The sequence below is a fragment of the Polypterus senegalus genome, chromosome 12, assembly GCF_016835505.1.
Source record: "Polypterus senegalus isolate Bchr_013 chromosome 12, ASM1683550v1, whole genome shotgun sequence".
In the NCBI taxonomy this organism is placed as follows: domain Eukaryota; kingdom Metazoa; phylum Chordata; class Cladistia; order Polypteriformes; family Polypteridae; genus Polypterus; species Polypterus senegalus.
This window is the reverse complement of record NC_053165.1, coordinates 52217176-52339071: the sequence shown is the minus strand read 5'-3', so window position 1 is coordinate 52339071 and position 121896 is coordinate 52217176. Positions and strand designations below refer to the sequence as shown.

The following is a 121896-nucleotide window of genomic DNA, read 5'->3' as shown; positions in this document are numbered from 1 at the left end:
TCGACACTACTGGTAGAATGAGGTGGAACCTGTAGCAGATTCAGGTTGTGCAGGTAGTTCTGCTCCTCCAGGATTGCACATTCATACGTGTCATCACAAGAAGGTTTGCTGTGTCTACCAGCACAGTCTCAGGAGCATGGAGGAGATACCAAGATATGGGCTGTTACGCAAGGACAGGGCAGTAGAAGGGAATGAGCCCACCAGCAGTACCGGTATCTGCTAATTCGTGTGAGGAAGAACAGGAGCAGCACTGCCAGAGCCCTACAAAATGAACTCCAGCTGGCCACTAGTGTGCATGTTTGTGACCATACTGTCAGAAACAGACTCCATGAGGGTGGCATGAGGGCCTGACGTTGTCTAGTGGGACCTGTGCTCACAACGCATCACTGTGCAGCAGCTTGATAGGCATGCATCAGATAATACCACAGTTGGCAGCTTCACCATTGGCACCCCATTCTCTTCACAGACGACAGCAGTTCACACTGAGCACGTGACAGACGTGAAAAAGTCTGGAGACCCCGTGGTGAGTGTTACGCAGTCTGCACTATCATCCAGCATGACCGGTTTGGTGGTGGGTCAGCGATGGTCTAGGGGGGGCATACTCTATCCTTGGAGGTCTAGAGTGTGTAAGTAATTCCTGGATGATGATTGGGTGGCATACACACTACGGAGTCACATTAGAAGTTACTGTGATGAAATTCACAAAGGTTGGATCAGCCTGTGATTTCACAGACTTTGATTTTCGGTGTGATGTTCCATAAGCCCTTTGTGGGTTCCTGATTTTGGTTTCCATTGACTGTTGTTACATCCTTTTGTTCTCAACAAATCACACAGTATTACTCAGTAAAGATGTTCCACCTGAATATTTCATTTATCGAGATCCGATGTGTGATTCAAGTGTTCCCTTAATTTTTTTGACCAGTGAGTATGCTGCATATACCTGTAAATATATCTAGAATTTCAGCACAAGACTTTTCTTACATAAGCTCGTAGAAAATCCCATTTCACCTAAATTGGAAGTGTGATACAAAATATCAAGTGTGGTTTACAGAGTACCTCAATACGCCTCATTAATTTATCCTGCGCCATCTTCCTATCATTTTATGCTTATAACCAACTGATGTATTTGTAATATTTTTGCACATTTTTGGTTAAGTAATTTTTGTCAAAATCACTTGCTGCATTCTGCTTAACAACTTCTTCTCTGAAGCAATTATTATTAGGAGTTATTAACTGTACTATGTATATATCGGTTGCTTGTTCATACACACAAATGTATCTATAAAGTGGTGTACCTTATTGAACAGATGGCCCCCAAAATGGTTTCAAATATTTAGAAATTTTAAGTATTATAAATTTGATAATGTACTGATAGGTGTGAGAATATTCGATCTCCTTGCCCCTTCTTCTTAGACTCATTCTACTTCATTGGAAAGGGGGGTCCGCAACAACTAATTTGTTGACCAGTACCATCTCTGGACTGGTTTAGCCACCATAACCCTGCAGTACCAGAAGACAGTCTGCCAGTGACCCATCCATCAATCCCACTATATATCCTAACTACAGGGTCACGGGGGTCTGCTGGAGCCAATCCCAGCCAACACAGGGTGCAAAGCAGGAAACAAACCCCAGGCAGGGCGCCAGCCCACCACAGGGCACACACACACACACTTGTAACAATTTAGAATCGGCAATGGACTGTGGGAGGAAACCTACGCAGGGAGGACCCGGGAAGCGAATCCGGGTCTCCTAACTGCAAGGCAGCAGTGCTACCCACTGCGTCACCGTGCCGCCCTCTGCCAGTGACCATGATGAGCAAATGGTTTATGGCGACTTTTCGGACATTGCAAGGAAGAGCAGTTTGTTTCAACGACTTATTTTCACCACATGACTGTCAGACAAATCGTTAACGATAATCACGACTAACTGGTATCTTGAGACTGGGGTTACCTGTAACGGGGCAATGAGGAGGAGTAGGATTGTCAGCAGGAGTATGAAGGGGGCACCAAACACAAACATCGCTGAAACTTGGCAGGTTGGTGTCCCTTTTATTGCCTCTGTCAATGTCTGATGATCCCTTCACATCATCCTCACTGTTACTCAGTTCAACCAAATAGTTCACTTTCACTAAAACTGCTTTTTGATTGCCTATTGGTTTAAGGTCTGCCCCCACTCATGAATATTAACGAGTTATGATAAAATAACAGAACACATAGAATAATTCATGATTTTTTGCAGCATGTTATTTCATCCCCTAGATGCAGCAGAATATTGCAAGTCACCCAGAGTCTGACTTGGGCTTAACAGTACTGACATCGAATTCTGAGCCCAAGTCACACTCAAGGGTTAGTGCCAAGGGGCTCAAGTTATATTCAAGCTGCATATTCTTCTCAGAGTCCACAAAACAATTTCCCAACAGCAATGTGGAGTGTCAAGAAGGTCAGGGATAGACTGTTAGGCGATTCCATGGCAAAACCCACTCATAAGTTATTGAGTTTATTTGAAACAAACTAGTTGAACTCCTGCATCTCGTTACTGAATGAATACTTCACAAAAACGTAATCATTTTTTTTATTAGCAACAAACACTAATTACAGAATTCATTATTAATGACATTTTCTTTTCCATTCACATGTACATTATATATATGTCTATCAATCTTGCTCTCTAAAACAATTTTAATGCCAGATTTCACCTGCATGTTTCAGTGGCTTATAAAATCTCATAAACACTCCCCACTTTAGGAGGCGTGTAGAAATTGTAAACCCTGGGGCACCAATTTGTCTCCCCATATATATATAATATATAAAAAATGCAAAACAAAAAAAGGAGAAAAAAACAAACAAAAACAAAACAGCATTGTACAAAATATACTTAGAAAAATACAAAAGGCGACATTTATCCTCATTCAAGTTTGTATTTTTATCTCTTATTTTCTTTAAAACCATGATTAGCGTTCATCTCTTTAATAAATTAGAAAGTAAAACACTGTTGGTTTTAGCAGTATTTTTGTACAGTTATTACATTTTGTAACTGTTAATTTATTTTATTAAATAAAAACTAAAACCCGCCCGACTGCCATTTGACAGTCCAGTGGACGTCTGTCAGCAGGACCACTGTCAGCTCTCACCCCACTCAGTCCTGGTGCAGAGGGAAGTCACCCTAAAGTACATCGGCTCTCTTGTCTCGAACTTTGCTTCGGAGTTTTGTTCTGGCTTTGAAGGCGGCAGAGTTGTAGAGATGCTGAAACAAATGCAATTGGAGGCACATTTGAACTCCTCACATTCATGGTGATGCTCACTTACCTTTACACTGCTGCTCTTCATTCACTCACCTTCTCAAACCGGGAGATTTTGTTGGCCTTAATTGAGACAGCATCATGCACTAGAGGTGGTCCTAGCTCGAAGATCTCTCTCAGCAGGTGATTGAGCTACAACAAAGTAACAAGTGGCAGTTAGAAGTGGCCAGACCAGCAGCAAGACCTACTGAGGCTTAAAAAAAACAAAAAAAACACCTCTCGCTCATATATATATATATATATATATATATATATATATATATATATATATATATATATATATATATATATATATAAAAGAGGATAGATTCATAAAAAGGAAACAACAGGAAAAGGATGTAGGTTAAAAATAAATTAAAAGAAGAAGACTAAATGGTCAGAGGATGGGGAAATCAGCCCAAAAAAAGAGTGTAAGTAGTGACAGAATAAAAACGACAATTGCTAAGACTGGCTTCTCCTGACTGGTTCCAATTGTTGAATTTTTTATATAACATTGCTCACATCGTGACGGGGGAGGGGAGTCTGAACACACGCTAAGGAGATGCCGTTGGATCATCTGCTGTCTTGTTGCAGCTGGCACACTGCACGTCGATAGTTTAAAAGCCCGTACAGTAGCTGTCCTTTTGCCACTTTGCATTTCTGCCGCTCACGTTGTGTAGTGGGGTTAGGGGCTTAATGCACACTAAGGAGCGGTGTGTTCTCCTTGTCGTTGTTTTAAGAGCTGGGAGCACATGAAGTGTGTCTGCCAAAAGCATTCCCACAACTGCTAGGTTACATGTCCATGAACTTGTTTTAAATGTTGTCTCGTGGGACGTCAAATTGTCTCCCAAGAAGATCACATCTCGTCTCCCTCCGAAGATTTTTTTTTTTTTTAATAATAGAGAGAAAAGAATCTGATTGCTGGTTGTGAACACATTTTTTCTGTGTGCCATGTTATCTGTTAGAAAATAAACCCATGTGGGCCTGGGGTGGTATAATTCAGTTCACTGAACGATTACTGAAACACATTTAGACGGTTACAGTATGTGCAAGGCTTACCTTATACACTCGCGTTTAAGCTCTTCCGTGGATATGTAGAGGTTTGATTTTACCGCATAATTTCCGGTGTTTTATAATGTCAGTCATATAAGTCAAATGCAGAAAACTCAAGCTATTGGTGAGAGATTATGATATGCTAGTGCCCACCTGAGACAGTAACCACAGAGTAAACTGCTTTTTTTTTTCTCTCTATGTATTGTGCCTACATGACCACAAAGTAACACCCAAACTATTCTGAAGCGACACTTGCACTTTTTTCTGCTTTTTGTATCTCACACCCTCATACACCTTTACCCTAAGAGCAACCCTTATCTATGATGGAACGTTCGATCAGAAGAAAATATGAAAAAGGTTTTAAATTAAAAGTGGTTGAAGTGGCGAAAGAAATGGGTAACTGCACTGCTGCAGCAAGATTAGATGCTTCTGAGAAACTGATGGCGAGATTGGAGGAGGCAAAAAGAATGGGCATATAAGTCAGGGTCTGATTTTATGATCAATTTTTCAGGTTTCTAGACCCAACTCATAAGCGAGTTTATACGGTATTTTTAGAAAATGTGCTGCAAGTTGCTAGGGATACATTTTTTGTTTACTACAATAATATTTGCTTAATATGGTTCTTTTTAAAATTCTGCCTGTATGAAGTGTGTGCATCAGCAAATGAAATCACTACTAGCACTGGATTCAGGAAACTATCCCTAACTGAAGGAATTGAGAAGGTTTGTCTGTTTTGTGCAGCATTGGGCAGGAAGCAGTTTCAAAAGTGCACACACACATTGCAAGACACTGCGGTAGGAAATTAATTTACATCAATACAGTTTACATGTCTGTAAAATTACGTAGCCTTAAAGGGGAAATTTGCAAACACATTAGAATTAATTTCTTCCACACAGTAACAGAATACAGCCTTCCCCTCCATGAAAAGTGAAATCCACGAATATCACTGGACCTCACTCCCTAACACCAACCACCCCACCACACATCCATGCGCGCACACACACAGCTCTGTAAGATCAGGCCAACACACATCAGTGTTTAGATCTCCAGCCGGCTCAGTATGTGGGGTCTGTACATTGTAGGTCTTACGTGTATTTTAATCATGTGTTCAGATCTATTCACAGCTTTTGATTTCTTATCATTTCTTTCTAATGGACTCCACCATACCATTAGCATGTGATGTTGTGTCCTCCTTATTTCATACTAGCAAAATACCCTCACTTCGCAGCGGCGAAGTACTGCCTTAAATTTTTTATTAAGAAGAAAATTAAACCTTTTTAAACTGAGGGAAAATATAAAAATAATGATTTGTTAAGGGTCTCTTTGTATACCACATTGTGAGTTCGGCCCTCCGGTTGTAATATGACCAAGCTGTGCGCTGAGCTTACTCTTGAGCATGCAACGTACAGTTGGCCATGTGAACAGTAATCTTGTCTCAAATCTCACAGCTTGGATTGCTGCTGTCATAATCGGTTTGAGTTTAATGGTTTGTTCCAATTACAACAGTATTTGCAGGACTTGTGTTGAAGTGACATTCGGCATCTGTCAAGCGTTGTAAGCATACAACCGGTTTCATTGATAACTTCACATCCAGGTTTTGAGAGTTTAAATATTTATAAACATCAAAGTGTCCACTACTGAAATCGTCACCTGTCAATCTAAGATGTTTAAGAGGCATTGGTGGTTGTCGAAAGGTGTAAAATATTTAGCCATTTCGGTACACTTGAAAGCGACAACCGAACATTTCAGCGGCAGTCATCAACTCACATGCAGAACCATAGGTGAAGGGCTTAAGCATTTCACTCTTCTAGTGCTCCTGTGTAGTATAATTATCTCCAGTACCGTCATCAGTCCACACCTTGAACCTGTCCCAGTCATTCAATACATAAGACACAATGGATATCAAGAGTGAGCCTGATATGGCCGTGCAATGTTTAACAAAGAGAATAGAAAAGACAGGTGCCATCTCCGGGCATGGAAACCACTCGGTGACAGTTCTTTGATCGATGGTGATCACCTCGATAGACATGTTAATGGGGGTACGTTGGAACGATAAAGGAAATGGGTACCTGAACAATGTAAAGTAAGTCTAAAATACCTACACAATAACTATAATCGTAATAAATGTACAATAGAACAGCGGAGAAGCCGTGGATTAAATAAAAAAGCTGTAGTTATCAGCAGGAAGACATGTATCCCGTGGTGAAGCAAGGAAGGGAATGTAGAGACCGGAGCGACAGACAGCCTTATACAGGTAGGCAGCCAACAACATGGGAGGCGTTGAGATGGGGGACCCAACGCCGCCTCACACGGTGACCGAGCTGCAGGCTATGGACGATATATATGCGTAAGTAGGATTCAGTTAGCGTTGGGAACCCGCGTACCAAATTTCTTGAAGATGGGCCCATAAGTAACAAAGACCGTTGGAAAGTTCAATATGGTGGTTGACAGTGGCGTCATACCGCCACAATAAGTACGTACATCAGTTTCAGTTAGTGCAGGGAAGCCGCCTACCAAATTTCGTGAAGATGGGGCCATAAATAAGAAAGTTCAACATGGCGGACGTTGTCGACCGTTACTTGTAGAATTTCAAAATGAAACCTGCTTAGCTTTTGTAAGTAAGCTGTAAGGAATAAGCCTGCCAAATTTCAGCCTTCTACCTACACGGGAAGTTGGAGAATTAGTGATAAGTGAGTGAGTCAGTCAGTCAGTGAGGGCTTTGCCTTTTATTAGTATAGATACACAGATGACACTCTCCCTTTTTATATTCACCATAAACCTTTGGATATATTTAAAGAAGTAGCAGTGAGGACATTGCTCAAGTTCCTTTAGCGGCAGAAGCAAAGATCTGGAGGTGTTATAATTTCTTCCTCACTCTAAATTTATACAATCGACTTGCGATCGGTATGTTATACAGCAGTTCGCTGATTGCATGTTTTAAGCAAAAAATGCTCCGTTCCTGATCTGTTGCTGATAAATGGGTGCATCATTAATAAAAATGGCATTGACATATCTGATAAAGAGTCAATAAAATGCAAAATTTCATGCAGTGTAAGAGAAAATGGAGTGTCTTGAAAACCTGCAGGTGATGTCTGACACCAGAGCCCAACACTTCTTTAAATGCATCATAAATCCGCCGTCGGACCCAGCAGTCAATGTAGACAGCCTCCATTCCAAACTGGATCTTCTCCTCGGTGAAATCTTCACTCTGGAAAAGAACAAACAAGTGTTCTTTTAAAGGTAGGCTGTGTTTAGTAAGTTCACACCCTGAGAAAGAAGGGTCAAAATATTTACAGTTTACATTGGCTAAACACTGGGAACAGCAAGAAGGAGGACATCCCAACATGTTTTTTGAAGAAACCCAAGGTGCACAGGCCACCTTCATCTGGTAGTCCTTCCTTACCTCAATGTAGTGCAGCACCTCTCTGAAGATTGAGCGCTGTTTTCGCCGATCTGTCTTGGCACGGTACTTGTTACTGTCTGTTGCCAGATCTTTCAGATGATCACAGAGATTGTCCACATCCTCGTAAACAAAATCCTATCTCAACAAACGTAGATGAACAAAATATGAGAATAATAATTTGACAACTGCTCTCTTAAACTTCAATTAAGACTATTATTCCAAGTTTATTTGCATAATTTTTTAAAAGCACCTCTGTTCAATGCCCTTGCTACATTTCTCCATTAAATCTCATACTCCTAATGCTACTTAACCTTCCCAGATAGCCCAAGCTACCTTATCGAAGTCCCTAAACCAACATGCTAGAGTTACCAAAACCCTCACAATCACAATGAAGCTCACTTACCTGTATATAATCCACAACCCTTCCTGACCACCCCAAGAGCCCTTTGCACACATTTAAATGTTAACTATGTTGAATAGCAGTTCCAAGTAATAATTTTGGTGCACTCTGTACATATGACAAAAATGACCCCCATAAAACTATTCCCTTCAAACATCACGAAAGATTAAAGAAAGATTATGTACCTGGTCGATCTCCCTGGCCAACTCAAAAAGAAGCGCAATGGTCCCTCCAACAGCAATTCTGAAGTGGACATCACTGCTGGACAGACAGGCCTGTAGCTTTGGCAGATGCCTTAAAAAGGAAGTAAAAAAAAAAAAGGAGGGGGAAAATAACTTAAGTACATGCAGACCAATGCAGGTCACATTATGACACCAGGGTGGCCAGACACATGCAGGTTCTACTGAATGCTCAATGTGTTTACTTCAGACACCATCTAATTTTTTAGACCACATACTGCAGGTTTCATACTAGACATACTAGAATGATAGACTTACTCTTCAAGGAGGGTGTTAATGTAGGATGCTGAACACAATGTGATGAGCAGAGCCCAAGATTGAAGGGCCGTACAGTGCAACACCTGGTCACTAGCCTTTAGTGTGGGAAGGGAGCCATCTCTGCAGGGATACGAGTTAGAAAAGACACCCTCTAGATGAGAGAGACACTTGCTGAGGTCCTGAAAGAGAAAAGCAAACCCTTAAACTCTCATCTCATAATTTAAGGAGAAAAAAAAAAAAGGGCTGGGGTTAGCATTATGTAAAAAAAAAAGACACACCTCCATGTCACCAGTCGCAGCCACATAGCAGCACATGGCTAGAGCAAGGGCACACTGGAAAAGAGACAAGAGCAAAGTGAGCAAAAGAAAACAGGAGGCCACTGCACAACTACAGTGTGCCACTACCAGCCACGTCTCACACACATGTGCTCCTTAACCCACCTGCCAGCTAGCAATCCGTCTCCTGCCACTTTCCATCTTCTCAAAAGAAGGTGGAAATGTTTCTATTTATTTATTTTACAACACCAAGTCTAATCAAAGGAACAAAAACTACATTGTAAATTATATTTTTGGTGGTTGTTAAGATTTTACACCAAAGATATTAGAGATCAAAGGAAATGCTAAATTAAAATACCAGTGGCTTTCTTTGAAAAAAACAAATTCCCATTTCTTTTCTATCAGACCATGATCACTTGTTTTCTAGGCAAACTCTGTTTCTTTATGTTTCATCAAATAATTTCATGCTGCATTCAGACAGATGGTAAATGAGTTTCTGAATTTTTGTTCAAATCAATGTATAAAGATATATTATCTTCTTAAGAAACCTTAATTTCTTCTTTTCATACTTAAATCAAAAATTAATGAAATTTACTTAAAAAAAATCTATCCAACTATCCATGTGCCAAGTCTGCTTAATCCAATTTGGGATTGTGGGCAAAAGGCAGGAAGCAACCCTGAAAACACAAATAGTACAAAAAACCTCCACTTTCACACACACCTGATCAAATCTGACACGCTAGTGAAGAGGACTGGAATTCCGAGGAAAAGAACGACAATCCAAATACAAGGGAATGGGCAAACCGGCCAGAAAGAGCTAAATACTATGCCAATCCATGACACTAATACCCCTAAATGGGAAATAATTAGCAGTTTTATTGGTCTTGGTGTGCAATAAAATATATCTTTAGTTCTTGGGGGTAGAACAGACCGCAATTCCCTTGTTTTAATAGTTTATTTAACTGTTCTGCACCATTCTCTAGAACAGGTTACATTTGTTATTATAGCCCGGATATATCTGAAGTGCTAGAAAATTGGATTTAACAAAACCAGTGACACAAAAGACTCACACTTTGGCGAGCAGTTGGGCTGGCACTGGTGTCAATGAGGATACTGAACATAAAGGGCTGCAGAGCTTTCAATACATCCTCGGCTTCGGCTCCACTTCCAAGCTGGATGCACAGCAGTGTGGCAACCTGCGCCGTCAAGGCCTGCTCTTCTCCACTTCCTGTAACAGAAAGACAGAACAGATTAATTATGTGAAAAATTAAAACATCATTTAAGTAGTCAAGATGTATTGGGGTTTAGAATAATGCTTTTAGATTTGTTTAGAAACAGACTCTTAATATTTAATTTGTGCGATGTGTTAATATAGGAATAGGATTAAATAGCTAAAATGCAGCTTTTAAGTGAATAGAATAGAGTAGAAATGTGAATCTTACAAGTAGCTAAAAAAATTCAACATGGCTTGGACGAGTAAGGTCGTGGTGAAAAAGGAGCTGAGCCGTAAGGCAAAGCTCTCCATTTAGCAGTCAATCTACGTTCCTGCCCTCACCTATGGTCATGAGCTATGGGTAGTGACCGAAAGAACGAGATTGCGAATACAAGCGGCTGAAATGAGTTTCCTCCACAGGGTGTCTGGGCTTTCCCTTAAGGACAGGGTGAGAAGCTCAGTCATCCGGGAGGGGCAGAGTAGAGCCGCTGCTCCTATGCATCGAGAGGAGTCAGATGAGGTGGCTTGGGCATCTGATCAGAATGCCTCCTGGACGCCTCCCAGGGGAAGACACATGACAAGCTGGAGGCCCCGGTGAAAACACATGGCAAGCTGAAGGGACTATGTCTCCCGGCTGGCCTGGGAACGCCTTGGGATTCTCCCGGAAGAGCGAAAAGAAGTGGCCGGGGAGAGGGAAGCATGGGCCTCTCTGCTCAAGCTGCTGCCCCCGCGACCAGACCTCGGATAAGCAGAAGAAGATGGATGGATGGATTGGATGAGTAAGGGTTTTCCAGGGCAAAAGCAGGTTGAAAGTTAATGGGCTCTATGCAAACAGGCTGATGGATAGTAAAAACTACAGCATACAAATCTCAAAAAGCATTGTCAAGAACCCACATATACAGTGTTAATAGCTTATTCGAACATTCAGCTTAGGACAAAATGGTGTGTATAAAGTATGCTCGTAGAAGATACAAGATAAGGAATTAAGATCTTTTCAGCTAGTATATCATTATCTATGTAGTAATGTTTGATGAATAATATGACCATTGATAAGCTATGATGTAACTATTGCCGTTTCTGTAAAATCTTATACAACCAGCCACCAAAACACTGTATAAAACATAAAAGTGTGAAACCATTCGCTTCCTGTGCGATTCTCCTGAAGATTGTTCAGGCTCTCTCCCCTTCTGAAAGTTGCCACCTGCAGTGGTCCATCTACTCTTCAGGCTCTTGCCACCTGTAACACGCACTGAACTCTGCAACTGGTCAAGGCATACTACCTGCTATGAAGCTTTCTGTGCGACATTGATTTAAACCATTTATTTTTTGTATATTTTAAATACTACTGTTTGACATGCCAGGATTAACCTCAAATAAGCTTTAACAGGTTTGAATGGAATAAAGTTTGTAATTATCTCACTGGAAAAAGAACTTAAGAGATGTTCTTGTTAATTATTCTTAGTGGTGGAAAACTCGTTGGAAGCAGACTATTAGCTGTAGTCCAAGAAGCACGCATCATAGAATTACTGAGGTTCCATGTGGTGAGCTTTGAGATCAGTGTACAAAGCTAAGGTACAGTTTAGGAGCGTTTCTTGTTTTTTATGAATAAAAAAAAAAATTTAAATTAACAAAATAAATAAATAAAAGGCAGCACCTAGGAGTCTAACATTTTTCACAGTAACACTTGAGACTGCACTAGTTTTTATGTTGTCACATTCTGCTCTTTATCCATAAGCTCATACTGAAAAGGAGATCAATTTCTCACCATGCATGTGCCAAGTGTTCTGCCCCCTCCTGTCAAGGCCCTCATTCAACCCTTCAACACATACCTTTACGTAGGCACCTCTCCAGACAGACAGTTAGGGTAAGCCTCCGCTCAAGAAGGAAATCACACAGCATCTTGGAAGAGAATGCTAATTTCAGGCTCTCAAGAGCAGCCAGACGAGTCTTCAAGCTTAAGGGGGAAATTAAGGAGCATTTCATGAACAAGACGACATTCCGACTTTAATTAAATGCATTCATGTACTGATTTTTCCCCAAGACCTGTTCACTGGACAGCTGCCCACATAAACTTACCTTTTATCCATCAGATTGTCAATACACTGCTTCAGCTTGTCTTCTGTCTCCTCAGCGGCCGTCTGCTCATCGACAGGCTCACTGCCTGCAACACAGAAAAGAGAATGGGCACCCTGCTAGGGAACGGTCACAATGCTACAAGAATCCAAAATGAATACGATTCCTTAATTTTTATTTTGGATGGCTCAGACAGGCCAGAGAATAATACAGAGAGAGTTAGCAAGACATACAATGGACAGTGCCTATAAAAAGAATTTGTATTTTATTTTTTATACAACATTAAATCACAATGGATTCATTTGTCTTGTGTGACACTGATGAACAGAAAATGACTCTTTAATGTCAAAGGAAAACCAATTCTCTGCTAAGGGAACTAAGTTAATTAGAAATAAAACATAAAATAATTGACTGCACAAGTGTTACAAACCCTTTAAGTAAGCATTTAGTGGATGCAACTTTGGCAGTCGTGACAGGCCCAAGTCTGTGTGCTCAAGTCTCTATAAGCATTGCTCATTTGAACACTGCCATTTTAGCCATTCTTCTTCGCTAGACTGCTCCAACTCTGTCAGGCTGCATGGGGATTGTGAGTGAACCACCCTTTCCAAGTCTGGCCACAAATTCTGACGTGGACTGAAATCTGGACTCTGACTTGGCCACTCCAGGACATTAATATTGTTGTATTTAAGCAATTACTATGTAGCTTTGGGATGTTGTTTTGAGGGAAAATAATCTCCCAAGGCGCGGGTTTTTTGCAGACTGCTTTAAGTTTCATCCAAGATTTGCCTGTATTTTGCTGCATTCATTCCCCCTCTATTCTTGAAAGCCTTCTAGGACCAAGTGTAGAGAACCATTCACACAACACGATGCTTCCACCAACAATGCTTCATGGTGTATGGGTTAAGTGTGATTGGCCCAATTTTGGTCTCATCAGACCATAGAACCTTCTTCCAGCTTACTTCAGAGTCTCCAATGTGCCTTCTGGCAAACTAGAGCAGAGATGAATGTGCATCTCTTTGCCATTTTTCCATATTTTTTTGTGTTGATCAATGTAAAACGAGTCAAATTAAATATATTATTATATACCAACATAATGTGACAATATTCAAGAGGTGAATAGTTAGTCACTGTATGTAGTAGTGCAGTGTTTGATTGATTTAAGGAAGGTGGCACTTTTTACAGAATTCCTAAAAGACGTAATTACTTAATACTATATAAAGGCAAGTTGTTTATCTTCACAATTTTGCTCATAAGAAGAGATGTCCGCTGCTTACATTTGGGACAGGCACAGACCAAAATGTTACCAGTACCTTCAGATTTCTGTTTAAAATGAATGGGACTCACCTGTTCCTTCATCCTGCACAGAGGCAGTCTCACTGGCACTGCTGTAGTGACTCAGCACCTCACTGGCAGCATCATCATCGCTGGGCACAGGTTCACCCTTTGGCCCATTGCGACTTCCTGCAAGAGGAGAGAGAGTATAAGCCATCTGGAGCTAGTTGCTGACTGATAGAAGTGTGAGATGCATGACAGGTGTCAACATGAAAGCTCTTGGAATGGATTTAACACAAATGGCCACATGCCAGCTGTTAGCAACCTCAAATGAACCCTAAATTACTCTGTGTTAAGGTCGGCGACATGACTGACAGGTGTTGTCTTGGGGTAAGTAGAAGTGACTAACAACAAAACTGACTCCTCGGTCATTGCAAGGCTCACTATACAACAGTGACCACCTGCCACTTACAAATGCAGCCTTTTGGGGTGCCCAAGCAACCATCTGTAACCCTACAAAGAGTCTGGATGAGCACCATCTATCAAATTGAATTTAAACTATTTATAGGTTTAGAGAGGGAAGCAAGAGGGTGACGAGTGCCCAAACGTTGTATTTTACCATACAGAGCAGAATGAAAGGGAAATTGAGTTGGGGTGTGACAGATCCATTTCAGCACGCTTTCAGTTTAATCACTCTTAAGGGAAAGGTCTCTGATGAAAAGCCAGATGAATGATCAGTTGGTTAACAAGCACATAAGCAGAACTAGTTAAGCCACGGTTAAGGCAAAGGCCGTCACAGGTTGGAGATGGGGGGAGAGAGAGTGAACGTGGGTGAAGCGAAAACAAATAATATAAACCCTAGGGGGAGATGGATATCACTCCTACCTTTACAGGAATGTGAGGGGACCCTGGCAGACAGGTGGAGCTGTAACAGTTCCTGTCTCAGAGATCCTGCTGCAACAGAAGAGCAGGAAGAAAAGAAAATCAGACGCTCTACATGCCGTGCAGATCGCAGGTGTCTCCTCAGTTTTACAGGAAGAGAAGTAGAAGCACATTCACATGGGAACACCACACAGAGATATGCTGGTACAAATAAGCAGGACAGCTTACAAAACAAACAAAGAGTGATAGAAAGGCAGCATAAGACACACACTTAAATAAGGCACACATTTGTCAAATGCAACAGGAGTAAAAAAAACATAAAAAAGAGAAGGTACTAGTATTCTCACTCACTACAGTAGATAAGCAAGAGAAAAGGCCTGGGGTCACCCGAACCCCTCGAACGTCCACCAGTGAGGTACAGGTAAAGACAGACTTTGGAAATAAAAATAAAGGGATAAGAAAGGAGTTGTGCAGGCAAAAGTGCTGGATGGTTGGGGCTGGAGTAAAACAAGGAGAGGTTTCATACATTATGTGTTAAGAATAGAACTTGACAGCAATAAGGTGGAATGAGTAAATGCATTAAAAAAAAAAAAAAACCAAAAACAAACAAACAAAAAACTGTAAACTTGTAGGATGTTCACACTTGCCATCAACTACTAATTCTTAAACAATGAAAACTTGCTTTCTTTATCCCGTTTCTTCGTCTCAATGTGTGGGCTCCTTGGGTTAATGCAAGAACATGAAAGTGCAGCCACTATGCATATAATATCAGCGGGCAGCTGACAGCTCATTTAGTCTCCCCAGACACCTCATCTCAGATATCGCGAGATTTTTTAAATTCACAAACCTCATTCTAGTCATCGTGGGATCTTCAGGTATTAATTCAAGTGCACAGCACCAATAAGTGACTTGCTTGTAAATTATCACGTGGGGTAGTGATGAAGAAAGGTGCAGGGCTACACAGCTGATGCCTATGATTTGACATTACAGAGTCATTGTCCATTACAGAGACAAACACTACAGTTCAAAAGGTTTAGAGTACCTCAGTTTTTCTTCAAATTTAATCAGTTGAAATACAATGAATGACCTAAAATCATGAGAAGGTAAGCAGCATACTGCAACAGGTTTAAATTTAGGTTAGCAAAAACTGAAAAAAGGACACTTCAGAATATTACAAATGGGCCTTCCACGGGGAACAACTGTTAGAACCTACAGATGTTCTGCAGCACTTAAAGTAAATTAAGCCTTGGGAGTTGAAGCAAACAATTTGCACAGGTGTCACAACTTCTGTTTATTACTTAAAAATCCTCTGTCTTAAAGCAAAGTTGGAACAGACTGTGTTACTACTTTGCTAACATTGCACCGCAGAAAGCTGTAAATTGCAGTGATAATGGCAAGAAAACGGCAATTAACAAATGAAATGAGACAGAGTATTATTACCCTTAGAAGTGTAGGCCTTTCATTTAGAGAAATTGCAAAAAAAATCAAAGTGTCGGCGAGTACGGTGTCCTACACAATCCAAAGGCATTTGGAAACTGGAAGAAATTCTGATAGGAAGAGATCTGGCAGACCCAAAGCCACAACCCACTCAGAAGACAAGTATCTGAGGGTCACCAGCTTGCGTGATAGATGCCTCACAGCAAAACAACTTCAAGCGCAGCTTAACAGTGGTCGACAAAAGCAAGTCTCAGTTACTACTGTGAAGAGGAGACTTTGTGCTGCAGGTTTGACAGGACAAGTGGCAATAAGAAAGCCATTCCTTAAAGGTCAGAATAAGAAAGTCCAAAACATACCTCCACGCTATGCCAGAACTACATTAAAAGGAAAGAACAAGAAGGTACATTTCAAAACACGGAATGCCCGGCACAGTCTTCAGACTTAAACCCCATTGAGTGAATTTGGGATGAACTGGACAGGAAGGTGAAAGAAAAGAAACCTGCAAGTGCTTCTGCAACAGTGTTGGGAAGATCTTTCTGACCAATATTTGATTTCCCTTACAAAAAGAATGCCACATGTGTTTAGCTGTTACACCAGCAAAAGGTAGCTACTTTGATGAATCGAACATTTGAATAAAATTTTGTACACCTAAAGATTCCTCAACTTTTTTTTTTTCTGCCATTGTTAATTTGTTCTTTGCCTTGATTTCATGAAACATTAAAGCATTAAACTGTGTGCATTTCCAGAACAACTGAAAAAAATTAGGTGTTTTAAAACTTTTGACCAGTAGTGTGGCTGCACTCATAAACATAACAGCAAGAAGACTCAACAGCCATTTTAACTGTTTCACACAATGCAATCATTAGCAAACATTAGGTCCTGTTCTGCAAACACTGAAGTGGATCCATATAGCTGGGTGTGGTTGGCAAGTGTGAATGAAATGCTGAGCAGTTGTATCTAGTTAAAGCTGTGTTTAAATCACCAAGATTGTTAGTTACTTACATGATTTTAAAACTTATCACATACATCCTTGTTTACCAATCAGTGCCAGAGAATGAGCATTTTCTGATTCAATCACCTTATTTAGTACTGCAGTTTATTTTATTTGTACATATGACATTTTGTTGTTGTAAATCAACAGTAGTGAGTGTCATGACAGAAAACTGGGATAGTAAACAGAACTGCCATTTCCTCTCTTCATTTATTTGTGCATATTTATTATTATTATTATTTATTATGAAAACAGCCACTAAAGCAACCTTTACAGGGTGTTCATCCTTTAAAGGGGATTGGATTTCTAACAGAACACAGGGAAATATCTGTTCGTAAAGAGCAAAGGTTAAAAACTGAGAACCAAAGATATTACATTTTACAAAACCTTTTCCTCTTGCATAATTGGTAGATTTAGACATATGCCAGTAAGCATGCACTGACGTGGCTTGTTTGGACACAGAGTTGGTTATGTGGTTTGGAAACAAGAATGCAGCAGATGAACTTGTTTGACTTGCTCCATAAAAAACCACAAATCACTGTGATGACAAGTCCCGAGTCCCTGCTGTCGGGCTTTCAATAACCTGTGGGGATAATTATTTCTATCCAAAACACAATTGTTGAAGGGATTTACATTTTACTTATATGATATCCAAACAAAAACCTTTGCTTTATCACACTGAAGCAGGTTTCTGCTTTATAGGGTAAGTACTGTAATGGTTCGGAAAAAGTATGAAGATGTTACAAACCTTTTTAACTGAGGCCAAATTCGAGGCTGCACAACATTTATGCCTAGATGACATTTTTAATGCATTGAACTCGAATAACCAGTTAATGTAAAGAGGGATGCAAACCTTTTTCAAATAAAGCAGATATTTATCTTTATTCACATTCTTCTTCTGTGAACATGAACAAGTGATGAAAGGAAATTTCACAATGTTTTAAAATGTTTCTGACTAAAGGCACTTTCACAAATAGACTCTAAACTCAGGTATAAGAATTGGTTGTCCATGGACCCTTAACTGGATAAGAAAAATGCAAGGACAGAAAAGGGCTGAACAGGTATGGAGATACACACAGCATGCCCATATGGTTAGGTGAACTGCACCTTGTGTTGCTGCTCATCTTTTTCTAAACTGGGATGTAATTCTGGTGTTGGCCTGAATCTGAATTAAGGGAGCTTTTTCCCCCTGTAATATCTCTCTCTCAGTTTCCCTTACGTGGTATTATTTATTCCTCAAATATCCTTTTGTAACTGAATATAAAAAATAAACACCCAGAAGAAAAAAAACACTCATCACCCTATTTTGTTTTAGCTAAAAGCTTTCAATGACCTTTTGTGCACCTTTTAAGACCTCTACCCCTTATCCAGAACTGCTATTAACTTGGGAACTGTGTGAATGTGATAATCCAAATAATTTCATGGGATATATAATAAGTGGATTTCCCAGGTCCCGTTTTTGAAATGACTTGCTGAAAAGCAGTGCTGGAATGTGCAGAAAGTAGTCATGTGATACATTGAGGCACAATGTTCAACTTCTGTATAAAAACAGCAATTACTGTAGGCATTGAAAGCAAAACCTTTTTTGAAACTGCATTGACGAGTATAGAGTAGGTAATTGTTAATTGTATATTCCAATAAACTATATTTTGTTAAAATAAACACATTTTGAAGCCTAGCTACAGGTTAGGCACTAGAAAAAAAATGGAAGGGGATAAAGTTATATGCAGATGTTACTGTAATACTGGCATCATGGTAGAAGGAATTATTTACAAAGCATGTTAAGAGGTATAGGATGGAAATGAATACAAGGAAGACTATAACAATCATAGGCAAGAAAGGAATATAACAGATTAATTTGAAAGTGGAAGGTCAATATTTATTGTAGTTGAAGGTATATAAACCTCTGGAAACTGAATTACAGAGCAAGGGGAATGCTTGGACACAAAAAAAAAAAAAGCTAAAGCAAAGGAGAGGGATTCCAAGAAGGAATCTGAACATTGAACTTGAAAAGAAATTACTGAGAACATGCATCTTCCCAATGTTAGGTTATACTAGCGATATATGGACATATGAGAAAGCAACTAATAAGTGACTGAAAAGTGTTGAGATGTGGTGTTTACACAAGGATAATGTAAATTAAGATGAACAAAGGTGGTGACAACTGAAGGAAGTGATCAAAAGAGTAGAAATAAACAGTACGGTGGAGGAGATGATGAAAAGGAAAATGAGATATGTGGGACAAAAGTTAACAGAGTCAAGTGGGAAAATAATGCAACTGTTGAAAGAAGGCAAAACAGAACAAAGAAAAAAGTAGGATGATGATATAAAACAACTGTCAACATCAAAAGAATGTGGGTTAGTTAAAAAAAGGTAGAAGATAAGGGCTAATGGAGCACTATGGTTGCCAGTTTCAGAGCCAAGATAATATAAGAAAAGAAACCAAGTCAGCCCGCCTTTATAAAACAACATAATAAAGTGAAACAAGATGAGTTAGTAACATGAAACAGAGAAATGCATGCAGGCTTGTTTAATCTGAAATGCCCATTTCAGAAAATGTCAATGGACTGGAACATCTCATCTGTAAACCTTTGTTTGAACATTACAGTTCACGACCAAAGCAAACCCATTCACCTCTCCAGCTGAACCTTTTGCAAAAAAAAAAAAAATTCAGAAGAGCTTTTTAACCCATCTCCTCTCAGTTTTGGGAGTCAGTACTATACAAATATCTTAAACTTTACAGTCACAGGCTGATGTCAACTAACTTGGTATCATTACGGACCATGCCCTTGTCCGTAGTCTGGGTTTTTTTCTCTCTCTCACACACACACACAGAGCTACACTGACTTGCAGTGGGCCATATTCAACTAACCATTTAAACTAAAACTTGTTTTTGTAATGCAGAGGGAAAACAAGCACATCCAGAGAAAAATTGCACTCTTTAACATGGATTATACACAAACTCCACACAGACAGTAAACAGTCCAGTATTTAAACCAGGCTTCGTATGAGGCAGTTTCCATAGCCAATTACTGTGCAACCTTTTTTTCCCAATGAAAGTAAAAATCAAAATAAAAGTTAAAATGTTTTAGTGACAAAAATGAAACTGTTAAATTAAAATTGTTTAGTTTCAATCGGGGAATGTTATGATGAGACTCTCATTCCGTGCAGTTCTGACTGACAAGCTATAAAGAAAATACAACAGTTGCACAGGATGTGCTGAGAAGAAGAGCCATGTAACAATATTCTATTTTGAGAGGACCACAGAATTAAATCGGTTTCGTTTTGAACAGAGCAGGGTGCATAGGGACCAAATCCAGGTGCTCAAAATTCGAAAAAGGCATCAACACCCAAAAAAATAAAAGGAAGAACATTTTCACAAAAAAGTTGGGGAAATCTGAAACAAACTACTTTGTGGTGTAGCTAAGCTGTAAACCTTGACAACTTTCTGATATGTGGATGAAATAGCAGAGCCTAGCTATTAGCTAACCAAACACACATGATGGACTCAGTGGCTTCCTTTTCACTTGTCAGACTCCTTGTGTTCTTACAGTACATGTTATATAGCGCATGGTGGAGCGGAATGACAGTGCTGACTGGGGTTATAAATGGGTTGTGAACACCTGGCCAGTCTGTAAATAACAGAGTTACGGTGTCAACTCATAACAATATAACACTAACAGGGTTTTGGAACTTGTCATCAGTGCATTTGTAGAAATATAGACTGTATGTAATATGTGGTTTATACATGGCCTTGGGAAAAAGGCCAGGTAAATAAATGTGCTTGTGTAATGTGTCTGCAGGGACAAAACTGAGGACATAAACAGTAGTTAATTAGATGACCCTATCCTCATGGATAGAATATCAACAGTTTTCTCTTATTCTGCTGTGTTCTAGAAGTTGTTGGCATTAAGTAATGATCCTTCATCCTGAAAGCTAGAAGTACTTTAATCAACCTTGATGGAGAAAAATATTATCACAAATTCACACTAGCATTCCTGAAAATAAATGCACATATTTCTGTGACTGGACAGCCATCAAAGGTCCTGCAGTCCTTTAGAAACACAAAGAGTAGTGACAGCTCTTCCAAAATGGAATCCACCAAATTGGGTACCTACAAAATAAATGCTGCACATTAATGGTGATTGAAATGGCTCCCCACTTACTGTGTAAAGCACTTTGAGTTGTGAGAAAAGCGCTATATAAATTTACAGAGTTACTATTATTATTATTATAAATGATCTAGCTGAGCTAGACTGTATGTGTACAGTTCTAGTTGTGATGAGAAGGATCCATATAGGATATTTTTGTCCAAAGGTTCTCTGAAGTTCCACAACACATCAGCCCCCAGTGCATGTGCCTGTCAGTTAAACACAAAGTTTTGTCATAAAAGTTGTAGACAGTACTCCATGTATGTGGCACACCTTTACATATAGTATGTGTAAGCAAAACAATTTATAATTTACAAATGGTAGAAGGCACACAAGGAATACTTTAGCATCCTTTCACTTCTTAAAAAGTTTTTTTTTTTTTTAAATAGTGTTAGTGATATTTACTTTGGAATATATCTAAAGTTTATTACTAGTGAAAATCTCTACCATGACTAGTTTTAAGACACAAATCTGCAAACTGTATGTACACTGAAATGCAACTATGGCCTTACAATCCAGTTTTGTATACTCACTTGCTTATACACCCCAATGAACTACGCTATGCTGTAAAGCCTTGCTACTGTCCAGATTAAGCTTTTGCAACCCAAACCTTCTAGATAAAATTGTATGCAATTAAAGGAACGTTTCAAGTAAATCACTTTCAGAAAATGAACAGTGTAATAAATGCATTACTCACATGTAATGTCCCAGGATAAGCAAATACTTAAACGCATTACATGTAAGAAAAGCACAACCTTCTAAAAACCACACACAAGTCCTAACAAATATTTAAACAGGAAAACAATCCACAATTGAAAACTATGGCATGTGAAGTTTAAATCATAGGTTTCTGGATGACAAACTCTAGGTTTCCAAGAGATGGGAGGTCCACAGTTACTGGCTCTGTTGTCAAACAAACACAGAGAGTTGTGTAGTCAGTTTACACCCTCCTTAACTGTTTTTAATGTAAAGATAAATCAGTCTTTAGTAAATTAGTTTTAAATTAAATTTGAGTTGGGTGAAGGGGGCACTCTCCTTTACCAACAACCATGCCAGGGTGCAGCTTAATCACAGAGCATAAAGCACATGTGCTGACTACACATTACACGTGTACATTAAAAAAGAAATCACACAGCGTGGGATCAGGTTTCTCACTCTCACTAGCAGCTCTGGCTGCTCGCTCTCAGCTGTAGCCCAGTTTATCCCTTCCTGTCAGCAGTCCTAAAAAATCTCAAATGCCAGAAGCCACAAAAGGACAACCCTGACCCAGCAACATAAAACTGACAGCTAAGCCCCTTCGCTGCAACAGCATGACCAGGCCTTTCTTTGACTTAATACATGATCGGAGACTATACTACTTCATAAGTTAAAACACTTGGCACTGCAAATATGTTTTGCTTTTTGACTCCACTGTTGCAAATAAGTTGGGTTCAAGTTCAAAACTGTAACAAATTAAAACTGTTAAAACCCACGAACAGATAATGCCCATATAAGCAAAACATCCAACTGCTAATAAAGACAATATAATCAGTTTGAGAAGTTTCAATGATTGTTGTTTTCTATATTAAACTTGTTTTCCCTTTAACACATACCATTCATTCTATTCATAACACTATGGTTATGAGGAAATGTTTGAATAAAATAACCTTAACTATCCAAACTGTCTTCCCTCTTGTTTGTACAGCTTTGTTTTGATGTGAATATTGCCAGTTTTTAAATCAGCTGAGCATAATCCATCATCCCTGCATTTACTACATACATACAGCATACACTCATCCACAGTGTGGTTTATTGCCCAAGAAGGCTGAAGTAGAAATTCCTAGGCAAGAGGTTAATTCCCACTATTGAAGAGCTCTATTAACTTAAGTCATGCAACAAGTATGCACTTTGACTATATAACTACAACCTAATGAAAGAGCAAGAGTTTGCTAGTCTAGGACATGGTTACATCAACTTTTAGGTTTGTCAGAATTGCTCCTTCCTTTGTAAAATATAAATCAAGCTTAAATAAAAAAAAAAACACGACGTTTCTAAGTCTAATTGATTAACCCATTTATAATATTTCACTTATTCGATGTAATGCAATCTTTAAAATAATTAAACATGCTGTATGTGTAAACAGACTTGTTGCCATGCCCTTTTTAAACTCCTCCCAAGGTCTGCATTCTTGTTCTAAGGTGTACTACTGTGTTTGAACTCATGACCTTTTTTAATTTGACACTAGATTGGTACCTTTAAGATCGCAATCGAGTACTGGGGCCTGCCTTACATTCTATCCAGTCTGAATGGGTTATCCCTTTGTAAGACCCTAGAATTGAATTCAACAGGGTTAGAATTCCCGCTATAAATCAGGATGGCACTCCAAATGCCATCTGAAATATACAGAATTCACATCGCTCTCTCAGGGAGGTCTAGACAGGCCTTTATAGAAGTATACATCTGTACATAAACAACAGAAATAAACACATTCGCATGCATTCTTTTCTGCTACCCGATTTTTTGTTGAATAGTCCATCTGGCGTACGAGTCTCGCTACAAACCCGTCGTGAACAGTTTGTATTTATTTTGGAATCTATTCAGCTGATCGCCGCATACTTCTCCTAGACATACACCATGTTACTTACCTACATGTGGTACAGTTTGCACGGGTACGTATAAGCGCCAGAAGCGCGTACGTAGTCGACCGAGAAATACCTGCTGCACGTGGCGCGCGCTCTTCTATAAACCCACGGGCTCCTTCAGTGCCGCGTCATCTTTCATTCTCAAAGGCTCATGGACTGTCCCTAACTCCGCAAACTCTACGACAGAAAAAGCTCACCTCGATTACTCCCAGCACGTTTGCCCTTCTTGGATCGGGGCATGTTGCCACCCGGAATGGAACTTGATAGTAGGCACTCTCGAGGCTTTGGGACTTTCTCAAAGGAATTAATAAATAAATAAATAAGACAGAATGGTATATAAACGAATAAATATTAAAAAAAAAAATCCGTGAGGAAACGGCAGTGGCTTCTCGCTACAAGTAGGAAGGCTGCCCTTTCGTCTGAGAAGGATTTGGATTATCTGTGATGGTCACCGGGTAATCGATACCGAATTCCTGGCGGCGAAGTTAGCGCAGTTTCAACAATTCGAAGGCTAAGAGAGCTGCACGTTGCGCCAGCCGATTCCACCATCTTCTCCTCGGTTTACACTGAACCCCGGCGCCTGTCTCAGGCAGTATGGCTATAAGCGAAATAGGTAATTGCTGGGAATTGTAGTTCTTTTTCTACAGCTGAACTGTATACGCGATTGGAAAATGTATTCGACAAACTACAAGTCACATCATTCAAACGTAGATTGCGCGCGCATACCCTCCTTGAGTTGTCTTTTTCCTGCCGGTTCCGAACCTAATGGTCGGTGCTGCTTCCTTAAAAGAAGTATGTAATTTGTTTTTAGAAATTATTTTAATAACATTACATCGAAACATTTTAAATTATTATCGTATAGTTAGTCAGTCAGCGGAGGTTTTCCATATTAATGCATACTTGGAGGCAGGCATTGTTGTCTATTGGCGTAAGGGTGCGCGTCGGTGATATAAATACTAATGGGCGATACATTTGTGTTCTGCAACCGGAACAATTTCCCGATACGTTTACGTTTTAAAATTTAGAGTTTTATGGAAAGTACTATGAAAGTAAACGTCATGTATTTTCTCCGTAGGTTGAGTCGAAAAATTAACCACAAACGTTCCAGTATACAGTATTAACTAAAGGATGAATTAAGGGGAAGAAATTTTATGCTTCCGAATTGCCCGATATCACAAGTCATATCAACTCAATAGAATATTTTGGCAATGAAGAATTCCCACCTAGTATGAAACAATTTATAATTACACTCATACCAAAACCTCATTAAGAGGATCAATTGGTTGATAATTGGCGCCCCATTACCTTACTTAATGATTATAAAATGATTACCTCAGTTTTACTTAGACGTCTTAAATCGGCCCTAGATGACATTATTAGTGAATCTCAATGTGGCTTCATGAAAGGACATCCCCTTTCAAATATTATTCGTCTGGTATTGGACCTTATTGATTGTCATGAATGGTTAGAGGGTGATCCATTAATTTTATATCTCTATTTTCACAAATCATTTGATACTATTACCCATACCTTAAATTTTAATACTTCCCATTATTTTTTAAATGGGACATTATTTTCTTAAGACCATTAAGACTCTATGTAAAGGTTTTAATAGCTCAGTTAAACTCACCCATGGAATGTCACATAGCTTTAATGTTTTATTTCATTAATTTAAAACAGTCACACTATGGTAAACACTTTTCATTAGATGGATTTTCATTATCTTTAAATGGAGTTAACATATTGGACAAGGGTTGTAATAATAATTTTATAAGGCACTAATTAGTTCATAAAACCAAACCTCCAGTAATTTATCAACGGTCAGCTAAACAAAGAAAAAAATAGTCACTCTATATTGACTTTTTGTTTTTTATAAATAATAAAATTATAGAATTATTTCAAATATTGCATAGATATTCCCATGGTAATAAAACACTCTGTAAGTTCCTTGATGTAAGTGATGCTTGTAAGGGTCTACTGAACATTTATTTTTTCATTGTGTATTTATTAGTTCCTTTTGGAAAGACCTCTTTCTATACCTGAAAAAAAAAGAATTGGTAGAGAAGTACCCCTTGACACAATACACGATAGGCTATCCTGCTGCTTTTCTACTTGGCACTATTCTAATACACTAAATGATTACTTTATTGAGTATGTGCCAAATCAGAGTTAGGTAGTATATTCTGTTGTGTCAATTGATTGTGAGATGGGCAAAACTTCAAAGATTTAGGTTACTGTGAATGGGGCCTGAAGAAAAGAAATTGGAGGGTAACAGCTCAGCCCAGAGTGGCATAATGGAACACACAATTTGGCATACCTTGTAATGGTTGGGGTAGGCCAGCTGACAACTCATTTCTTGTTACAATAGTGAAAAACAGTAAGACTCACTTGAAGTAGATTGAGGCACAAAGGTCTGGAAAGTAAAGTGACATAGTCACACAATAGCAGGATTTGAACTCACAGTTTTAGAGTTTGAAGTCAAAAGCATTAACCACTATGCCCCACTGCCCACCTGTGTTGACCAAAGCATAATGAATACCCTATAAATCCCAGGATTCATCTTGCCGAGTCTTAACAATTCATCCTTGTGGTGGTGCTAGAGTAGAGTGGAGTGTTTTATGGTAGAGTAATAGTTTGACATTTGAATGCCACAGGATTTCATAGCATTATTCACAAATGGCAGCAGTGAGAAACTTGTGAGCTAGTGGCCTTTTTCCGAAGGAGAATGCTGCAGGTCACAGGGCTAAGAAATTTTCAGAATGCAGAAAGCATGACAATAGATTACAGTCCCCACATCTTATTCAAGTTAAACATCAATCGGACTAGATGGAACAATCTCTTTAGAGTAGAAGCAGAAAAACTAGATAATCTGTAAAATCTATGGGACACTTTGGGTTAGATGACCCAGAATCCCTATGTTACACTATAGCACCTTTAATTTATGTCCTGGCATGTTAAAGCTATTCTGAAGATAATTAGAGATCAAATCAGTTTTTTTTAGTAAGTACACATCTTCTGAATTAACTGTATGAGCAGCAAGTAACACATAATGTTTTTATTTACTTAAGATTCATACACAGTATATTAAAAGCAAAGACAAGATGTCAGTTTTATTTTTATTAGGTATTCTTTATTGTTATTGCTTTTACTGACATTTTAGGAGAAGATGACTATAAAGAATACAAATTAATAATCATTTGTTAATGCAAAAAAAATATATATATATAACAGTGTTATTAGCAGGGATCAAATCAACTTCCTCTCCAGCCACATGGCTCCTTTTACCCCAAGAGTGCCAGGGCAGAGTTTTTGTACTTGAACAAGTTCACCTTATATTCTATTCTATTATATTATATTTTACTCAGCAGGAGTGAGCACGTGTTCAACAGCTGTCACAGAGGTTGGGGGCTCAAACAGCATATGATGAAGTTGCAGTAACTCCAGTATATTACAGCAAAGAAACATTGACAAAAGGTAAATCACCTTAGCAGTTTGGGTTTTGGATAACTGTACAAGATACCATCTGTGAAATTCTGATGTGCATCTCACACACACCACACTTGAGCTCGGCAAATGCTTCAAATTAAAAAAAATCCCCAACACACAAATTTCAGTTTTACTGACTTCTGTCTAGGCATGGGCCTCATTATTCTATGAATTAACTGATTCTTTATTTTATTTCTATTACCAATATCATTGGGGAAACAAGGCTGGTCATTCTTGCCGTCAGCATCTGTGTTGCATGAGTGGTAGCACAGATGTCTATTTTCCAGTATAATAGCGTGTAGGGACAAAAGGCATTTTGCTGACCACTGCATCTACCACCTTCTTCCTAACTTCAACCTTGACTGGGGTCCCGACTTTGCTAAACTCAGTCTCCACATAACCCATGGCTACATTCTGCTTGAGGCAGGGTGATGGGCAGCCACTGGTCACCTCACCTGGATTTAGAGAAAGAAGAAGAGGAGAACTAGTTAGAGTGACATATTCTTTCCTCTCCCCTAGTTGTTATGTTGCAGAGCAGTGGTGTCAAAGTCAGATCCTAGAGGACCGCAGTGACTGCAGGTTTTCATTCCACCCACTTTCTTCATTATGTACTCAATTAGTAAAGCTGCTAATGAAACATATTTCTTTTGCCTTAATTTGAATTACCAAGCTTTTTAAGACTCCTTGTTCCTTTTTTCCTTAATTAGATAGATAGATACTTTATTAATCCCAAAGGGAAATTCACTAATTAGTAGTAAAAGAAAAATGAGATGCAAAGGGAACCAACCCATGACATGCTAACCTGCTTTGATCTGCACCTATGTGTTTTTTTTACATCATCCGCTTAAATAAAATATTTGAAAAGAAAGAGATGTAAAGTCTCAGAAATATGATCTGCTCTGGTCCACAGAAAATTTAGAAAGCTATTAGGCCATGGGATTAAATAACAGGTTTCAATAATGAAAAGAATATGATTCTAATAAAATAACTGGTTGAAGTTTGAGGCATTTCATTTTTGTATGAAGCAAAAAAAAAAACAAAAAACATGTGTTTCTTAAAAGGGAAATCTATTTAAATCAAGGCAAAAGATGACTTTTAAATTATCAGATGAAATTGGTCACTAATTAAGAAAGTGGCTGTAATGAAAAACTGCAGTCACTGCAACTCTCCATGATTTGAGTTTGACACCTATGCTAGTTAGGGGAAGCAGTGAGTTGAGGGAACATAATAGGCTCCAGGGTATATGCTCAGCATTGAGGCAGTGAGCTGAACACATATTGTAGACAAAAATACTCACCGATTACCCTTCCTTCATGGGACAGTATAGGGGTGTGCTGCCGAACAGGGGGACCTTCAGACAGCAAGCCAACCCTCTTTCGTGTAGTCTTTCCTTTGATCTGTGGAACCACCACAGAGGCACCAGGGAAATCTAAAGTGGTGCGTCGACGCTTCCCTGTCAGTGAAACATAATTGTCAAGCACAGGCCCACTAGTGCAAAACAGCCTACATAGTACACTTCAACAGCATTACCAATTGTCCAGACAAGGCTAGCCTCCACTGGAGTGGTGTTCTCATCTATATCATTGCCATAGAGACAGAGTCCAGCTTCTAGCCGTAGACTGTCTCTGGCACCCAGGCCAGCCATTTTGACAGCATTGTCTTTCAAAAGTGACTCAGCCAACTGGACAGCATGCTTAGCAGGTACAGATATCTAAGAAAAAGGAACAAAATTGATAAAGCAAGTATGGAGGTACCACATGGGCAGATACTTTGGGAGGGAGGTTGCAGGTAGACACTGAACAGCTATATAGGTGGATAATGAAATGTCAAATATTTCTGAATAAACATGGAAATACAACCTAAAGTCGGTCACTAGTAGCCATTTTCATAAATATTTCCAGAAATGCTACATGAAAGACTACTGATGCAATAAATATTCCTATGGATTCTATGCACTCACTTGTCATTTCTGCTATAAGGATAATTGCGAGGCCCACCTCCACTCCGTCTTCACCAGTGTAGCCGCAGCGCGTCACCCTGCACTCAGGTATCCCAAACACTTTGCTTATTCTGCTTGTCATGAAGGTCAGTTTTGTCAGGTCATCAGACATGCCAGCCTGAAGGACACGGGCAGAGGCAGGACCTGGTATTTAAAAAAAATTAAAAAAATAAAATAAGTGTTCCTCTTCAAGATTATGATGGCAACGTTAGCATGTCCAATGTATATATGTGGTTACCTTGCAAAGCGATCAAGGCATAGTCCAGAAATTCCAGATCAGCATCGTGGCCGGAAGCTTTAAATTCACTCATCTTGGCCTGTAATGTCACAAATACCATTCTGTTCAATTTGATGTAGAGTGAGATGCAAAAATACAGACCCAACTGACCTAAAGTTTTATCCCCCCCTCCATTTATCTCTCCTATGCGCCACAAGTCTTTCTATGGAGAAATGCCAAGGTGGAAGGCTTCAGGAAATTTGATCAATAAATTAAATTGTCTTTCCGCTGCTCTTACCTGCATGTGAGCCGAGTCCTTGTCTGCACAGCCAGCGTTGGACACAACATACAAGTAACCAAGATCAGTTTTGGTAACAATCAGGTCATCAATAATCCCCCCCTTCTCATTGGTGAATAGAGACAGAGTTCCCTGGAAGGAGAAGTATTCTTATTAGAATGAAGATTTCCTATTAAGGTGAGCACGGGCATAAGTGTCTGCAGTTCTGTTTGAGGCTCCTAGGTGCTTCCTACAGTGGTCTAATTCTAAGAACTTATTTTTAAAATCAAAGTAATTTTGTAAAATGTATATTCTAAAAATAAAAATAAGAAAAACACTTAAAAGTGGTAAAAGTTTTCCCAAATAAGACATTTTTGCCTCTCATTTGAACCTAATTGAAGAATCTATTTCTATCAGTGCTTAACTAGAGTAAATGTCGCATTAGAAGGATATAAAAAAAAATCATCTGTGTAAAGGTCATTAGCCGGGCTCTATATCCACAGTGAAAATGAAGACTAACGACAGACGTAAGAGACAAAGTTATCCAAATGCATAAATCAAGAAAAAGGGTACAAAAAATATTAAAATATTTGGATGTCCAGTAAGCACTGCTGGATCCATCAATAGAAAACAGAAGGTATAGCACACCACCCTGTAGTTGTATAAAGAAGCTGTCCATCAAAACGTTTTGCCCAGGCAAGACATACTATATACTGGTAAGGGAAGCAACAAACAAGCAAGCTATCACTTTGATGGAACTACAGAAGAAAGTTGTTGAAATGGGGGTACATATAGTCCACATTGTTGAAACGGGGGTACATATAGTCCACATTATCAACAGCTCTCCATAGCAGTGGCCTATTTGAGAGGATGACAATGAAAAAGACATTATTCAGGACAATGCCAAACTGCATGAGGGGGACCCAGCCAGAACACAGGAAAAGACTTTGTGATCAGATAAAACCAAGATAGATCTGTTTTGGCCAAAATTCAAAGTGATATGTTTATGCAGACCCAAAAAGGTCCATGCCTGAAAAAAACACCATCTTTATGGTGAAGTATGGCAGTGGCAGCATAATGCTGTGTGGATGCTTTTCAGGGACTGAGAATAGGACTAATGGAAGAATGGATGGAACTAAATACAGGGAAATACTGGAAGAGATATTAAGGCTTGGGGGAATGTTAACAAGACAACAGTCTTAACACAGGGTCAAGGCAACAATTGAATGGCTCAAAAACAAAATATATATCTTACAATGGTCTACATAAAGTCCTGATCCAAACCTCACCCACAATCTGAGACACTCTTAGAAACAACCAAACTGAATGATCTGCAGAAAATCTGCCAAGAAGAATGGTATAGAACCATTCCTCAACAGTGTGCAAACCTGGTGCAGGCTTACCTCAAAAGACTTAAGACTGTTACTATGGTAAGAAGGGGGCGTGCTAAATAATGACATATGGGGGTTGAATGCTTTTGCAAGCTTCAGTTTTTTATTTTTTAGATATACAGTACACTTTTGAAAAATTAACTTTGGCTTTAATAAATAAAGTGTAAGGTTGTCAATAGAAATACTTACTGGAGGAATATGTGTGTGTATCTTTTGAAATCCAGACAATGGTGATAACTTTCAAGGTGACTATATATAATTGCAAAGCACTATACATCTGCATGACGTTTGAATGGCTATACAAACCGACTATAGGCGTGAGGTGATAGCAAATTGAGTTAAGGTTATTAGATGTTAAGAGCGTTGATCACATTTCAGCTGATTACAGACATGACATGGCTAAATCCAGATTTCACCTGACGAGAGTTATGAACTGCTGGTACCCTAAGCAGGATGATAAAGCACTCTAAGATTTGGGAAACAGGTCCACATATCACAGTAAGCAGGGGCCTTTGAATAGAATTTAGAGGATAATGCTAACTGAGACCCTGCAGAAAATACCTACCTGGTTATCCTTGAGTTCTGCAATGTCTGCAACCACCATGCTCTCCATAAACTTGACACCATCCTTTCCATGCACTTTGGTCTGAAAGTAAACAGTTTGCCTTTATTAGAAAGATAAGATAATCAGTAGCTAGATACTGAAACACAAATCATAACACTTGGAATGGGCAAAGTGCAATTTTCATACACATTAGATCACACTCCAATTATATGCTCCCTGAATGTGCAAGCCTGGCAATGTTACGGTATGGCCTAGGATGCTGCCTTCACAGTTCCAATCTGTAAATAGACAGTGGCCAGGTAGCAACCATAAATATCATGTAGGGTTGTAGGCAAGGACTACAAAAAGAGGTGTGACTTCTAGAAAAGCCCACCCAGAGATTTCCTTCTGATTATCATACGGGAGCAGGCCTTAGTCTCATCACCAACAAGTAAGGATATCCCCATGGTAACATATGGATAGGCCACCATGGGGACTAGCCTAGGCTCTACCCTCCCAACTTACCTGCAACATGTGTGAAACATCAAAGATAGAGCAGTGCTGCCGGGTGTGCAGGTGGGAGGAGATGTGGCTGTCCTTGTATTGCACTGGCATTGACCACCCTGCAAACTCGACCATCTTTCCACCCTGATCCCGGTGGAATTCATATAATGGAGTCCTCTTCAGGACGCCCTAAAATGTAAGGAAAAAAGCAAAGAATGTCTTAAATGGGGTGTTTGAGAAAAGGCCTTTATTATTAAAACAACTATATGAAATCCTTTGTGGGAAACTGTAGAGATGTCTTGCAGTTTTTATATTCTCCCGATTTACCAGGCTTACATTTGTTGTTTGCAGTTCTTGCCCTGTCACTTTATGGTAAACCCTGTTTTTTCAAAGATGTCCTACACAATTTGATGGTAGAACTTAAACACAGTCAGTGGGAAAGGAGGCCATTCAGCAGTTAGGATTTATTTCTATGGTGTAAGTTAATTAAGGAAAACGCTACATCAGTTATTTTACGTGACCTGGGTTGCTGATGTCTGGTGGTGTCATACATTGTCTATCCAGCTATCCATTTTATAAAATTCACTTATCCAGAACAAGGTTAACAGAAAAGCTCAAGTCTATTCCAGCAAGTACTGGGTGCAAGGGGAAGCAATTCCTGGAAAGGGTGCCAGCCCAACGCAGGGTGAAAACATACACACATTATCATGGGCAAATTTGCATTGCTAATCCAACTAACCACATTTAATCCTATTTTTTTTTTTTATTCCTTCGTTGTTTTATACCGTATCTGGAGTATTCCACAGTCCTAGTGAAATCCCACCCACAGAACGGTTTGGTCTACAAAATCGTTAACCTAATTTCTGAAAACTAACCACATGTTTTGCTTGCTAAACGGGTCAATGGACGTGGGCTCTCACCAATAGAACTTTAACATAAAACTTAAAAGAACGTGCCCGGACATTTTTAACAGCCTTGTTTGCATATCAATTATCTAGCCAACCAATCAGAGCGCAGCAAACTCGTCGCGGATTATAGTATGGTGCAGCGATGCGTTTGGTTTCTTGCAGACCAGACCACATGCTACTTTTACTGTTGTTAAAGTTAAGTTCTTCTGAATTCCACTTGTTTTAAAACCATCGTGCACGAATTATTCGCCTTTTTTCAATTATATTTATCGTTGGCTGCCAAAGTGCAAACTCCGGAAATCCATGCAATAGGCGCGCGTTAAATTAAGGGAGGGACCTAAATCTTATACCCTGTCCGGGGTAAATAACTTCTTTAATAAAAAGTCGATTGTTTACTCGGTTCAGTTCCAGGCTTAGTTTTGAGAAACTGTCAACCCACCGTCGAAATAAAGAAAATCCCCACTGGCGTTGACCAGCTGTGACTGCAAATGCAATACTGTAATTATTCACGCACGAGTTCTGAGAGATCCCGAGTCACTTAGCCTAAACAAATGTTACGAGGCCTTAAAATAAGGTTCGATGTTTGTTGTTTAAAAAGCGAATATATCCACCCAACCGCTGTCACCCTTGTCTGCACCTCGCACCCCAATCGATTAGCAGAAACTTCCCTCCTAACCTCGGATGTTGAAGCTAGTCGACATCCTACATCGAAGGCACCCCGAAGGAACCCCCATCGATTCGCTGTGATTCGCAGTAAAATCATGTCTTCAGACTCTGTAGTAGTGCAATCTTAGCAGGTTTCCTCAAAACACCTTCTGATCTCACAGACTTCTTTCTCACGAAGTGATTTGCTCCACAGTATTTCACAACAAGCAAAAAAAAAAAAAGGCAAGGGGGCGGGCCGGGTGTGTGTGTGTGCGAGCGAGAGATGTGGTGCAAACTGGGATATGTAGTCTAACTATCCTCATTTCATTGACTAATGTAACATTACGGACTACATTCACCAGTATGCACTACATTAAATTATAGTGGCAAAGGTTGAAAAAGTTGTGAGATACTGTACTTGCTTTCCCTTCTTATGGTGCACACTGCACAGACAAGGAAATGTGTCGAAACATCAAAATGACACTCCACACTGAGTCATCTCGAAAGTGGTTAGGATAGAAAAAGTAGAAGTAGAGGCCTCGTTTCCAACGTATTTTTTCGCTTACGTTTATGATTTTTAAGAACTCGCATAACCCATGTCAGACTCGTGAACTTACCAAGGCGGTTTTCGGAGTAAAGAAAGAAATACAATTGGACGGAACGAGTTAGCAAGACACGCGCATGGTCCCATAGGTAAGCACTGTGTCACCATGTCAGTATTCAGACCCCGTCACTTGGTTGTGTTATTGATTTAATTTTAAATGTATTTGTCATTTTTGCTTATCAATCTACATTCACACACTAGGGACAATTTAGGATCGCCAGTGCACCTAATCGTTAGGATATAGTGGGTTGGATAATGACTGACTGACTGACTGAATCTACATTCAGTAATGACAGACTGAAAACATGTTTTCAGAAAGGTTTCTAAATTTATTAAAAATCAAAAACTCAAATCTATTCAAATAATCATTCAAACCCTTTTCTGTGGTACTCCTCCTGATGGTGGCCATGTGCATCCTGTTTGTTTTTATTACCTTTCAGATGTGTTTAGAACTTGATTGGAGTCCATCTGTGGTAAACTGAACAGAGTGCATAAAGAAAGTTAAGAAAGGCAAACACTTCTGTATATAAAGTATCACAATTCACACAACATGTCAGGACAAAATCCAAGCCATGAAGTCCAAGGAACCCTCTGTAAGCCTCCATAATAATAGGTACTAATATTAATAAGTTTATGGAGTCCAGCCGCCAAAACAGGCATCAAAGAACGTGTGCAAGCCCATTGCAATATTGCAGAAACTATGTGTTACTTACATACAGTATGTAATGACATGTTTGTGTATACAGTATATACTACACAGCTATACTTTTATAATAGTATTTTAAAAAGGTAACACATTTATTTTGATACTGTACATCCTAATTACTATGCTGGTCAGGTGATCTGCAGTATTTCTACAAAGCAATAATATCAAGTCCAGAATTTTGTAGAAATCACTGTGGCACCTGACAAAAGTATAAAAAAATTCAATTGATATTGTGTATGTATGTTTTAAAAACCTGTAAGAGATATTAATTCATACTATTTTGAAATAATACTTTCCATTTAAACAGCAAAGTGTTTGAACAATACCATTCTCGAGACCTCTTCATTCAAATTGAGATTGTGTTAGCCAGGACTTATTTTTAACAGCACTGACTCTAAAGCAGGAAACTGTCTTTGATAGGATGCCAGCTCATTCATACCCATACCGATGCAGGGTCATTTTACAATAGCCAGTCAAGCTGGCACGGCACTCGGAGAAAACCCCTGACAAACAGAATACAAAATCTGGGTGCAGGATTCCACCACAGAATTCCGAATATTATTGCTTATTACTTGGCCAACACCTTTAGTCAAAGCAACTCACAACACGCAAGATACAATTGCTTAAATTTCTTTTACTTTTCCAGTTGGAACAGAGGCAGGTGAAGTAATGGCCACCCATTGTCAGTAGCTGGGTTTGAATTCATAACCTCAAGGTTTTTTTAATTAATATACATAGGAAGTAGTGAATTAATACACTGCCAACACTGTTCAAGACAGAAGCCAACCATGCCCAGGATATAAAATTGTGGGACAATAATACATTCACGTCGTGACCAACTTTAGTTCTTGACCGCTGCCTGCATATCCCAGTCTCGGCATTGTCAATTTGCAGATTTCATGTTTGGCCTGCATCTGCCTGTCCCCATCACCTCACCCCATGTCACCAAACCTCACTCAATGCCAAGACATCCTGCCTGCAGCCGTTGCTGAAAACAGATGGGTGAATTAAAAACGAATTTGTAAAATCGACTGATGTTTGAATAATCCCTAATACTTGAAAAATATTTCTACTTGAAGGAAAGGGAAAAATGTAGCAAAGTTTAAAAAATGTATTTATAACAAGCAAAGATAGAATGATTGACAAAAATAACCAAAAGCGCATTGGTAGGTAAGAATGACTGGCGGTTGACATATGGCCAATTCAATCTCCTTCTCCGCCTGTTACTGTAACAGCCTGCTCTTAACGCATCAACGACTTCACGCCCTTTTCGACTCTTGAGGCAGACGTACGAAATAAAAAAATAATAATATATATTATATTATTCCAGTTGTATATATTCCAGTTGTCCGTGGTGTTTATTTTGGAGCAGTTTTCTGAGGTTTTGCAATTTTCTCAATGCAAAACCAAAGAAAAGTTTTCTGAATGCTTCTTGAGCAGCCTCGCCCTTTCGGAATTGGTCTGTTTTGACTGATTAGCATAGCGCCACGCCCCTTTAAAGAAACACTTGCGACGGGACAGCTCCCTCCGTCGAATTCTAAAATTAAAGTCGAAAACGGCTCAGCCTGAAATTACCGATCTTGCCAATTTTCCATCTCTTAAAGAGCAGTACTTAAACAAATCTGTTAACTCTCTTCTTATTGGTAAACAATCCTTGTAGATTTCTTGTGGCTCACATCAGACCGTACCAATTCTTGAGGCGGAGGGTGTTTATGAGTGAAGGCAGGTTCAATTATTCCAAAGACTATTATCTGTCTCAACAGTTGTTATTGCGCAATCTGTATACTTATTGTAGAGTTTCCTTTAATAAAGTCGTGTCTTTGTTTTTCAATAGAGGAAAATTTGTTAAAAAAATGTTTCGCGTCGTACCCCTGTTTATGTAGAGCCCCGTCGTAAACGCCTCTTGTAACTTTTCTTCTTAGTGATACCATGGCAGCTGCGGTAATGTTGATAAAAAGATATATTCATTTTTTGTTCAACATATTGTCTCATATTATAGTGTATTGAAGGATGAAGAAAGACTGGAATATATTAACGTGAAACACGTGTCATCGGGTTGGAGCTACGGTTTGGTTTTAGTTTTGCTCGAGCTTAACGTGAATCGAGTTGCAAGGCGGATGGAAAATACTGGAGCTGGGTTGGCACGATTGAAAAAGAAAAAGCAGTAACATCAACATCACACAGATGCAAAATAAAAAACTGTTATCTTTACAATGCTAAACGCGTTTAACTTAAAAATCAATTCGTGTATAGTTTAAGCTTTATTATTTCCTTTAGCTGACTTATCCGTGAAGTTTTTGTGATGTAATATTTTCACATACTTCGTTGACTGCTAATCGTTATCATCGGTTCCCAAAGGTTTTTGAAATAAAATTTTTTAAAAATACAGGATTTTCTCAGGTAATGCTCGTATAAATAGAATGTTTCCAGATATATTTTTGAATTGCGTATTTTGTAACTCGCAACCAGAAGAAAACCAACACCTTTTTTCAATGTCCTATCTCCAGAAGGAAATGTCTGCTTGGATTGTTTAGAAATTGGTTTATTTATTTATTTTTTATTAAAAGATATAACTTTATGTCACGAGGACACTTCTGTTAATTATGCTACTTTATTACTGATCAATTGCAATACCTTTTGTGAAATATTTTATACATTTAAATGAATGAGGATTAGCCTCTTATCCTTTTCTTTTCCGACTCTTTAGTATGTGTAATCGTTTGAGTTCATTAAAAGCTGCAAAGCTCTTAAAACAGGTACTTCCAGTCTATTAATTACTAAAGCCTTTATGAAAATGTTGTTGATGTCTTTTTTTGTTTTCTTTATTCTGCTTCACTATTTTCTTTCTATCTATTTTGAATATAAATAATATTGCAATATTAGTTATGTTACACTGCGTATATTTTAAACATGCATGTATAACTTTATTGTTGAAATTAAAATATATAAAACAGCTTTGTTGACAGACTGCAGAATAATCATCATAAATATTACATGTATATTATTGATCAATAATATATGTAAGCATTCATTTTTAAAATTGCAGTAAGGGAATATGGTGGCGTTGTTTAGCACTGCAGTGTTCCACTGCTGCTCCAGTGGTTATCCGTGTGAAGTTTCCATATGCTCTCAGTGTTTTTGAGGGTATTCTAGTTTGCTTTAAAATTATAAAACAACATCTTGTACTGAAAAATGGCAGGTTCAGCAAACAATTGGTTTGATTTATGAACAAATGTACAAAAACTGTAGAAGTCCTGGATTTAGTGTTCTTATACAAGAAAAGGACATTTTTCTGAGAACATCAAGTGGCATATTTGGACAGCATTGCAATTTAAACTGTTGTTCCTATTTAAACAATCTGTGAGACTGGATATCAGAAATCATGCGTTACATACAGTATATACAGTATGTGTGCGATTTAATATTTGACCGCAACCTTTTTTTTAAGCTTAAATTCAACCTCCCAAAATAGCAAAATGAGGCAGTTTTTATAGTTTTTCTCCCATGTAAGTTAAAGTCAGTCGTTAGGCTGTAGAGTCCCATTTACAGTTACTGAAAAGTTGTCTGGAATGCTTAGGCATAGAGTATTTTTTATAAAGTCTTTTCAGGGGTGCATGTTTTTGCGCATTTTCTTGCACTGACTTGCTGTTCTTTCACTCTTTATTTTATCCCCAGGTCACTACAGACCCCAAGACCATTTCTGCAATCTACAGGCAGCACTGTAGTTTCCCGTCCCCCACCCAGGCTTTTGTAGGCCCTGAGGTACCCTGTGAGCAGGGAGGGCACTACATTAACATCTGTACAGGTATCTTACTTCAGTAAAATGTAATAAAACATCGTTTGCTTGATTCCCTTTTTCTGCTGTGGTTTATGTTTAACTTCCTGCACTTCAATTTTTTTTCCCAAATGCCCCCTTATAACAATGTCTGCAGAGCACTGACTGGAGTACTTGGGCTTTGAAGATGCGGCCTGTCAGTTCCTGGTCTGTAGGGGTGCATGAGATGATAAACTTAATACTGATTTTGCGTTTGATACTATAATTGCAATTATAAATTTCAGTTAACAGTTCAATGAAGTGTGCTTGTTGTCTTGCCAAAGGCACATGTTTACACACTTTACAGTACAAGTATAACCTCCATTTCTCTGATATCCACTTAAAAATTGTTAATATGAAATTGTTAATTGTTTTTATTATTTGCAATAAAGATACAGCACATTTGTGTCACTGTTCTTTAATACAGTAAATATCGTAAATTACCAATTTTAAATATTTTATTAAATCACATTTAAGTATAACACAAATATTCCCCCATTTTTTTTTAATTGTCACTTCTGAAAAACTAGCCATTACCACCACTCCCTATTAAAAAATGTAAAATGTGGAAAATGTTCAGATTGGGTTTGTGCCGTATTAAGAAAACAAATGTGTATGCAAAATCAAAGCAAATAATAAAATCTTAAATGGCAGTAATGTAAGGTTAAGAAGTTATTGTAATTAATTGTGATAGTTTGGTTGTACAGGTATATAACACATTAAATGTAACAATGTTAATATATAGCAAACTCAAGAAGTATTGAGATCATAACACATTGTGTTATGCTGCTGCCAGACTCCGTCCTTGTGCAGTGGTGACCCCATTCTTGAGGAAAGTATCGTAATGAAAGTCGCAGTCATTTAAAGAAACAGCTTTGCAAACACCTGCCTTTTAGCATGTACAGTGGGATGCAAAAGTTTGGGCAACCTTGTTAATAGTCATTATTTTCCTGTATAAATCGTTGGTTGTTACGATAAAAAATGTCAGTTAAATATATCATATAGGAGACACACACAATGATATTTGAGAAGTGAAATGAAGTTTATTGGATTTACAGAAAGTGTGCAATAATTGTTCAAACAAAATCAGGCATGTGCATAAATTTGGGCACCACAAAAAAGAAATGAAATCAATATTTAGTAGATCCGCCTTTTGCAGAAATTACAGCCTCTAAACGCTTCCTGTAGGTTCCAATGAGAGTCTGGATTGTGGTTGAAGGTATTTCAACCTTTTTTGAGGGGACTGGGCGTGCCCAGAGGGGACTAGGCGGTCTCATGGTCTGGAATCCCTACAGATTTTATTTTTTCTCCAGCCATCTGGAGTTTTTTTGTTTTTCTGTCCCCCCTGGCCATTGAACCTTACTCTTATTCGATGTTAATTAATGTTGATTTATTTTGTTTTATAATTGTGTCTTTCATTTTTCTATTCTTTAATATGTAAAGCACTTTGAGCTACTGTTTTTATGAAAATGTGCTATATAAATAAATGTTGTTGTTGTATTTTGGACCATTCCTCTTTACAAAACATCTCTAGTTCATTCAGGTTTGATGGCTTCCAAGCATGGACAGCTCTCTTTAACTCACACCACAGATTTTCAATTATATTCAGGTCTGGGGACTGAGATGGCCATTCCAGAACGTTGTACTTGTTCCTCTGCATGAATGCCTTAGTGGATTTTGAGCAGTGTTTCGGAATCTGCTGATACTGAGTGGAATCCATGCGTCCCTCAACTTTGACAAGATTCCCAGTCCCTGCACTGGCCACATAGCCCCACAGCATGATGGAACCACCACCATATTTTACTGTAGGTAGCAGGTGTTTTTCTTGGAATGCTGTGTTCTTTTTCCTCCATGCATAACGCCCCTTGTTATGCCCAAATAACTCCATTTTAGTTTCGTCAGTCCACAGCACCTTTATTCCAAAATGAAGCTGGCTTGTCCAAATGTGCTTGAGCAGACCTCAAGCGGCTCTGTTTGTGCTGTGGGCGGAGAAAAGGCTTCCTCTGCATCACTCTCGCATACAGCATCTCCTTGTGTAAAGTGCGCGAATGGTTGAACGATGCACAGTGACTCCATCTGCTGCAAGATGATGTTGTAGGTCTTTGGTGCTGGTCTGTGGGTTGACTCTGACTGTTCTCACCATTCGTCGCTTCTGTCTATCCGAAATCTTTCTTGGTCTGCCACTTCGAGCCTTAACTTGAACTGAGCCTGTGGTCTTCCATTTCCTCAATATGTTTCTAACTGTGGAAACAGACAGCTTAAATCTCTGGGACAGCTTTCTGTATCCTTCTCCTAAACCATGATGGTGAACAATCTTTGTCTTCAGGTCATTTGAGAGGTGTTTTGTGACCCCCATGTTGCTACTCTTCACAGAAAATTAAAGGAGGAGGGAAACTTACAATTGACCCCCTTAAATACTCTTTCTCATTATAGGATTCACCTGTGTATGTAGGTCAGGGGTCACTGAGCGTGCCAAGCCAATTTGAGTTCTAATAATTAGTTCTAAAAGTTTTAGAATCAATAAAATGACAACAGTGCCCAAATTTATGCACCTGCCTAATTTTGTTTGAACAATTATTGCACACTTTCTGTAAATCCAATAAACCTCATTTCACTTCTCTAATACCACTGTGTGTGTCTCCTATATGATATATTTAACTGACATTTTTTATCGTAACAACCAACGATTTATACAGGAAAATAATGACTATTAACAAGGTTGCCCAAACTTTTGCATCCCACTGTATTCCTCATTAATACTGTGAGCTGTTATTTTCAGGCATGCTTCGAGAGTTCTAATCAGCCACCAGACAGTCATGGTTGCATACAGTGCCACTTATTTTAGATCCATATAAATTTTTGTCTGACATTAGGAATAAAGTAAAGAGAATATCATTTTATAAGAATAAATGCAGAAGTGGATGACTTCTGTTAGCCTGAGTGTTGATAATTTTTTTAAGACCTTAACTGCACACAGTTTTATTTTACTACTATCATCTGATTTTGCTTTCAATAGCCTGCTGAATACGGATATGTTTCAGCGTAAACAGGTAATGATTATCTGTGTCGTGGAACTAACCTTAGAGGGACTTGGTGTGACTTGCCTAAGGTTTCCTGTACTTCCGATCTAAGAGTGAATGGGCACACTAAATGGAATGCAATAATCATCATTTTCCACGATTAGTGTATTGAGGCAGTTATGACTGTAATCACAATTAGTATACAATTAACTGTATAGCCCTGCTGTTCTGCGTCACTCTTTTTTGTTTGTCCTCCTTTAGTTAAAATCCTTGTCTCTGCTCAGTACTGAAATATCTCAAACTTATACTCTCACATGTTGACAAAATGGGCACTGGCAGGAGCTTATTTTGGTTTTGAGACATTCCCCTACCACGTTAGTCTAATTCCTCATAAATAAATGCATTTCTGACATATATATATTTTTAATGTTGAAAGAATGGACCCAGAGTGAGTTGGAGAGAGGTCAGTCAATCACTTTCACCCGTCAGCACACTGTTCTGCATGATGGAGTTTCTCTGCGCCTGATTGGCCCGTCTTCACCCTGCACTGACATTCAGAACCAGTAAGTACTGCTACTTTTTTTTTTTTTTTAGATGAGGTTCAGCCAAGCCAACTAAATGTTCTAAATGCATATGGTCATGGATGTCTCTGTTTCATGTCACAGGTTGCTCAGTAGCTACTCTCCATCGGGGAAGCTGAAGGCTGTTATTCGTGAAAAGCAGGAGAAACAGTTTTTGGAGGTACATATCTGATTAAATGTTTGTAAATGTTTCAGGTCTTTGAGAATCATTTGATATGTCATTTTGAGATGATGGGTGGTAACACTAACCTTTACATTTGGTCTATTACTCTTGGTAGATGTACCTGCAGGATCACTCTTATTTAGCTATTGAACGTGGACAGCACCCGTTTAATGACTGTGAACCTTATTTACCAATCTTCACAGTCCACCTCATTTTCTGAGGTACCCACTGGTTGGCTCTTCATGCTTAAATCATTATTTAAGTCATGCTACGTATATTCTTTGTGCAAATAAGGACATTTTTGTGAGACACCTATGCGACAAATGTTCAGCTCTGCCCTGCTCTGCAGATTGTGGCCAGGTGTACCTGAATGAACTTTTTAGATGGTCGAGTGTTAGCACCAGTGGGTTCCATTTGAAAATTATCCATCCCAGATTCTACATATAAGCAAATTTTCTTTAAGTGGGGAAGACACTATTTTTGATATTTGAGAGTGCAGATGTCATAATACCAGACTTTTTGTATTCAATATGAATACGAGTGATATTTTGATACTCTATACCACAGCTTAAACAGAAATCCATTCAATGGCTTTTTGTTAAAGTGCTTCCATTGTTGAAGTGAGAACAATTGTGCCTTTTTCTGTAATACAATATAAAATACATAAATACCATCAGTAACAGCAGCTTTAAAATACTGGCATATCCATCAAGTACTTAGCCAAATATAATTTAAGTATACAAATGTTGGCATTCATCAATATCAAAATATAATACTAGGCTTGAATTTTAATGTGTATCAGAATTGGGGAATTCCATCATTGTAGCAACAAATAGGAAGGTTATAGTTGTATGGGGATTTCAGCATTGGGTTTATAAGGAACTAGTTGTGTAAGCCCCGTGCTGTAAAAAGCCCGGGGTCCTAGAAATGATTGAAATTGTCAGAAAAAGAATTGAAATGTAGAGATGTCATGTAATTGAAAGGAACTACTCTGAACATCTCTCTCCATGAGGTTTCGTTTTGCCGACATACTTGCATCACTTGTGCATTAGCGGCTAAGCAACTTTGTCTTTCTTCGAAGGTTTTGTTTTGCCAATGTGCTCGCCTCACTTGTGTAATGGCGGTGGGAGGAAAAGTAAATTGGATACCATTTTGCCAATGTACTCACTTTGCTTCTGTGTTAGTGGCTAAGCGAGTGAATCTTTCTTTGGAGGTTTAATTTTCCAACGCGCTGGCCTCGCTTGTGTATCCTCGGAGGTGGATCCCTTAGCCCGACTCCACCTCTCACTTCAGGGCCAGACAGACACACACACACACACTTCCATGCTTAGACATTTATATATTAGATGATATTATGAGCTGCCAGATTTATGTTAGCATGTGCACATTCTGAATTTTATTCTCTTGAAATTTTCTGTCTAGTAACTGAAAAATACTAAATATAAAAATTCACACATTGTTACATTTTATTATATTTCCATTTAAACAAAATATTTGAGGTGTTTTTTTTAACAACATGCTTTTAAAGTCTGGTTGGTCAGAAAATGAGTCTGTTAAGTTTGTAACATTTCCTATTGTAAGACTTTATATTTGTTTCATTAGCTGGTTAAAAATACTAAGAGTAATATTTAATAGATGAGTCAAATAAATTAAAATTTCAAATATCAGAATCTGATAATGCTTTAATTTTCAAAAACTATCCCTCTCTTTTTTTTTTTTTTAAAACGCTCATCCCAACTTTAAAGCTTCCTGTATGAAATCCTCAATTTCAGCACTAATGTTAAAAAGCCTTTGTTTTGCTGTTTTCAAGAGTTAAGTTAGTGGTCACACTTTGTTATTGCTTATGCTTGTGAGTAAATGTAGAATTTGAAAATTACTTTGGCAGTTGATACCCGTACGCCTATTTATAAATGTGAGACTGCATTACATTATTCAGTGTACAATTCAAACACATGATATGTGTGATTTTGCTTATGGGTTATGTTGATTATCATTAGTTTGCCTTCAAAAAGTAAATGAATAACACAACTTTAGTGTCTGCAGATTCATATTTAGCAATGAAGTACAGTACACTGTTTTTCTTCGATAGAGTTCTTTATTGTCATTATGCATACACATAATGCCATTTTTGTTGGTAGGATTCGACTTCAAGGCATCTATTCATTATCCACCCCACTATATCCTAACTACAGGGTCACGGGGGTCTGCTGGAGCCAATCCTAGCCAACACAGGACACAAGGCAGGAAAGAAACCCCGGGCAGGGCGCCACCCCACCGCAGGGCCTCAAGGCAGAATACTTAAATACACAATACACTATAAATAATAAAATAAATATAAAAGACATCAGCAATAAAACATCATCAAGTCCACACTTTTCCTGAGGTAGTACGTCTGCAGAGACCAGTGATCTATGTGCGTGGGTCTGCAAGAGAGAAATACAACTGTGTACGTTTGATTACAAGGAAAAGAGCGTGTGCATGTGGGGGGGAGGTTAGGGGTAGATGTACGTGTGTGTGTGTATGTGTGTGTGTGTATTAGCAGGGGCAGATGGACTTCACAGCTCTGGGGAAAAAACTGTCTTTCAGTCTTCCGATACGTGTTTTTTTTGGTTTCTGTACCACTTTCCCGAAGGAAGTTGTACAAACATTCTATTTCCCGGGTGGGTGAGATCTGCAGCTATACATCTGGCCCTCTTCTGCACCCTTCCAGCATATACAGAGTCCAGGTCTAATAAAGGACTTTCCACGATCCCCTGTGCTGTCCTCACCACCTGTGCCAAGTCCTTCCTGTCCTGTGCAGCTGCTGTTATCACACTGTCATAATGTGACAGAGGTTGCTTTCTATAGCGGATCTGTAGAAGTTTGTAAGCAGCCAAGAGGAGAATCCTGCACGTCTCATCTTCCTGAGGAAGAAGAGTCTTTGTTGGGCCTTCTTTACCAGGTGAGATGTGTTCAAAGACCAGGTCAGATCCTATGTAATGTGGATACCCAAGAACTTGATATTGTTCACACACATTACAGCCTCCTCATGTATGAATATAGGAGCATGTTCTGCTCTTCTGGACTTCCTATGGTCCTCAATGACCTCTTTGGTCTTGCTGGCATTCAAGATAAGGTTGTTGGCTGAGCACCATAGTTTTAGGTGTTGTATCTCCTCTCTGTAGTGAGTCTCATTATTGTCTTATATGAAACCCACCACGGTCGTATCATCCGCAAACTTCACAACCATATTTGTGGCATGGATGGCAAAGCAATCGTGCATAAATAACGTGAAGATTGCTGGACTGAGCACACAACCCTGTGGTGTGCCTGTGTTCAGAACCAGTGTGGCTGATGTACGATCTCCAATTCTAACCACGGGAGGTCTGTTGGTGAGAAAGTCCCTGATCCAGAGACACAACGATGTGGATAGACCCAGATTATAAAGCTTTTGTACCAGCTCGTCTGTATGCTGGGATTTAACGCTGAACTAAAATCAATGAATAGCATCCTAATATAAGTGTTAGGGCACTGCAGATGAGTCAGGGCTGTGTGAAGTGCTATTGAGACGGTATCCTCTGTAGATCTGTTCCTCCTGTGGCCGAACTGATGGTTGTCAAATCCAGCAGGGATGGCATCTTTGATGTACTTTAGGAGGATTCTCTTAAAACACTTCATTATTACTGGGGTCAGAGCCACAGGGCGGTAATCGTTAAGGCAGGTGACTGCTAATTTTTTAGGCACTGGCACAATAGTGGAGGATTTGAGGCAGACAGGGACCATTGCAAGTTGTAGAGAAAGGTTGAAAATGTTCAGAAAGAATCCTGCCGATTGATCAGCACAAAGTTTCAGTGTCTTACCCAACAACTTATCTGGTCCTGCAGCTCTGTTGGTGTTGATCTATGAAACTGTAAAACAACTGGTACTGTTTTATTTTTGGAAATTTGATACCAAAATATTTCTTCTGAAATCCTTATTTGACTTCGCATTACACCAATCCACAAAATGTTTTACTTTTATTTTCTGGTTAAATTTTGCATAAATATATGTCTATATAGACAGCAGGGGTTTCTGCAAATTGATAGAACTGGGGAGATTATAAGCTAATTGTTTTACATACAGTGGGTGACCTCACTTACATGGAGTAAAGGGTATCAACCCAGGCTCATGACTTGAAAAGTGTTCTGAATGCATGTAGTGAGACAAGGTGCCCAGAGAGAGAATGGTTAACTTTCATATAAAACCGGTTTACATTTTATCATGTCGCTTTGTGTTCAATTAATCAGACAACATTCACTGGCAGCACATAGATCAAAGTCCTTATAAAACTGCAGTGACAACAATCTCTGAGTGTTTGTTTAAAAATTTGGGTGTATGCTTAATTATGAAGAGAGGCAGATGAGGTCAAGGCAGGAGGCAATCCTGGATGGTGTGCCCAGTCACGGTCAACCTGAATTCATCACATTTCTGTTTTTCATGCACATGCATAATATTTTGTTGTTCAACTGTCTAAAAAAATCTACTTACCTTTGAAATTTAAATAAAGAGAATTTTTTTCCTTGCAATCTTGGATGATTTTGCTCCTGTTTTCGTAAATGACAGAGAAATGTTTTTTTATTTTTTTTCCTTCTGTACTTGTTTTGTTATGCAAGCCCTTCTTTATGAATTCAGAGATTTACTTTAAAGCTGAGTGTCTGAAGGCAAAGGACTGTCCTGGAATAACTGTGGTCCAGGAACAACCCGTTGAAATCAATTTCACCACCTCACCACACTTCAATACACTGCACAATGACAGTCAACCTCACCTCTTTGTCTTTGGGAAATGGAAATATCACTAGAGTACTCCGAGATAAACCAACACAGACATGGGCAGAATGTGCTGACTTCATAGTCAGGATTTAAACTCTGGAGCTGTGACGCAACAGTGCTACCATTGTGCCACCATGCTACCTGTAAGGAGTTTGGTTCTGGCCAGATACATCATTATTATTTTTAGGGTTTTCTATCTCTGCTTATATCTAGCATTGCTTTTGACATTATCAGTATTAACTGAGTAATCCATGCTCTAAAATCTATGTAAACCTTTCAGACATACCGCTTTTGGCATTTAAAATGCAGTGTCTTTCTTACTGCATATAGTTCGTAGTGATGGTGTAGAAAAACTTTGAATCTCACGTTTTCATACAAAACAGAATACAGTTTCTGAGAGAATAGTTGTCTGTGGTGACCAATACTGAACAACAGCAAACAGTATCAAAAATTATCCTTGGAACAAATCTCACGTCACTCATGTCGAAAAATCTACATGTCAAATCATCCAGTCGTATGTTCACTTTGTCCCAAACACATGTATTTTTACTAAAACTATGGGGCTCTGCCCCCTGCTCGCTTCGCTCGCCAACCCCTGAGTGGGAGCTTTGCGCTAGTCACTTCGTGGATCTGCTGCTCGCTTATGGGAAAGCAGGTGTACATTTTAAACAGATTGTTATTTTCATGGGAACTGTTACATGTGCGTAATAGAACTAACTCTTTTACATTACAACAAGTAATTAACCATAGCAAAAAGTATTAAAATGTAATAAATTGAAAGAATTATGTTCCGTGTTGCGTTAGAGGTATTCGTTGAGTTACACGTTTTCGTTCTGTTTGGCTTTGAAATTAACACGCAAATACTTCTTAAACTTACACTTTTACTGTAACTCTTCAGTAGCACTAATACGATCTTTACTATCAGACTTTTGATTTTTAGTACTTGTAGTACTTTCATAATCTCGAACCTGCTCTGCATGTGTATCGCGCCAACGTTTTTGAACCTCTTTATGATGTTCTACTTTGTCTTCTACTATTTGTCTTTTATTTACGACCCCACTTGGACCTGCTAGGTTTTTATTTACCACTTGGTCTGGGCTGATTATTACTTTTCTTATTTTCCAAATTTGCACTTAGATTATTATTGTTCTTTTTTTGAATTCTTTTCTCTCCAACACTTTCGAGCCCCTTTTCGATGCGCTGCCCTTTCTTCTTCACTTAGTTGTTGACATGTCATCTAGAATGTATAAAATTAGTCCAGAAAAGGACTACATCGAAGGAAACAAATAGATTGTATGTCTAAAAATACTGTCTAGAAAAAGCTTCTTTAAAGGATGAAACTGAGGACTTTTCATAAACAAATTAAAGTGAGGAAAACTTAAAAATGTATAAGAGCTGAGAGCATAGGAGCTGTGTCTGACAAAAGCATTCACCCGAATGAGAGTTGAGTGGCCCGTGGGTGTGGTTATAAATGGTTGAGAGGAGGGCCTAACTTGAAAAAATCTCTTGGCATTAGTCTCATCTCGCAGGACTTGAAAAAATCTCTTGGAAAAAGTCTTGTCTCAAGATTTTCTTTTATAATAGTGAAATATTGTTAAACTAGCTGAGATACCCTGGTTGACATCTAAGTAACTGACGTAGGTCATGAGTCCAGCCTGATAACGGCTTATTCCCTGGCTAACGCTGCGTTTCATGTGATTGTGACAGTGCAGAGTTCACTGAGACACATCTATAGCTAAAGATTTAAAATGAAAGAAAACAGTTAAAATATCATCAGGAAGATAATTAATGAGACTTAGACTTGTGCATGTCCTTCAATAAGGAGAAGGTAAATTCACCTATGTAGTTTCACAGCCTGCCACTAAAGAATCCTTGTATGACTCTAATCATGGATATGAATATCCAGTAAATGTAACAACTGGAGGTGGGTGTACAGTCCAAATGCTTGTTCAGACCTGAGCACGTTCCATTTACTTCACAAAAATGTTTTCCAGAAATGACTTATTTAATAATATTTTAGTCAAAATACATATGTTTGGGACTTTGTAGACATACAACTGCATGACTTCCCATGTGGATTGTGTGACAGTAGTAACATCCAATTTTTTTCATGGGCTTTTTGATATTGGTTGCAGTTGTCTATTGTTGGTTACCATATTCTTCTCTTCTATCAGTTTTTTTTCTCTCTGTTCTGTATAAAAGCAAGAAATTGCATTTTTTTTTCTTATCAATCACTACATAACTACATGGGGTAAATAACATAAAACATAATTTTTGGCTGGAAAATTACTTAAAATAATTGTGAGTATCTAATCATGGGGCAGCTCTTCTTTTTGGGAAGACTTTTTCCAGACACTGAGGGTTAGTGTGTAAGGTGTGTGATCATTTGGTGACACACATTGTAGAACATCTTCCCATAGAATTTTATTTACAGTATTCTGTATTCAGAAAACAGGAAAAGGATTTATAAATGACCAATCAAAGTGAAATTCCTTAAATGTTATTAAAAATGGTTTTCTACCACCAGTTTAGAATTTTGTTTTTTATGTGCCATAATAATAATAATAATTCTTTTATATAGCTCTTTTCTCATTACTCACAGCACTTTACATAGTGAGTGGGGAGCCACTTCAACCACCACCAATGTGAATCATCCACCTGGATGATGCGACGGCAGCCATTTTGTGTCAGTACACTTACCTCACATTAGCTGTTAGGTCATTAAGGGGTGAGAGACAGTTAACTAATTAGACAAGGGATGATTTGGAAACCAGAATGACTAGACCATGGTGGGTAGTTTAGCCAGAACTTCGGGGTACACACTATAAAATGTACATATGCAAAATTTATAAAAAGCACTTATTGCCCAAAAATGAATACATCTAAATAATATGAGCATTTGCAAATGCTGTACAGAGAATTGCAACTTTTTGTACATAATGAAAACAGTCAGTGATAAGTCTGGCATCATAGCCTCACTGAGACCTTTGTAAGTTAGAGGTTCTACATACAAATCGGGGAAATAAGTCTGCTGAGAAAGTTTACTGCTCTTTCCTGGAACCTTAAGAAAAATAAAAATGCAAAAAAAAAAAAAAAAAAAATAGAATCAGGCTTGCTTGGTCCAATGGTGTAAGATCATAGAAGCTACTTGCAGTTCAACAGTGTGTCACTAGATGTCGCTGTGTGAACAGCTAAGTCAGATGTTTACCTACTTACGAAAAGCACTGGTGTGGCTAACTGCTCAGGAAATTTAATAAGGCTGATGTTTCTGTCAAGATTGTGTTGGCCGTTTACATCTGAAGGAAATTTACTTAATGTATATTTTGGGTCTGCTGAAGTACTAGGGTGTTGTACCGTGTTAGCCATTATGAATGTAGAGAAAAGCCAAGCAAAATGACACCTTTTATTGGCTAACTAAAAAGATAACAATATGCAAGCTTTTGAGGCAATTCAAGCTCCTTCTTCAGGGTCTGCTGAAAGAAATATAGAAATACCCAAACTTGGGAACAGATGGTGGAATCACAAGGAATAATATATCAGAATAGTTTTGTCTTTTTTGGTGCAAAAGGTAGTAACATGACCCATTTCTTGCAACATCTTGTTTACAGATTTGGGGAGAAAATGGACTGCTAAGATCCACAGATCTAAGTACACAGAATGTACATGGCAAGGTCTACGGCAGTGGTGGGTCTGAATTTGGAACATTATGCGACAGGTGATGAGTCTACTTCAGGTTTGTGACTCTGGGTAATGCCTTTCTCTCTCTCTCCAAACAGGACAGTTTGGGGTTCTGACATGGTCTCATTCGGAAAAGAAAGTTCTGTATGTCGCTGAGAAGAAACGAACAGAGGTAAGGTCTTTCTTTCAGACCTCAGATTCTGTTTGCCATGATGAAAGAAGGGAGTCAAAGAGACAAGAGGGCAAAGAGGAGCAGGAGGACTCCAATATATCACAGCAACCTATAAAGGTAAAAAAAACACAGCTTCATATTAGTTTGAACCTGAAATTAAAAACATTTCATAACAGCTGGAAAAAAAGTACTTTCTGTTGACAGTGGCAGAGGGGGATCGATGGAGAATCCAAAACACTCATTTGGCTTAGGGGCATGTATAAGTGATGGCTAACCCACAAGCCAAAGAGTCATACTAAGACTGAAGGCCTTGTTCTTGGAGCAAGTTAGCACGCACCTAAGAGGAGGTCATGGGACCCCACATACTTGCCATTCATGGGCTAAGCTGGGCTAGAATCTTTATCATATGAAGTAGGGCTGGATAAGTGCCTCAGGCCTTAGTGGGCCTGGCTGAATCACTTCCAGATGACTCTGTGGTCATCTATCAGATCTTAGTATAGATAGCTACAGACTATGGTGCCCTTAACTAGTGACAGTTATCTGTGTGTTGTGCTCACTTACTTTATTATCAACCCAAATCTCACTTTGGAAAAATGTATAGATAAACCTCCATTAGACTGTAATGTTTCAAATAACTGAATAAAAGGGAAGATCACTTTCAGCGTTACACGGCCCCGTCTTAAATGTTCATTGCAGCTGCAGCCAACCTCTTGAAATAGTGACACCTCAGTAGTAACATAGCATAACTATCTCAGATAATTACAATTCTGAGTTGGGGTGAAGTGATGTTTCTGGTAGCACTGAATGTTGGCCCTGGACAGGATTCCCGTCCATTATACGGTTGACACACTGATATATTCAAAGAGGATCAGAGATGCTAGTCAATCTATCACAATTCTATGGGATGTGTGAAAAAACCCCATTCAGGTAAGGAATTCACATGTAATTCAAACTCGGGATCTGTGAGGCAGCAGTGACCATTTGCTGCTCTGTAAATATTTCCTAGTAAGAAATGTGTGTAAAGTAAACACTATGACTAGGTAATTTGCCTTAAATATATAAGAGACTATATCAATGAAATGTGGAATGAAAAATACCTAAAAAAGCAATTCATTTAGTTAATAATTGATTCGCAAATGGCATTTTAGTATGGCCTATTGAAACAGTGCTGTTAGCAATTCATGCACCACAACTAAAACTTACAGTGGCTGAAGCTCATCTGGCCTGATTTCATCCCTCCCTCTGGGTACTTTGTTTTTATTGCTCTCTACTGGTTACAGTTGGTAGTGCCATGTTACTAAATTGTTTTAAAACTGTGGTCATAATACTTTTTTTGCCAGAGTGGAATCTCTTAATCCAGACTATTTCTGTTTGCTAGTAAAACCTACTTTGATAAGAAAAAGTATCTGAACCCATTATAAATAATGTATACATTTGTCTTAAAATATGGTCTGATCTTCATCGAAGTTACAATAATGAACAAACACAATCTGTTTTAACCAATACACTAATTAGTGTATTGTTCTTGTATGTATTGAGAATATTATTCAAATATTCACAGTGGAGGTTATAAAACGTATATGAGCATCTAGCCTGATGACTTCAACACAAGCCTGCTGGAGTCAAGAGTTAGCAAACCTGGAGTCCAACCAATGAAACGAGATTGGAGTTGTGGTTTAGAGCTAAACCTTTGAAAACAGACTCAAGACATTTCGAGTTTGCATTTCTTAAGAAGAATCTGCTGATTTGATGTTAAAGAGAGATCTCAGAAGATTTACAATCAAGAGTAGAGTTGCAAAGTAATTTCAAAATGTTTAGGTATTTATAGGTTAGACAAATTGTGTATAAATAGACATGGCTCGGTACTGTGTATACTTTCCCTAGAAGCGGGTGCTCAGCTGAAATGAGTCGAAAGGCAAAATGCAGAAACTTCAGTCAGGTAAAAAAGAACTCTGGGGTAGTAGCTAAAGGGGTGAAGAAATCATTGGATCAGGTTAACATCACTGTTCACCAGTCTACCATACATAAAAGATTGAGCAGGCATGGTGTCCAAAAAGGAAGCCACGACTCTCTAAAAAAACATCACTGCACACCTGAAGTTTGCCAAAAACCACATTGACACTCAATAACACTGTTGGGAAAAACATTTGTGGACTGATCAAATGAAAGATGAGTCATTCAGGAAGAATACACAGCAGTATTTAAGGCATGAAAAGTGCACTGGATAAAATCCCATCATCCCAAAAGTGAAGTATGGTGAAGGGAGCTTCATGATTTAGTGCTGCTTTACTACCTCTGGACCTGGACAGCTTGTCATCATTCATGGAATGAAAAATTCCCATGTTTATCAAGGAGTCCTACAGGATAATGTCAGGGTAGCTATGCGCACCTGAAGCTCAGTAGAAGTTGGATGATACAACAGGACAATGACCTTAAACATCAAAGTAAATCTACTACATAATGGCTTCTAAAAAAAGAAAGTTCACCTTTTGAAATAGCCCATTCCAATAGAGATGATGTGGAATGACCTCAAAAGAGCAGTTCATACCAGACATCCGTCAAATATGGCTGAGCTGAATTAGTTTTGTAAATAAAAATTATCCCAGAGTCGTTCAGAATGCTGTGCAGGTCTGATCCGAATCTACCAGATGCCCTTTTCTAGAGGTTATTGCTGTCAAGTGAGGCCTTGAGCTGTTATTAAATCAAGGGGTTCACTTACTTTGTCCACAACAAAGTTTGAATGTTTGATGTATGTGAGCTGGTTAAGTGAAATATAAAATGTGTGGGTGGATTATGGAATGAATTGATTGTTTTGTTCTTTTATATTTTTGGTTCTTCTTCTGGTGCACCTTAATAATTGTGCTCTACCTTTGAGTCTTATAGCAGTCAATTTTAATTTTATGTAAAATCATTTATAGGGTCGGTCTAGTCTATAATAAGACTATACTACATCTGCCAATCTTATGTGTAAGTATTCATTTTGATAGCATTTAACTGCTTTTTAAAACCTGTCTACATTTTGCCTTTTTTTTTTTATTTCTACTTAGGACAGCAACTTGGAATTTTGGGATGACTGGGGAGAGGGTCTGTCAGGCAGTAGGCTTCCAGTCTTATGTATTTTAGACATCCAGAGCAGCTGCATTTTGGTGGTGAAGGGCATCCCAGATGATGTGTCTCCAGGGCAGGTATGAGTAATCTGGGTCCAGGAGCAGGGGGCACTTGGATAAAGAATGAGGGAAATGTAACAAAAAAAGAAAAGACAAAGATTAACAGTAACAGAAAAGGTACAAAAAGAAAAAAAAGATGACAGAGTATGAAAGTAATTAGTAATACTAAATAATATAAATGCACAGAATCATAAAAACTTTATCATCACTGGTTTAACAGCCTTTTTCAGGGTTTACATTAGTTAGCTGTTCTCCAGATTTTTTTTGCTGTACTTTGGTATTCTTTGGGGGTGAGACCTAATCTTTTCGTATCAAGTCAATATAAAATTTTGTATGCCTGCTTTCATAAAGAGAACTTAATATTGTTATGTATTCCTCATGGTATTATTGTTATAAAAAATATAAATATAATAGAAAAGGATTGAAGTTAAACAAAAAAGGTGCAAAAGTATCACAGTGGACACAGTGGTGGAAAAAAAATAAAATATGGTGAGATTAGTAAGAAGGGATAAATAATAAGAAAGAAGAGAGAAAACTGAAACCAAAAATGTGAAAATCTGTCAAAGAATAGAGATGAGGTGAGTAATATAAATAAAGCCCAGGTGGAATGGAGCGGTGAAAATGCAAGGGATCTCCGGGCATGTGAACGTAATCACCGACTCTAGAAGGGTGCAATAAAAAGGTTTAAAGGGAAGGGGGCGCTCCAGAGAATGAGGAGGCCTTTTCCCCTGCTTTGTGGTAGTGATAGTGGGACTCATATTTTTCAGGCTCTATGGGCTCCTGGTGACCAAGGGTTGCTCTTTGTTGGCTGGTATCATGAGCCATTCCGACTTGGCTTGAAGTTCTGTTACAACCGCAGGTGAGCTGGTTAAAACGGGGCATTGGAGGCCGTGTGTGCTGTTGGTGCTGATGTTCTATTTTATTTTTCAGGTCTGCACTCTACCATGTAGACTTTGAAGGCAGATGTGGTAAGTGAGAGCCATGTAATGAGTATGGAATATCCAGATGTAAAGAGTTGCTAAACCATTGGCCAAACACCCATATCTTAGAAAATGTCAGTGAGGACTCAAAGGTGCTCATCCTTGGCTTTGTATGGCTTGGCTTAGAAAAATGTACAGTATGTTGCCAGTTTTCCAATACTTAGTCGATTTTTACTGGTATTCATTTCCCTTTTAGAGATTTAATTTGGTACCAATTGGATTTTACATAACATTTCGTTACCTGTGTGTTTATTTTACTCTGAGATGTCAAATAAAGGAGATTGTTTTAGCCTACACACCACAGTTCTACAGTGTCAAGAGTTGACCAAACTCTCCATTTACTGACATCTCCCCACTGCCATTGTTGTGATAACCGGTTGTTCTTCTAGCACTTCCACCTTCACTTTAAAACCATTTGCAATTATCTTCTTCTGTGTTGTTGGGTTGCTTGCAGTGTAGCATTTCCATATAGGCTAGGCATGTGTAATTACTTGCTTCTGAATAAGCACTGTACTAGGGGCATCTACCCGCTGTGCCAGGAAGAAAAAGCAAGGAATGGACACATCATTTGGTCCCTGTAGTTCACAAAGCTGGTAAGAGTGCAGCCATTGAGAATACTGCTCAAGGAAGGCAAACAATGACACAATGGGGGAAACTGCATCACAAACTCCTATACCTTAACTTGACAATACAAGGCATTACAGATGACACCCTAGATTTCATTTCAACTTGTTGTACACCCAAAACAAAAGCTGGTGGTAATTAAAGTGCCAAGGTTTTGTCATAGATAAAACACATGTTTGAGGAGTAGCCCACCGTAGCATTACTCCTCTAAGGTAGGAGTTTCCTTTTTAAAATGAGATGAAGCCATCACAGTTTCATATTTAACATGCAGGAAGGACGCAGGTAGGACTTTCACGAGAGTCATTTAATCCCCTGACTACAGCATCCTTCCACATGGATCACAGAATGCATAAAAGTTTGTTATGAGCTCGAAGTATAAGTTATGCGTAGTACAGTACTAACACACAGTCATATGTAATGGCAATGACAAGAACCCACCTAGTGCAACACATCCCAATAACTGACATAAATCATGCCATATGTAGCCTTGACACGACAGCACTGTAATGGACCAGAACCATAAGGAGTATTTAGGCATGTTGTGTATACAATGGAAGGTTTGCCTAAGGTTGGTAAGAAGAAGAGGTTTGCTCACCAGTAAAGGCGTTTCTTTTAACATTGCCTTTCTCATCGTATTCACCTGCACAACTTGTTTCAAGTCGATAATTTTGACAAAATGGGAACAGGGCCATACAACACATGAAATATCAAAGGACACAGCATCTCCTATCAGCTGTCTGTGATCCTGAAACTGCCAATAATACAAAGTTCATTCTGGTTAGAAGGAATTTCATTACAGGTATCTGAACTCGTGTCTGTTTAGTACAGTGTCATTTTCATATAGAAGCATTCATTAATCTTAACAATGAAGAGGCTTGAAAAAATATAAAGTATGTATGCTGAATATCAACCTGATCTGAGCTCTCCTGTCTGTTCTCCTCCCTAGAGCTCCTGTCCTCTGATTCCCATGCCATCTCATCTCCTCGACTCAGCCCTGACCAGCGACATGTCATTTACCTAGAGGGGGAGACTTTTGGACCCCATAGTCAGTGCCTGCGCCTCCAGCTGGTCAGTGCCTCTATCTCAGATCTGAGGATCTCTGTGCTCATTTGGTCTTTAGCTGCCTCTTGAGAAGTACCTTGTGTGACACAGATTCATCCTCCTCCCCTCATCACAGTGGCATTTCCTTTCTGCTAAACATGGTTTGTTCTCCCCATTGTTCCTCCATTTACTTGTGCCTTTCCCAATGTTATCCTTTAAATCACTATCCTGTCTGTTCTTTTGATCATCACATGCCTACATTAATCTTCATCTCTCTCATTGAAATTTGTTCTGGTTTCTGCCCCAATAGTACTACTTGTTCTAACTTCCATATTGGTTTCTCCAATTAGTCAGTATTTCACCCACACCTTATTTCTGTCATTAGTTGTTATCACTCCTACCCATGAGTAATTCCCCCCTCTCTAGTCAGTACACTATTACACTTTGCTCCTTTCATTAGCCACTGACCCATTTTTATTTATTTCCGTTAAGTTCTGCCCCTTTTCATTGCTCCTCCCATTCGTCACTACCCCATCCTGCCCATGTCACCAGAGATCCCAGATGTGGTGTTAAGGCCGCTGGCTGATTCTTCAGCGGTGTAGATGGTGAGTATCTGAGAAGATTTGCCGACCAGCTCTGCTCTTTTGTACATATCCGTGGGTGATACTGTGGCCTTCTGAACATCCAGGTATACACTGGACCAAGGACTGGGACTGTGGTTCAGCTTTGCAGAAACAGAAGCAAATCATTTTTTTTATTCTGGATACGGTACAGAGGATTAAGATATAAATGTGAAATGGACATTCTAGCATTGGATCCTGATTAAGTTAGGTCAAGATGACAAACATTGTATATTAACATAGTGCCTTTCATAATGAGCTCTGCCAAAAATCTCTTTATAGAGCAATTAAAACTGAAATATTTTTATACATTATGGCATTGCACATATACAGTGAAAGATGTGGAATGCTGAACCAGGATTAAAATAAAACTTTATATCTTGGTGCCTTAAATAGTAGGAGATAATTATGTCAAAGTAAAAAGTATGTACTTTTATAATGTAACTTTCATTATAATCTCTGCCATTATGATCTGCACAGGAACAGTATTTTATTTTTTTGTAGAAATCACTATGTCACTGCACATAGGTAGCCTGTTATTGGAGAGCCAGGTCAAAACAAAAAGGCATCTTTTGGTCTATCCTTATATAGTGCATGTCATAGTGATTTAACATTTAAATATAAATTAGGGGGTGGCACAGTCGTAGCTCCCTGCGTGGAGTTTGCATGTTCTCCCCTGGGTTTCCTCCCATAGTCCAAAGACATGCAGGTTAGGTGGATTGCCGATTTCAAAATATTTTTATTAAAAAAAAGATTGAATTGATCATATTAGTAAAGTTTGATTTTTAAATTCTGCGGTGGGTTGGCACCCTGCCTGGGGTTTGTTTCCTGCCTTGTGCCCTGTGTTGGCTGGGATTGGCTCCAGCAGACCCCCGTGAACCTGTGTTAGGATTCAGCGTGTTGGAAAATGGATGGATATAAATTGGGTAATACAGCATTGTATACAGTACATACATTGACAGAGCTAGTTAATCAGATCAAGATATTACCTTGTCACTGCAGCATGCCATAAACTTAAAATCAGCTGGGCAATTAGATCAAAATCGAAAGACTTGACTCTTTCCTTATATAGCCACAATGCTCAGTGTATTTTTAATTGTACCACTGTTCACATTTAGAGTGACAGAGCCTGTTCTCTAGGTCAAGATTTAAGTAAATCTGTCTATGCTTATATAGTACCCTTTTATAGCCATTTCACGAGTTATTTTTAAGTTTTGAATGTTTGGAGACTGCACAATATACAATGGAAGAGCCATTTTAGGTAACCTTTAAAGTGCTTCAACACTTGTACCTTTCGTAATGAGCTCTGTCAAAAGGATCTGTAACACCATTTAAGAGTTAAAACTTAGTCAGCCATTACGGCATTGAATATGTTTAGCTGTAGGGTAAGTGTGTTAGATCCATTTGAAAAGATATTAATCAGTCTATACATACTTGTATAGTACCTTCCATAGTGAGATCTACCACAAAGCTCTGTAAAGAGTGATTAGGGTATAAATTAGTAAGTACTAGGCATTGTAGCACTGCACAGAGTCATATACTGTAGGTGGATAATCTTCAAACTGCATCAGTCACTCTGTACAAACTTTGTGCCTTTCATATTACTTTATTTAATGCAGTTAAGGTTGTGGGCATTATAACCTAGTGTGTATACAGTGAAAGTACTAGGTAATTAGATGGAGATAAAAGAAATCAATTCATCCATCCAGTTTATTAATCTGCTTGTCCAGGGCAGGGTCACATGGCAGCTGGAACCTATCTGAGCAATCATTGGGTGCAAGGCAGTAACACCTGGATAGGGTGCCCTGAACACACAGAGCAACACCATATTAGAAATGCCAGTTAATCTAACCTTAATGTCTAGAGGAAACCATACAAACATGGAGAAAACATGCACCTGGAACATGAACCCTGATCACGTTACTGAGTGGTAGCAACACTACCACTGTACCACTACTGTAAACCACCTGTAAAAGGCATCAAATCAATCTATAATAATATAGTGCCTTTTACATTGATTTCTGCAGCAAATTCAGTACAGGGCAAATAACATTTAAATATGTGTAGGGCATTGTAGCAGCATATATACAGGAGCAGAGCTTGTTAAGTAGGTGAAAAAAATGTGTATGTGTTTAGTGTTATTTATAGTGGGCTGTGCTGCCAGGCTCAGTACAAAGTAGTTAAAATTTGAATGGATACTGTAACATTACACATGTACTGTAGTTAGGTCTTGCTGAAAGTGTCTCAGGCACTCTGAACCTGTATAGCCTCTGTCATAATGAGCTATGTCATAAAGATCTGTACTGACCACATATTATTTCAATATTTAACAGAAATTATGGCACTGTATAAGTGGTAAAGTTAGAGCTGCTGAAAAAAGAAAAGAATTTTGTTAATCTCTATTTAATATTGTACTTTTCATAGTGACATCTGCTATGTGCACTGAGCTTGAAAAAGGCTCTATATGAAGAAAACATCATTATTGTTATTCTACAACTGATGAGATTGTTTTACATAAAGGTTGTCTTGGCATTCTAGAACTGAGTTATACACAGTTGACAACATTGCAAAACTGATATAGCTTTTCTGTTGTGTATTTTTTTATTTTTCATGCAGTATGATTGGCTCACCAAAGAAACATTGATATTGGTAGACCGTGTTAAGCGTCCTGAAAAGGGTAAGGAAGGTTGAAAACATTATCTCTAAATTCTGAATTGAACTTGTTTTCTTCTTCCAAAGTGAAATATCTCAACTCTTAAATATGATAGCTAGGGTGATTGCCAATTCTCTGCGCCCATGATATGAGTGGCCACTGGCTAGCTGGCATCCCATCTAGGGTGTGTATTACTGCACTTGTAAGACTGGGCAGGACCTGGTTTACTGAAGATGACTTCAGTCACCACAAGAGGGCGCAGATATTCCACTTTTTCAAGTCTTTTTTTTTCCTAATTCCTAAGTGATGGAAGCTGCCAGTCAGGACTATTACATAGTACACTGGTCTGTGGACTTGCATTGTTAAGCAATGTAAAGGAATCCAGTGTTTGTGATGAAAGTGTTCTACTCTACTTCATACTGCTTTTTACTGGATAAAATATGTGAACATTACTAGCGCTGGGTTGATCACACTATCATCCCATCAACTCTAGTGCTGCACTGTACTGTGGCCTGTCACTTAATGCACTCAGATACACCGTGTACATATGACTGAGTTGGCAAAATTATCTTCCCTAAGCCTTCTGCTTTCTCTTTATTTAAGACTCATTTGCTGGACTCTATACCACTGCACTGCCCATGATGTGCTGGTCAGCTGACAGCCATAGGATCCTTGTCCACACTCCCCAGAGGAGCAAAAAGGTAAAACCGCCTATTGCTTTCCTCTGGTTTTCTTTTCGCCGTGGTCTGCTTTCTCACTCCTCATCTTTTCTACATTGCCAGGAAATCTATGTAGTGCAATTAACGGAGAAAAGATTGACACGGCTAGTTGACAGTAAGTGCTTCTAAGAGCTGCTGCTTTGGAGATGAGGCTGTCATTCAAACAATTTACTAGGCAACTCCAAAAGATGATGACTTACTTTTATGTTTTTAATGTCATCATGGTTTATAGGCACAGAATCTGGCAGCTGGACAATTTTGACCGCTCAAAGGGACCTTGTTATTGCCTTCTGCTCAGCCCCCGACCGCCCACCCAGTCTGGTAAGGCTGATTTTTCCATATGTTCAATCTTCTGGTTTTTTAAGGCTTAATAAGACATGACAGTGCAAAAATTGTACTAAATGATATGTGGACATTGGCCTCCCTGGTCACTTTCTTAAACTGGGATCCGAGTGAGTTTAATAGATGCCACTACTCTTCACTCAGGAACCTCATAGAGATAAGGGATTATTTAGAGTTTTGGGTGCTGCAATCATTGATTAAGTATCACTCCCTTTGGGCAAGTTTAAATGGTAATGTGCATTCTGTATTTGTGGTTTTGCACTAATTGTGCCTTGCATGTCTCTTTGTTTTACGAAAAATCATTTTTGCTGGATCTAAACAAACCAGTTAAACCCAGGCAAGGTGTGACAAGTGACACCTGTTCTAATGTGTAATTCTTCAATTTCAGAAACTGGGCCTCTTTCCTCCCAAGGGGGGAGAGCAGAGCATCACCTGGGTGTCCCTTCAGGAATCTGATCAGCTACCTACCATTGAGTGGACAGTGCTGACCTTCACGCCACCGCCTGCAGAGGAAAACCAGCGCTTTCGTAAGGAAGGGAATGGGGTGTGTGTGTGTGTGTGTGTGTGTGTGTGTGTGTGCGTTCACCAGTGTATTCATCTGCCAGTGTTGGTGTGTGTGTAATCATCTTTTAGTGTAGTAACCCTGTGTGGTGTACATAGTGTAGTGTGAACATGATATTTAGAGTATGTGTGTATTTGCATGTGGTGTTTAGTTTCCCCCTGACAGTGCATGCGTTGGGTTTTGCGCTGCCCTTTTTGTTTCCATGCTTCCCAGTTTGTTTGTACGGTTGTTATTTTGTTTGTGTGCTGCTCAATTTGCATCTGTTGCTTCTGATTTATTTTTGTATTTTCATTTATTTTTGTTTGCATTTCCAATTTGAATTTTCTGATTTCTTTTTACATATTCAATTTTTTTTTTTGCGTTTCCAATTTGATTTTGCATTTTCTAATCTTTTACATATTCAGTTTGTTTTTCTATTTTCTGAATTTTTTTTTTTTTTTTGCTTATTCTGATTTGTTTCTGCATTTTCTGTGTCATGTTTGTGTTTCCAATTTGTTTTTGCATGACTGAATTTGTTTTTTGCACATTGCACTTCAGGGTCGCCATATGAATACTTTCTATAGACACTGTCAGATGGCAGCAGTCTGCATGCCTTTGTCCAATTTACTAGAATCAAAACAAATATTCTAGTCAGTGGTGAAATCATGCCTGTTATTTTGGTTATGAGTTTTAGGTAATTTCAGTTTTGTTTTCACCTGAGTTAAGACCCTTGGCACATAATTAAGTTTTTTTTTATTTTGGCTTCACTTCCTTGTCCTTTGCTGCTCCGTATTCTGTCCTGACATTTTTTCTTGAGGCAGTTCATCAATATTCTGGACATCCAAAGTGATGAACAGACCTTGGTCATTTTTGTTTGTGCAGAATGATTTTAACTGCCCCCATATTTATTTCGCACATCTCTGCTGTTACTCTTTGGTTGCGCATTATAGTTTTCGGAGGCCCTGGGTTATTTTCAAGAGAGGTCCCATCATGACTGGATTCGTCAGCCCATCTCTTGACTGTGGCATATAAAGGAGACTGTTCTGATTCACATTTACATAGCAAGAATCTTTGAAGATGTATTGATTAGTAGAATTAGAAATTCAGTTATATCAGTGTTTTTCTTTTTGACATATCAATGGAATTGGTTCTGAAACAAGAAGTATACATTATTAACCGGAAACACTAAAAACTTGCAAAAATCATCACTATAGACTTTTACATTCAGGTTGAAGCTCAAATCATTTTAATTAGCCCTTCTAAGTCTGTGTGTAGACAAGTAATGCGTGTTCACATGGTTGTCTGCGTGTGTGTTTATGTGAGTGGGCTCGAGGTGGCAGCCTGTACACATACAGTTGCATTAGTGTGGCCATTTCCCAAACTAATACCTTTTTAATTTTATTACAGCACTCAGTCTTTTTAGGTAAGAGTCTATCAGTTTGGCACATCTGGACTTGGTGGTTTTTGCCTACTTCTTCTTGAAAAAAATGTGCAAGGGCTTCTCCTGTGTACGACTCTGTTCAGGTCACCCCACAGATTTCAGTTAGATTAAGGTCTGGGCTCTGGCTGGGCTGTTCCCGAACATTGATCTCCTTTGAGGAAGCCATTGCTCCATTGATTGTGATGTATGCATTTGGTCGTTCTTATGCTGAAAGGTGAAGTTCCTCTTTTGTGCCAAAATAGACTGATACTTGGAGCCATTCATGATTCCATCGATCATGACTAAAGCCCCAGTTCCAGCTGAAGAAAAGCAGCCCCAAAGCAATATGAACCTGCCTCCACCATGCTTCACTGTGGGTATGGTGTTCTTTTGATGATGTGCTGTGTTATTTTTGCGCCACACATCACTTTTGGATTTTTGGTCAAATAGTTCATCTCGTCAGACCATAATACATTTTTCCACATGGTTGTGGGAAACTGAGCATACCCTTTTGCAAAGTTTAGCCTGGCTTGGATGTTTTTCTTTGTGAGAAAAGGCTTTCATCTTGAGACCCTAATCCACAACCGACACATATGAAGAATATAACAGATTGTTGTTGCATGTATGGAACAACCAGAATTTTTCAGGAAGTTCTGCAGTTCCTTTTATGTCCCTGTAGGCCTCTTGTTGACCACCCTGACCAGTTTTCTCTTTTGTCTTCTCAACAATCTTGGAGTAATGTCCTGATCTTAGTAGAGTCACTCTTCAGCTATATTTTCTCCACTTGTTGATGACTGTCTTCACGCTTTGGATATATATATATATTTTTTTTTTTACCCCTGTCCTGATTGACACCTTTCAATGATGAGATACCATTCATGTTTTAAAAGCTTTTTGCAGACCATGGCTTTTGGAGTATGTTGTAACCAAGAGGATATCAGAATAATCTTACTAGAAGAGCCAAACTTTATCTGAGTTCAATCAGAGCCAATTAAATTGATGTCAGGTGTAAACTAACTACTATTTGAGATGAGACCTATTGTGATTGGTTGATTCTGAACACACCCTCATTATTGATTATTACATGGTGTACACACTAACGCAACAAGGTTTTTGTATAATTTTTTTCCATTGTTCATTACAGTTTATTTGTTTTCACCTTCTTTGTATAGCTTGCAATATATATGGAAAAAGTGCTGACTGGATTTATTTTGGTTTCATTTTTTTCATTACACAAATTTGGCAGGGTTGTGTGGACTTTATATATTCACTGTACCTCAGTGCGCTGTTCTCTCATTGTACAAGTTCCTACTCTGTCATCCAGACTAATCTGCACTGTTATATCTGTTACTTTTTTCACAGCTGGTCTGGATTTTGAAGCCTTGTTGGTGAAGCCTAAATCTGTAGAGAAGATGGAGGCAGGAATTCCCTTGATTGTTCAGCCTCATGGTGAGACAGGAATGCCTTCTAACTTTGTCAGGGTGGTGTTCCTTCTGAGACTAATTATTAGCTCTGCTGTGATTGTCTTGCAGGGGGGCCACACTCTGTGTTTGTTGCACAGTGGCAGCAGAATCTGGCAGTTCTAGTGCGACTTGGATTTGCAGTGCTACAGGGTGAGCAAAGGCAGACTAAATGGCATGGTGTAGGATCAAAGACATGGAAGGTACCAGATAATCTGCATCAAGCAGTGGACCATGTAATAAAATTTATTTTTTCTTTTCAGTAAACTATCGTGGCTCCACTGGATTTGGCCAGGACAGTATTGAGTCACTCATTGGGCTCATTGGGAGACAAGACGTCAAAGATGTGCAGGTACAAACCTTAGGGGATGTTGCATTATGTTGTATATGATGCTGGTAGAATGGAGAAGTATCACTAGGGTAGCCTAAAATGTAAACCCCACAACGGTTGGTATGAGCAGAAAGAGCACAACCAGTAGATGGTCAGTTGTGTTGGATGACTCTATTAGACGCTAGAAACTTACTTTAGTGTGGGGAAAGCACCAGGTCCTAATGGCTAGCCTGCTGAATTTTGTAAAATATTTTCAATTAACTACCCGTTTATTAGCAGCATTTACAGTATAGAAGCCAGAGACAATTAAATTCTACCTCAAGCATTTTGCCATGCATTATTTACCATTTTTCCTAAGAAAAAAAAAAAACTTATTAAAATGTGCCTCATACAGACCAATCTCACTTCTGAATAATGATGACAATATACTCTCCAAAATTCTATCTAGAAGGTTTGAGAAAGTGTTCCCTTCGGTAATATCACAAGACCAAACTGGATTTGTACTTCAAGTTAGAGAATATTTTATCTGTGGCACCTCTACATGATAACCATTAGGCCCCGGCCGGGCTGGAGCCCGGCCGGACGCCAGGATGAGGAGGGCTTGTGCCTCCTCCAGACCGTCCTGGTTTTGTTGGGGCCACGGGTTGAGGGCATGGAAGTCCTTCCTGTAGGGGCCCGTGGTCACCGCCAGGCGCCGATCGGGTTTATCCCGCGCGGTTGCCGGTTGGGGCTGGAGCCCGCCGACGCTTGGAGGACCGGAGGAGGGCGAGTGCCTCCTCCAGACGGAGTGGGGCGTCCGTCCTGGTTAGGCAGGCCTCGGGTACTAGGGACCCGTGGCCACCTAATTATCCGGGAGCCCGCACTCCGCCACACCAGGAAGTGCCGGGGAAGACTTTGTGTGAGCTGCCAGGAAGGCAGCCGACACTTCCGCCACGCTGGGGCGTGGCCAAGGAGCAGATGGCGGAAGCACCTGGGGCTCATCCGGGAGCCTTATTTAAGGGGCCGCCTCCCTCCAGTCAGTGGTGGAAGTCGGGAGGCAGAAGGACTGAGCTGGAGAGCGGACAGGAGGCGGCCAGGAAGAAAGGCACAGAGACTGTGGGCCCTGGACTTTGGGGATTCGTGCAAGAGGCACTGGGGTTCGTGAGTGCACGTGATTATGGACATTGTTGTAAATAGTGTAAATAACGGTGTGTGGGTGCTCTGTCTGTGCCGGGCCAGCGCTCACACCATCTTGTACCACCCTCTGGAACTTACACAGTTTTTAATATTTGGAAATGGGATTAAATCATTTAGAGATTTGTATATAAATAATGTCTTTGAATCCTGCAAACAGTTACACTCCAAATTTAGCTTCCCATCAATGCTATTTTTCCACTATCTCCAAATTAGAAACTTTTCTAAACAAATTCTACCCAATTTTCCTCACTTCCCACCTATTTCTATTCCAGAAGAAACACTGAACAGTCTTGAAGACTCAGACAGCATTTCTATAATATATAAAACCATTTTTAAGTCCCTCCCTTTTAAAGATCCCAGAGTATAGTGGGAATAGGATCTCTCACTCAACATTTCAGAAAAGGAATGGACAGCATTCTAGCTCCATATGTGCAAAGCATTCAATTATTCAACTTAAAATCTTTTATCAAGCACATCTATCTCGTTTAAAATTGTCCAAAATGTTTCCAAGGCAAGATCCAACCTGCAAACATTGCAATTTAAGCTCCAGCCTCACTAGGCCACATGTTTTGGGCGTGTACCAAATTATGTGGTAGAAATTTAACTTCTTATTAAAGAAAGAAACATCCTAAACAGGACAAATCAGTAAACAGATAGGAGAAAAGCTGTTCATTGTATGTTTTAATTACTCCTCAGCAAAATGCCTTAGCGGGAGCGTTCTTCAAAAGCGGCCTGTTACATCATGGTCAGAATGGTCAGAGAAACAAACAATAAAGGTTCATTTTATAAACTATTAAATTTACATACAGTGTCAATTAGTGCATACATTTTACTTTGGTTGGTTCTTTGGTTTACACCTAAGTGATTTATATAAAAGTATATTATATTCTGGTTCTTCTTAGACCTTTTGAAATGAGCTACCACCCTTGAAATTTATGTGCATATAACAACTGTCCATTCTCGTTTATAGGACATCTGCTAATTTCTTAGTCATCTCTTAGTCACCCTTTAGTACATTTTATATACCATATTTACTCGTGTACCACGCACCCTTGTGTAAGACGCGCACCCTAATTTTTACAAAGAAAATCGCAAAAAAAGTTTTGCCCCATGTACAACATGTGTTGTGATTGTATAAGAAGCGAGTGCGAGAGCAAGCGGGCGAGAGAGAGAGCACGAGTGCGTAAGCAAGCAAGCAAGCAGAAGAGAGAGAGAGAGAGAGCGCGAGCACGCGAGCGAGTGAGCCCAAGAAGAAGAAGTAAACATTACAGAATTACATTTCCTCGTGTATGACGTGCACCTGATTTTCTAATGCTAATTTTCGGGAAAAAATGTGCGAGTGGTACATGCGTAAATATGGTATTACATCAACCTTTCTTCTGGTACATTCTTTATTTGACCATCTCAGTATATTTCCTAAACCACTTATTATATGTCAGTGTACATTTTGTTGTTCACTTGACCTTTATCTGGTTTTCTGGTGTGCCTGAACAGGTTTCTGACATTTATTAACCCTTTATGCTATTTGTTTAAGATGAATGTTATGTTACCCTAAAATTATTCTTCCACAAGTCCCACTACAACTGTAAGGACCAGTTACCTACTGCAACTTAATTCCAAACCTGTATAAAACACAATCACTCCTAACCCTTTAACAGCTGTATTTGGTGGACACCTTAAAGAGGAAAAGGACAAACAAACTGTAATTGCCTTTATTTCACTATTAGCATGTAGACTTATCTTGTTCAACTGCAAAAATCCTAGCCCACCTCTTTTACGTTGGTGGGTAACTGATGTTATATACTATTTGAAATTGCAAAAAAATCAAATTCTCACTTAGAGGATCTATTCAAAACTTTTTAAAACCTGGCAGGATCTAACCAATAACATTTTAGAAAAAGCATTTATATTGGGGAGATGGACTTTTTCCCCCTCTTTTCTACTCTTGAAGTTTTCCTTCCTTCCTCTCTTTCTCAAGCATAGGGGTTGAATTTAACTAAATTTATGAAGTTTGACTTGATTGTATGGAATGTTGCACGATTTTAATAAATTCAATAAAAGATTAAAAAAAACAAAAAAAACAACATGGGTAGCCACTCAAGAGGTAAGGCTAGCCCTCTGCATTGTCTCCCATTTGTATTCTAGCATGCTGTCAACACAGTGCTCCAGAGTGATGCAACTCTTAACCCCAAAAGTGTTTACTTGCTGGGGGGTTCTCATGGAGGCTTCTTGGTCTGCCACCTGGTTGGACAATACCCTGACTTCTACAAGGCTGGCGTCATGATGAATCCTGTCATAAATTATGCCACTTTACTGGGGACCAGTGACATTACCGACTGGTTAGTGTTATGTCATCTAAGGTGGTCAGTAAACTGGGGCCAGACCTCTTTGGCTAAAGAACCTTGTGTAAAGAAATGTGTTTTGTGCCACCTGCAGGAGATACACAGCAGTTGGACTTCAGTACTCGTATGACCGGATCCCTACTGTGGATGATTTGGCTGCCATGCTGACCTCCTCTCCTCTGGTCCATGCTGCCAAGGTAAGAGCATCTTGTTCATTTATGAAGTCTTTAATCTGTGGTTGTATTTGAGCATCCTGTGAAGAAGAGAAAATCCACCCATCCATTTATTAATGCATCTATCCATTTTATCTAACTCGGGATTGGTGGCAGCCCAGTACAGGGTGCAAAGAAAAAGCCCTAGACAGGGTGCCAGTACATTGCAGAGCACCCTTGCCCACAAATCCACACTTGCTCTCACAATGCCAGTTTAGTGTTAGTATTTAAGGAAACTTGCAGGTAGTGTGGGTATAAAAGCTATGCAAACATGGGAAAAAATGCAGACCGTACACAGGGACTAGGCCTGTAATTCAAACAAAGGACCCCAGGGCTGTGACACAGCTATACAAACCACTGCCCTGTCTCCTGTGTATATCTTCTCCTTTATAGATCACAACCCCAGTGCTGTTACTGCTGGGTGGGAAAGACAAGAGAGTTACTCCAAAACAAGGTGTGGAGCTCTACAGGGTGCTGAAAAGCCGGAGCCGTTCTGTCAGGTAGGGTGTGTGGCTAACACAGTGTGATAATGGTTTGTCTTGGCCATCCAGTTATCCCACTTTAGATTTCACTCTACCTTTCAGATTGCTGTGGTACCCTGATGATGGCCACTCCCTCTCAAAGACATCCACTATGGCAGACAGCTTCATGGCAATGATTCTGTGGTTCCTACAGCATCTTGGGAGGAAACCCCACTAGACATCCTCTTAAGCATTTTATAGATGGAGGACTGGAGGATGGTTCCGTTGAACATTGTGAACTTCAGGGTTTGTCATGCAGCTGTCATGAATTCCTTGTCTGTCACTTCATTTCTCTTTTGTCTTTTCTGTGCTTTTATCCATCTCACTCATTCCAGTTGTCATCCATTATTTATTTTTGTTGTTCATATTTCTTTTTTTCCTCTTTCCCTGCATTCTTCCCTCTTTATGTTTTCTGATTTCTGCACATCCTCGCATTTCACATGATTTCCTGTTATAGTATATTCTTCTCTCTCATTTTGTTTCATCTGAAATTTCTTTGGCCACTAGAGGGCAGGCTTGGGTACATTTGATCCATGCTCTCGTGGGCTCATTTTGGAAGCTGTTTCTGTTCTACTTTGTCTTGCCTGTATTTGAAATGCATGAAAAAAATAATGTAGGGAAGATGCAGTGTGGCAAAAGGGAGAAAGCTGCACGCATTCCAGTCTCATAAGTGGATGGATCCTATGTTCTGTCTGCAGTGACTTTATAGTGGGTATGATGTGTTTGTCACATTGTTTTAAGGCAGGGGTTCTAATCTGAAGAGCCAAATAAGAAAAGTATCATACTGTAACTCAGCATCTCAGGAAAAGTACACTGCTCAAAAAAACTTTAAGGGAGAACTTAATCATCAAAGTTAACACCAAGTCAGTTAAGCTTCAGCGATAACAGTCTGTCAGATTAGGAAACACAAGTGATTGTGAGTCAACTTCACCTGCTTTGGTGCAAATAAAAGTGACAACAGGTGCACTGAAGAGACAACAGCATGATGATCCCCAAAAAGGGAATGGCAGGTGGTGGCCACAGACATTTGTTCTCTCCTTATCCTTCCTGACTGACTCTTCTCTAGTTTTGTGTTTTGCTAGTGTCTTTGTCAGTGTCCTCTGTTTGATTGTTGGTCAGTGATGGTCTGGAGAGGCATATCCTTGGAGGGTCACACAAACCTCCACGTGCTAGGCAATGTTAGCCTGACTGCTGTTAGGTACCGGGATGAATTTCTCAGAGCCATTGTCAGACCTTACGCTGGCACAATGGGCCCAGCCTCATGTGGCCACAGTGTGTAGGCAGTTCCTGGATGATGATGCCATTGACTCGCCTGCATGTTCCCCAGACCTGAATTCAATTGAGAAACTCTGGGATGTTATGTATTGGTGCATCTGATGCTACCAAGTAGTGGCACAGACTATCAATAAGCTCACTGATGTCCTGATCCAGGTCTGGGAGAAGATCCCCTCAGACACCATCCGCCATCTCATCAGGAGCATGCCCAGACATTGTTGGGAGTACATACAGGCACGTGGTGGCCATACACACTACTGAGCCACATTAGGAGTTGCTGTGATGAAATTCACACAAGTTGGATCAGCCTGTGATTTCAGTTTTTGAGTTTAATTTTTGAGTGTGATGTTGAATCCAGTCCTCAATGACGCTTGGTATTTTTGATTTTCATTGACTGTTGTTACATCATTTTGTTGCACAGTATTACTCAGTAAAGATTTTCCACTTGAATATTTCGTTCATCAAGATCTGATGTGTGATTTAAGTGTTGCCTTAATTTTTTTGAGCAGTGTATTATTACCACAATGACAGTAGAGCCATACATAGACAGATAACCATGGCCATAAACAATAATAGATATAGCAAAAAGTTTGTTCTATTTAAGCATACTGTATTTCTTACATGATTATTATGAAAAGCAAGCATATTGATAATAAAACAATATTAAAAGCAATATGGATTTCTGAAGTATATCCCTGCTGGCATAAATGTGTATGGTTTTGTTAAGATGAGAGAAACAGTTTTTTCTTTCTAAGGGATGCAGTGTAAGGATGTGATGATTTTTGAAAGGATAGTATAAATGGTCACTTAACTTAGTCACTTAACTCATGGGCCCTGACAAAAAATAATCAACACCATTTGTTTCCCTTGTCTGAAATAATGTTCTTTAAAATAATGTTTACCATTAACAACAATGCGTCCTTCTAAATGAGTTTACAAATTGTTCAGCATATTCTGGTTTTCATTTAACAATCCAATAAACTGAGTAAAAAAGGGCAATTCATGTAGCTTAATTATTCCTATTAAATTTACACACTATTTGTTTTTATAGCAGTGATAGTATAAATATTCAATGGTCAGTCCAGTTTGAAATCTTTAAAGCTGCTGACTTACGTGAGGCTGAATGCTGAAGTCCGCTTTACAGCCTGTGTCAACCTTGCGTTATCTTCTGGCATTCCTGAGGTTCTTGATGATCCCACAAATGTACACTTTACACGACCAGTACAGTGAAATTGATCAAACCATCTAAAATAGTTCCTTGCTGGGGTATGTTAATGTTAACACAATATTTCTTTCGACCAGCTATCAATTACCATTTAGCATAAAACACTACCATGGCACTATATACAACATACCTGCACCGCACTGACCTGCCACACCATCGTCCTCCAAAATTCATCACATCCTTGTGCCTCACCAGTTGTTTTCATTTTGATATTTCAAACTAGTGCTGTGGTCTCTTCATGTCTCTCCTTTCTTCCCCTTTCTCTTACTTGTATTTGATGTTTGTCATTTCAGTTCAAGTATTTCCTAGGTTGGTATCGTGAAAAATATTATATTAATTATATTTTCATAACCACTGAAATGAAAGCTGTCTGTCAGGGTCAATAACATGGCTAAATTTCAGATTGGATACTACCACAATGAAGAGTACGTTAAATACACTCACCACAGAATTTATGCTTGGAAAAACTTGGCTAGTTTTATTAAACGGTCGTATGCCACCTCATCGCAAACATGTCCACAACCAGACCCATTGTTTAAGACACTCTGTCTTAAGGATTTACTCCCTATGTGTCAGTCTGGCCGCTGCTTATTGGAATTGTGAGGGGATTCATTGTCACTAACCTTCTCCAACCAGGATGTTGTGTGGTGAACCTTAAGGTGACCCACCTGGGAGTTCTTGTAGGGGGCCTGTTTGTTTTCCTGTTGTGCCTGCATGCCCTTTTGTTTATTTTTTTAAGTTAATAGTCTTTAGCTTCATAACTGCAGCAGTAATCCCCGTGACGCCAGCCCCTTCTTGGGCAGAGCTGTTTGTTTGGCCTTATCTTCTACTGGACTTAGTCTGATACCCAACATCAGCTCTCCAACTAATCCAACAAGTCAGAAATCTACCAGGAAGCAGAAATCACACTTCATTATTCCCAAACTGATTAGCAATCCAGTCGGGTGGGGCAGGTTTCAGCTGCTTACTTGTATATTTCGGAATAATCTTAACACAGTGGAGACAGGAGGTCAGCACAGGTGTCACAAAAGTGGGTAACAGCAAAGTACTTTCTTTGCAGACATGAAACCTTAGACCTGCTGTCTGTTATCAGAGTTATGGATTAGAATGGAGGGAAGAAGGTTAGAGTTCATTAGTTTCATTTAATTCATCCTGTAAAGATTTATCAAAAGTGCTTTGTTAGCTATGGACAGAAATAAAGTTTGCCACTCCTCAATTCCCACACCACTAGGGCATCGCAGACTTTAACAGATGGAAGAAAATGAGTCAAATGATTGGAATCTGCAGCTATCACTTTCATTTGTTTCTCCTGCCTAGCCTTAGCCACCTTAGCGCCCTCCTCAGGCTCTGGTCATTACTGTCCACTTGTCTAATTCTCTACGCCGGAAAGCCTTTGGATCCCTCTGAAAACTCTGGTCATTAATGTGTACCTGTTACCTGAATTTGGCATACTGGCCACTCTTCATCCCCTCTTGAAACTCCAGGCCTTAATACACTCCCTTTCCACTTTACAGGCTCCAATCATTATTGTCTACTTAGTAAACTCCCTTTATCCACTAGACATCCTGATGTTCTAATTTTAATTATCTACTTGCCCCTCTTCCAGCTTCCCCATATTGGAGATGTACTCAATTTTGTCTGTCTCCCGTACTTCTCTTAGTCCTGTAACAGAGTTCTCTGGCCCTGTCCTCAGTCTCCACTTGTGATTGCCTTCCCAGACTGGTGATCTTTGAGACTGTCCTGACTTTCCACTCGCTCTTACCCTCTTGCCCCATCCATCACCACAGTAAAGCATCTTAGTGCTCTCTCTCATCATGCTTTACTCATGATTGTCTACCTACCTGTTTGTTGTTTAGTTAGATTTGCTACTTACCTGTTTTGCCTTCCTTTCATGAGGTGTTTGATGCTGTGGTCATGTTGGACTCATGACTGTCTGTTGCAACCCCCCTCAACACTGGAAATGTTCTACATCACCCTTAGTCTGCTGATGTCATTGTCTGGTTCTTCTTTCCTCTTTACTTTTCAGTCTCTTGGCTTACTTCTTGAGTTCCAGTCATTTTTGCTTTTCCTTCCCTCAACTTCCTACCCTCCCACTTTGAAGGACCATGGTATCTCCCCCTTAGACCTCAGCTCTGATTGTTCCTCTCCCTCCTATATCAAATCATGTTGGGCCTGTGTTCAAGCCACAACCACAACTGTCTGCTTTCTTTACTTCCCCTCTACATTGAAGGTCCTTTACTTACTTCTGAGGCCCCAGTCACTATTGTCCATCCTTCTGACTTCTTTCTTCTCTCACTGAAGGACCTTAATGCCATCCTTAAACTCCAAAAGTGACTATGTACTCATACATTGTGTAATGTATTGGCTCCATATGCAGGTTTCAGCCATGATTGTCTACTTTCCTCTTTACTTTGGAGGTTCTTGGCTTTCTTCTCATGTTTCAGTAATGAATGCACATCTATTGATTTCATTCTCCCTCCCCATGCTGAAGTACCTTTAAATTCCAGTCACTGATTGTCTACCATCCTATATCGAAGCTCCTTGTTCTAGTACACAGGCTCCACTCCACAATTGTCTTCTTTACTTCCTCTCAACATTGGAGGTTTATGTCTTTGTTTGTGGGCTCCAGTCATTACTGTTCACCTGCCCACTCCTAGCCTCTCTACATGCCTCCCCACACTGGATATCATAGGTGCCATTTTCAGGCTTAACTTATGATTTTCTACGTGTCCCCTTTATCATACTGTAGCTCCTTGCCTTCCTCCTCCTATTCCCTCTGCTTCATCCATGATTTTTCTCGTCATGCCCCTCCAACTTTGGATGTTACGGTGATTGTAAAAGATGAAAGAGCAGACTGGGAAAGTGCTGTGGTACCAGAATAGAAAACCGTGCTTAATGACAGGTTGTTTAAATGGGATATGCATGGATCCTGTTGGTACTGTCAGAACGCGCAGATGGAATTGTGCAAAAGTGAGTCGTCATTCACGTGCAGTCAATGGATGAAGTGTTTTGAAAGGCCTTTTAAAGGGTGGGTGACCTGACAGCTGAATAATGGTAGACAGAACCCGGGGAGTAAGGAGTATTTTTCCGCGTCGACAACATGAGGGGTAGGGAAGAAGCAGATTGATGTGAGTTCCATGGTTTCTTTCACAGACTTCTCCCATGATCCCTTTTGTTTAAATCAGTTGAGTGAGTAATCATTCTCTTGGCATATTGTAACCAACACCAAACTATGAACTTTGCATCTTTGGGTCATTCTTCTGTTTCTATAAGCATTTCATTGCACAGCAGGTATTCTTGTAGAGCAGTTAGAAAAGTAAATGAGATCCCAGGAATGATGGCCAAACCCCAGAAGCTTTGAAGGCTGTGCTGTGCCAGGACGGGGCTTCATTCTAGACCTTTGGGTATCTCTTGAGAACTAGGTGGCATTTCTAATCTCTCCACTAAATAATTGTTGAAGTTGGCTCAGTTCCTATAAATTTTCCTCACACAGTGTGAAGTAACAGGCTCCAGTTTCTAGCCGCTCCACTCTCCTCATGCTGCTCAATACCCATGAGGGCTGAAGGATGAACGTGAAGCCAAGGCTGGGGAGGTTTGATATGAGTGCCCCTCACAGTGTCCTAGAGATGGGACTCCTCTAGTGGGAGTGCTCCTCTGTATTCCGACCCTTTCAGGTGCCCTAATAACATAGCAGGCCTGGGTGCCCTGTGGCCATCATGGCCTGATGCTGCTCCCAGTTGCTGAACTTATGATGCCCTCGTTGCTGTGTTTTTTTTTTTTATTTTTTATTTTTATTTGCAATGTTGTAAACATGAAAAAAGCACGGCTGGAGGTCGTGGGCTTTTACTAAACCAGTTCAGAGAAAAAACAGATGTGCTTAATTTTTTATCTTTTTTTACTCATTTTCATAAACATTTTCCTACCAGCATAAGAAGGTTATTGTTGATCTTTACTGTCCTCCCGCTGTGTAACAGATAATCAACAAAGAAGTAATTCCTAGTGGGCACCTTGGAGCCTGTGAGCTGTGCCTAGTCACTCCATTTTTTCATTAGAGTGGTTTTCAGGGGTGAGCGTCACCCTGAAACATGTCCTACAAGCAGCACAACTCAAATGGTTAATGTGATGGGTGGACCCTGGTGTCTACTCTGCCAGGCAGTTGGCACACTCAGTGGTTGCAGTTTGAAAATAATGAATGACTTTAGAGCAGTTACACTCGTATATCCCATTAAAAGGAGCCACAACAACTTTGTGTATTGTTTTTGTTCCTGTTGCCCCTCCAGGTGGTCAGTCTGGCTGACACAACCTATTGTATCAGTGTGCAAGCAAACTGTTTAAAGAGCCCAGTGTTGTTTGATGTGAAGAGAGGAAGTGGAGGGTCTCACGAAACACTTTTGAGACCCAGCATCCCAGACTTTCTGTCCCTTTGGTTGGTTGGGTGAAGGCGCCAGGAGCTTTGCGCACCCCGATTGAAAACACAAAGGTGGGCGAAGTGCTCTTTTTAATGACCCTAAGTCCATTGTCTTGAAAGGCCGTGCTATCTGGACGGCCAGGCATACCCCCCGCTAGCAGAGCATATTCTAGGTGCACTGAGCTAATAAAGTCATGTCCACTGAGGACGGTCTTTGTTCCATTTGTTATCAGATCTCTTAGGCGTGTGCCTTCTTTTATATGAGCTCTTTGTGGAGTTCATTTGACCACTTTGAGGGGCAATGATGGACAGAGTCACATGTAAAAACGCACTGATTCTGGTGTGTTCCCAGTGTCTGGTTAGCTGCTTGATTTTCAGAGAGGCCCACTCCTATATCACAGTACATCACCTTCAGAAAGCATTCCCACCACCTCACTTTTTAAATAGTTTTTTATGTTGCAGCTTTGCACAAAAACACCTTTAAATTCCTCCTGTTCATTTATCAAGTAACCCCAGAATATACACCAGATATACCAGAATGACTACGTGAAAACAGAATTTTAGGATTTTGCAAATTTCTAGACTAGCGGTCCCCCCATGTCACCGCCCACATATGTAGTTAAACAGGACAAACTTTAAAAATCAATTTAAAAAAAAAAAAACATAATTCTGGCCAAGCAGAAGGTAGGTACACTGTAATTGTGTCCAGCTCTGACGGGTGAGTGTTCCCCTGCGTGGGGAGAAAAGCACATGGCCGTGATATCTCTGGCAATCCCCAGTTACCCTCTAAAACACACGTAACTCTGATCTCTCTCTCTCTCAGAAACGTCAAACGTTACTCCTTAACAATCTGTAGTTGATAATGTCTGCTGAACAAACAGGTATCGTTAGTCAAGTAGAGGTAAGGTACGCTCCAACATGTGGTGAGAGGTAGAGCAACTCACACAGAGGCTGGCGGTGTGAGTGAGGAGGGGTCCTGCCCAGCCACCTACTCCTGAGGTCCTACCTCCCCCTCTCCCACCCCATGGTCCACAGACTCTCTGTTAGATTTGTGCACATAAATTGGTGCCGCAACTGAACTGTAATACTTAGCACGATGAGAGAAGTCGTAAAATCAACCGTAATGTTAGGCAAATTATAGAAAAAAAAAGTAGTTCTTTCGTGAAAAGCTGACAGACATACACACAGACGTTGGATTATGTATATATAAATATATTATATATATATATTATTATTAAATATAGATATTTCCTCTGCCTGTTCTCCAAAGCCTCATTTTATCTCCTTGTGACAGTTTTATAAAACTTAAATACACATCTGAACAAATCCTGAAATGTGCAAATGCATCTTTATATGCAAATGTTGGGATTTCTGAACAAAAACTTTACTGGAGAACATGCAGTATGTATTTTGTAGAAACTCTGACCCAATTTTACAAAATATTTTGGAGAAACTGGGAAATCATGACACTTTTGAACAAGTAAGGACATGCAGGCAAACTAGCTAAATGACAACTTGCATATATAATAATTCAGATCACCAAGCTGATATTAGAATGTGTGTTGATGTGGAAAGCATATTAGACCTCAAAATCAACAAATGTGATAAACAAGACTGTATTTTAGTTCCCTTATAGGAGGGCCAATGCTATGTATTTACATTGAAAAACCTTTTTGGTGTTTTGTCACTTTATATCACTTGCCTGTTGTCACATCTCTGGGAACTGACTGACCAGTCAGGGAAATCTCAGCCAAGTTTCACTCCATCAGGCCCACTGTGCTGGCAGCTATTGACTGACGCCAGACGCTACATCCAGTTTTTGTGTGATGTGGGTGCCTATACATAAAACAGAACTGTTTCTATCTAGCATAATAAGTAAATTTTCAGCAATGTTCATTTCTCCTAATGTAATAAAATGTCGTGTCTTGGCCTGGGTTAACCCTTAATTCATTTATTTTGAGGCAAACCTTTGACAGGCAGACGTGATGGTGCTGCATAGGGTGGCCTGGCTTGTTAATAGGGTAACAGGCTGAGCCGTCTGCTTTTATTTGGCCCGTATTAGTCATTGCAACACAATCACGTCATTACTTGTGCCAGGTGATATGAGCCTTATGTCTTTCTCCGACCCCCAGAACACAGAAGAGATGCACTATATTTCTTCCCGTGGTCTTGCATACTCAGTTGCAGAGCACAGCATAGGACTTGATGTGAGGTGGGAAGCTGCTCTACCAGCCAATGAAATTGTGTAGCTTTGCAATTGCATATGTATGAGGTTGATTAGCATAGTCCATATATGGTTGTTTCAGGGTGGCAACCAGTCAGAGTTCAAGGTGCATTCATGTAAGCCTATTTAAAAGATGACTGTGATTTATACTCCTTTTCCTGTTTTCTTGGCATACGCATTTTCACACAAAGGTTTATAAATGAGACCCCCACGTTCATAAATCTTTTTTCAATCTTAGACTTTTAAAAGTGATTCTGAACAGGCACCATTCTATGAAACACAAGCACACAAAGTGATGAAACAATGACGTCACCAGGATGATGCTTAAAAAAATACAAAAAAATAAATAATATTAAGCAGACACCATAAGCAAATTAATAACATATTGCTAAAGGGGACAAATTAAAGCAAACTAGAAAGGCCAGATAGGCTCCCTTGTCTCCTCTTGTGTACCCCACTGTCTGCCCTCTTGTTTGATTTCATATGTAAGGAGAGGGTGCACAGAGCCAAGGCACTGAAATGGGTTGCTCCTTAGCTCTACTGCCACTGGCTGGCATATGTCAGCATGTGGTGCTGTTGTCTTACAGGACTTGGCATTAGTTTTTGCCAGAAATGCCCTCTTCATGGAGTTTGCCTGAATTCCTTTGGGTACCGAAGATGCACTGTCAGTTTGCTAGGTGGGAATGTGCTTTTGTGCACCCTGTGATGGACTGGCATGTCACCCTGCCTTTTAGACATTCCTGAGGATGCAGTCAGGCTAAGTGGGTAAGATGAATGAGGAGAAGGGTTACCGACATGATGTTGCAGTGCCCTTTATGTGTTTATTATATTATAACTCATGCTAACGTGATAACACTTGAAGTTCCTCATTGTGTATGTTGCACCCTGTGCCGGTGTTGTGCAGAAACCTCAACATTCCTCAACTTCTATAACATTACAAATAAAAAAGACACTTGATTATAACAGGAAAGGACTGAAAATGAAGAAATTAGGGAGCCTGTCATTCCTTAGTTTTTTGGATGATGAAGTACGTTTCATTTGAGGGCTGCGGTCCGACAAATCACTGTAAAAATGCAGGAACAATGTGCATGTAAAGCGCAGACACATCTGGTTCTCTTTTGTCACCCCTGGACTTGCTCGTTCATTCCTGATGAGTCCGGCTCTGGGATTTCTCTCGGCTTGTTAACTGGAATGACTGATTTATGGCGCACCACGTGAAGCCCCGTTTGCCAGCGAAGTCCTCTTTGCTTGGGCTGACCCTAATATTGTGGTGATGTCCTGGTGCGTGCCAGTTTGGCACTTGATAGAGGCGTGATTGGCTTAACCACAATTACAACGTAATTTGCTGTTGTTATGACATTAAACGCTGCTTGCTGTAAGACGGGAATCATTGAGGAGAGGAAATTGTTTCCCATTCCTTATAATTAAGATGAAGTGGCTTGCTTCCACCTGGAGAGGCCTGCTGATAGCGATTAAGGAAAGAAAATTCAGTGACGTAGTAGTGTGCAGAGTAATGCTGGCAGTCAGGTTAGAGAACCCCACAAACTAGGTCTGCAGTTATAGTGAGGTCTCTAGACCTTTTTGGCCTCTAGAACTTCTCTAGTTCAGAACCTCTTAGATTTTACACAGCCGCAACTCCACCACCCCAGGATTTGACCGCACTGTTCAAAACCAGAGGCCCAGACCTGCTCAGCTCCAGAACCTGTCTAGTTTCATATACATTGACTTTTTCCATTCCAGAATCCCTAGAGATCCTCAATCTCAGAAACTCAGTATTGATTAGCAGAGGCTGTAAACTTCACACTTCACCCTTGTGAATCACAGCTCCAGCCCCCTTCTAAACCCAAGGCCTCCCTCTTTTTAATTTTATTGATTTTATTGAAATCACACAACATTCCATACAAATAGATCAATTTTATAAGAATAGGATTGAAAACAAATCAACCTTCTCCCTCTAAGTGTCAGACGTCTCACTCTCTGAAGCTCACAGACTGGTATCCATGGAACGTGAACATAGTATTCATGTCCAGAGCCTCTTGTGAATACGAGGTCTAGACCTTCTTAAACCCATAAACCTGCTCTTTGGTTTAAGAGGTCCAGATCTTGATTTGCTTTTACTGATTTATCCAGCACTACAGGCTGAGAACTCAAGTGCTTCAGATCTCTCTAGTCCCAGAATCTGTTACAAAGCAAGAGTTTCCGAGACCTTGTGCTCCACTGTCTAAAACCAGAGGTCCAGAAATTCTACAGGGTGAGTCAAATTTAATGTTAACACTAATGGTACTACTATGTACAGTATATACTTATACTTATATACAATTTATGTGCCACATATGGTACATGTGTTGAACATGATGGCGAACAAGTTGAGACATTCTTGTAAATCATCTTGCACATATGAAGTATGATTTGTGAATAAATTGTTTCCGCCATTCAAATGTTAACATAATTTTGACTCGCCCTGTATAACCTCTCCATAATCAGAGATACCCAGCTCTTCTTCTCCAGTTTTAGATATCTAACGCTTCTCAATCCAGTACCTTCAGCACCAGAATTCCAAGTCTTCTTCTGCTCCAGAATCCCAGTAGTATCAAAGGTATACATGTTTTCATGTTTTAGGAGCTCTTATGTTTAGATATCTAGAACTCCTCAGTTCCGATATGATACTCGTTGGTGCTGGATGTCCAGCTCTCTTCATAATCCGAAATTACTGCACACCAAGGGCTCCTCTGTCCAAGTAATGTAATATTCGTTTATCCACACTCCTCAATTTCATGTACCTTTTTCAGAGGTTCTGGCTCCAGGATGTGGCTCTTTGTTGCCAGCATTTCAGACCTCCATTTCATTATATCACTGTTTAGCACCACAGTTTGGGAACTCCTTGTGCTCACAGTGCCACTCTTCAGCTCAGCTCAGTTCAGAATCTCTGACACAACAATGTCTTCTCAATCCCAGTACCCCTGCTCTTCAGGCTTTGAACTCGTCAATATCAGAACTTTCAGAAACCAGATCTCATTTCTAAGAACCTTCAATTTCAGATCTTCACTGTTCAGTGCCAGTGGTCCAGACCCACATTCATGGTTGTCAGGCCTTCCAGTATCTGCCATGCTGGTCCTCAGTCACTAAACTTTGCCTTGTTCTCACATTCTAGGCTCTTCTGGTGGGTATCCTCCTCCTTTTCCTCAGCTATTCCTATTTTTAATATGGGGTTGCGAATTCTGACTAGACTTTGATATATGCTTGTCATGTATAGGTTTCGGCCCATGTTTTCTATAATTCCTGCTCTTATCTTTTTCCTTCTTTTCTCAGTTTTCAGCCTTAATTCTTTTTTTCCAATTGAGCATAAAAAGCCATTCCTTGTACAGTCTGCAATCTCAAACCAGATGATTAGATTAATTGCAGAAACTCAGTAAACTGAGAAGCCAGTCCATTTTTGATTTAAGTATTTCTTGTGTTAATGTAAACATTAATTGTGCACAGCCATAAATATCCATGATACCCAGGGAAACAACACAAATGTGTAAAACACATGCCAGGGAAATTCAAAAATTCCCAAACAACTGAGAAGCATTTGTATAGATTGTGACATAAAGATGAGCGTTCCGGAAAGAGTCTCAACTGTGAAGCAACCCTGAATGGTAATTTGACCACTCTTTGTACCCACATTTGCTCATATTTCATTACCTGTTGGCCATTTACATCAAGGGTCCTCCAGTTTGGTCCTGCAGGTCCTCCATTGGCTGCAGGTTTTTGTTCCATCTCAGTTGCTTAATCAGAAGCCAATCCTTGCTGATACCTGAAATCATGTAATTGTACGGCTTGTTAGTGTTTTCATCCTATTCTGTCATTGCATATATTCCAGAGTTTTCCCGCTCAGGGCATATTAGCTATCTTCAGTCTGTCACGTTTTCTCTTCCATTTCTTTCCAAATGTTTAATTTAAGCAGACACTTCATGAGGAACACACAGATTTCAATGAGACCAGATTAGATGGTGTGCTTCTGGTTCCTTTGTCATTTGCATCTCATTGTTAGTTGACAGCTGATTAAGAAAACAAAAAGCAATTAAACAACTGGGTATGACTGAAAGAAGCAATTTATAGTTAATTTAAATTGCTCCTAATTCATTTGAATTAATTTCTTCTAATAAGAAATTTCAGTTGGAATCATTGGTAGTTTTAGCATGAAAATTCTGGTGGGGCCAACTGGATGTGGGTGAGGGATAGACTCTGTCAGAAGGGGCTGAACCATGCAGTGTGTGTGTATGTGTGTGTGTGTGAGATAATGAAGCACTTAAAGACTGTCTCCTCTACTTAAATCCACTGGACCTGCTAGTGGCAGGCGGTGCTCTTATGAAGGATCCTGGCCTGGATCAGCTCAACTCACGCAAACGGCGAAGGTGAGTGCAGATTTTCTTATTTGGGTCCTGAAGTGTGTGGTGTGAGGCGAAGCTGACAGAAGGAATGTGTGGACATTAGATACATGAGAGAAAAAGTCATTGGAGCATGTAAAAGGGCCATGAAAGAGGCATTGCAGGGCAACTGAGGAAGGAGACGGCCTCTGGTAAACTTCACATGACTGCAGACAAGCACTGCAATAAAAACAAAAAAGGCAAAAAATGAAGACCTACCAACGTTGTCATACATTACATCCAGGAAAACCCAGCATTAGAACGTATCGCAACATCAAAAAATCAACAACAGATTTTCCTCCTCTTCTTCATCTTTTCACATTTCTGTGTGGCACTGATGTGCCTGGTCAACCTTCTCCATACATCTCAGTCCTGCATCTCCTCACCAGTCAGACCCTTTTCCTTCAGATCTTCTTTTACTTTATTTGTTCATCTCTGCTTTGGCCTTCCTTGCTTTCTCTTTCCTTGTACTTCTATTCCTATCACTCTTTTGACCACATATTCTTTGTCTCTCCTCATCACAAGTCCATGCTACTTTGACCGACTTTCCTGTACTTTATTACATACAAAGAAAATATCAAATATTCCAAAACAGGCAAGAAATTACCATGCAATTGGGAAAAATTGTGAATATGATAGCTAAGTTGAGTTTGCTATAAGCACTGTAACAGGAACGTGCTTACTACTTATTTAGTTTTTTCACAACAGCGCCATCTGCTGGGGGATGAGAGTAAGGGAGGTGCCCATAGAAGTGCCAATGTGTCACTAAGGCAGGACATGTCTTATGTGCGTAAAATGTGTTCTCGGCATAGTTACTCCATGAACACTGGTAAAAGAGAGAGCTCACTGGGGGTGAACAGAAGGCCACGTGTTTTCCCCGGACTGGTGTGTAGCAGCGGAGTGCCACCATTTGTGTGTGGCAGCAGAGTGCCACCGTTTGGGCCCCACAGCATGTTATGGATGGTAGGCAGATGCCAAAGATGCCTGGCCCTTTACCTTTAATCTGAGATTTACACTTAATGTTTGTTTGCTTAGCAGATGTTTTTATCCAAAGTGACTTACAAGTCAACACAGTCAAGTACACATCAGGCTGGGGGACTGTTTGAGAAATGTGTTACAGGATGAGGGTGCATACTGATCACCACAAGCGAAGAGCTCAGAACAAAATGCAAGTGAGTTACAATTCCTAGATAACAGAAACAGTTTGGCTAATATCAGTTAGACAGACGTTCACCAGACAAGCAAGTCTGCAGACGCTTCATAAACACAACTTCAAATGGAGGTGAGGAGCTTGTTCCACTTGCCAGGAGCTACACATGAAAAGCTTCTGGGCTGATTTCACACAGAGGTGGCAGCAGCAGGCCCGAGTGATCGAGAAGGAGGATAGGACTTTGCAAGTGTCTCCATACACATAGGTGCTGACCCACCCACTACTCTGGAAGATTGCTTGAAGAATTTGAACTTAATATGCACAAGAAGCCAATGCAGTGATTCGAAAAGAGGAGTGACAAGTGCCCACCTCAGGTGGTGCTGCTGCTTTATGAATCATCTGCTGTGGCTTGGTGGCACATGTCACATCTGGACTACTGCAACTCTCTGCTGGCAAGCCCATCCTGGACCAGATATGAGATAGGACCTGAACTTGTGGGTGTTGCATAGAGTGAATCTACAAGACCTAGAGACAGTTGCCACATGGTCAGTGAAGGTCAGTTGGTAATCGATCACCACCTCAGGCTTGTGCACTGACTTGGCAGGGGTTAGGAACAGTGAGCCAAGCTGAACTGAGATGGAGTGCTAAATAGACAGATAACAAGATGGCATGTCTCTACCAGGGGGAGCTGGAGATGGTGCTCCTTCATCCCAGGTTGCAGTATCAGGGAGACTTGCCAAGATTTTAGCTGACAGAGTGGGATCCTCTTGAGGGAATGGCCAGTACAGCTGTGTGTCATCAGTGTAACAATGGAGTGGAGAAGCCATGGGACGGGTAAGGAGGTGTGGAAAGACGAGAGGAGAACACCAAACCTTGGGGCATCCCCGTCTTTATCTGATACATGCTTGACATTTCTCTCGCCAGGACATGAGTGGTAGGACTTCAAACCACCTGAAGGTAGTCCTGGTAATGCCAAGGTCAATGCCAAGGAGGATCTCATTGGAGCCACCAGAGCGAGTTCTGCAGAGAAAGCCCCAGGATTTCCAGGGGGTACTCAGAGGTTAAAAGGCTAACCTGGCAGGAGGATGGTGTAGTTAGATTGTCGAGAGAGATATTGGTGGTCTCAATACTATACCAATGTATTTTGAATAGTGGGCAAGTGGATGAGCCACCCCACCTAATAGTTAAGGTCAAAACTTGGTTTAGTCGAGCCCAGTGAGGCAGATGGGGTTATTCATGTTTTGCTTCATGTTCTCCCTGTAGGTCATCCCTCCCTCATGTGTGTTACATCATAAAACTACTATTTGTGAGTGTTGGCACTCACAAATATTCTGGGTTAGGGTGGCACCCAGATGTGCCCCCATCAGCATAAGAGAGGCCATGTCTGACTGACCATGCTGCTCTACTGCAAACATGGATACATTTAAAGTTACCAGGAAAGCAGATAAGTTTACCACCTTAAATAACAACAGCAGAGTGTTAAGGGTTATTTTTAGTTTTATCATTTTATTACTGTTTTGTGGATGTAAAGTTAGAATATTTTCCAAAATTTACTGTACATGCATTTTGTAGGTATGCACATCAGGTACAGGAGATGACCAGATGGCTGCATATTTTTAATTCCCAACATTAGTGATTGGAATGGCAAAGTTACAATTTGACTTTTTCCCCCGGCAGGGCTAACAGTAACAACCCCACATTTATGGATGCTTCCGCTGGCGCGATAATTGGAGTCACTGTGAAGTATTAGAGCTGGTATGTGCTGCTTAATGGAAAGCGTTTGGGATGGTGGACGCCACGAAAGACCCTCTTTAAAATCAAGATTTACTGCGGTGCTGGGGAAAATATGCAGACTGGATTTACGGTGGCTGAGCCTGTGATTTAATGGTACGGCATAATGTCCTGCACTTAGCAATCCCACAATGCACTCCGCCCAAGGCATGAGGGCTTGAAGAGAGTCACCGACACACACAAAATGTGCAATTCACAAACTTTGTTTCCTAAATGGCCTGATTGTCATCATTGCAGCTGACGAGGTCTGCTTGTGCCAAGGCAGTCATGTGAGTTTAGAATATCAAACGTGATCATTTGCTCTTTAGATTATCCAGCCTTCTGGCAAATTTAATTGAGACATAATTCAGAACAAGGGTGGCACAGTGGTTAGTGTTACTGTCTTCCTGCCTCAGGGTCTTCAATGTTCATGCTCGCCCAGTGCCAAGGCATGGCAGTAAAGACACACAGGTGTAGGACAAGCCATGATTCAGCCTGGCACAAAGAAGGCAAGTGTGCTGTACAGGGGGCACCCATGGTTGGAGAGTGTACTGGTGCAAAAATGGCTGCTGTTGCGTCATCCAGGTGGGTGCTACACATTAGCATTTTATTCAAAGTGCTCAGAGTAGTGAGAAAAGCGCTATATACATGTAAAGATCTATTATTGTTATAATTAAGTTGATTTTTACTGACATGAATATTGTCATGGCTCAGTCATCGCTCAGCCACCGTTCCTCCCAAGTTGGGGTTCAGATTCATATTTGATGTCATCTTTGTTCATTTGTGGTTCTTTTGTAGGTATTAAGTTTATTTGTGTTTATTTGCCATTGCCCCCCTCCCCTCAGCCCACTGCATCTCTCTCTGGATTCACACGAATAAATTGGTGCCGCAAGCAAACTATGATACTTGGTGCAATGAGAGAAGTCACAGAATCAACCAGAATTTTTAGGCAAATTGTAGAAAAAAAACCATCTAATTCTGTTAAGTAGTTCTCTCGTGAAAACTGGTCAGACATACATGCAGAGAGGCAGACAGACAGACGTTGGATTTTATATGTATATATATAGAGATTTCCCAACAAAAATGAACCCTGAAGAATAAGTGTGGCAAACTTCGTCAGAATTGCTCAACTGAGCGCTGAGCTGTTCCTGCCCGTCAGATGGATGGACTGACAGACAGACAGACAGACAGTCGTGGCAATTGCAGTAGCTGCTTTTCACATTATATACAAGTGGACCTAAAAAAGGGATGTGCTGTGAGGAATCTGTCGTCCTCCATACATTTGTGCACACGTTCATTCAACTGTGCAGTCCAGTGGCTTTATTGCAGCATACAATAGAATAAAAATGACATTCCTGAGGACTGCGATGCAACATATACCCAAACACAGGAAAAGTGCAAGACAAGTAGAGAACTATGTTATACTGCAATATAAGTAGATAGTAAGTACAAACAGTACATAAATAAAGAACAGGTAATAAATTAATGTAGATAGTAATAAATAATAACAACTAATGATAAAACCACAGTGGTAACAAATGTATATAAATAAACTGCTAGGAGTAGATCTGAAGGCAGGGGGTCAGCACAGAGTTCAGCATGTGGACAGTCAAGGAGTAGACGCTGTTGTAGTACCTGACATTACTGGTTCGGATATTACAGTGCCTTCAGATGGGAGTGATTCTGTACAATGCTGTAGTTTATGAAGATGTGTTTAATAGTGGGCAGAGAGTAATCTTTTCTGTTGTGTATACTATTCACTGTAGGACCTTATGGTCAGAGACAACGTAGCCCCCAAACCAGCCGGTCAGAATGATCTTGATGGTCCCTCAGTAGAATGTGGTGAGAATGGAGTGAGAAAGCCTAGCCTTCCCTGGCCACTGAAGGAAATGGAGATGCTTCTGCACCTTCTTGGCTATGGAGGTGGTGTTAATTGACCAAAGGACCCTTAATGAGCAGTGGGGTGTGGAGAGGTCAACAATTGTCTCTTTCATCATGTCCACTGTAAGAGAGTGATTGTAGTGCTTAATCATTGTATCGCCATTCTGTAAGTTGACTCCCACCCATCGCTAATGAGGTTCACCACCGTTGTGAAATCCTCAAACTTAATGTTGGCGTTAGAGATGTACAGTCGTGAGTCAGCAGAGTGAGTAGAGCTGAGCTGCATATGCAGACCTGGGAGGCCTGATGATACTGGAGAAAGTGTTTCTAATGCAGACTCTCCGGGGAATGATGGTGTTGAATGCTGAACTGAAGTCTATGAACAGCATTCTAGCTCTTTTGTCCAGATGAAGAACAGATGATATGGCACCCTCAGTAGAATGATTTTGGTGAGGGACATGTGATGTGGGACGCCAGGCTTTCAGGTGGCCCAAGTCTAGCCTCTTGAAGCACTTCATGGTGGCTGGTGTGAGGGCTATAGGACAACAGTAATTGAGGCAAGAGGCAGAGGACTTCTTTGGGTACACACTCACGAATGGAGATACTTTTCCAGCATTGGGTTTTGGGGCCTCCATATGTAAATTTGGGTGCAACACTGTGGCACCATGTTAAGTACTGCTATCTCACATTTACTTGGACATGGATTCAATGTTGACTGCCAATATGGCATTTGCACATTCAGTCTGTCTCCATGCCCACATCCTAAAGACAAAACTGATAAGTGTGTATGCGTGTGGACAGCATGACCAGCAGTGGACAGGGTCCCACCACACCTCACATGACCCTGAATCTGTAACGGAAAAAGGGTGGATTCACAGAATGGGCACATGGATGATTAATGTGGGCATGGTTTATTTTTAGAACTCCATGGCTATCATCATCCCGCCTTGTATATTTTTGATCATTTTAATAAATGGCAGCCTGGACAGGAGGCAGGCCTGTTTATTACATGAAGTATACACTGAATTTGAAATATTTGTGTAGACTTAACTGATGGGTTTGATCTCGATCAGTTCACAGAATTAAAAGAAAACAAGTCATAAAACAGAAAGATAATGAGAATAATAAATGACTCGATCTGCATGCATGAGTCTGGAATTTCAGCTCTTAAAAGCCCCCTGCTCCTGTGGCCAGACAAAGCAACAGCAAAGAATGGCGGCCGCTTGAATCTCCGTGTTTGGCCTCTCCTGTCCCCTGCAGCCACTGCCATGAGTCTTGGCGTTTCTATTTACACGAGAATCAATCAGCCTGGCTGAAAACGTTGCAGCAGAGAGTGACAGTGTGATGAATGGTCAGCGGGAATGTGGCAACAAGAAAGAAATCAGAAACGTGTGTGCGTCAACTTAGAAATGTGTGTCTTGTGTGTGTGTGTCCTCACCATGGGTGTGGGAATACTCCGGCTTTTTTCTGCGCGTCTTTATATTTGCATTTGTTTTATATCCAAATGAAAAGAGCATTCATGATTAAATGCAGTGCCTCTTCCAAAATTATTTCATCCGAGTGTCTGTTTTCAATTAAAGTTCTCATAGAAAGAGGGTCTATGCTGACCGACTGCATCAGCCAATCTCAGGCACTGCTAATTCTTTCTTTCTTTCTTTCTTTCTTTCTTTCTTTCTTTCTTTCTTTCTTTCTTCACATTTAACAATTTACGGTAGTGGCCACCTCATAGATCCATTCCTGGCTTGGACATGGTTTGTAATGAATTTTGCATGTTCTCCCTGTGTCCACTTGACTTTCCTTTTAAAATTCATTTCAAAGATATGCAATGTTCAAAATGGCCACCTGCAAGTGAATCTGTTCTGGGGTGGACTGGCTTCTTCTTGCATTTTAGCCAATGCTATTTGGACCCAACCCTGATGCCATGGTGTTTGGCTGGGGGAGGCATGCCACCCTGGCTGTAGCCTTGAACTGATCTCAGAAACAAATGACGGTCTAGGAAAGAAAAGATGCCTTGTAAATGTGGAATGTCTTTTCCACTTGCAGTCAGAAAATGACTGACACTCACTCTGGGCCAGGTGGCTCGTCACTAACTGCCACAAAGTGTGACTTTAGCGCCATGTTAATTGCAGTTTTCTACTCGGGACATTAAGCAGGTCAGTGGAGCTCCTCACCGTGGACCCCTGGTGAGTCCTGACTGCTGGCTATGTGGATGATGCATTCTGGGACCGGCCTAAAGCTGGCAGGCGTGGCCTCCGATCTATTCAGTGCTAGCGGCGTGTGGAGGTGGACAGCGATAAGAAAAGCACCATTCATCAGATGAAAGCTACAAGACAAGCAACAGCCAGCAATAGCTCACCTGCAGACAGCCGGAGCTGAAAGCCGGGCCGCCTTCACATTCAGGGGTTGCGACCTGCGGCTGGGCCATCCGTCGGACTTGTCTTCACCTAATCCCAGTGGAGGAGCTTGTCTACTCCTGTCAGCGCCTGGGGTAGGGGCAGGCACCTCCAGAGGCACTCTTTAAGCATTTGGAGATGAGCATGGCAGTGGGATGGCTTGGCCGTTCTGTGAATGAAACTTCACATCTTTACAGTTTTGAGCGAGTTCAACCAAAACACCACTCTGCTGTTATTTCTTAGTCATTTTCAGTTGATTTCTTCTGCTTTTATCTCCCTTGCCTTGCTGTGTAAGGATGAATTTCCTCATAAGTAAAGGCATGTGGCTTGAAGACCAGAAGGAGACACAGGGGCTGGTGGGGCAGTGGCTCATGTGGCTTGTGTGCCGTCTTTTTGTAGATCCCTGGATAGGGAATCTCAGTGGCCTGAAAAAGGACAATAGAGAATCTGTCTATCTATTGTGGTATATGGCCGGCTTGTCATCCCGGCCAATACCCCCAGGCCGCCAGATGGAGCCCTCCCTGCAGTATTGAGGTTCCCCCGAAGACCAGTAGGGAATCATGGACTATGTTGTTTTTATACACGACCCTGCTGGATACCACAGAGGCTGCAAGAGAGAGCTGCAAGGAGGACCGAAGAATCATTTGTGCCCTATAACCCAGAAGAGCGACAACAGAAGTGACGTGCTTCTGGGGTGAAGAAGAGGACTTGTACCTGACCCGGAAGTGATAAAGAATCACATGGACTGGGGATTGCAAACACTTCTGGGTCAGGGTGTATAAAAGGACTGTGGGAGCTCCCAGATGGCGAGCTGAGCTGGGTGGTAGGAGGGCAACGCGTCTGGGAATGGTGGAGAGTTTATTATTATTGTATTTGTGAGTAATTTATGAGTATTGTGAAGGAGAGGGTGCTTTGTGCACTGTACTGTAAGAATAAAGTCAACTTTTGGAATTTTTCCTGGTGTCTGGAGTCGTGGACAAGGGTTCAAGGGAGTGATAGCGCCCCCTATCTATCTATCTATCTATCTATCTATCTATCTATCTATCTATCTATCTATCTATCTATTTAAACTCTCTTTGTGAATTCCAGAAAAGCCAAAGAACCAAGCAACAGGAACCTAAGACAGCAGCCAAAGAAGTGGCTCTAAATGAAGACCTTGGGAGACCGAGGTGCCAGTGGATGATCAGGCTGAAATTGGAGCCCAGGACTCTTTTTTTCAGGTCATTCTCTTTTTTCTCTCCCACACTCAGAGCAGGTGCATGTCAGGTTAGTTGGTCCAACACGTGATGGTGTGTGTGTGTGAGTGTGCCTGTCTTCCTATATAGGATTGGTTCCTGCTTTGTAATCGATGCTGCAAATAAGCTTATGGCCCTTGTGTCCCTGACCAGAATGACTGCATTTGGCAGTGGGCAGATGGGGAGATTTTTCTGTTTGTTTCTATGTACAGTGTCAAATATTCTATCCTGAAATGATTACATCTTCATTTTATACTGAAGGGTCCTCTCTCCACCTATGGGAAATCAATCAGCACCATCAGCCTTTTCTCCAAATGTCCAGGAAGAAATTGAATTTACAGCCAACTGACATGTTAACACCTGAAGGCCAAAGGGACTTCTTTATGAAGCTGTCTGCCACGTCCACACAACACCCCAAGGAGAAAAACAGTGAGGCACAAAGTAACAGGTAGGTGTCATGGTCTGACCGGCTATGCAGAATGTCAGTAACATGCCTGCCAGGCTACACGAGTGCCTCCCTTCAGTTTGAGGGGCTCTGTGTGTGTCTGTGAAAAGAAGAGCACCTCAGGGAGCATAAAATTGGGAGAATATACGCTTCCTGCCCAGATTTCCATTTTCCATTGCTATTAATGGCATCATAGAGCTTAAAACTCTACAAACTGGTGGGCCTAGCAGTATGGACACTAATGACATACAGTAAGTAGATAAACGGACACAAAAGGAATGGATATATAAAGTGGATTAATATATTTAAAGTGGCTGAAGATGTGTCATTGAAGCATGTCCTGTCCAAATGAAACTTTAATGTGCCCATCATGTGCAGTCCTATTAGCCAGTGCGACTCAGAAAAGGCACAGCACGTTAGTAGGATTGGGGAGCTTGTTGGCCTGAATGGCCTCATCACAGTTGCTCTGATGTTCTGATCTCTATTTCTTAGTATCTTGTTAAATGTTAGTTCATTTTCACCAACGACAGGTCTCCTATGAATTTCCATACCAGGGCACATACCATTTTTCAGATTCTAGTGTTCTTTCAGTAGGTCACCACTATCCATTTCTTGGGTCCCAGTTTGGCAGGTTCTCGCTGAGTGATCTATTTTGGCTGATGTGGTGCCAGTGGGCCCAGTGTCTCCAAGAGATAGATGGCACCCGATCTCCTTGGCCTGTGTAGTGAAGACCCGTCTTACTGTGCCTGTGTGTCTGAATGGATGTCCCATAGGGCACATTGGCAGTTATTGACCCATTGAAGGATAGAGCCTCACAGTAGGAACTGACCCTGGACAGGGTGCCAGTCCATAGTCAGGTTCACTCACATACACTTTCACACTCACAGACCACTATTCAAATTTGCACAAGGACAGTTTAGGAGCCCCAATTTAACTAAATACATTCACGTGCAAACATGAAAACTCCACCCTGACAACAATGATGCACTGGATTCAAACCTGGGACACTGGGTTCTTCTTCTTCTTCTTTCGGCTGCTCCTGTTAGGGTTTGCCACAGCGGATCATCTTCTTCCATATCTTTCTGTCCTCTGCATTCTGTTCTGTTACACCCATCACCTGCATGTCCTTTCTCACCACATCCATAAACCTTCACTTAGGCCTTCCTTTGTTCCTCTTCCCCTATCCTTAGCATCCTTCTCCCAATATTCCCAGCACCTCTCCTCTGCACATGTCCAAACCAATGCAATCTTGCCTCTCTGACTTTATCTCCCAACTGTCCAACTTGAGCTGACCCTCTAATGTACTCGTTCCTAATCCTGTCCATCCTCGTCACACCCAGTGCAAATCTTAGCATCTTTAACTCTGCCACCTCCAGCTCTGTCTCCTGCTTTCTGGTCAGTGCCACCTTCTCCAACCCATATAACATAGCTGGTCTCACTACCGTCCTTTAGACCTTCCCTTTAACTCTTGCTGGTACCCGTCTGTCACAAATCACGCCTGAGACTCTTCTCCACCCATTCCATCCAAAAAGTAGGTTTTCCGTTTTTTTGCTGAAATATCAACGTAGCAGATAAGCCCAACATGAAAAAGTGAATTCTCGGTCAAAATTAAGCAGTGATGTCCTAATAAGTCAGGCTGCTTCAGACCCCTCTGTGGGCAATGACAGGACAATGTCTATTAGTCCCCGGCACATAATGGATGTAGGATGAGCAGGGATCACCCCCTGTGCATGGAGTTTGTGCGAGTCGAGGTCATGGGGGGAGGCCAGGCAGAGAACAATACGGCTTTTAAAAAAATGAGGGAGGAGAGGAGACAGAAGAATGTGATTCTCCCTGGTGTGCGGCGTGAGACAAGGCAGGCTACCTGTCCAGCAGCGGCGTGAGAAAGAGAGAGGGCATCTGCGTGTCAGCGCCCTCATTGAGCTGGAGCCTCCCTGCAAGTGCGCCGATTGTCTGCTTTCAGTGGAGGGTGGAGGGGGTACCCCCAATTCTCTCTTCTCCACGGGGGCTGGAGCCTGGGAAAGCTCATCGTTTCTTTACCACATTCTCTCCCAAGCTGACCCTCCCTCTCATTTTTAAGTTTAATTTGAGAGAAGCGTGAATTCAGACAGCTCAGGTGCCCCATATGGAGAAATCTTATCTGTTCTTGTCATTCTATATGGTGCCTGCTCAAAGCAACTGGCTGAAGCCGAGGATAAATCCCAGTTGACAGCCCAACGAGTTTGAAGTCTCTCTCAGACTCTGTGGATGCTCTTAATTGTCAAGTAACTCTTTCCCTTTGAAAAACTCTCTAATTTGGATGGGTTTGGTTCATATTGTCATGCTGGGGCCAGTGTGTGCCTCATTGCTGAGCTGAGATGACAGGACTATCCATGATGGAGATGGGAAAAATGCCTTCTCAATCTGCTGCCCCTCCACCCAAGGTCTTACATTAGTGTATAGTTGATCCAGACAGTTGGTTTATGTGGCACAAGGTAGACACTTCTTCTTTCCCTTATGGTGTGTGTGGTCCCTGTGATGCCCATGCCTTTTTTCAGCCTTTTGTCCAGTAGTGGTGGGGTAGCCTCTGCCCCCCACAACCCAGAAATGAATTAAGAAAGTTCTGCAACTTACCTACTGGGGCTACAGTCCCAGAATGCACCTGAATGTTACGGCATGCATACTTCTGCTAACTTTTTCGATTAGGCACAAGCACTCGTGTCTTTCCATGAAACTTCTGATGGAGGCCATTCCAGAGTTGCCCTTTATGTGTGCAGCTATCCCTAATGTTACATAAACATACCTAACGAATAATGCCGGCCTCTGTTTTTTTTAATAACTAGAAAGACATGCAAGACAAAAAATTAAACAAACCATGGGATGTTGTGATACCCTGTTACTTTGTCATCATCTGACAGCTGAAGAGATTTAGACGATAAGTAAACTGAGAGCTTCACAACTACCCATTGCTCAGGAAAATCGATTGCCTATGAAGTGCCTTCACTGGATCAGCATCTTCTCATGTTTAGAATGAAACAGCTTTGAGGTGATTGATGACAAGCCACAATAACATGAAGGGAACACTCAGAGTACACATACTGCACGACTCTGGAACTGTTCAGCAGCAAGTGCTAACTGAGGTGTGGCCAGGTGGACATACTGAGGATGAAAAATGATTAAAAAAAAACGATTTTCTACAAACATACCTGTTCATTTTGACACTAGGGGTTATGACTGGAGCAAAATAGGCGAGGCTTCCAAAATTCAGGCAAGAAGCAGGCAGGATCTTCACTGGTCTGCCCAGTAGAGGCTTAGTGATCCAGCCAGACCACAAGTACTATATGCTGGCTTTAGTATGAGCTGGGAAAAAAATACGCTAAATTTTGCAAAAAAACACACTGAAAGCCCCATCAAGGAGGGGGTGTCACTTTAAACCTCTGGCTTAATCAAAAAAAGAATCTTCATAAATAAAAGAATTATTTAACAAAATAGAAAAATACAGCAAAATGTTCAACAGAAAAAATAAGGAGTTGCGTAAAAAGGCATTCCGCTGGAGTCAAGTATAATTAAGCAAATCAAAACACAAAAAGAAAAAAAAAGCCAAAATGCCAGAAAATCAAAAGAATTAACAATGAACAACAAGAGGTGGACTCAACAAAATCCAAGCACAGACAATGTACCATGAAGGACCAAATTTCCCATCAGCCATAAAAGGACTGAGAGCAGCTCCTCAAGGCGAATGGCAGGTCGCCCCGCCTCCGGGGCAACCACCAACAAAACACAAATAACAAGGCAGAGATAATAATAATAATAATCAAACTAAACAATACTCAAAACTGGCAACATATATATATATATATATGTGTATATATATATATATATATATATATATATATATATATATATATATATATATATATGTGTAGTCAGAACACAAGGGGCCAGAGAGAGCCAAAAAAGGTTTCGGGTAGTCACTCCATATATTGTGGTTTGCTCCTGTTTAGGCAAACAAAACAAATTTTAACTTAGTTCAAGATGGAACTGAGGTATAGGTCACAAAATGGCGTCTTTAGAGTTGGTGAGAGGAAATGAGGTCATCAGGGCTGGAACAAGAAGTGATGTTGTCGGGGCCAGGCAGAATTTCCTGTGATTGCTCAGCAGGAGAAAAAGAGAAAGTGCTAATGCATTGCACCCTCAGCTGGTCTGGCATGGAATGACCCTCATTTGAGCCCTTTAGCTGCCTCCCATGCTTATGTGTGTGACAGCATATATATGCATATATATATATATACATATATATATATATATATAAATATAAATATACAGTGATACAAACAATAAATGTAAATATCAATATAAACATAAATGATAATGTTTAAAGGGTAGAAAAAACAACACCACCACTCTGTGCTTTTTCTTTCAAACAGGGGCATCACACTACTGGCTACAAAGCGCAGGCAGCACATGTAGGCTTTCTTTGAGCCTTTTTTAAATTTAGTGTTCTCAGGTGGTCTTCCTCAGCAGTGGGTGAACATCAAAATGTCGCTCAGTCCGATTCTGGTTTGTTTGTTGTCTTGTGAATGATATTTTCCAGATATTTATTTCCTTTTTTTTTCAAATTACCATGGCTTCCATTAGAGGAACAAATGATGCCACACTTTCTGTAGCTCTTTGATGGTTTTTGCTGCATAGCCTTGACTGTAATAGGCTTGAACAGGAAATGCAAAAAAGGTTGCATCTTATTTTAATGCCAGCCTTGGACCTTCAAATCCATTCAGTAAAGTGCAAAGTTCTCATTGTGCATGTGCACACACAGCCACAGGTAAGCCGAGAACATGGCATGGCAAAGAAAGCCAGTGCCTACAGCCAGAAATAGGAGTGTAGCACCACATGCTACAAAAATGTACAATTTGTCTAGATAAGAAATGATATCTTACATATTAGGGAAAATTGGAAATAATTTATTTAAGAAAACAAAGCTAAGGGTCGTTACAAACAATTTAATAAGAAGTAAAATTACTGAGTGAAACTTATTACTTATTTTGCACAACATCTGGTGGGTCTGTGCCTGCTGGCTCTGAATGCAGAAATGCCACTGTGTGCAAGACTTTTCATTGTTTTCACTAACTTACTCCATTGCTGTTTTGCAAAATTCCTTTCAGATTTTGGCTAATATTATATAGAGATGTTTTGAAAAACTGACAGAGTTCATTTTAAGTTTATTTTGTGGGTCTTTTTTTTATTTGGAACAGTTCCATCCACACTTTGTATTTTTGTACTGGTGCTGCAAATTACAGATAGTATGGTTGTTGGCCACATTTATTGTATAGAATAAACATTTTCACTTCAAATAATCATCTAAAATATTTTACTGAAAATAGCCCTGTCTATTTTAATTAAATAACCAACATTCAAACAATGAATAGCTAGATAGATAATTTAGCGTAGTTGGCAGGATTAATAGATAGATAATTTAGCGTAGTTGGCAGGATTACATAGATAGATAATTTAGCGTAGTTGGCAGGATTACATAGATAGATAGATAGATGTCCTGAATGGTACAGATTGTGTTCCTCTTTCTGGATGGGGCTATAAACTCGATGGTCAGAAGCCAGGAAGCTCTTTATTCAAAGAGTTGTGGGATTTTGAATGAAACCACCGAGACATGAAACCTTAACCACTTTTAAGAAGAATCGAGATGAGACATTGGGACAGCTCTGCTATTAGCTAAACAAGCAGACTTGATGGACTGAGTGAGGTCTCCTGTTGTGTGTCAGATTTGTCTGTTCTTATCATTCTGTTTTGCCAGTGTTAAGGTGAGGCAGCCGTCTGTGAACACAACCAGGAGAAAGTGGATGTAGAAAAATGAAAGAATAGATATAGCTGAAAATTTCAATAAGGTTAATTTTATAAACTGTCATTATGCCTGGCTTACAGTGGTGGCACAATGCATCATCTTGGGTCTAACTTTTGTGGCCTGTTGCTCTCTGGTTGAACTTTGCCTGCTCTCCCCACGTGTTCTGCAGATACTCTGGTCATCCTTCCGTTTCCCAAAGATGTGTTACACATTAGGTGTACTTCCAACCCCATACTGGCCCTGTCCTGAATTAGTATGAGTCGGCGTGGGATGTACATGAGTGGTTCCTCTGGTGGGCTGGCACCCTCCCCAGAGTTGTTTATCTGCTTGTACCCAATGCTTCCAAGTATCATTTCAGCCTCTAAGTCTAAGTTAATCTGGGGTGAGAATGTCATTTTATAATTTGTACAGATAATTACAGAGGAGGTTGGCATGGGGTACACATCATGATACTGGGTAGTGTGGACCCCACTCGACTTATCTGTGTAAAGTCTACCTAATGACCTCATGTCCTTGTGAGCTTTTTCTGTTATTCTAATGTACTCCACATCATCAAAGCCATGCAGTTCAGCTCATTTATGCCCTTGCTTTGGCACATTCCATGGTAATTTTATGTACACATTCTGTTTTGTATCCATGTTTGACCCCCCCAGCTCTCCAGCGATAACCAGAAATGAAGAGATGGATTAGCATTGGCTTCAAGCAATAGATACCTTACTTTGAATATCTAGAGTAACAATATTAAAAAAACAAGATCCAGGCTTTTCTCTTGAAGGCCATTGCTTCTAAAGCAGTGATGTTCCTCATGGTGGTCCTAATGGTGGAGCTCATAAGGGCTGTAATTGCACTCTTCGGTTGGCTGATATTTGAGAATAAGGCTCACCCTGTGTGCAGTTTGTGCCACCAGACTCTGGTTGGCCAGTAACCTTCATTTTCATTCTCATGCAAACTAAAACAATGGGCCAGGAAGCAAGTGAGTAAATCCTTTTCACGCAAAGGGAAGACAAAAAAAAAAAAAAAAAATAGTAGATTCACAAGCGGCCATGCCAGCTGTACAATGCACATCCGTACCCTGATGGGCAGGACCGAGCTGCTCTCGTTTGTTTTGGCGGACGTGCTCTCCATCCACAGATTGGAACGCAGAGATGAATGAATGGCACTGCAAGAGACGAAGCTGAGAAGCATTACTTTAAGTTAAAGAGCCATAAATGCGTAAAGTAATTTTACAAGCGTAGCAACAAAAGCAGAGAAAGTTTCTGTTACCCACACAGGAGGAAGTGCTTTGTGGATTCCCTGTGATTTTGGCCCGCTCCACTCCGCTGGCGGTGATTCAGCCAGGGCTTCATTCCAGCAGGCACGCATATTCACTGGAGAGATGAGCTGGAAAGACAAATCAGCCTCAAATGTGAGGAGGGCCGAGCCCACCTGTGTATGAGGAGTCACCCAGCCCATGGACGCACTGTCATAGAGTGCATGCCCCCTGACTGAATTGGTCCCTGAGGACAGAACTTGAGCCAACCCTGTGTACAATTGAAAAGTCAATAATACCAGATTAGAGCTGCAGGCAGCAATGAACAGCGGGCAAGAATACAAATAAACAAGGCGTCTGCTCGACTCCCCGAGTCAGACATGCCAGACTAAACTAACACAAACGTTCTGGGGGTGCACTTATGTCAGCCTGGAGGGGCCCCACCTTGGCTTTGCTGCAACCCCAGCACACATTCTCAGTGGAAGTGACCTGAAGAGAACAGAAACAGCAGTGAGGAAAAGGTGGCACAGGTCAAGGACAGGGCTCAAAGTGAACAGTTGTTATCAGGCCAGTGCAAGAAGACAGACATTATGAGGGGGCAGTACAGAGGATTCAGAAAGTATTTAGACCCCTCCACTTTCTTTACACTTTATTGTATTGTACATTTAATTTTAAAAGATGTAAAAAGAGACAAAGTTTAAACAGGAGTAAAGTTGGGCCACCACAGGTGTCCCATATATTTATCCACAATAAGGAAAACAAAATATCATCATCAGTATGATGGAGGGATGGTCTCAGTATCAGAGAGGTCCTCTCTTCATGAGTCCATGGTCTGGTCTGACAGGGTTTGGATGATCAGGGGTCTTCATATAGAGAGGCAGAAGCAGAAGGGATGGAGCATCACCAGAGATGGGTGGCTTGGGTGGAAGTGACATCACGGATTGTACTCCTCCATTCCAAGGTTGGTGTTACAGCCAAATCTTTCCCCATAAGATAAGATGCCCCAAATCCTAAATCACACGCCCCAAAGCTTGTGTGTTTGGCAATAAATATATTTGCCATTTGTGCCCATCAATCCACACTCAATGACCCATAATGACAAATTGAAAACAAGTCTTCAAAAGGGTTTGCAAATGTATTCATACTCAAAAACTAAAATCTCTTACTCATCGAATTATTCAGACCCTTAAATTCAGTACTTTGTTAAATTCCCTTTGCCAATAGTTCCAGCTTTGAGTCTTCTCGAATTAGGCTCGACAAGGTTTAAACATGGGGATTTGAGTAATTTATTCTATTCTTCCTGGCAGATCCTCTCAGGGTCCATTAGGCTGGATGGGAAGTGTCTGTAAACTGCCATCTTCAGGTCTCTCCTGAGATACTCTATGGGGTTGAAGTTTGACCTTTGAATGGGCCGCTCAAGGACACTCAGAGTCTTGTCCCAAAGCCACTCCAGTGTGTCTTGGCTATGTATTTTGGGTCATCAAATAAATGATACAGAAAGTGAAGGGGTCTGAAGTCTTTCTGAGGAGGGATGAGTGGTCCTCTGGAGAGTCCTCCTCCATTCTGAAGGCTTTGGCTAAGGATCTACGCTGGCATCTGGAACATTGCCGGTTCAAATCCTGTTATTGCTGTAAGAACGCTAGGATCACTGTTGCCCCCGTTAAACCCAACAGACAGACGCTGACACAGGGTAAAATCACCAAGAAGTATTCTTTTTATTCTTTTACTTCTTGAAATAGTGCCCAAAAGTACCTCCTCCACCATACACAGGCAAAACACCAATAATCAGCACAAATCTCTCTTCCACTCCTCCCAGCAAGCTCTGTCCTACTCCCTCCCAACTCCAGCTTGCCTGCTGGGTCTCCACCAGTCCTTTATATAGTCCTTGACCCGGGAGTGCTATTGTCCTTCCATCCATGTGACTCGTCAGCATTTCCGAGTCAGATGGAGAATTGTATGTTTCTTCAGCCTGGAAGTACTTCTGTGGTTCCGTCCCCATGACATGGGAGTACTCCTGGGCTATACGGAAACTAAAGACTCTCGAACCTCCCTGCAGCATCTCCTGGAGGCACCCACGGTACCCAGCATGGCTGTGAAGCCGAACTCCAAATCCCATGGTGCCCTGCAGGAATTTGGGGTACCGCTGTGCTACAGGGACATCTCCATCTGGTGTTCTGGGGGAGGCAGTGTCCTTCAGTAGCTGCTTTTCTCCATCTTTATCCTCTTTGGGCGTCCCAGCCGGGTTGACCAGCTGGCTGTCCGCCACACTGCCAGAAGGGATCCTTCTTCGTTGAGCCCTTGACCAAAGACTTTAACCTGAAAATTGCTCCAGGGGTGCTGTACAATTGCTGACCCTGCTCTCTGACCCCTAAAGGTCATGTGAAAAGACAGTTTCTACTCAGGGATTTACAAAGTATATCAATTTCTGTATAAATCCTAAATTATTAATTCCTATATTTCTGCTTATACATATCCACAGCAAAATAGCTTTTGAGCTTTGAGAAAGCAGTTGATAAGAAATAAGGAACTGCACAAACACCTGTAAGAAATGTGCAGCACTAGGAAGGACAATTTAGCCGAAACCTGATTCTGTTTGTTTTACGTGTAATTAAACTATGATAGGTACATGCCATAATGGCATCGGGTGATTGTGGACATGGGTAGGGAAAAACCTATAAAAATCTTAGGAGGGCCTTCACACACCCAGAGCAATGTTTATCAACACACAGTAATGAGAGCTACCTGTGCCCAAACCTGAGAGAGATGAGCTCCCTGGAGAAGCTGTCATAAAAGCAGCTCCATGATTGCTGTGTTAGAACATCTAATGCTAGACGCTGGAGTTCATCAGCCTGGGCGTGTGGTCGCCAGCAAGACCCCCCAGTCTGGTGGATAGTGGGCATGCGAGTTGCCTCTGAGGTAGATGGGCAAAGGAATGAAGAAACTGAGAGATGCCACCAAAGTGCTCATTAAGGCCATTTGGTTACAAAAAGTGTGCCACCACAGAAAAAAGGTTAGGAACCACTGCAGTAGAGTTCTGTCCAAGGGTCTCCAGTTCTGCATGTAGTTTGGGAGCATGCATTGATTAACATACCTAGGATTAAGCAACTACGAATTACAAATAAATCCTTATTTCTGAGTGATAATTTATTTTGACTAAACAGAGAGAGAAAGATAGTTAAGGAATGTGGTGGTCTCTTACCCTTTCCATGGCTTCCTACTTGTTTAAAATCCATGAAGTGAACTCTGGGTTGACATGTCTGGAATTGTATGAGCAATTTGTCCTCTAGCTGTCTGGCAAAGACACTTAGGATGGTGTCCACTGTTAAAAGCCGCTATGTACTGTATAATTAAAATTATTGTCATGAATTGCTCATTACATTATTAACTTTCTTGCAATGAATAAGAACAGATTCTCCAGAGTGTGAAAGACAAAGATCATCCACTCTACTGTAAATCAGACTAGCTGAGTTTCAAGCCATCTCTGGGGAGTTACTAAGGAATCTACAAGGAGAGCTGAGCTCAGACTCGACATGTGCGGAGAGGAGTGACAGGATAATGAAATGTAGAAGGAAGGGAAGAGTGAAAAAAGCCAGAGTGAGCTTCATACCGTGTCCACAGACCTCCTGTGAGTGGTGTACAGTATTCCGAGATGTTCACACAATGGCCAGCTGTCCTCTTGCAGCTTACTGCTTACTAGTAAATGGCCACCCTCTCGGGATCTGCTCTAAGGCAGTGGCCTCATATTCCTAGAGAAACCCTGAAGTGCAAGGCTGGGTCTTGTTTCGGCAGTGATGACAGGTTCATCCTCCTGAGGTAACACAGAACTTTCAAATCCTACAGCTTTGCAATTTAAACCCAACAAGGAGTCTTCTCATACCAGCCGTTAGGGATGGCACTATATTTTATGGTAATAAAATTTCATGTTCCTGCATGTTGTGGAAGGGCTGACCCCTTAAGCTTTCCAAGGTCATCCCATCTTTCTGTTCCAATGGGAGCAGAAGTGAAGCAGACCCCAACGTCCAGTTGAAAAGGGGTGTGATATTTTATGGCATGAAGGTCCCGCTTCCCGTATAAAATAAGGCAAGTAAAATATATCAAGATAGTCGTATAAATGTGGTGCGGGACAACCTTTGCCCTACAGCGTGTTTGGGAATGTGCATCACTAATCCTTAGGGAATCGAAGATTGCTTCTCTAATGACGTGTCCTGCACTGAATTAGGAAGCATATGGAAGCACTTGAGAGTCACCTGCGCTTTTTAGAATTAATATGTAACAGAAAATGAAGTCCTCTTGTGACAACTTGAATTGGGCATTGAGCCTTCTTCAAAATGACAAAGCTTCTGTAAAATAAAGTACTGTGAAGAGCATGGGGTCCTAAGTAGGAAAATCCTGTTTAATGTAGACGCATTCATAAGGAGCTGCATTAGGACACTGCCAAATGCAAGCAAGTAATAACAAGTGCTCCTCGGCTTAAGCTTATTGCAAACAATTCTTGAGCCCCTTTTAAGAGATGGGAAGGAAGGAGATCAGGAGTGGAAACTGGGGGTCACGGGTCTTCGTCCAGAACTCTGAAGGAAACAGACAAACACGTATGTGCTCTAATGCCCTCTCATCTGATTCCTTTGCTTAGTTCTAGTGAGTGCATGTAAAATAATCACATCCTGTGAGAAAAAAAAGGTTCACTTTAACAATTTAACAATAAATTCAAGATGGGCATCCTTAATTACATCAGGTCTGATGGAACCTACCACATGCAAGTTGCATTCTTAAATAAGTAACGTTTATTTACTAACACAGTCAAGGGAGATTTTCATTTTACAGCAATCAGAGAACAGAGAAGTGGTATGATCTTCATGCACACCCAATCAGGGAACAGATGAGTGGTAGGATCTTTAAACCCACCCAATCAGGGAACAGATAAGTGATATGATCTTTAAACACTCCTATGCCTTTACATTATCTAGCTTTATAACTTGCTGCTGAGGCCTCATCTGGTGTATTGCGTACAATTGTGGTCTCCGGGTTAGAAAAAAGACAAAGCACTGCTAGAAAAAGTTCACAGAAGGGGAACTAACCTGATTCTGAGACTAAGAGGAATAAGAGTGATCGAAGAGATGAACATTTTCTGTTTAATTCTTTCAGGGCTGATGTCGACTTTTGTCAAAAGGAGGAGTTGACGATGGTAATCGACTGTAAACTGTGACAAAATCAGCCGTTATATTTTAGTTGGACTCTCGTTGTAAGAAGGAAAGTTAGCTGCATTGGTTTTGACTGAGATTTTCTGCGCTCGCTTGAGTAGCAACGGCAAAAATGGCCCTGACATCTGGAGAGAGTTCAAAGCACACATGTAAAGCAAAATACTCCGTGGACGACGTTTTGCCTGTTCTCTCTGAACTGGACTATAACTTGTCGGCCTCAGATTTTGATATAAGCGATCGAAAACGAATGTGAGGTTCCAGCTTCAGCTGACTGGTCCCCAGCTAATCGTGGTGTTGACCAGGTTCAAGTAGCTGACATGCCTATGGCAATGTTCACCTGGGAGGACTGCCACTTAACAATGATAAGAGGTGGAAACCAGAATGCAATGCACTGCTGCTGCTTCCCCAGCCACACAAAGACAGGATGCCTGTCGTACATTCTTGGCAAACTGGCAACCACAGCATGCAGCAACAGATGTTTTATGTTGGTTTATATGTTAAACCATTGCTTTTCAGAAAACTATGTTTTTTATAAAAAAATATTCAGCCCTCAAAGAGTAAAACAGAAAGAAAATAAGATGTGACTTGACTAAAGTGTTAAAAATTATGAAGGAAGTAAATGCAGAGGCTATTATTCTCAAATTAGTTTGTGAAGAACGCGGAAGCACAGTTAGAAACTTATTAATGGTAAATTTCACACCAACATTAAGAAGTTTTTCTTCACAGGGAGAGCCATAGACACTTGGAATAAACTACCAAGTATTGTGGTAGAGAGCAGGACTTTAGGCACCTTCAGAGCTTGACTTGATGTTGTTTTGGAGGAATTAAGAGGATAGGACTGGCAAGCTTTGTTGGACTGAATGGCCTGTTCTTGTGTACATTTTTCTAATGTTCTATTTTAAAGGTCCCGAAATAGTTAAACAAATGAGAAGTCTAAAGCAAATATTTGATTAATGGAATAGGACTTATTATATATATATATAAATATTGTGGCCAGTAGAGGGCCCCAATAGTAGCTCCCCAAACACCCAACACAAACAGGCTCGGACACAAGTATATATACACAAGAGAGTTTATTTGTGGGAAACCATTCTCTGTAAGTGTTTCCCACATCGCCAAGCACAAGTACAGCAGTAAAGCATAGTAATACTTTGTCTCTCTCTTTTCTTCTCTTCATCACTATCTCCCCCACTTCTCCTGAGAAGCTTTGTCCTCCTTTCTCCTGAATCATGGCTCATCGAACTATAGAAGGGGGCTCCTTTTATGCTGGACCGGGGAGCACTTCCGGTGACATGACATGGCCAATTGGAACTACTTCAGGGTCATAAGAAAGCCAGGTGAGGTCTTCCCCTGGCAGAGCCCACTATTGTCCGTGAATTATCCCTATAGGAAAGGCACCGCTCAACTCCATCTCCCATGCAGCCCTGAATATGTCCAAACTGGGACTCTATATGAGGGACATTGCTACCTAATATAGTGGGGGTTGAACTGCACCTTGTCATCTTCTCTTGCTGGTGCCTGTAACCATCAGGCATCCCAATTAGGACAGGAATCATAAGTTGCCTGGCCGGGTAATGGCCCCATTTATTCCATCCTTCCATTATGGCATCCAGGTCTGGTAAGGAATCCACATCCATCCTGGGCGGGGTGCCTAACCATCCTCTGGGGTATCTACAATATACATAGGGTGGTCCAGATCTAATTATGCAATTTTCATCACGCTATAACTTGTTAAGTTTTTTATATAGAAAATCACCCGATAAATCCCAGACCAGAGAAGTGTGCGAACTGACGACATGAAGAAAAGTCTTTGCGCCAAACTGGAATTGTCCCCGCATAAATCAGTGTCATCTAGATGATCTGGATCTGCATAATTAGATCTGGACCATCCTGTATATATTTGCCTCAACCAGGTTTCCTTTTAGAGTGCCCACAGAGGCGCTGGGTCACCAAGGACCATCAGATGTTTGTGTGTATTTTAACCCTGAAATGGTCTTGTGTCCTGTCTAGGATTGTTTCTGCCTTACACCTGATGCCTGCTGGGATAGGATTCAGCTTCTCTGTGACCCCACTCTGGAAATGTGTGCTTAGAAAATGAATGGATGAAACAACAGGCAATTGGCATGCAGTGCCCTGAATCACCCTGTTGATATGGGCACCGTAAAAATATTCTATAGTAAATTCACACAGAAAGCCTGATGTTTCATTCATTTTAGACCTAGAGTAAGTGTAAGCATTAGGGTGCCGCCATGACTCAGTTATCTGCGTTTCCGCCAGAGACTGGGGTTCAGTTGCTTGCAGCTATCTGTGTGGAGTCTTCACATTTTTCCAGTGTTCGTGTGGGTGCCCTCACACATCTGAAAGATTGGCAACTGTTAACTAGCATGAAGTAAGTATGGAGGAATGAATGCTTGATGTTTCCTCTGATGGACTGGTGGACTCCCTGCTCCTTGTGACCCCAGCTTTTGAAGAAAGGGACTGAAGGATAGTGTGGCCAAATGTGCAAATGAGGAAATTATTATTCAAGTGCTGCCATGTTTCACTTGTGAAACAAAAAGGACTGAGATGTTGAGAGATTCCTTGCTTTTGGTATTTGGAGGCCTGTTCAGGATTGCTCACGGTTTAACAAGAGGTGAGGGTGGATCAAGACTGAGAAACAGCTTGTTGTTGCTGCCATGTTAGGTGATCCCCTCCCAGGTACAATGTTGAAATATTGAGGCCTGCTGGTTCCAGCTGAGCAAGCTGGATAAGCGTTTCCTTCTGACTCTGTGGCCCCAAGTTTACGGCCAGCTACTACATATGAGGATGTGAAATGAAGAGAGGCAGGATCCTTGTTGGTGACCTTATGGTTCCCTCCCAGATCTCAGAGAGGTGCAGGTACAGTTTGAGTGTGAGATTATGAGATACGAGCTGGAAAGAAAACCAGCGAGGAGGTCATAGAAAGAGCATCCAGAGTGAAGTTTAAAAGATGAAGACTAGGCCGGGATCTGAAACTTATGTCCTGGTCCCAGGAGGCCTTGATGCTAGCCAGTGTGCCTCTAACCTATTAAGATGAGAGCTGAGCTGATTTTATTTAGGCACACATCTTTTCTAAATTTTCCAGAAATTGGAGTATTGGGTTTGATCTCAGGTTTTTGTTCTCGTTTCACATAAAGGGTTTTCTTGTCTCTTCACCCACACATCATATTTTTGAGCTTGTTATTTTCTGACATGCCCCATTATTAAGGGGCTGGGGGTCCAGGTGAGTATGCCTGATGAAGTCTCCTTCTTTCCCTCCTTGCTTGACCCTCTCAGCCGCTGAACAGAGGCCGCATTCTACTGTCTGCCAAGGCATTGGCTGATTTATGAGGATCGGGAGGGAGTGCATATCAGCCTCTCCTGTAGTTTTCAGTGTTCTTCAGTTCCAGGAATTTAGTCCAAAACCGCTGTGTTTCATGACATCTTCATTTGGCTCAAGGGGATGCAGGCGAGTGAGACGAGCTTCCATCTGAGAAAGCCTTCCTCATTCGGGGATCACAATGAGAAGGCAACGGAGTGAAGCGTGAGAGAAGGAAAGACAGTATGTAGTGCCAGAAGACTTGGGCCATTAATGATGGGAGGAAGGGGACGGCGTGCGTCATCTCTCTAATCAAAATGTATTCTTGACAGAATGACTCTTTGGAATTTCACTGAGATTTTTGTTTATTCAACATGTTATTCATTTTTCTTCGATATCCGCTTCTTCCAGAGCAGAAGTGGTGCAGTCACTTGGCAGAATCAGGTGTAAGGCAACAATCAGGGCACCATATCAGCACAGGGCAGATTTACTTAATCATGCCAGGATGATTTACAGCAGTCCATAAAAATATAACCTGTGTGTCTTAGTATGTGAGAGGATAGCAGAGAATCCAGAATACAATAAAATGGACGGGGGTCTTATTAATGTACTGTTCCACCCATCCCTTTGATCTGATTTTGAACCTACATTTCTGAAGTTTATACTTGCTATAGGTTCAGAAAATGGACAATTTAAACACTGTGAGAGAGAAACGAGATGACAACAATAAAGAGTCGGGGTACCAGCCTGATAACCCTGTACAACTGAATTGCAAAGTAAAAAAGAAAAACAAGCAGTAATTGCAGGGATGTCTTTTCAGGCGTGAATTCCGGTTTTCAGTCCTTCTGGCAGGAAGAGGTGGGTCCAGGCGGGTGGACACTGGAAGTGACATCAGAGGTGTTATAGCTGTCAATCATCTGGACTGCAGAGGGAGGAAGAGAGAGATGCATTATAAGGACACAGTCACTAGAGCTCTTTGGCTGTCTCCTGTGTGCCCGTGCGTGACAACGTCCTCATGTGATTGAAAGGTGGAACAGTTCTTAGTCCTGCTGCTGCTTCACTAGGCTGGTGGCCGGAGTTCAAATCTTGTGGCTGGTTGTCATCCTCGTGGAGTTTATGTGCATGTCTGCTGGGGCTTTCCACCAACTATTTAAAACTGTTATGGACTTGCACCCTGTCCAGGACCTTTTCCTGCTGTGCAGCCTGTGTTGAAGTGAAAGGCTCCAGTTCCCTCACAAACCTGAGCTGAAATGAGGGTTTGTAAATCTTATGTATGTATTATAATTGAATGTATAAAACGGGGAGGCTATTCTTTGATAATGGAACAGATGTCAGCAAAACATGAAGTTCATGAGGTCAGTTCAAATGTTTTTAGGTGTATTTGCATTGTCATTGGGTTGGCTGGCATCCCAACTGGGATTGTTGGTATCTTACCTTGCTGGGAAGCCCTTATAATGTAAAGAATGAAGAAGACTTCCTGCTGAGGCCATGTGTTCCTCCAGCATGATATGTGGCAGCATCCCACTGGTGCTTCTTCCTCGTGCACACCCACAATGCTGCATGGGAGTTGTAGTCCCGATCGGCAAACCTGCTGGGTTCCTTGGGTACTGTCAAGGGGAATGTTTGGGAGAGGAAAGTTCTCACCAAAAATGAGTAGAAGAGAAAAGAAGAATGAACTTGTGTCTGTGTGGTTGTGTCTGGGGTGTACTTTACCTTTTATTCATGCAGCTGCAGCTTTACTTATATAATAATTGTTCAATATATTATTAATTTGATTTTGTTGTTGATGGTTGTTTAATGTACATAATATCAAAATAATAATCATTGTCTTGCGGTTTACTTCTCAAATATCCATCCCCATATCAGAGTATATGAGAAAGTCTAGGGGAGACCACTCCTGATTTTTAAACATACACGATAAATTGAATTTCTGCTATTCATTTTTCTATGGAGAACCATTTTGAAAAATTCAAAAGTAACGCTACTCCTCCCGACTACTGCAAATTGTGCTAACACTTCCATTTCATTGACATGTGTGGCCCAAAAAGAAATGAGGATGGGACCTTTTTGGTATTTTATTATCATTCTGGATATTTTTTTTGTTGTAAATTTAAAGCCTTTTTACTTAGAATTAGCTAACTGGGAATTCATTTCTTGCACGTAATCTGTTTCTTGCAGCTTTTACACATTAGTCTTTAATCTTAGGCCTGGGGGATTTGTTCTAAACAATATTTACTCAGTACAGTATGGTTTAAATTTGTTTTTAATTTGTTTGCTGTGATATAATACAATGTGTCTGTTGAGCTACAGTTCATTGTACCGCACATTCTAATAATGGGATTTGTGATGGAGGAAAGTTCTCTGCTAACAACGATCGACACGTGAACTCACCACACAACAGCTACCATTCCTCCGTCCCGGCAGTATGAGGGAGTGAGTATTCCACTAGACATGAAGACAAAAGGGTGCCACTGTGAATCCCACCGTTGGCTCACTGATTGCACTTATTGTTGCCGAATAATCCTTGGTGTAAATGCAAAGCACTTTGAGATGATGGTAGTCTTGAAAGACACTGTATACAATGAGGACTGAGTCAGAAATGTATGGCTTATATGCTGACCCGCTTTACTGTAAATCACAGTTTGCAGGCTCATTCGTGCTTCGCGTTACTGAAGCTACCTTTTCCAATACAGCGTCACAGAGGACCTGAGCTGATCCACACAACAGTGAACACAAAGCAGAAATGGACCCCACAGGAGACCTCGGTATTTCACAGGCAACACCCCCACATAGTGAAGTGGGCACTGTTAGAGATGGCAAACAGCCCGACACACACAATGTTGGGAGGAGCCCAAGACACCCTGAGAAAACTCGTGATGTGGAAACTCTACTGAGACACAAACCTGTTAACTCGACTTGATGTTATCTTGGAAGAGTTAAGTGGATCGAATTGGCAAACTCTATCGGGCTGAATGGCCTGTTCTTGTCCACATTGTTCTAATGTTCTAATGGACGACACATTTTTCAAAATGTTTCTCTTCCAGAAATTTTTTTTGCAATTAGATAGACAGCTGCAAGCTGAACACAGATATAATTTCTGTTTGACTGTTTCACGTAGGAATTTGAAGAAACATGAAATGAAATTTTATTGAGTTTAGTGTGTTTAATCTCTTAATGTTACTGACACATGGTTTTAGTTCACCTGAACTAAAAATGTTTTATCTACTTTGTACTCCACATCTGATGCTTTTCATTCCAGCATCCAACAACAGTCAACCAGCAGTGATGGAGTCCACTTGCGACGATACGACTTTTCTACTGCTGCAACGTCCTTGTGAAACCTTTCACCATGTATGCCACTGACTGCTGCAAGATTAACACAAAAGAAGTGTGAATGCAGAACATGAATCTTTAGAGAATGTTGCACTTCATGGTTTTACGTTCTTGAAGCATGTTGTCAACCAGCTGGACATAGTTTGGTGCTCTCTAGCTGCCAAGAAAATTCGCAACAACATCCTTCAATGTCTCCCATGCGATTTCTACTGGATCCACTGCCAGATATTCAAACTGCTTGTCATGGATGATGTACGTGTCTGATCTGTGGACCAACAAAAATGCCTTTCTTAATCTTGGCCTCAGTTATTCATGGAAACATCTGCATCTGCATATTGAAATGCTTCACCTTCTTTGTTCATCGCTTTCACAAAATGCTTCATCATTCCAAGTTGTATACAAAGAGGAGGCAAAAATGTTGACAGGTGGCTTATGTGCCACACTTTCTGCCATGGAACCATGCACTAACGGAGTGGCCAGTTCTTTTAAATGTAAACCGACTCCATAGCACAATTGTCCCGTTCGCAGTACTCAGTATATCTGAACAGCATTCCTAGTAGAAGTTCCACTTATAGTTGTTGTACTCTGTACGTATGCTTACAATATGAGAGGAAATCACAAAAATTGGCAATAAAATGTATATGATAAGAAAATGTAAAGGTGATTTTTGTGATCAGCAGGCCAAAATCCACAAGATGCACCCAAAAGTGTGCAGGAAGCAAACTCTCTGTTGTCCAATGAAATCAAAACCTTCTTCTGTTCCAAATCAGTAGGGTACAGATCATTTAGAAATATAATACAGTAAAAGAACCTAAATAAAATACAATATGCACTTAGGAATAAACACACATTTACTGTATAGTGACTACAAGAGCTCTCTTCACAAATCAAGATATAACATTGCTCAAAAATATGCAAAATCAGACATTCTGGAATTATTTATGCTGTTACATATCTTCCTTTTCCAAAATAAGTCCTCTGGCACCTATTTTCATTGTAGGGGAGAATTCCTTCAAAGAATAGCCGAATAACTGAAGGGCAGGTTGAGACGTTCAGTGTCCATCCTCTCTTAGCAGAGGATAAATATGGAGTCTCTCTTCTGACCAAGTCCCACGGGCCCTTCTGTCCATCCCATTTCATTTTATGGTCTAGGTATAGCGCTGGAATTTTTTTTGTTTGTAACTCCCCATTTTCAGCCACCTAGTTAAACACTAGCAATCCATGAAATTAAAATTGGATCTGTTATTGGTGAGAATTGGCTTCTTATTAAGCAAATGGGTTGGAACAAAAACTGCAGCCACGGTGGTCCTTCAGGATTGGCGTTGGCAAACCCTGATGTATACTCACATATGTGGTAATCAGAAAGCACAATAACCGTAGGAAGGTTTGGGTACTGGTCAGTAACCTCATATAACTTCCTATGTTGAAAAACAGGAGAGCAAATAGCACAATGGGTGCAAAATTTTTGAAATACGGCTAAACTGTTATGTTTCAGTCTGGGGTCTTCTACTAGCTTATGTTTCAAATCCACTTGTTGGTATTTGTAGTTCCTGTTTTCCCTGATTGATATTGTCTTTTATGTTTATACTAGTGGGTTCCCCACTGCTCGCTTCGCTCGCCAACCCCCCCGGTCTGTGCTATGTGCCAGCCACTTTGCATCTCTGCTGCACGCGTTGTGAAGAGGGAGGCTGAACGCACCCCAAGAAGACGCAGTCGTTCCTCCAAAACCCCCTCTTAAACGGTGACACAATGGGAAACAAATAATTTTTTTTTAACTCCTCTTTGCTCGATCAGCTGCTTTCTTCCTGCTGCTGCGGTGCCGCGTGATCTGCATCTCGAGCGACGCTTTGAACATTTAAAAGCCTGTACAGCAGCTGTGTTTGTCAGCTACTCTTTGTCTTTTATTTCCGGCCCCGGGCGTGGTTAAATCTTTTGGCACAAACTCTTGTCTCACCGGATGTAAGTTTTTTAGTAAGTATTTTTTAGTTTATAATTTAAAAATGGAATAAGAATCTGAAAATCTAACAACATCACATTAAAGTTTGATAAATTTTGAAAAGAATGATACCAAACATATATATATACTGTAGGTTTCTAAATAAGCCCAATTTAAAGCATGACAAAAAATGTGTCATAAAAACGTGATATAAAATCGTTGCAAAAATCATTGCACTCTTAGGCTTAGGATTTTATATATTTATTATTATTTATGTCTGTTATTTATTGCCTGTTTCCATTATTAGTTAGTTGCTGTGTATGTTTTGTGGGTGGTTCCCACAAGAAGTGGGGTCACCTGCCAGTCTGCTTGTTGGTCTGCTCCCAACCCTCTGAAGGCTGATGGGAAATGCAGCCATTGCGGTACACTGTGTGCACTTGGGTGTTGGTGAGATCTCCTCTTATTGTTTATTATTATTTCTTTGAATTTTCTGGCTTATTTCGACTTGGTTACTATGGATTGACTTTTTAGGCAACTCCTTTCTTGTTCTTTGAGCATATTGATGTCTTGTTCTATTTTGCGAAATACGTTTATTTATAAAGATTATTTATATGCCCTTTTTGTGATTATGCTACAGGCTTATGGTGACCAAGCTAATGGCTGAGGGACTTTTGCTGTCATTTTTCTAATATTTATAGCATATTTTGCCAGCTCCCCATTTTGGGCCTGTTCCAGACTGAAGCCAGCATATAGTATTTGGGGTCTGATTGGACTAGTGAGCTGCGGTGTGCTGGCGCCCTGCCCGGGGTTTGTTTCCTTCCTTGCCCCCATGTGTTGGCTGGGATTGGCTCCAGCAGACCCCTGTGATCCTGTAGTTAGGACATAGAGGGTTGGATAATGGATGGATGGATGGATGGACTAGTGAGCATCTACTGGGCAGAGAAGTGAAGATCCTGGCCTGCTTTTTGGCTGAATTTTGGGCAGGCCTCACTCATTTTACTTAGGGCAGAACTCCATTCATAGCACAGACAAAAACAAATCTAGGGCAAGGGATTGATCTCTCCACGTTTAGCGATGGTGCCACTTCTGATGGCTTTGAGATTTCTTTATTGATGACCTGGAAGGGGCCTGGCATCATGAAGGATGTGCAAGCTGGGTCACTTGTCATGCAGCTAGTGACGGCAACCGTTTTCTTCTAAGGGCAGCCTTGAAGATTTCCTCTAGGCGTGACAATATAAATTTTATTAGTTGCTTGAAACTTGTAATACCAGCAATAGTTATATGAATAACAGTAAGTATATTAATTGTCTTTCTTAACCCACCCATCAGAAGGTGTTTTAGAGTTAAAGTCTATCATGGCACCAGTGGACATACAGCAGGGTCCAGTTCTTGATAAGATGCCATTCCATCGCAGGTCACACTCACTTGCTCTCCCCAGTTAGTGGACCCCACTCGGGTCTGAGATGTGGAGAGACACTGGACTACAAACCCAGGGAGGCACACAAACATTGAGTGGGTATTGCGCTAACCTCTGTGCCACTGTGCTGAATTAATTATTATTATTATTAATAATAAGAAGAGTATTCACATTACACATTAGTAGTACTTACAGTAATACTGTTAGATGTTATTAGAGTCATAGGATGCTTGGTTCAGCTGATTGGAGGCCTTACTTTATAATATTTTGTCTTTGTGGTTTTCCTTTCCCATGACATTTAGCTGATTCATCCCTTGTTTCACCTGTATTGAATTTCATAACTTTGCAGGGAATCTTCTTTTCTCTCCTTATTTTGTCCCCGCCTCGATGCCCTTATAGGAGCCCCTCTTCTCTTTACAATTCAGCAAACGTACTTCAGCTTTCTTCATATGAAAGTGCCGGGATTCCCGGTGCTCAGCAGACAAGTCAGAGTGGGTCCAGCATTTCCGTATGGTGCACATTCAGCTTGATTGCCACTTAACGTTTCAGTGCATTAACTCCAGGGCTGCTTCTAATCGAAATCTCTGGCGCTGCGGTCACCTCCACTGAGCTGGGAACGCTCGTTGCATCTGCTTTCCAGTCAGCCGGCAGGTTTTGAAAACCAAGCTTTGTTACTGTATGGATTCAATGCACAAATGTCATACGTGCCGCTGCTATTGGTAGGCTTGTGTGGTTTGGAAGGAGGCCCCCTTTTGAATGCGGGCAGAGTGATCCAAAGTCAAATAGTGAGTGAGTCATTTAAACTTCAGGGGATCTCATGGGGGGCTGAAACACCTATCTCTCTCTCGCTCCTTAAAATTGTATTGATCTGTTATTTCACATGCCACTTATATTGCACTGATGACCACAGTGAAATAGACTATAAATGATAAAGACTGAGTAGAAGCTTTACATTATTCACTGCCAGTTGTGTTTATTTCAGACTGTGACTCTGGACTGGAGAAGAATGGCCATCCTGATCCATCCCTAAAGCAATTCAAGGCCTGAAATGAAATCTGCTCAGTTATGATTGCTGTACATAACATTTCTTTGGTGATGCCCGTGGTGGACATTGTCTTGCCATGCTCCGGGTCACGCTCAATGCCACTCCTTCTACACGTACTTCACCTTTGGCTCCGCCTTTCATTTGCTGTTGCCTGGTAAGGTGAATTACAGTCACATGGTGTCCTGAGCACAGATGAGTATTTAAAACAAGTGCATCCTCATTTCAGGCTCATTGACGCCTTTAAGTCTCTTATCTCTGTTTTTTTATGCCAGAGTACTCAATTTTGGTCCTAGAGGTAGCAGTGGCTGCAGGTTTTTGTTTAACCAGATTTTTAATTTAAACCCATTTATTTTCTACTAAAGCATTGTGCTTTTGGTCTTAGTTTTAGTTAACTTACTTTTTACAATTCAGATCCCTTAATTTCCCATTTTAGCTTTACGTGGCTGCATTTGGGTTTTAATTGTTGCCTGTTTTCCTAAATTGAGGTGGAAATGACAAAGGAACCAGCAGCTAATGTGCTTCCATTTAAACCTGTGTCTATGCATCATGATGTTTCTGTATTATTACCCTGTTTTGAAATAAATGAGAGAGAGGGGAAGGCCCAAGAAGAACAAATCTGTTTCTGATCACAAAACATATGGAGAACGTTCCCAGAAAACAACAAAATCTACAAAGTGGTAAAGATTAATCTTGGGAAGAATGAAAGCCCTAACAGGTCCTACAATTAAATACCACGTTTCATTATCTGCTAGGCCTGGCTTCTAATTACAAAACTAGTTGGAATGAAAACCTGCAACCACTGCGGACCTCCAAAACCAGATTTGAGTAACCCCGCCGTGTTCTCCGTGCTAGTTGTGACGCTTGTTTGCTTTTGTTCTTTGAACGAGGATTTGCCCTCATGACGTAGTCACAGCTGACTGTTCTTCACTTTTGACCTTCTGCCTGTTTTTAACTTTGTCCCTTTCTAGTTGTATCCCTTACTAACATTTAGCATTTCAACAAGACCCTAACTACTAATGGTAGCTAAGCTATGCAGGCCCCAAAACGAGAAGCTTGTCTCCAAATATATCAAAAATGTATTACAAGGGAGAGGTTAACCACACACCTATGATGTGAAAAGACAATCTAAACCAGAGACGTTTATATATTGAGATAGTGACAAAAGGTTAGAAAACAGAACAAAACAGCAAAAAAAGGAGGTAAATGAGTCCAAATACGCAACCCAAATCAGATGCAATAATCAAATAAGCCAGAAAATAGGAAAGAAAGGCAACACTCACAACAAACCCTCTTTCTGTCTTCATATAAAGGCAGAGGTGACGTCATGGTGGGCCCGCTTCTACCCACAAAACACAAGTAATGACAGAATGTTTCACCTTTTGAACCTGGCAGGCCAATGCAAAGCGGTGTATACCCGAACGGCCAGTATAACGGCCCTCCTACCTACCATCGTAACCCTGCTGGCCTGAATAATGGCCCGTACATATGTGTTAGGCTCCTCTACTCTCTTTATCTTGCAGACGTATTCCAGAAAGGCCACATCACCTCTTAGCTGTCATAACCTGGCCGGCCTTTGCTATGTTCGACTACGCACATAATATTCCATTGTCTAGTTACGCTGCTGTTTTTTCTACGTAGCTGCAGATCAGGTCTTGTCTTTTCTCATAGATTTTCAGAAGATAAGAAAAAAGGATTCCAGTTGTACTTTAGCAAGGGAGCCACTCAAAATAACAAATGCTTAGTGGGCACAGAAGAGCACAAGCAGGCATGGAGAAAGTTAGCCTTTGTGTTCCACGGGAGGTTTCTTAAGAAACATAAGTAAAGTTAGACCTCTTATATCACTGAAAGATGCTGAGAAATTAGTTCACGCGTTTGTTTTCAGTCGACTAGATTACTGTAATGCACTCCTCTCTGGACTACCCAAAAAAGATATAAATCGTTTGCAACTAGTGCAGAATGCAGCTGCTAGAATCCATCCATCCATTTTCTAACCCGCTGAATCCAAATACAGGGTCACGGGGGTCTGCTGGAGCCAATCCCAGCCAACACAGGGCACAAGGCAGGAACCAATCCTGGGCAGGGTGCCAATCCACCGCAGTGCTAGAATCCTAACTAGGAAAAGAAAATCAGAACACATCACACCAGTCTTAGCGTCACTACACTGGTTACCTGTGTCATTCAGAATTGACTTTAAAATTCTGCTTATGGTTTATAAAGCCTTAAATAATCTCGCCCCATCTTATATATCGGAATGTCTGACACCTTATCTTCCAAATCGTAACCTTAGATCCTCAAATGAGTGTCTCCTTAGAATTCCAAGAACAAAGCTTAAAAGAAGTGGTGAGGCGGCCTTCTGCTGTTATGCACCTAAAATCTGGAATAGCCTGCCAATAGGAATTCGCCAGGCTGATACAGTAGAGCACTTTAAAACACTGCTGAAAACACATTACTTTAACATGGCCTTTTTATAACTTCACTTTAACATAATCCTGATACTCTGTATGTTCAATTCTTCATAATAACTATTCATGGTGGCTCTAAAATCCGTACTGACCCCTACTCTCTTTTGTGTTTCTTTTTCCCGTTTCTTTGTGGTGGTGGCCTGCACCACCACCACCTACTCAAAGCATCATGATGCTCCAACAATGATGGATGGATTAAAAGGCAGAACTCTACGTGACCATCTTCACCAAGCCCTTCCGTGAGAACCCTAAATCCAAAGAGGACTGTTTCATTTATGTTAGGTAGAATGCCCAGAGGGAACTGGGCGGTCTCATGGTCTGGAATCCCTACAGATTTTATTTTTTCTCCAGCCGTCTGGAGTTTTTGTTTTTTCTGTCCCCCCTGGCCATTGAACCTTACTCTTATTCGATGTTAATGTTGATTTATTTTGTTTTATAATTGTGTTTTTCATTTTTTTTTTCATACTGTTTGTATGAAAATGTGCTATATAAATAAATGTTGTTGTTTTTCTTTTCCACGTGACGGTGTGACAGGTGTACCACCCCAGTCAAGCTCCCCGCCTGTCACTGTCCCCAGTGTCTGGGTGTTTGACGCCAGCGGCGAGAGCCCCGCGAGGAAGGGGAGATGTGAGGTGATTGATCGGAAGTTAGTGAAAACGATGTGAAGTGTTCTTGTGCATTACTTCTGGTCTGGAAGCCTGTCACTCAAAGGGGCAGTTTTGGCTTTAGGCCTGTACAGTGGAAGGTAGGAGATGACGAAAACTGTGAGACTGTAAGTGATACGGCTTGTTCTATAGTCTCTATATATGTTGTTATCATATTGTGGCTTATCATCATATAATATAATTTTTCTTTTATAAATCAAAATTTTTGTTTTTCAAAATTATTGATAATTGCTGGGCAGGCTGGTGTTTTAGTGCTGAAACGCTGGGGGGAGTAGTACAATACAACAATACAAAATGATAAGCAAACCTAACAGACATTATATAAAAACATAAATAGTAATTCAAAATTTAACCTAATAACAATACAATAGAAAATACCCTGTCTGAATCAGAACACACGCGATCCAAAATAGAGAGTCAAGCCACAACCAATATGGCCACCAAAATGAAACAGGTTAACTCAAATGTACAAGACTGGCAACAGGAACAAGCAGTGGGGGCTGAAAAAGAGGCGAAGACTAGTCATTGGTAGCATGGCGGCATGGGGGTCTCCTCAAAACATCTGTAGCGTGCAGCTACAGGACGCCTCCACGCTGGGAGGACCAGGTGTGCAACCGTGGCCGGTATGTTAACTCCCCCAGGATGCTAGGTGGCAGCCCCCACTGGGCTGCAGTGGTGCCTCGGACTCCCACAGGGCTTCATGGGAGCTGGAGTTTGGTGCAGCCCTGTTGGGATCCGCAGGTGCCGCCAGGGGGTACTGCATCTAGAGTTGCTGAGCTCTTATGGGCAGTCCTTCCGCCACACCTGGAAGTGCTGTTGGAAATGAAGTCATCAAGCACCTGGAGCACTTCCTGGTGCATTATAAAAAGGGCCATGAGCCACTACTCCAGGAGCCAGAGTCGGGAGGAGGGAGATAAAGCTGCTGGGAGGAATGGAAGAAAGAAGAAGATTTGATTTGTGTTTTGCTTTTGTGTTGTGCTTGTGGGTACGGGGAAGATGCAGCCCACAGACAAAGAAAATAAATAATTATTTGTTGTGTAAGTGTGCCTCCCGTGTCTGTCTGTGTTGGGTCGGTGCTCATATAGCGCCTTTTTGTCACACATCATAAAGAAACCCTTCATGCTCAGGCTGCATGACCTCACCTATAATGGCTTGCAGAAATCATTGTCTTTGGTCTCCTTTAATGGAGAGGCAGCCATCTCTTAACAGACGGCAACTTTCCCAGCATTCAGCTGTGGTCTTCTTGCTTATAAGCAACACGCTTCAAAAGAAAGGCCACTGGTGATGCACATTGTCAGCCATCATTATCATTATGCCGTTTGAGTTAATGGCATTACAGCCCCCTACCTTGACCAGGATGGAGGTCCTGAGGAGATTTGGGCTCAATGGTGCAATCAGCACAATTGGGTGATAATCTGTAATCGTTCTTGAGCTTTCCGACTGGTATGAGATTATAGACACTTAGTGGAGAAGAAAATTGAACATGTCAAGTCAAAGAGAAACAAAACCTCACTGGGTAAAAAAGCCTCCATTTTGAAGTGATTGGTGGGACCTGTGTAACTGATACTGAGATCTCTTGTGCCTCTAAATCCCTCTATTCTCTCGTTCAAAGTGCTGCAATACTTAACAGACCTCAATTTGGTTTTCAAAGCACACCACCCCCTCATGCACCCCTCCCTCTAGCTAACTCACATCAGCCCCTTGGTTTAATGTGGCATCTCTCAGGAGCTGATTATTCATGAAGAAAACTCAACATCAGGGCCTGTAAATGAAGGAGGGAAATGACTTCCAGATTGCACTTAGCTTTGTGAAAGAGCATGTGTGTGTGTGTGTGTGTGTTTGGGATAGGAGTGCTCATTTGTCTTTTGGGTGGAGGCCGCAGTGGTCATTGCTACGTCTTAACCAGGCAGTGCTCACAATACTTCACAGTCAGTTTTCTGGACCTCTTCTATACTGTCCGGAGAACTCAACTGCTAATTCTCGAGCAGGAAGGCATCAACAGTTTTACTTAAGTCTCAGGCTTGTGGTGCCAGTCGAAAAGTATGTGAGAGGAACATAAAAAGTCGGCTGGTGGCCAAGGTCAGGTTAGACTGACATGTCAAGTGCTGATCCTCTTTGGTTGGCCTTCACCTCTGACCATCATAATCCGAGCTACTGGTTCACAAGAAATCATAGCAGGGGAAAGCATTTAATGCCAGGTACATCTGGAGTCAATCTAGATTAGGAGTTTGGCAATTCTGTAATCCTCTACTAATGCAAAAATTATTTTCTGTGAAAAATGGGCTTGCTGGGAAAGCGTTTCAGTGGTAAAAACTTCCTAAAAATGAGTTTTTAATGAGCTGGTGATCCAAGCTGGCCTACAGCAAGAAACTGTCAAAGCTCCATAAGATGGTGAGCAAGGACAGATAGCTTTGTATTATATTATATTATATTATATTATATTATATTATATTATATTATATTATATTATATTATACTAACTGTGTAAGCCTGTGCTGTAAAAAGTCCTAGAAACTATTGAAATTGTCAGAAAAAAATTGAAATGTACAGATGTCAGGTATAATTGAAAGGAACTACTCTGGTATCTCTCTCCTAGGAGGATTTGTTTTGCAGACTTGCTTGCATCGTCTGTGTATTAGCGGTGGAAGGAAAAGTAAAAGAGATACCATTTTGCAGATGTTAGCAGCTTAGCAACTTTGTCTTTCTTCAGAGGTTTCGTTTTGCTGACGTGCTCACCTCGTTTGTGTTATTAGCAGCTAAGCAAGTTTTCTGTTTCCTCGGAGGCGGAGCCCTTACCTTGACTCCACCTCACAGTTCCGGGCCAGACAGTCACACACACTTCCACGTGTAGACGTTTATATATTATACTGTAGTACTAGGGGGCTCTGCCTCCTGCTTGCTTCACTCGCCCACCCCCGGGTTTGGTTATCTGGATATACAATTTAAAGAGATTGTTACTTTCATGGGAAGTGATACATACTCTTTCTATTCTATGTTGCATCGCTTCTCTGTGATCATAAATATAAACCTGACCGAATTGTGGTTGTGGAAATTAAACTTGTTCGAGCTTTAATTGATGCAGGACCACAGATTCTCAAAGCGTATGGTCCATTATTGTGTAAATCTACGTATTGCGCATTGAATGATGCAAACGCAAAAAGGTTATTGTAGACTCGGATATTTTCCCTGTAGTGTTTGTGGATATCGCTTTCACCAAATAACAAATCTTTTATTTCTCACGGATACACCTCTTCACTGGGAGGCAACACTACTTTTCCCTGATGGCAACACAAATTAGATGATCCACAAGTCTCTGACTTAAACTTTAAAGCCTTACAATATCTACATACTTCTGAGATATCACTTATGTCCATATATTCGATCTCTTTTTTGCTGTTCTGTTATTTCACCGAGTAATAATTTCCGTTTGTTTGTACTAATGTGATCTTTACTTTCTTTTTTTTGAGCCTTTCGAATGTTACTACTTTCATATTCTTTAACTTGCGCTGCATGTGTATCGCACCAACGTTTTTGAACGTCTTTATGAAGTCTATTATTTCTGATCCCGATTGGACCTACAAGGTTTTCAATACCACTTGGTCTGGGCTAATTATTACTTTCCTTATTTTCAGAATTTGCACATAACTTTTTTTTCTTCTTCGCTTAGTTGCTGAAGTGCCATCTAGAACGTACTAAATTTTTAAGAGCAAGGAGCACATGAAGTGTGTCTGCCAAAAGCATTCCAACAACTGAGAGGTTAGATGTCCGTGATCTTGTTTTAAATTGTTTGTAAGTAGGGCGTGACGTGCAAAAGACACCGTCTTACGGGTCTT

The 121896-nt window shown here is 40.6% G+C and overlaps 3 protein-coding genes across 4 annotated transcripts; 1 reads left to right on the top strand and 2 right to left on the bottom strand.

Moving 5' to 3' along the window:
• Positions 1-2555: 2555 nt before the first annotated feature.
• ifrd2 (interferon-related developmental regulator 2) lies at positions 2556-24132 on the bottom strand. The gene is made up of 13 exons (XM_039771243.1): positions 23743-24132; positions 14349-14417; positions 13536-13652; positions 12195-12279; positions 11948-12072; positions 9976-10133; positions 8909-8962; positions 8631-8809; positions 8319-8427; positions 7734-7868; positions 7410-7538; positions 3335-3430; positions 2556-3243 (listed from the first exon to the last, which is right to left on the bottom strand). The coding sequence occupies exons 1-13, from the start codon at positions 23783-23785 to the stop codon at positions 3163-3165; spliced, it is 1380 nt and encodes a 459-aa protein (XP_039627177.1). The 5' UTR covers positions 23786-24132; the 3' UTR covers positions 2556-3162.
• A 2497-nt stretch (positions 24133-26629) lies between these two features.
• On the bottom strand, positions 26630-33752 carry amt (aminomethyltransferase). The gene is made up of 9 exons (XM_039771242.1): positions 33548-33752; positions 31985-32152; positions 31481-31561; positions 29546-29677; positions 29269-29347; positions 29029-29174; positions 28562-28742; positions 28329-28484; positions 26630-27486 (listed from the first exon to the last, which is right to left on the bottom strand). Exons 1-9 carry the CDS (start codon positions 33632-33634, stop codon positions 27308-27310), a joined length of 1209 nt encoding a protein of 402 aa, XP_039627176.1. The 5' UTR covers positions 33635-33752; the 3' UTR covers positions 26630-27307.
• Positions 33753-36667: 2915 nt separating this feature from the next.
• On the top strand, positions 36668-70582 carry zgc:136971 (S9 family peptidase). Of its 2 annotated transcripts, none has more exons than XM_039771241.1 (22): positions 36668-36767; positions 38502-38631; positions 42097-42223; positions 42326-42401; positions 50801-50876; positions 50969-51159; positions 54090-54227; positions 54977-55068; positions 55140-55177; positions 56760-56881; positions 60091-60151; positions 60731-60828; positions 60910-60961; positions 61079-61167; positions 61577-61715; positions 64512-64598; positions 64682-64762; positions 64873-64961; positions 68262-68455; positions 68553-68655; positions 69064-69170; positions 69255-70582. In XM_039771241.1, exons 1-22 carry the CDS (start codon positions 36756-36758, stop codon positions 69367-69369), a joined length of 2217 nt encoding a protein of 738 aa, XP_039627175.1. In that variant the 5' UTR covers positions 36668-36755; the 3' UTR covers positions 69370-70582. The 2 variants fall into 2 exon arrangements, with proteins under 2 accessions (XP_039627175.1, XP_039627174.1); XM_039771240.1 differs by lacking the exon at positions 36668-36767 and adding an exon at positions 37287-37582.
• Positions 70583-121896: the final 51314 nt, after the last annotated feature.

What these genes read in the sequence shown, in the direction of transcription:
- ifrd2 (XM_039771243.1), bottom strand. Translation starts at nt 23,785, where the DNA reads ATGCCCCGATCCAAGAAGGGCAAACGTGCTGGGAGTAATCGAG. An exon ending in GCCCAACTGCTCGCCAAAGT is followed by an intron (nt 8,963 to 9,975) that starts GTGAGTCTTTTG and finishes TCTCTTTTCCAG; the next exon opens with TGTGCCCTTGCTCTAGCCAT. An exon ending in ATTAACACCCTCCTTGAAGA is followed by an intron (nt 8,428 to 8,630) that starts GTAAGTCTATCA and finishes TTCCTTTTTAAG; the next exon opens with GCATCTGCCAAAGCTACAGG.
- amt (XM_039771242.1), bottom strand. Translation starts at nt 33,634, where the DNA reads ATGATTTTACTGCGAATCACAGCGAATCGATGGGGGTTCCTTCGGGGT. An exon ending in TGCCTTGATCGCTTTGCAAG is followed by an intron (nt 29,175 to 29,268) that starts GTAACCACATAT and finishes TTTAAATACCAG; the next exon opens with GTCCTGCCTCTGCCCGTGTC. An exon ending in TAGCCTTGTCTGGACAATTG is followed by an intron (nt 28,485 to 28,561) that starts GTAATGCTGTTG and finishes TTTCACTGACAG; the next exon opens with GGAAGCGTCGACGCACCACT.
- zgc:136971 (XM_039771240.1), top strand. Translation starts at nt 37,535, where the DNA reads ATGTGTAATCGTTTGAGTTCATTAAAAGCTGCAAAGCTCTTAAAACAG. An exon ending in TGGCAAGGTCTACGGCAGTG is followed by an intron (nt 50,877 to 50,968) that starts GTGGGTCTGAAT and finishes CTCTCCAAACAG; the next exon opens with GACAGTTTGGGGTTCTGACA. An exon ending in TATCACAGCAACCTATAAAG is followed by an intron (nt 51,160 to 54,089) that starts GTAAAAAAAACA and finishes ATTTCTACTTAG; the next exon opens with GACAGCAACTTGGAATTTTG.